The following is a 141,860-nucleotide window of genomic DNA, read 5'->3' as shown; positions in this document are numbered from 1 at the left end:
ATCCCGCTTTGGTTTATCTGCTCGTCTCCTTATAATATTCTTTACTGGTGTTATCTCCATATGGGCGTCCCATGAGGCATCGAAAGGATTTGCGATCACAGTCGTTAACAACATGAAGGATACACCAGCGGGAGAGAAATTCACTCTCTTCTTCGTCTCCAATGATGAAGCCATCCGATCAGTTCAAAGTTCTTCCACTTTTGCTGCCGAAGTTCTTTTCCCTGGTGATGATAGCATACCTGAGAAGCTCATCGACCAGGTCGATGTCCAACTAGTCAGCCACAATCTAACCAGTGATCATACAGTTGCTGTCAAGTCTGTGGGACAAAAGAGCAAGTATATACTCTTCATAAATCCTTTAGTCATGGAATTTGGTGACTTCAGGTACAGAATCAGAAAAGAAATTCAAAAAGGCATGGCTGAAATTTTGCTGTTCAATAGGCAACACACAGCTCCAAAGACCTTGCTAGCTGGAATGGTTGAATATATAAGCGATTTGGCCGGTTTTGGCGGTCCAAAGCCGGTGTTCAAACTGAGAGAGGTCAGCGCGAAGTGTTGGGAAGAAAAGGATTCAGGTGTTGTGGCAAAGTTTTTGGCTTACTGTGAGAAGAAAAGTAAAGGATTTGTTGGAAGATTGAACCAAGAAATGAATAGAGATGGTTGGTATGAGAAATTAATGGATAAAGTGCTTGAAATGCCAGCCATGCATTTTTGTGTAGAATTCCATGATTTCATGATCAAGAATGAGGATATGACTGAGTGATGCTCTGTCTGAGCTGTCCTGTTCTAGCTTCTGTAAATTCTTTGTATCTTTTATAATTCTTTTTGCTATTCTATTATACGTATATGGTCAATTAATACAGAGTACGGAGTAAAATTTATGAAGATACTGAGTACTTTATTTCAATCTCCCCCTAAGTGATGGGGATTCGATTCTCATCATCCCCCCCCCCCTAATTTCTTCCTATAATAGGGAGGGGGGGGGGGGGGGGGGGGGGGGAGGGGGCCCATATCTTACCGTATTAAAAAAAAATCATTTGGAATAGTTTAGCTTGATTCAGCCAATAGAAAGTGAGATCATAATTCCTCGGCATTAAAAATGTGAATATAAAACTTGGACAAGAATGATTAAATTGAAGAAACAATGAACATCAACATTTCCAATGAGAATCTCATCACATAACAAAGAAAACCAATGTTATTTACAACTATTTACAGTTAATTAGTGAGCTAGGCAACACATTAAGTTCAAGAAGACAGATAAAAACAATCCCAACAGCGTGCATTATTGATTCAAAGTAAGATGGTCATCTTCAAACAGCCTTGATTCACAGGGACACTTCAAAGTAAGACAATAATCTTCAAACAGCCTTGATTCACAGGCACGCTTCATAGTAAGATGGCAGTCTTCAAATGGCCTTTAGCACAAGTTTACTAGTATGATGAACCCCATGAGCAGCAAGTTTCAGCACTGCACGGCTTTGGTACAACCTACACAGGAAAACATATGAGCACAAGGCACAATTAAGTGGATGTGTTAATTCAAAGCCAAAAAGCTGTAGCCTGCTTCATAGTTCCTACTTCAATCATTATCAATTATTGCACAATCAAAACTATTGCCCAGTTAATGCATAAGGCACGACTATTTCAAAATCCTTTCAAGTGTGTTTTCTATGATAAGTACAGCCGTGCCTAAGGCATCTCAAAATCCTTCCAAGTCTGATTCCTATGTTAAGTATGGCTGTGCCTAAGGGCATATGGCTCAACGAGTCAACGGTAGGGCACTACAAAGAACAATTCCCTGGCTTATCCCCGGTCGAGACAAAATGCAGAAAGCAACATATAGCTAACATACACAAAATGATTTTCAGGATTTGGCTACATTAGGATTGAGTCAGTGATGGTAGCGCATAGGCCATTCCAGGACTCCCAGTCATTTACATGTCATAGAAGAAGATATGACCAAAAGATGAATCTGATGCCGAGAGACACTACACCCTCGAATCCTCGATGTTGTTCAGCTGTCTAGAAAATGTCATACCAAATAGTCTTTAACTTCTTATTTGCAACGAAGTAAAACAGTCAATTGCCTATCCAGACAAAAGTAATGGAAAGATGCCTATTTGCGTTAGTAGGAGCAAGGGTAAGAGGTTTTATGATTGCATAACTAAAGGCTGTGAATTTCTGAATCGCCAAATCCTGGCCCTTGGTGGGAGCCTTGTTGAAGAAAATTGAAAAGAATGAAAACATTTTTATGATCTAAGATTTAAGGGTATAGGTAACTTAAGTAGGAAAGAGTAGTCCTAGAGTTGGTTATCCTTGGCAGGACATAAAACCAACCTAGAGAAACCCAAACATAAAACCAACCTAGAGAAATCCAAATCCAAAAGACACAAACAAGATTTAAACCCGACCCAAACAGATCAATTTGTCATTATATGCAATTATACACCTATCCTACTTTTTACATAATTTTTATGTATTTGGCAAACCACCAGAAATTGACACGAAACACAAACACAACCCGTATACCTGCTTGCCAGCTATAGGAAAGACTACATGTGAAAAGTGAAGCATAAATTAATAAAGAAGATAAGAGGAGAGAGAGATGAGGCCGGAAAAAAAATACACTGTATATGTCATGGGAAGGTAAAGTTCCTATATTTCTTGATCACTGAATTATGACGAAGGCAAGAGCCCATACCAAGCAGCTATCACACAAAGAATAGACCCCAAGAAAATTAACTTACTAAAATATTGCAATCCCTATCATCAAAAGTTATTAGATTTAAATTCAGACTTGTAAGCACAGTCTCCACGTTCTGGCTTGGTTAAATAGCATTAATTGGTCAAAATATTTCTAAATTGAGAGGGCATACACTTGAATTTACACTGGTGTCCATTACTTGACCCCATGTCCAACACTTAACAGTGAAAAGGGTAAAAATGTAAGGGGAGTGAAGTGTTGTCATTAAACTTCTAAGTTTTTTTTATTAAAAAAAAAATTATTTTAATTAAAGAAATGGGGTATGGATAATGTATTTATGGAAGTCAACTGACCCTGCGATAGCAAGACCCCATGTAGAAAGTGCATAGAATAGCTTCCCAGCATGCCATATACTCAGCATCTTCTCAACCTTATGAAACCCACCAAGTGAGCTGGTCAAAGCTGCAATGGTTAAAGCCACACATCAGTACATAAATTACTACAGCAGAAATCAATATAACAGGACATCTCCGAGACACTTATAAACAAAAGTTCACTCATTTGATTCACAAACATCGTATAAAGGAAGGGCATATGTCATGTTGTCTTAAAGAGGTACCAAAAATCTTACTCTAGGAGCTTTTGTCAAGATAAATTAAGATTACCTTATATGAAGATCCAAAAGTTGGGCACTCAAGATCCATTAGATAGCAGATTACATCATTGTGTCAAGATCAGGAATGTTAAATTGCCGATTTCTTTAAAGGAAAACTACATAGTCAGATCTCCAAAAAGTTCCCAATGCTTTTAAATTCTCCCCACACTTGTTTTATCAAAACCATTGTAAGCAAGACGAATAAAATTAATTGCAGGGTATGAACAAACTGGTGAGAGCAACCATTGAGATGCAATGAAATGGAAATTCTACAGATACCAATGTCTAAAAGATTTATTTTAAAGAACAGAAATATCATATATTAATGACAAATGGTTCTACGAAAGTAAAGAAAGGCCAGTAGCCAACATAAACTTACTTTTCTGTAGCTGCTCTGGAGTCAATTTCTGCAACTTAGGATTTGACACGATACATCTAGCAAGGAAGTTGGCAACACCATCCACCACCTGTTCCTCACATACTATAACATAGTTTTCGTCATCTATACCACTGTGTTCCTCAACTTTTCCAGGAACCATGGAATCTGTAACCCACACCCACCAACTAGGTTCTTCTTGGTCAACATTGATTATAACTTCAACAGCTTCCAAGTCTTCTCCTGCCAAGCAACAATAACCCCCATAAACAACAAAAATCAGGGCTTGCGGCAGTATATGGTAAATTTGTACAAACTATAATTTAGTTTCTACCAATGACAACAAACCTGTAGGCTCTTTAAAAGGAAACTCCTTTGTAGTCCCATTCACCGATCCATCACGGAGCAACCGAAGTCGAGTCAAGAAGCTTTCAGAATCTACAGCAGTCACAAGACGCTCGTGAAGCTGCATTCACAACATAAAACAAATTACATAATTAGCTAATATTACATTCCAATACAGCCAAACTGATTAGCTCATTCCTCCTATCCTCCTTGATCCGAAATGGGCTCACACATATACACAATTCCTGATCCATCAATCTCATTGTAATTGATCTAAACCAAATAAACACATAGCAAATTACTTTGCATAAATCTCCATCAATCTCTTCAAACTATAATCATCTTTTATAACATAATCTTTTTAAATATAGTTCAATAAGGGAAACTGGCAAATTTCTTTCCATCACCAGTCACTCCATAGCAATTTAATCATCATCTTCTAATTCACAACTCGAAAAGGCAGAATAGACAATGGAAATTTTCCTTTCACCAATCAATCATTTCAAAACAACACAATTATCATCTTTCAAAGCGTAATTCCAAAGGGAGACATGCAAATATGCAATATTTCATTCAATCACTTCAAAACAGCAAAATCATCATCTTTCGGAGCATAATTCTAAAGGAGCAGGCAATTCTCTTGTCTATCATCAATCCCCAATTATAAAATTCCCAAAAACACAACAAAAAGCTAAAAAGACCAAATCTTTTAAGCTAAATATCGTCATAATATTTATATCTACCAAAATTACAACAAAAAAATCAAGATTCTACCAAAAAAATAACCAAAATTACTTCCCAAATCCCTAAATTCCCATACCCAAATCAAACAAACCCTAGAACAGAACATCAAAATTAAGAACATACATCAGGAGGGCAATCTTGGAGAAGGGAAGGGGAAGAAGAAATCTTCTGAAACAACTTCAAATTCTGCTCCAACAATTCCTTCAATCGTCTATTCTCTGTTCGAATATCCTCGAATTCTTCGACAGTAAGAGGGGCATGAGATTCAGTGGTGGAATTATCGGGGTAATCAGAGTGGTTGTTGTGATGGAGGAGCTCGGCGGCGCACCAAGCGAGCTCCGCCACCTCGACCACGATCTTCGCCGCTTCTACCGCTTCTTTAGCGTGACCCATTGATTTCTCTTGTTATTTTGGGTAAGGTGTTCGTTACTCAATTGGGGATGACAATTATAACAAAACTTGTTTAACATATTGATGAGTTTAGAGTAGATATATTTATGAGTTTGTGTACATGTCAAATTCGTCTTAAGTCTTAACTCAACTCGACTCGACTCGATATTCATGTGTTCGGAAACTAAATATAAATAGTGAATTTTTTTTTTTAAAAAAAAGAAAACAAACAAACCCAAAGTGAAAAGGGTTAATTTATTAATGAATTTATTACTTTTTTCAATAGTTATTAAGCTCCATTCTCTTTACCTTAATTTTGTTTAACTGAAATTATTTTTACTAAACTTAAATTATTTTTGCTAAACTTAAATTATATTTACTCAACTTAATTTTACTGAACTGAAATTATTTTTGCTTAACTGAAATTATTTTTACTGATTTTCTATTATAATTCTTCTTTAAGAAAACTAAATTTTACTGAGCTGAACTTATTTTACTTAACTGAAATTATTTTTACCGAACTGAAATTAATTTTACTGAACTGAACTGAAATTATTTTTACTTAATATTATTTTTGTAAGGTGAAGAGAACAGGGCCTTATACAACGTCCTTATTTTACCAGGTAACGGTCGCATTTAAATATGAATGGACAAACATACCCTCGCGTGTATCCCATGTTTTTCTGCTCTGGCCTCTAACTCAATCTAACATTCTCTCATCCTAACAAAGCACCACCGACCGAGGGCGAGGCCATCGAACATATCACTGGAGTTCAAGACTTTTTTTTTTTTTTTTTTTTTTTTGTGTGTGTGGAGGTTTAAACGCCTAATTTTTTCAAACTGTAGAGGAGAAACGTCTAAAATTTTCAACTCCGTAGAAGAATTAAAAAATTTAGCCGTTTCCACCCATAGAATTTTCCAGTTTTTTTTTTTATTTTTTTTTATATGTTTTTTGTTTTATTATAATTTTTTTATCCAAAACTTGAATTAAGACAACTAATATATCGTTAGAAAGCTCTAAAAGTTTACTTTCAAACCCAATTAGAATCAGCTCAATATCCTTTATAGATCTTACTAATATCTCATGTCTCATATGAGTGTCAAATTACTAATATCTCATACGTATCTCATATGAATAGTTTTTTAAAGACAACTACGAGTAGTATCTATCTATTTATTAAATTATTAAATAATACTAAAACAAAAAATGCTTACATTATTTTTGACACATGTCAAACTATTATTAAAAAAATTCCCGCCAAAACAATATATGATGTCATTTTTAGGTTTTTTATTTTATTTTTTATTTAGCTTATTTTTTAAAAGTATGTTGTATAAGTTATTTTTGGGGGAAACAAGCAACATTAATGTAATATAATGTCGTGTACTACTTTTAAATATTTTCAACACAACTAATCAACAATAATTTTGTTCTCAATTTAATTTTAATAATTTTGGCCTTATTATTTCATTTTTATTATACACATTACATTTGTATATTTCATATGAAATGCCTCATTTTTATATTATATAACAAATTAAATATGAAAAAAAAACTATTACTACCGTGCGATGCACGGGCACTAATCTACTTCAAATATTGAAATGAATCGAACCAAATCCCACACATCACAAGCCTAGGCTAAATTGCTAATAAGCACTCCCACGAGTCCCACCTCTTGGAGTACCTTTGAAACGAATGTCAAATTACGCGTTGATTGATGTGATTAACACCCTAAAAGCGGTTGTTAGTTTTTGTTTAATCAAAATTTGAAATCTTTTAATTATTCAACCCTACCCAAAATAAAACAAATAATGGCGCAATTTTTTCAAGATGGAGGGTATTTTTCAAAAGGAGTTTCCAATGTCAAAAATTCGAAATTCAAAAAGGCAAAAAATTCTCATAGAAAACATAAAATAGAACTACTTGTATGCGCCAAAGTCCAAACACGGTAATTAAATAAAATTAAAAAAAAAAAAAAAAGTGAGTTCACTCTTCCCTGAAACCTGCTGAGTGCTGACCTCATTTTCCACAAACCTTCCTTGAGCAACAACATCCTCTAACAATGGCGGAAAAAGCTCAGGATAATCAAACGGCGCTCGATATCGAGTCTCAAATCAAGTCCGCCATTAATTCTCGCTCTTCTTACTTCCAAGAACAAGCCGAGTAACTCCTTTTTCTCTCTCTTCAATCTTCTTCTTTAGTTTCTAGAATCATCTTTGGGTTCAATTTGATGTTTGTTTGAGTTTTTGATTGATGAATTTTGATTTTGTTTTGTGATTTGTTGAATGAATTTGCAGTTCTTTGACGTTTGAGAAAGTGCGGAGGTTACTTGAGAAGGATTTAGGGTTAGAGACTCACGCTTTGGATACTCATAAACGATTTGTTAAACAATGGCTTCAAACGGTATATTTTTTTTTTTTAATTTCTTTTTTTTTTTTTTGGATGATTTGTTTGTGATTGATTGTATTGTATTGGAGTGTGGTGATTATTGTTATGGGAGCTAAATTATGATTGATTTTTAGTTTGTTTGTAACAGATCTTTGGTTAATGTTGGATTGTTGATGTTTCTTTAAGCTTTATGCAGTAGCGATTATGGATTCGAGTTTTAATTTTGTTTAGTCATTGTTAATTTGAGCTGTTTATTGTTGATTATGTTGCATTTAGTGATTTGGCTTGTTATTTAGCTTAGTTTGGTTGGATAAAGGACGAGTCTTGCTCAAGTAAGGGTGTTGGGGAATGCTAATTGTTTACTTTGTTTTTTCGACGTCTTAGTATTTGGTAGCAAGTTTTGTAAAAGGGGGAAGATGATGGTTTAGTTTCTTCATGATTGATAAGAATTGGTGAAAATGTGTTTTTAAACATAGAAGCCGAGATTAGTTAGACAGTAGCGTTGTCAGAGGAAGCATGGAGCTATTGATTTTATTTGGAAGGCTGTGAGACAGCGTATGACTATAGATATATATTCCAGTGATTTGATAAACTTAACATCAATTTCTTATTATATAGTTGAAGGTTTTTCTGATAACTGGACACTCTCATATGGAGAATGTATTTAAGTGGTAATTTATTGTCTAAGATGACCCTATATTAAGGTGGATGTTTTGTTGTTTCCGTTTTCCCATATATGCCTGATAAATTTTCATAAGAAAACTGGTGAAATAAGTAGTGCATTGAGTTAAGCTGTTATGGGGAAGAAAATGGTAAATTGACTGGTCTAGCTTACTGTCATTAGGCAGCACTGTCTTCTATAATAACCTGAGGTCAGATGAAGTGTCTTTAAATGTTAGAAAAGATATGAGAGGAATCTATTGGGTTTATTTGGATGGTAGCTTTATGTAAAGGGAAGGTGTTTTGCAGGCATACTAAACAAGTCAAAACATTTAAAAAATAAGTCCCTGTATTCATGCAAGTGCAGAAACAAATGAAAAAAAATATCTTTTTATTATTCATGTTTAGGAGGAACCGCATAAGGAAAGGAGGAAATGTAATCCATTGAATATAGGCTAGAGTGACCAATCAGGGTCATTCCCCTCCAGCTATTTGAGATGAAATATTATGTGCCTCTTTCTCTCTTTCTGCCCTCCCCCACCCTCTCTTCCATCCATGTGATCTTTGGCTATTGGGCAATGTACTTATCTTTTTAGTTGAATGATTATGGTTATTCCTGACCTGAAATCCTCTTTAGATGACTTTTTTGCTTTAAACCTTGTTTACTTCAGATTTCAGAACACTTTTCATCAATTTAAGTGACCTAGTCAGATCTCAGATTCTTAGATTTTCTTCCTTTATGTCCTTACACTGTAGATAATAATAAAGAAGGAAATTTAAGTGAGGGAAAACTGGCCTGCTGATACGCAACAGCTTCTCAATTAACTTTATAAAATTGGGTTTCCATGGGAAATAATTACCTTATCTTGAATTCATAAAGATGATGTTGACGATCAAATACTCAAGGAAATATATGTTGCTCTTCTCTGAATGCTAGTGCATAGAATCTGCTACTTCTGATAACTTGTCCAAGAGCCAAGATGAAGCTGGGGAGAATGTTGTTTCCTCAACTGACAAACCACAACCTGTAGATGATCTTCAAGTGAAAAACGAAGCAGAGGAGGCAAACGCTGGAGGTGTACAAACAATGGAAGACTCTCCTGTTATGGGTCTCATGACAGGTCCTAAGAAAGAAAAACCTAATGTTGATGCTGAAGACACTGAAAGCAAAATTGTCCCAGATGAAATCACAATAAAGAAGGCCATTTGGGCTAGAGCTTCTTATCTCAGAGAGAATTCCGAGTATGTCTTCTATAGCTCAATTTTTATAGCTGTCATCTCTCTCATTCTCTCTTGGAAGGCGGGAGGGGTTGCCATTGTATCTTTTGATGCTCATTTGTCTATGGAAGAGTTTATAGTAAAGAAGAAATCTTTTTTATACTCAGGAATATTACATTGGTTGGACTACGTCGGCTTCTGGAGGAAGACATGGCATTCAAAAAACATTCATTGGATCCGTTCAAGAAGTTTATCGGTCAGGAAGTGGATGAGGTGAGCTAACACAAATTGGAACTCATTTGGAAGAGATAACAAAAAGTGGATGTGTTGAGATAAACATTGCTAATAGGTGTGACACTAATTTTTTCAGATATTAAACTTATCTGATGTTCCTCAATCCACTGAGAGTGAGAAGAAGAAGAATCCTAAGAAAAATTCTTCTCGAAAAGTCTCTTCCAATTCTAGAAAAGAGGAAACAGCTGCTTCTTCAGGGAATGAAAGTGATGAGGTTGAAGAAGAGGAAATGAAAGTTAGAAAGAGAAGTGCTACCAAAAGAAAGCCACAGAAAACAGAGTCAGTCAAAAAACGTAAAAAGACCGAGGAGGACACAAAAGGAGCCAGAAGAAAACAAAGTAAGGTTTCAAAATCTGCATCAGAGCAAAGTGATGAGGAGGAAGGCAGAAATGTTTCTGACAATGATAATTCTGATTCATCTGCTGAGAAACCTAAGAAGGTGAGATATCTCTCTATTTCTTCTAATTGATGAAATTCTTTATCAATATTATCTTCTATTGAAGTATTTTACTTAACAGAAGAAAGAAGTTCCTAAACCACCCTCATATGGCAAGCAAGTGGAGCGTTTAAAATCAGTGATCAAATCCTGCGGCTTGAGGTCTCTAATTTCTTAGTATCTCAATCTTTCAAATTAATGTTAGTAATTGAACAAGTTGCTACCACATGGTTTCTGTAAAGGCTAATGTTATTCCTTTGTTCTTCTGCAGTATTTCCCCTGCTATATACAAGAAAGTTAAACAGGCTCCTGAAAACAAGCGTGAATCCTGCTTGATGAAAGAGCTTGAAGAGATGCTTGCGAAGGAGGGATTGTCTACTAACCCTTCTGAAAAAGGTGAGTATGGTGGTAGAAGCTAGAAAGCACGGATTGTACATTTGTGCTTGTCTTGCTAGATTGCTATTTACTATCTGCTTAATAGTTTTTGGTTGTCCTTTCTTCAAATATATCTATAAAATTACCATCTACAGCTTAATTGGGCATGAAATTCAGGTGCAATAGTATCATTGAAAGATTTAGACTTTGCATGCATGGGTATATATGATACCATGAGCATCATGGGATGCAAAAAAAAAAAAAAACCAGAAACAGCCTTCTCATTGGCATTAAGATTTGTAGAATCAAGAGCTTTATTGTTTAAAAACAAGATGTGAACACCCTTCTGGACCTCGTTCAGAATTCTACGGGCTTGCAATAATCTGTTATGTGGAGATTTTAAGGTGCTTCTAGGGGCTGTAGTAAAGTATTGATTCAGCTTGCAATAATTGGCTCTTGTGTGTAATAATTAAGCTGTTGGCGCTTGTTGATTCCTCTTCAGGATCTAGCTTTGCTAAATCATTGTCTCTTGGTAATCCATAAATTCACTTGCTGAAAGTGGTACTACAGCTTTTTCCATTTGGTAACATTGACTACTGAAAGGTTGCGACTTACAAATTCCTTAGCTGGATATATTTCAAAATTTAGGAAAGTTAACTGAGCTTATTGCAGTGGGTACTGTATTCACCAATCACTGACATTTGCTAAGTTAGTTCATACTTATATTTATTTTGGCTTCGCTTTTGTAGATCATTTTAATAGTTACTTTCACACTGGTTGAAGCTTTTCAATTTATGGAGCTTAGGTGCTGAAATTTTTCATTGGAGCTTAGGTGTGTGATAGGAGAGCATGAAAAGGCACATTACTGACTTTTTATTATAAACAGAGATCAAGGATGTAAAGAAAAGGAAGGAAAGAGCAAAAGAACTTGAAGGCATAGATTTAAGCAATATTGTTTCAAGTGGTCGCCGACGATCTACCACCAGCTTTATACCTCCACCTAAGCCCAAAATTCCAGATCTCAGTGAAAGTGAATCAGAAGAAAGTGAGAATGACGATGATGAGGATGATGAAGAAGAAGGGGATGAGGAAGCAGAAGATGTGGAGGCTGATGAAGATCAGGAGAATGGTGGTAATGACAGTCAAAATGAGGCATCTGACAAAGGTGATTTTTTTTTTTTCTCTCTTCAATTTTATAACATGCCAACCTTCGTTGCCTCTTGGTCCAGGGATTATAAAGCATTTGATTGCTATATTTTGTCTGAGTGGATACTGTATAGTCAATATCGGTCAGTTGAACTACATTCTCACAAACCAGGTTACTCCATTGTAGTTTTCTGTGATGCTTAGGTTATTGGGTTGAGGTCCTAATATTCTGACAAGGTCTCTTGCTGCTGTGCGGAAACATTAGCTACAGAAAGGGTTGTGTAATTCTGATGGTTACTATTGCCCTGTATGCTGTATACTCTTTCATGCTGATTTTGGTTCTTTCTTCTCTGCAGGTAATAGTGAATAGTGATTGATCCTGGACGGTTCACTTGAAGTGCCAATGACAAGGAATTTGATAGGCATAGGATGAATATGTATTTATGATGTTTTTTTTTTTTTTTTTTTTTTTTTTTTTTTTTTTTTTGTGCTTATAGTTTTCTGAAAATTAGGAAGAGAGTATATTTAGTTCCATGGTTCGAAAATGCGGTTTCGATATTTGTTCATATCGGTAGAGCATTTGGTTAAATCATCATGTAATTCGATATTTGTTCAATGACTTATGAGTTTCTACTGTTGGCAATTATCACCTTTCTTGATAATGTCTTGAAGTTTGAATCAGAAGATATATATATATATTATATATATATATACACCGCAAAAAGGGTTAGCATAGAGGTAAAAAGGGTGTTTATGTACTTAAAACAAAAAAAACATAAAAAAAGAACCGTATCGAAAAGTGTTTTTTTTTTTTTTTTTTTTTTTTTAAAAATTTTAAATTTACAAAAGAACTTACAAAAAAAAAAAAAAACAAACATACTAAAAACGGAAACAGAGTAAATCACGTCGACGCGCCGTCCCTGCCAAACAATGAGCTTGAGCTATGAAAAGAACATTTGTAGAGCATATATAGTTTTTTTTTTTATTTTTTTTATTATAATTTTTATTTTTTAGGGCATATGTAGGGATTTTTTTTTTCTTTAGTAGTAAATAAGTTCAACATATTAATCACCATGATTGTATGTAGTAGTATGTATCCATTAATGAAAACAACCCCAGCGAAAGCAAAAAACACTACTAAATGCTATGGTAATGGAGGATATTGTATTGAATAATCATTCGTTGGGTTTTTTTTAATTTTTTTTTTAGCAATTACAATTAATACGCAATATTAAAATAATCACTACGAAAAGACATTTCTCTTGTAGTGCAATTTTTCCAAAAAAATAATGGTGTTCTCACCCAATTCATCTTCAGGCTAATCCGGATTCGAAACTCAGGTTTAAGTGGGTAGGTTCAAACCCTTTCTCAATTATCATCGAGGATTAAACATGCAATCCACGATCATCCCTACCAAATAACCCTATTGTAAAATCAATTACTTACTTTCTTTTCATAAAAAGAAAAAAAAATCTTGTAAATGTTTTTTTTTAGGATGTCCACCCGGTTTATTGGAGCTTAGCTCCGACTACATCCGAATCCGACCCGGGTAGCACCCATGGCTTTTGGTGGGTGAGTCTCCTAAAAAGAGTTTCTACATACGGTGAGGCTCGAACCGAGACCTCCCTTAACTGACATCAAGTTGATTATCACTTGAGCCAACTCTTGTTGGGAGGAGAGAATGTTAAATTGAGTTAAAGGTTAGGGGGAAAAACATGGAATACACGTAAGGATATGTTTGTCCATTCATGTTTAAATATGGATGTTACCTGGTCGTTTAACTTATCACTAATTTTCCTCACATTTATTTATTACAAATGAATGAAATTATAATTAGAAATTTTGAATAAATAGTAATAACTATTTCTTAAACAAAATGAATAAATCAATATATTTTAAATTTTTAATTGCGCAACACATGAAGTTAACCTATTATATTCATTACTTGGGAAACTAAAAGTATGATTCCATATATTCACTCAAGTGAAGGCTAGAATCAAGTATTTTACCCAAAGTCGATGCAAGATAGGTAAGATAAAAGTATGAATCAAGTTTAAGAAGTAAGGAATAACTTTATTCACACATATTGAAAGGTTTGTGTGTGATAACAAGTAAACATCTAATTACTTTTACTCTAAACTTAGTAAGGAATAAAATGCTACACATTATTTAAAGGTTGCAAGATCAATGAAATAACAACCACAACACATATTAAAAAAAAACATATTATATAACACCTTTCTCTCTTTGTTCCGACTACCACAAACAACCTTAGCCTCGACTTCAAAATTTCTTTAAGTGTTTGTCTTATAAAAACGCATAAGATGGTAGACTTTGCATTAGATGTCGTAAAGGCAACGACTCAGTTTGTAGCAGCTCAAGCGTGGGAGGAGATAAGCCTTGCTTGGGGTTTCAAAGATCACCTTGAAAATCTCAAGAAAAAATTCTTGCACCACCAAAACCTTTTAGAGGTTGTTGGAAAAGAAAAGCATGATGTGGATAACCCCATTGTGAAAAATTGGCTCCAACAAGTCACGAATGTGGCTTATTTTGCTGATGATGTTTTGGATGACTACGCCTATGAAATGCTACGTAGGGAACTTGAATTGAGTAAGAACATCTTGCGTAAAAATAAGGCGTGCACTTTCTTCACTGTCTCGAAAAACCCCTTAGTTTTCCGCTTTCGGATGAGTCACAAGGTGCTTGAGATCCTTGCCAAGTTTGATGAGTTGGACAAGGAGGCTAAAAAAATTGGTCTCAAACCAATCAAGATAGTAGAGCAATCTACTAATTCCTCTCATAGTGTCGATGATGTCAAGAGGATAAATTTGGAGGATATTCGGAAAAATCCAAGTGCTTCTGTATTTGTTGGGAGAGAAGAAGATAAGAAAAAGTTGCTAGAAATGATGTGTAGTCCAAACAATGATAAGGAACATCTCTTCACCATTGCTATTTTTGGGCTTGGAGGTAAACTTTAAGTATGCATGTGCTTTTGAATTTGTTTTGTGTTTTGTATTTTGTATTATGTTCATAGTGCTATACACTATTACATTAATTCAAAACTAAACTCCCCCTATACAATAACATATACCCAAAATTCAAAAACAATTTAATTTAATTGCAATCGATCTAAAAGATATTATTCTCTTTACTAAGTTTGGTCCTGTGCTATTAGGAATATTAATTATAGCTAGTAAATATATCTTTGCCTAACAATAAGATACTACATTATCTTTTCCTAATAGCCACGCACTTTCACTATCTGTTACGAGTATTACCTTAACATACACTATTAAATTACAAAGGTTTAAAATTGTATTAAAAAAAAAATCCACGCATACAGCTAGATACATACACTCGACAAAATCTAACCACAATATATTAGTACCAAATTAGATATATAATATAATAAAAATAAAAATAAACCCTTCAAAAATAAAACTAATTATATATGTACAAAAAAAATAATAATGTATCTTAATCTATTCGTTACATATAATTAACACACTCAAACTTCAATACTTTTTATATATACTAAAGTAATCCCCAACCTTATCCCCTAATACACGTGGTCATCCTTAAAAAATTTCCCCCCAAAACTTTTGTTTTTTGTTTTTCATTTTTTTTCATCTTTTTAAAAAGTTTGTTACTGTATTAGAGATAATTTGGTTATTTTTTTTTTAAAAAAAATAAATTTAATTATCTTAATCCTTTTCATTTATTAAAATTCAAAAATAAAGAAAATTTTCCCACAATATTTATTATATTATAAAAAAAACTTTTAATAATTATGTACTTTGAACTAATTACAACACCTATAAACAAATACAAAATTAGAGTGTGTCAAAAAAAAATTAGAGTAATTTATAAACATATATATTTTTTTTTTAGTAAATATCCGAGCTCACTATTCACACACTATTTTGTAATTTATATATAATAAAAAATAAGGTGATGTGAGATCTTGTTAGAATTGGCATGATATATATTTTCTAAATAAACCTTTTTATTAAATTTTTTTTATTGGAAATTAAAAATATTAATAGTTAAATTTGTGCATTGACAAACGTATTAAAGAAACATGTCAACTGAAAAAAAAAAAAACCGGAGGAAATATTAATTTTAACTACTACTCCATATAATGTCTAGGTAATGTATAAAACCATTTGTCATGTGCCATGTTTTTAAATAGATATTTTGAAATTTTATTAAAATCGATAATTTTAGATAGATAATTTGTTTTATATCTACGTAAGGAATAAGTACTGTGATTTTAATACTACGCCGTTGATTTATGACTTTAAGTAACTTTTTTTTTTTGAGAACCATGACTTTATAGTAACTTACAAAATACTCCGTAGCTAATATATATGTTTAAAAATGTTATATGTTGTAATCAATTTTGATATAAACGTGATTAAACTAATTTAAGAAGACTACTGAGACAACTATACTGCTCTCCCTCCCCTCAAAAAAAAAAAAAAAAAAAAAAAAAGAAAAAAAGAAGAAGAAGAAAAAAAAGTTATTGATTGTGCATATATAACTTTTCTCATTATACAGTACTTTTATCAATGTAAAATTATTCTTAGCAAATTCAATGCTTCTATTCTTGAACAAAACTTGGCATACTTGGTAATTAAGAGTACTAGATTAGACCCCGTGCCATGCACAGTTTTCACTCTTTGTTACTGATATCAATTTAAAATTATATATAAATATAAAAAAGAATTTAGTCCATAATCTATTTTTCATTCAACCCCAAATCAAGCACTTGAAATACTTTTTTTTTTTTTTTTTTTTTTTTTTTTTTTTTTTTTTTTTTTGTAATGATACATATTATATTTTTAATTCAAACTTTCTTCTATTTTGAACCTTGATGGCATATAATTTTTTTTATTTCACATTTCAAAAATTTTCATTCACTAATTACGTTAGGTTGAAAGATATATGTTCATGATTTTCTTATTATAAATAATAATTCTATACATTAAAAATAATTAGGCCACATTCACTTCACCTTAAAAAAAAATAATATTCAGTCAAAATAATTTTAGTTCAGCAAAATTAATTTCATTTCGGTAAAAATAATTTCAGTTCAGCTAAAATAATTTCAGTTCAGTAAAAACAATTTCAATTCAGTAAAAATTAGTAAACTTAAAGAAGAAATATAATTGAAAATCAGTAAAATAATTTTAGTTCAGCAAAAATAATTTCAATTTAATAAAATTTTTCAGTTTAGCAAAAATAAGGTGAAGTGAACGAGGCCTTACTTGTATAGGAATTTATAGAAAGATCTGGTTAGAAATCTAACTTGGCAAATATGTTATTATATGATTTTTTTCCCTAAATTTTGGAAGAAGATACTCTGTGAGTATTCTATAATCATTTTTTTTATATAAAAAATACTAAGGACACACCAGAAAATGACATGTGTCATTGCTGGTGTATCTTTTAGTATATAAGTTATTGAATGATTTCCTTATATTTTACACATTTAAGTTTTGTACCTTATCGAGTGAGAGTCCCTAGATAGCAGTAAATGTGTAATCTATTCACCTGATCTTATTATATGAACTTATTTAAGTTGTAACTTGAACTTGATAACCCTTATCAAAACTTATTTTTTCTAAAGTGAACTTATATGAACTTATCTGAATCTATTATACTTGAAATAAGAAAAAATATGGTGAGTAGAATAAACTTTAAGTAAAGATCCCCTCATCTTATCACTCTAATTTCAAACATATGGCCTAATTTTTTTTTATTTTTATTTTTTTAAAATTATGCTTCTATTGTTTCTCTTTTCACTTTTTTCCCTAGATTTACAAATGCCTCTATTTTTGATTTGGGACGTTCAAATGCAATCTAAGTTTTATTGTAGATCTAATGACAAACCAACTCCCATTTCCTCTTTTTTTTTTTTTTTTTTTTTTTTTTTTTTTTTTTTTTTTTTTTTTTTTTTTTTTTTTTTTTAGTGAAGTCTTTTTTGCAATTTGATATTGTGTGAGATTTTATTTTAAACTACTTTTGGTGTAGATATATCCAAAACTAAATTAAACTACAAGTTTCAACAAATCATTGTAGGATAAAAATGAAGTACATGAATAAAAAAAATAAGTAAATTTCATTTGTTAGAGATATACTTCTTATTAATAAGAACTATACCGTTGACTACTTTTTAGTACACTTTTTATGTTGATTGAATCTTGTATCTATGTTATTTATTTATTTATTTTTTTTTTCAAAAACTTTTAGGCACACTTGGTTGGAAAGTAGTTTAATATACATCGGATCGGCTAATATTTAGTGTAGCGTTTTATCGATAATATTTAGAGGTAACTTTTTAGGAAAATACATATAGTTATCTTTATTTATACATTAAGAATATCTTTTAATACATATAGTTTTTTGAAAGAGAGTAATATAATAAATTAATTCTTTTTTAATGTTTTTTTTACTATGCATAGCGGTAAATTTATTTTATCGTGATTATTTCTACCATTTTTTATTTCTTCTTTTTTAAGTTTTCATGATATTTTAAGTAGTGGAAAGAGATAGACAAGTATGTAAAAGTTAGTAATTTTATGTCAAAAATTGAAAGGGACACACCTAATTAAGAAGGTGGGAGTACGTAATTTGCATGGAATTAAAAATAAAATAAAATAAATAATGGTGGCACCATTTCCATTAGTCAACAACTTTTTCTCTTCCTAACTTTATTGGTTGCGATTTAATCTACATATACTTGTATACATTTTTGTAGATGAAGATAAATCTTTCATCGTTACAATATATATTCCCCACTATATATAGACCTTCTTATCCTAATAGACATACTAATAATTCTTCCTTTAAAAAATACACTTTATTATAACGGTGTACTTTGTACATTGAAAAATGCAAATGACATAAAATAGCAAACAGTTACTTTTCTTCACGAGATTAATAGTTCACTGTACTATTTTTTTTCTCTATTCTCTTTCTAACGTTGAAAGGTTGTGATTTATTCTATTTTTGGTAAATAAAGATCAATATTTTATCCTTACAATATTATCAAATCCTCATTATTATATTATTGAATTCTGTTATTGTTCAATAATCAGGTTTTGGTAAGACAACTTTAACAAGAGCTCTATACCAGAACGAAGAGAAAGTTGCAAAACATTTTGATAACAAAATGTGGGTATGTGTGTCTGAGGATTTCAATGTTGATAGAATTTTGAAGGAAATGGTTGAATTGCTTTCAGAAAAGAAATGCGACTTGACTAACATGGCAGCAATTATGAAAGAACTTCAAAAAGAGTTGAAAGACAAAAGGTTCTTGCTTGTACTTGATGATGTTTGGAAAGAAGACAAAGCCTTATGGGATTCATTGAAAAACCAATTGAGGACAATTGAGGGTCGTCAAGGTAGTGTGATTTTGGTTACTACTCGTAGTAAAAAGGTTGCAACGAGTGCTGGGGTTCGTGAACCATATGAGTTGAAAGGATTATCAGACGAGGATAGTTGGACATTATTTGAAAAACAGGTCAATATTCCTACTCCTTCTCATAAGGAGGTAGGACATAGGATTGTTAAAAAGTGTAACGGTGTTCCTTTGGCAATAACAACTATGGGAGGTTTACTTCAATCGAAGGAAAGGATACAAGATTGGGAATCGATAGAGAATAATGAAGTATGGGCTACTTCGTCGGAAAATGATCCAAATTACATTTTACCGTCGTTGTTTTTGAGCTATCAGCATTTGCCTTCGCTTTCTTTGAAACAATGCTTTGCCTACTGTGCGACCTTCCCCAAAGACCACATAATGGATAAGAATGAGCTCATTGATCTTTGGATTGCTCAGGGATTCCTTAAAACTGTTACAAGCAACTCGACTTTGACAATGGAAGAGACAGGGGAAGGCTTTTTCAAAATTTTGTTGAATATCTCATTCTTACAATTCGAGGATGATCGGGAAAAGAATAACACTAAAAGAGAAATATGGAAATGCAAGATGCACGATTTAGTGCATGATCTTGCAATCCATATCTTCAATCAGGAGTTGTTCATTTGGGATGCTAAAGCTGATATATCATTCACTGCATTCAATAATTGTCGTCATCTTGTATTATTTGATTTTAAAGAGGAGAAAAGCAAAGCTTTGAAGAAAGAAATAATACAACAAGTACGAACAATGAATATATGGAGTGGGAAGTGCCCGAGTTGGAATGTGTTAACTGAAGCAAGATGCTTGCGAACCTTGATAATAGTTAACAAAGGGATAACAGAAGTGCCGTCTACAATTGGGAAATTGAAGCATTTGAGATATCTAGATTTGTCATCCAACCCAATCGAAATTTTACCTGACTCTGTATGTAAGCTCTATCAGCTGCAGGCATTGATTCTCTTAGAGACGAGGTTAAAGGAGCTACCAAAAGAATTGTGTAAGTTGGTCAATCTTAGACGACTTATGATATCGGGCTGTGTTTGCAAACACCTTCCGATTAATGATCTTGGGAGGTTGCCTAATCTGAGGGGCTTGTGTCTATATAAGTTGTCCGAAGTGGAATGTGTAGGTGAAGAGGTAAATGGTAATGAGAATGAGGAAATCCATATCCATGAAAGCCTTGATACCACGAATAAGGGCAAATATATTGACGGGCCGTCTCTAGAAAATGAATTCTTCCCAAGTTTAACAGAGCTTCGAATTCGTGATTGTGAACGTTTGAGTAAGCTAAACCTTGTACCCCCTACTGCTAATGGTACCACTGTAGTAGTCCCATTCCCATATCTTGAGGTTTTAGAAATAGTTAAGTGCCCAAAGCTAGAAGTTGTGGAAACAAGTCCAGCCTTGAGTTTTAATTCCCTAAGAAGTTTATATCTTGAGGAATTTGGTGAGAGTGAAGAACCCTTGGATATAATCAAGTATCACATAAGTGGTAGTCTAACTTCTCTCATTGTTAATAAGATGCCTGGGATGAAAAGCCTACCTCAATCTCTGTCAAATTGTTCTAGGCTAGAGACATTTTGTTTAGATGAATGTCCAAAGTTAGTGTGTTTACCCAGTGGTCTGAGTTCCCTTGTCTCTCTTAAGCATTTGAAACTGTCCGGTTGCGGAGCCTTAGTTAGTCTTCCAGATGATATGTTCAAGGGTCTTTCCTCCTTGCATACATTGATAATTGGTGATTGTGAGAGGTTAGAAAAGATCCCAACTAGTGTCACGGAATGCACATCTTTGGAAAAACTAGAAATAAGAAGTTATGAATCACTAAAGCATCCCATTCCAGATTTGAGTAAATTGCAGGGCCTTGTTGAGTTGCATATCAATGTTGCAACAAGTTCAGTGCTAGAGTGGATTCCACATCTTCCTCACCTTCAATGTTTAACTGCTTCAGTGGAGCATGAAATAGAAAGCAGAGATGATACTCATAGTACTAGTACAAGTACAAGGTGTATGTCTTATTTGACGGTGTTCTGTAATGACAACCACCACACCATCACTCCTCCACCCCATAAACCCAATAACTCCCTTAAAGTACTTCGCTTGCTTGATATGAAAAGTCTGCCTCAACAACTACTTCAACTCCACCCCATCAAAATGAAAAGTCTGCCTCAACAACTACTTCAACTCCACCTCCCTAACCTTAAATCTCTGGCTCTTTATTTTTTTGAAGAGTTAGAAAGTCTTCCTGCAGAGTGGATAGGCACCCTCTCATCTCTTGAAGAATTGGTGTTAGTGCATTGCAAGAAGTTGACACATCTACCTGCCAAAGAGCATCTTCCCCAAAATCTCAAAAGAATCTTCATTGGGACATGTCCAATTTTGAAAGAAAGAATAAGTGCCAAAGAAGATGGGCCTGATTCTGGATCTGAATGGCACAAAATTTCACATGTTCCCTATATTTCGATCGATTTTAGAAATATACAAGAGCCCAGAAAATGATGATGGGGCATGGAGTCTGCTTGTATCCTTACATACAACAAGGTTTGGTTTTTTTTTTGTTTTTAATTGTTTGATTGAATACATTTTACTATTTACTAAACTTTGTTTTCCATTTCTAATTGACAACATTTCCTCTGTTTCGGATCAGAAGCAATTGCAAGATTGAATTATATGGCGTTGATGGTGGTGTTGCAACTGATCCAAAATGAAGGTAATTATCAAGGAATTTATTTTATGTTTTGTTTGATTCATATTTATTACTTGTACCCTTAGTTATCGGGTGTCATATACTCAGATTCCGTATTCAAGTATATAACAGCTTCCAAGTCCAACGTTTGGAAGTCGTAGCTACTTCTATTAGAAACGTTAAGCATGTCGTCTAACATCATGTTTTATCTACTACCTCCGTTTCATATTTTTTGCAACTTTTGCCAAAAATGGATGCTACACATTATTTGCAACTAATTTTTCTTTCCTTTTTAGGTTGTCATTTCTCTCTTTCTCTCTTCTCATCACATGCATTCTTAATTTTCTCTCTCTATCTTACACTCACAAACAAATTTTGCCTAAGAGTCCGTGCACTTTTCAAAGTTGCAAAAAATGTGAAACGGAGGTAGTAAATTTATTTTTATAACAGTCAACACACTCATCGACATACAAACTCTAGACCTGAAGATAGTCGAGGCGGAGGCTGTGGTGTTGGGCTATCACATGGATGTAAAATTAATTGTCGTTGAAGGAGATGTATTGATGCAAGAGATAAATAAATGCAAGCATTATTGGACTTGTCCGTGATGGCTCTTACTTGAATGTAATTTATGAGACTAGCAACTATGTTAGTTAATTAATTTGTTTGTTCATGTTATTTTTAATAATCTACTTGGAAATAAAATTTGCCAGCATTCATCCTCACACTCTTCTTAAATGCTCACTAAGGGTATTAGTTGTTGATCAAGAATTTTATTACTAAAAGCTAGTTACCTTCGGTTTATTATTAAATTGCATCAATCATATTTACATATTACCAATAACTAGACATTATTAGGATGTTTGTCAGGTTGACCACTTATAAAACAAAACATACAATGTGATCATCTCCTTCTATAATTAATCATCGTCCTCAAACAAGCACCAACTAACTGATTAGGATTGGTAATTAATTATGTTTGATCATAAGATTTTTCAGCTGAAACTTGCATTGGGAGAGCAAAGTAAAGTGATATCCCAAATTCCCAACAACATCATCAAGCCCAGCCCCACTCTTTAATTGTGAATAGATGATTCATAATCACATCTGATAATTAAATTGACATCCAAAGTACTATACGTGGTAAAATATACTCTGGGCCTCCGTCTCCTAATAATAGTCAATGAAACTATTGACTTTTATTTAGGGGTAAAAGGTAGTAACAAAAGTTACCTTTTTTTTAATTGTTTATAATTAAAGAACTGAGGAGCATTAAATATAGAAGAGGAGAAGTTGAGTTTTGCATCAAGTTCAATTTTAACAAAAATTAGCTTAAATAAACATACATTAACGAATTCAAATAAACAGAGTATTTAGATAAATTTTCAAAAAAAAAAATAACACGTTTAGATAGGTTGTTAGAATTAGAAAGAAAAGACCTTAATAATCTCATTAATAAGGGATGAATATGATAAGTCGATATTATACCGTTATTCTTGGGTTATTTGGAATGCGTTTACTATAGAATTTCAACTTATAGTTCGTGTTTTTGTATGTTTTATCCAAGGTGGACTCGATTTCTTCTATTCTGGTTGTTATATTGTGATTTCAGGATGAAATGGAGCATTTGGAGTGATGATGAGGATGCTATGACATTTTGAGATAGATCGGTGAGCTTCATAAAGAGATTTACAAGTCATAAGAAGTTGGAGTGCTAGATGATGATATTGCTACATGGCCGTGTACCATAGACTACATGGTCATGTGATTCTTCCATCCACGCTTACATGCTACATGGCCGTGTACCCTTAACTACACGGTCATGCGATAGTTCCAAGTATGAATGTTTAATTTGCTACACGGTCATGTACCACGAGCTACACGGTCGTGTGATTCCATCACCGTATGAAGTCCGCCTACACGCTCATGTACCTCTCAGCTACACGATCGTGTACCCATCAACACACGGCCGTGTACATGTGCGCAGAAGATTTATTTTATTTATTATTTTATGTTTATTTTTAGGAAAGTATAAATAGGGGTTTTAACCCTATTTTAAAACATCTAATTTTCATTATAGCCTTTTCCATTCTACGTTGTTTTGTGAGAGAACACATAGAACTCCATTGAAACATTCATCTTAATTCAATTTCAAGTATTTCTCTTTCATCTTTAATCTCTTTAATTTTCTATTGTTATTATGTTTTCTTTAATTTTTTGTCTTGCTATTTCTATTATCATGTGTGAGTAGTTTCATAATCTAGGGTTAGGTTGAACCCTAATATGGATTGATGTATTATTTGATTCCCAATTCCTAATTTAATTAATTTATAATTCTTCTTTGTTAGGGTTGGTTTTATTATCAATGATTAACTAGAAATAGTATTATTGAATGTGATTAGGTTTACAACGAAAGTTGATTCTTAATTGATTTTAGAACCCTAATTAAAAGTAAGAGCTTTTATGCATGAAAATAGCTAATTGTTCTTGCTAGGACTTATAGGATGCTGTTCTCAATGTCTTTAATATGTATGATTCCATGAAAATAGGTATGATTTCATGTTAGGGAAGCTATTAGTTGATCGAAAGAAACTCTTAGTATTGTTTTAGGGAGCATCTGTCCTATGGAATGTTAATTGATTTAATTGAGGGAAAGGGATTATTCTATTGCATTGATTCATATTAGTGGGGATACTTAATCTTAGATGTTTTTAGTTCTTGATTAATTCCATAGTATTATTATTCATTGCTTATTAGTTGATATTGCTCTTAGTTATTAATTCTATCGATATTGATTGGTTACTCGCTTAGTGTTTACTTGAGTCTATTTAATTAGTTGAACCATAGTCTCTTGGGATCCGACCCTTACTTGCCCGTCTACATAGTAGTGGTCTTGTTAGGTTATTTTTGTTAGGTACGCGACACGCCTATCAAATTTTGGCGCCGTTGCCGGGGACTAACAGTTTCATTCTAGTTATTCGTGATTCGTTTTTACTAAGCATTTATTTTCTTGCTTCGGCTATTGTTCCTTGTTTTGATCTTCCGTTTTAGTTTCTTTGTTGCATGCAAACTCGAAGTTCAGGTTCAGATGATTTAACACCTTTTGATTCTGAGATCGAAGCTACTGCAAGAAGACGAAGAGGTAAAAGGAGGAAAAATCAAAATACAAGAGACATGGTTGATCCAGGAACAAAATATCTTTTGGAGTATGGTATTCCGGATACAACAACCAGATTCCTCTCGAGTATTGTTAGACCACCTGTCACCGCTCAGAGTTTTGAGTTGAAGCCCCAATTCATACAGTTCATCTCCAATGATTCTTTTGCGGGCTCACCTAATGATTGCCCAGTGAGTCACATTGATAGTTTCTTGGAGAAGTGTGACACCATGAAGCTCAATGGTGTCACTGATGATGCTATTAGACTACGCCTTTTCCCTTTTTCACTACGGGATAGAGCCAGGGAGTGGTTACGAGATGAAGGTATTGGTTCTTTTGATACGTGGGACAAGCTTGCCAAGGCCTTTCTTGTCAAATTCTTGGGGCAAGAGAAAACAGCAAAATTAAGGAACGAGCTATCTACTTTCCATCAATTCAATGACGAATCCCTATATGACGCATGGAGAAGATTTAAGCGATTGCAAAGACAATGCCCTCACCATGGTATTCCAGAGTGGATGTTGATCCAAACGTTCTATAATGGTTTGACCCATGAGTTTCGCATATACATTGACGCTGCGTCCGGAGGTTCTATCATGACGAAGAACCCAACCGATGCAAAGGATTTGATTGAGAAGATGGCGGCTAATGATAATTACCATCCAAGGGGACGAAATGCTATCAACATAGGTAATAAACATGATGTTGATGCTCTAACCATGTTGAATAGTTCTGTGCAGGCACTAACTCATAAAGTCAATCTGCTCCAAGCTGAGTCCCCTCGACCCTCGATGGAAACTTGTCAAATGTGTGGATTGCAAGGCCATACTGCGCGGGAGTGTCAACCTAATTATGATGGAATGACGATTGAGCAAGCTAACGCTTTTTATACCACGACCTCCACAAGGCCATTTGATGAAGGGTGGATAAATCATCAAGGGTTCTCATACAAGAACACTCAAGCTATAGCAAATCCTCCACCACCATCCGCTTTTCAAGCAAGGGCACCTTTCAATCATCAATCCACACAACCACCACCACCTCAGGCCTCAACATTTGATCTTGAATCAATTATGAAGGATTTTACTACCTCCCAAATTCAACAACAAGAGCTTATATCAAGGCAATTTGAGCTACAAGCAAAGCAAAATGAATATTTTCAAAACTCAATCCAATTGCTCACCGCTCAAAATAAGAGGATAGAGACTCATCTTTCTCAACTTTCACAACAAGTGAGTCATCTAACAACTCTTCAAGATCAAGCAAAAGTCCAGACAAAACAATGCAATGTAGTTTTCGTGAAGAGTGATGAATTGACTATAGGAGGATTAGAAGAGAAAGCGTGCAATGTGGAGTCAAGAACAGAGAAAAATGAGAAGGAAGGTCCCAAATATGTTACTCCACAAGCATATGAGGAGCCGATGCCTTTCCCGCAAAGGCTTTCAAAAGCCGTGCTCGATAAGCATTTTGGGAAGTATTCTGAGACTCTTAAAAAGGTATATGCTACCATTCCTTTTTCCGATCTTGTAATTCAAATGCCTCAATTTGCAAATTTTGTGAAAGGAATTCTAGATCATGATCATAATGATAAGAAATTAGAAAGTTTGGTAGTAAAGGAGAAATGTCTAAATCTTTTACATGATAGCTTACCACCTAAATTGCATGATCCTGGTAGTTTTACTATCCCTTGTATGATAAACGAAACATATTTCGATAGGGTCTTGTGTGATCTAGGTGCTAGTATTAACTTAATGCCTTCTTCGGTGTATGACAAATTAGGTTTGAAAAACCTTAAACCTTCCCCCATATCTCTTCAGATGGCTGATAGAACTGTTAGACTCGCTAAGGGTGTAGTTGAAGATGTATTAGTTGAAATTGGTAAACTTGTCTTTCCTGTTGACTTTGTTGTAGTGGATATGAAAGAAGACCATAAGATCCCACTTATCTTTGGTCGCCCTTTTCTTGCTACAAGTCAAGCTTTAATAGATGTTCCTAAAGGACAAGTGACCATTAGAGCTCAGGATAAACAAGTTGTGTTTAAGCTTTTCAATGACCATAATTTTACTTTTGATGGTGGTACTTGTTTGAGAATAGATGCTACTAACCCTTTGGTTGATAAGTGTGTTTCTAATAGAAATCTTGTGAGCAAAAATGACTATATTCCACCACATGATGGATTTAACTACTTCAAAATAAGCTCAGATACAAAGCACATCAACTCTAATTTGAAGGAGTTGTTTGGAGGTGGATATATTAATGAGCAATGCCACGGAGTATCTTCTCCGTGTGGTGACCCAGGTTGAGCTACTAAAGGAGGTCGAGCTTATGACCTTAAACAAGCGCTAAATGGGAGGCAACCCATTCCCTTTTTCCTATTTTTTTTGTTTTATTTTCCCCTTTATTTTCTTTTTCTTGTTTTTTTTTCTTTAGTGTCTTGGGGATATGATGCGACGTTTTTTTTAGGGCGGTCCCAGCTCCGCCCTTAGGTATAATCCCTCCTCTGCCAGTAGGGCCTAGTTTTCGCTTTCTCTTGCTTGTTCTTATTCGATATATGTTCACATTGAGGACAATGTGAAGTTTAGCTTGGGGGAGAGATTACTTTTTGCTTTGGGTTGTATATATACGACTATGCCTCAATGATGATATGTAATATATGTGTAATTTTAAAAATTGAAAAACTTGTTTTTGAAAACCCATTCACTGATTGGCTTGGGATTGAACTTGTTTGTGGCTAGAATGGTCTCCCCGCTCGACCAATATGGATAGCTTGAGTACCTATGTGAGACTTTTGAGCCATTGTTGACTGGTACATCTTATTTCAGTCATTCTTTTCATGTGTGTTAGATTTTCCTTCCTGTAATTTGATTCTTGGATTTGCTTTGCGATTATTTGAGACTTATGATGCAATGTGGAAGAGTGATTGAAGTTCCTCTTAGATAATTAGAGCCAAAACTTCTTAGGTGTTTGATGCTTATTCTATTTTCTTTTTATTTTACATTAACTCTTAGGATGAACCAATTTGAGCCACGATTTCCCTTCTTTGTCGCCTTACATTTTACGCCTTAGAGCCTTTTTGTAGGTTTATTTGATGGAGAATCAATGTATTAATTTATGCCCTGTTGAGTTATGTTTGGAAAATAAAGAGAAAGAAAAAAAGAAGTTAGTTAAAAACAAGAGCAAAAATGAAAAAATTCAGAAAAATAAGTTTATGTATGCTCTAAGTTTCAAAGAAAAAAATAAGTTGAAAAAAAAAGAAAAAATAATGAGAAAAAGAGGAAAAAAAAATGTGAAGTTTTCATGAGAATTCGAGATTGAAATCCATGAAGAAGAAAGAAAGACAATATTTGTCATGGAAATCTATGTTGTCTTGTGAAGAAAAGTGAGAATAAGGGCATGCTTGTATGTTGTGCGGAGGATATAAGGTTGGTTTGAACCCGACATTTGACTATGTAGTGGGATTAGGATTTTTGTTATTTTTGAGCACCACATTCCCAAATGACATCGTCTAACCCCATATAACCAAGCCTACCTTTATTTAGGATCTCATGACTTCCATACTTGCATCATCGCTTTACAAGTGGAGAAAATCTATTAGCAAATCTAAAGAGGACAATTGCATGAAGTCGACGTGCATAATTGCGATTAGGATGAGTGATTTCTTATTCTAAACCTTGTAAACACATGAGTGGCTTGTTTGTTTTATTTTGCACAACTAAAGTGAGATGCTATTCATATATGACTGAGTTGGTTAGGGGAGATGTGTGGAAAGATTGGTTGTCAATTTCGAGTGCTTGAAGTTTATGGTGGTTTTATAATCAATGACTTGCATTTCTTGTTTTTCACTTGGTTTTAATTCATTGGCACATATATTCTTGCTTGAGAGGCTATCTTACTCTTCTTGTGTTTCATGTTTCAATGCTTGAGGACAAGCATTGGTCTAGCTTGGGGGAGTTTGATAAGTCGATATTATACCGTTATTCTTGGGTTATTTGGAATGCGTTTACTATAGAATTTCAACTTATAGTTCGTGTTTTTGTATGTTTTATCCAAGGTGGACTCGATTTCTTCTATTCTGGTTGTTATATTGTGATTTCAGGATGAAATGGAGCATTTGGAGTGATGATGAGGATGCTATGACATTTTGAGATAGATCGGTGAGCTTCATAAAGAGATTTACAAGTCATAAGAAGTTGGAGTGCTAGATGATGATATTGCTACATGGCCGTGTACCATAGACTACATGGTCATGTGATTCTTCCATCCACGCTTACATGCTACATGGCCGTGTACCCTTAACTACACGGTCATGCGATAGTTCCAAGTATGAATGTTTAATTTGCTACACGGTCATGTACCACGAGCTACACGGTCGTGTGATTCCATCACCGTATGAAGTCCGCCTACACGCTCATGTACCTCTCAGCTACACGATCGTGTACCCATCAACACACGGCCGTGTACATGTGCGCAGAAGATTTATTTTATTTATTATTTTATGTTTATTTTTAGGAAAGTATAAATAGGGGTTTTAACCCTATTTTAAAACATCTAATTTTCATTATAGCCTTTTCCATTCTACGTTGTTTTGTGAGAGAACACATAGAACTCCATTGAAACATTCATCTTAATTCAATTTCAAGTATTTCTCTTTCATCTTTAATCTCTTTAATTTTCTATTGTTATTATGTTTTCTTTAATTTTTTGTCTTGCTATTTCTATTATCATGTGTGAGTAGTTTCATAATCTAGGGTTAGGTTGAACCCTAATATGGATTGATGTATTATTTGATTCCCAATTCCTAATTTAATTAATTTATAATTCTTCTTTGTTAGGGTTGGTTTTATTATCAATGATTAACTAGAAATAGTATTATTGAATGTGATTAGGTTTACAACGAAAGTTGATTCTTAATTGATTTTAGAACCCTAATTAAAAGTAAGAGCTTTTATGCATGAAAATAGCTAATTGTTCTTGCTAGGACTTATAGGATGCTGTTCTCAATGTCTTTAATATGTATGATTCCATGAAAATAGGTATGATTTCATGTTAGGGAAGCTATTAGTTGATCGAAAGAAACTCTTAGTATTGTTTTAGGGAGCATCTGTCCTATGGAATGTTAATTGATTTAATTGAGGGAAAGGGATTATTCTATTGCATTGATTCATATTAGTGGGGATACTTAATCTTAGATGTTTTTAGTTCTTGATTAATTCCATAGTATTATTATTCATTGCTTATTAGTTGATATTGCTCTTAGTTATTAATTCTATCGATATTGATTGGTTACTCGCTTAGTGTTTACTTGAGTCTATTTAATTAGTTGAACCATAGTCTCTTGGGATCCGACCCTTACTTGCCCGTCTACATAGTAGTGGTCTTGTTAGGTTATTTTTGTTAGGTACGCGACACGCCTATCAGAATATGAGTCAAGAAGATTTACGAATTAGAAAATTTAATAAAGGCCTTATAATTGTCCACAAGCAATATAATGTCAAGCAGGAAATACAAGTTACTCATCCTGAGTAACAACAAATGTAACTCAAGGGGCACGGATGTAATTTCGTGCTTTTAAGTTGGGGGTAAAAACGTCCACAGGAGATTTTTTTAAAAAAAACAAAAAAATTAATAATAAAAAAAATTTGTGTAAAATTACAATATATGCCACTTGAGTAACAAATTTCGTTACTCAGGATGAGTAACTGGGGCTTGCTCAATGTCAAGGAGGAAGCAGATAAGCGAAAAACATCTCTCAACCATCGTCGGGCTTTTGAGTTTATTTTGTGTTTCATGTAATTTACATTTTCTCCTCATTTGATCTAATCTGATTGTTTGATTTGATCAAACCTAAACCTTAAGTGTACGATAATCTAAAAAAAATGTATCAAGTGGAATCTTGTAAGATTGGCAATAATGTGTAGTTTATTAATATGCAATTTTCACAATTTTTTTCAATGCGAAATTAAAGATATTTAGCAATAAAAAACTGCACATGAAACGATGTTCTGATCCGAACTTATTTTTTCTAATCCGAATTTATTTTTTCTAATTTAATCTGAACTTATTTTTTCTGAAATCAGTAAAAATAAGGTGAACTAAACAAGACCCCATCAGTTGATATATTTTTTCTTTTAAATTATCGTACACACTTAAGGTTTAAGGGCCTGTTCATATTTACTGAATTGAGCTGAACTGAACTGAATTGAACTGATTGGAGCTGAACTGAACTGAACTGAACTGAACTGAATTGAGCTGAAATGAATATTTTATGTGAGAGGAAAATTAAGAGCTGAACTGAACTGAACTGAACTGAACTGATTGGAGCTGAACTGAACTGAAATTAAGTAAATGTGAACAGGCCCTAAGTTTGGTCAAATCAGACAATCAGATCAGACCAAATCAAATCAGATAAGCAAAAGTAAGATAAACCAAATAAGACTTTCTAAGGGCCTGTTCATATTTACTGAATTGAGCTGAACTGAACTGAACTGAATTGAACTGATTGGAAATGAACTGAACTGAATTGAACTGAACTGAGCTGAAATGAATATTTTATGTGAGAGGGAAATTAAGAGCTGAACTGAACTGAACTGAACTGATTGGAACTGAACTGAACTGATTGGAACTGAACTGAACGGAACTGAAATTAAGTAAATATGAACAGGCCCTAATACTCAAAGTTATTAAAACAACAAAAATAACAAAATTGCAAGATCCATTTTTCCTTTCTTCTAACCGGTATATATGTTTTTTTTTTTTTTTTTTTAAATTTTATTTTTATTTTTATTTTGTTTATTTTATTTTTAATTTTCTGCTACTTTCTAATTTGGGGGTTTTTAGGGAATTATTTAGTGTATATATTGTATGTTTGATTGTTTGTAGTTTAATTGGTTGTAAAATTTTTCAATTATATATATTAGTTTTTCAACTAATTAGTTGTTTAATTGTATGTTAGATTCTTAGTTAATTTAAGCAAATGTTCTTTTTCTTTGAAAAATTGCGGTTAAACGAGACACCGCACCAAATTGCTATTTAAATTTGAAAATTTTGAAACCGCACTGCACCGGTTAGGAATGCGGTTTGGGAAAATTTGAAACCGCAAAATTGCGATTTTTGGTGCAGATTTACCCCCTAAACTACCCCAAACCAAATCGTGTACAGCCCAAATCCCAACAACATCAAACCCGACCCCCAACCTTTTAACCGTAAAATGTGAATAGATCGATTCATAATCACATTTGATAATTAAAATGACATCTAAAGTATACGTAACAACATATATTCCGGGTCTCTATTTCTAAGTAAAAGTCGATGAGACTTTTATTTAATGATAAAGGTAGTAACAAAAGTTATGCTCTTTATGTAGGAGATTATAGGTACTAAATGCGGAATTAACATGAATCATATTCATATAGCACCAAACCAAGGATCTCATGCATAACACATAAAGAAGTAAGAATTATACCTTTGAAGCGTGATTCCACGATGATCGAGCAAGAACAATGGGGAGATAAAGAACCTCAAACGCGATTCCTCTATTCAGTCCACGGGCACGGATTAAGGCCTCCACTAATGCTAGTTAGTCTCGAGAGAACACTTCTATCGACCTTCTATGGAGATGGAAGAACGATCAACTAGGCAAGAAACACCGTGCAACACCACGAGGGCCACTAGGGGTGGCCGGCCGTGGGTGAGAGGTGAGGAGAGAGGTGGCGTGTGAGAGAGGGAGGAAGAGGGTCTTTTGGATGGTGGTTGCTTGTTTCACAATTCACTGTAATGTCAATTGTGACTTAATTCAACCCTAGGCAAGGCTATTATTTATAGATCACATCTCTAAATAATAGCCCAAGTCCAAATCCAAGCCCACTTCCTATTCCTACTCAAACTATACTTAGCCCACTCAAGCTTATGACTAATTGATTGCTCATGAGGCCCATAAATGGGCCTCTAACTTGCTTAACCCAATACCCTTGTGTGTGACCAACATAGGATCCATTCTAAAGGGCTTTGGGCTATTTGACTAGCCCAAAGATCATCTCTCATAGTCTAGCAACAGAGGATGACGCCCCAATAGAATGAACTTATTATCTCCATAATAGTGATCCTTGATATATCTAGTAATTGCACTTATCGAAGACACAATTCCTTCAATCTCCCACTTGTCTGAGACAAGTGCGCAATATTCAAATTCCTTAAGTCACTTTGTGTCGATTTGATAATATGATTGCATCTCATGCTAATCCATATTAATCCATAAATCGTTTCTTGAAATCTGAGTTAGAATTACAAAACAAATGTTTACTATGTAACACATTTGAGCACGGCCATGCATTTTCTGAATTCTCCCTCTTCAAGAGGCCAAAACATGACACATTCCTAATTTAATAGGTAGACTCTATCCAATCTTGTGGCAACCAAAGCTCCCACTCAATTTCTGAAATAACCAGGAAACACCCTTTATAATCTCTAGTTACGGGTAGACGTTTGAATGTACCACAGTTATATCATCCATTGAATGAAATAAATGTTCCACTCATGTCAAAGGAATCCACTAATATATCCGGAAGTTCTATACTTGAACTTCAAAGTTTGGTCTATAGTTCGATCCTGCATCATTCATGCACATCCATGTGATTGACCGAGCCTCATCACTATGCTCCTATAGCCCATGAAACCGAGCTATCCAATCAATCTTACATGCTAGTCCATTCATTGAAATCATTTATGTCCACTTTAATGATTTCGAACTAGGAACTTAAATAATATGTGGATTTTGTTCACCTGTGGGGTTTCATACACCAAGTCTCTATCGAATAGATAACCTGATGAGCCCATCAATCCATAATTATTTTGGACATTTCATTTAATTTTGAAACCACAATTAAATAAGAGAAGAAAATAATTTCCAATTAAACATAATTCTGCAAATAAATGTATTACATATGTAATTTGTTTTCTCAAAACAAAAACATCTTCTAATTACACCATTCGCTTCAATCCAGTTGCACTAGTATGCTTCTCATGCTTGTGCATTGGAAGGGGTTTAGTAAGCGGATCAGCGATGTTCTCATCCGTGTGAATTTTGCTCATCTTGACATCTCCTCTGTCAACGATCTCTCGAATGAGGTGAAACTTCCTCTCTACATGTTTGGATTTGAAGTGTGACCTAGCTTCCTTGGATTGAGCAATAGCTCCATTATTGTCACAATATATCTCGATACCCTTTTGAGAACTTGGTACAATATCCAACTCAGTCAGGAACTTCTTTATCCAAACAGCTTCCTTAGCTGCTTCAACAGCAGCCAAATACTCTGATTCTGTTGTAGAGTCTGCGACAGTGCTTTGCTTCGAACTCTTCCAGCTCACTGCTCCTCCATTCAGACAGAAAATGTATCCAGATTGAGATCTGAAGTCATCCCTGTCTGTTTGGAAACTCGCATCCGTATAACCTTTGACAACCAACTCATCTTTGCCACCATACACTAGAAACATTCCTTTTGTCCTTCTCAAGTACTTAAGGATGTTCTTGGCAGCTGTCCAGTGTGCTTCACCTGGATTTGCCTGAAACCTGCTGCACATGCTTAGAGCATATGCAACATCCGGCCTTGTACAAATCATGGCATACATTATCGATCCTATTGCAGAGGCATAAGGAATGATAGCCATACGTCTCATCTCATCTGGCATAACCGGGCATTGAGATTTACTGAGCGTAATGCCATGGGACATGGGGAGAAAACCTCTCTTGGAGTTTGTCATCTCGAACCTGTCAAGAACCTTATCAATATAAGTTTCTTGACTTAGTCCAATCATCCTTCGAGACCTGTCTCTATGGATTTTGATTCCCAAAATGTACTCAGCTTCACCTAAGTCTTTCATGGAGAAACAACTCTTCAACCATTCCTTGACTGACTCAAGCATTGGTATGTCATTTCCCATGAGAAGTATGTCATCTACATACAAGACTAAGAAAACTATGCTGCTCCCACTAAACTTCTTGTATACACAAGGTTCCTCTTCACTTTTGACAAAATCAAACCTTTTGATCGCTTCATCAAAACGAAGATTCCAACTCCTGGATGCCTGTTTCAATCCATAAATGGATTTCTCAAGCTTGCATACCTTACTAGGATTTTCTGGATCTTCAAAACCCTCAGGTTGTGTCATATACACTTCCTCCTTCAAGAACCCATTCAAGAAGGCGGTTTTGACATCCATCTGCCATATCTCGTAATCGTAGAATGCGACGATCGCTAGAAGAATCCGAATGGACTTAAGCATTGCTACTGGGGAAAAGGTTTCATCATAGTCAATACCATGAATCTGTCTAAACCCTTTTGCAACTAGTCTTGCTTTATGGATGTAGGCATTTCCATCCTTGTCTGTTTTAATCTTGTAGACCCATTTGCAACCAATGGGTTTTACCCCATTAGGCAAGTCAACTAGGGTCCACACTTTATTTTCAGACATTGACTCCATTTCGGATTTCATGGCCTCAAGCCATTTATCTGAGTTGGGGCTCACCAAAGCTTGCTTGTAGGTTGTGGGTTCCTCATTCTCCAATAAGAAGATTTCAGAATCCTCAGTTAACAGGACATCGACAAACTGTTTGTTTCTGATTCTGTCAGACCTACGTGGGGTAGGAGCAACAGTAGAAATTTTCTCTCCAACTCCTTGAAGATTTTCGCATGAATTAGATTCAAGTGGGGCGATAGGAGTTTCGCTGGTGGAATTAGCTTGCTCCGACGCATGATTAATCGTTTCATGCGCCCTCGCCTCTGATGTGGTGTTATCCACATCTATTTGTTGCTCGTCTCGAATTTCTTCGAGAACCACTTTACTCCCACTTGGCTTTCTAGATAGAAATTCCTTTTCTAGAAAGACACCATAGCGAGCAACAAACACTTTGTTGTCTTCGCGATTGTAGAAGTAAAACCCTTGTGTTTCTTTAGGATATCCCACAAAGAAACACTTGTCTGATTTAGGGTGTAGTTTATCGCTTTGTAAACGTTTTACATAGGCTTCACAACCCCAAATCTTGAGATAAGACAAATTTGAAACTTTTCCTTTCCATAATTCATATGGTGTCTTCTCAACTGCTTTGGATGGGCTTCTGTTTAGTACTCTGGAAGCTGCTCCTAATGCATATCCCCAAAAAGATATGGGAAGATCAGTAAAGCTCATCATGGACCTAACCATATCTAGTAGAGTCCTATTTCTCCTTTCTGACACTCCATTTAATTGAGGTGTCCCTGGAGGTGTTAATTGTGAAAGTATTCCACAATTAATCAGATGTTCATCAAATTCTTGGGTTAAATATTCGCCACCACGATCAGATCGTAGTGCCTTAATTGTCTTCCCAAGTTGGTTTTGTACTTCATTCTGGAATTCTTTGAACTTTTCAAAGGCTTCCGACTTGTGCTTCATTAAGTAAATGTAACCATATCTACTTAAATCATCAGTAAAAGTAATGAAGTAGCTAAATCCACCCCTAGCTTTTGAACTCATTGGTCCACACACATCTGTATGTATGAGTCCCAAAAGATCACTGGCTCTTTCACCTATACCCGTAAAGGGTGACTTAGTCATTTTCCCAAGCAAGCATGACTCACAGTTTTCAAATGATTCATAATCAAAAAAAGAAAGGAGTCCATCCTTATGTAATTTTTTGGACGCGCTTTTGGTTAATATGTCCAAGCCTACAATGCCATAGGTAAGTTGGGTTTGAACCATCTGTTTTGTGCTTTTTGTGATCTATGTTGTAGACATGAGTTGTATATTCCAAAACATACAAACCATTAATTAATCTAGCATTAGCATATAACATGTTTTCTTTCGAAATAAAACAACGCTTGTCTCTTATTTCAAACGAAAAACCTTCAGTATCTAAAACTGGAACTGAAATAATGTTTTTGGTAATGCTGGGAACGAAATAACAATTATTAAGTATTAAAATTAATCCAGAAGGAAGTCTCAAATGATAACTCCCAATAGCAAGTGCAGCAACTTTTGCTCCATTTCCTACTCGAAGTGTTACTTCCCCTGGATCTAGCTTCCTACTTCCTTTCAAGCCCTGCACGTCATTAACGATATGAGCACCACAACCGGTATCAAATACCCAAGTAGAAGATGAAGTAAGATTAATTTCTACAACAAAAACATCAAGTAACTCCTTACCTTCTGTTTTTACTGGTGTATAATGGGGACACCTTGGTGTATGGACTTGCCATCCACCACAATAGAAGCACTGGCAATCTCTCCTAACCAGGTACTCCTCAGCATGGTTAAGTAAGATGTTGATCAAATTCGCTGATGATCCCTCATCATTATGAGAAAGTCTCACAATGTCAAAACCAGCATGGAGCGAGAACAAGATAATGTCACGTGCATAGTCATCATCAATCGGTTTCCCAAGGACATCCATTTGGTTGATCATATCAACCAATTCTGTGACATGATTCCTCACTGACTGACCAGGCAAAAGTTTCTTTGCCATTATGTTACTATGAATCTGGTATGTCTCATACCTCAAACTGTCAGCCCAAGAATAGTAAATCTGAGGGATCGAGTTAACGATCTCTCTTACATGTGGATCGTTTGATCCTCCGCTACCCAATGCCCCCATGCCACCTCTACAGATAGCACGAAGACATTGATATAAGTTGGTCACCTCATACCTTCTGAATTTATTATACCAACAGTTTGGTATAGAATCCAGTATTAGGTTCTTGACCTTTATTGCATCCAAAACCAGTTTTGCATGCAATGCAGGGTCCTGACCAGGAGCACACTTGTTCTCAACGGGAACATATAGACGAGCATCAAGCTTAAAGCTTGTGAGAACATTTCTCAATTCGCCCTCCCATTGCCTGTAGTTTCTGAGATTAAGCCTTAAATTGAGTTTCATTGGTAATTCTGCGTTGTCATATAAGTTATTCATCTACAAACAAAAACAAAACGAGGCAAAATTCAATAATTATGTTTAATAAATTTAAAGTACCATAATTTTGGTTATTGGTAACTTTAAAGCATTTTATTCAATATTAAATTGACCCCTATCGAATAAAATGATTCCAAGATCCTTTATTTGTGCAATAATTAACCAGAGTGAATCCCCGCATCAACCATTACATTTTCAAGGTGAGTAAACTCTTTACTGATTACAACTCTTGTAATTCTTGGTTTGAATAATTAACCATCGCATGTTTAATTATTACTCTTAGCTTCAAGGTTCTAAACTATTTAGGTAACCTTGTTGAATATAACCAATTAAAAGTGTAGTTATGCAGTTCTACCCCCACTTCCCCAAGATATATTATGATACTCAGCTGAGTGCTGACCCACCACAAACGATCAAGGTTTTCATCGGGTTTTTAATTGGAAAAGCTGCATCAATATTACTGGGATCTAGATTTATTATGTTGTGATTTTATAGTGAACTCTAGCGCATCATCAAGCAACATAAATAAACCTAAACATGCATAATCTACTAATGCAATAAAACATGACATAGTATGGCCCCTTAATCCTAAGAAAACTAATAAAGTAAAATGCTCCCACTTGAACCTTCATGGATCTCATCCATCTTGCTCCATTGGGCCTTCACTTCATTGGTTTTTGGATCAACTGCAACCTGTAATTTTATTCTATTCTACTACTACTTAAATAAAATAAAATAAATTACAAAAAACTCAACGGTACGCTGACCGTATTTAGATTACAAAAATACTTCACGATGCGCAGATCGTATTTTAGAATCTATGGGCCATACTAGTCTATATATAGCAATAAACAATATCATATATTATAAAGTGCCATATAATAAATCACTCATCATGCTTTCCTAAACTACAATATCGAATGTCTATAATAAAGGAAACATGGCTATAAATATCTCATATTTTAATTAATTACTGTAATTAGATAATATCATATATTAATCATGACCAATTATAAAATATCATATATTTTAATTTAGGTATGAGATAGAATCAAATCTTATTTGAAATTATGGAATATAAATCATATTTATTTTCCATGATTATCCTAACTAATTTAGGAATTCTATCCTAATTACTTGCCAATCACATATTTTAAATCAATTACTATCCATAAATAATTATGAGATAATCACATTATTTAATCAATTATTATCCTTATAGAATCTTTTGCTCCATAATTATCCAAACTTAACAAAAATAACAACTTTAATTTTGTTAATTATCCTTTTCAAAATTTAAACTTATCTTTTAAAATTTTGAAATCTGATTTTATCTTAAAATAAAATAAAATAATTTTTTTTTTTTTAACAAACCGCGTTAGCCACCGTGGTGTGGCCAGCCGGAGCCGGCCACGGTGGCCGCTGCCCCTGCAGTAACGCAGGAACAGCAGCAGCAGCAGCACACGCAAGGCTGCGGCACTGCTGCGCTGCTCCTTGCTGCCTGACCCGGCCCCGCCCCCTCCCTCCTGGACCACCAGCAGCGGCACCACCGTGGCAGCGCCACCCAGCCGCGGTGCTGCTGCTGTTTCCCCTTTTTTTTTTTAATTTTTTTTAAAAATTATTTTAATTAATCAAAACAACTCTTGTAAAAATTAATTAAAACTTAATGTGGTCCATTTAATTCCAAAATTAAATCATATTCAATTTTGAAATTAGGGTTCTTGATGAAATTAATCCCCAATTTAATTTAACACTTAAATTAAATAATTTGACCATGAAAAATTCATAATTTTAACATGTAATCAAATAGATTAAATTCCTTAAACATATTACCATCGAATTAAATCAAAATTTAAACACAAATTTCACAAATTAGGGTTTAAATTTCGAAAATTTCGAAATTAGGGTTTTAGGGTTTCGAATTTTCGATTTTTATTAGGGCAAATACGGATCAAATTTATGGTTAATATGGAGCAAATTAAACACCTTTAATGATTCTATATTGTTAAATCACATTTAATATAACAATTGACTCATAATTAAATATTCTCCCTCCTAATTGAATTAAAATTGTGGATTATCAAAGAATTATTACTCAATATATGTAGATGCAAGAGGCTAACTGATACCACTGTAGGAGATTATAGGTACTAAATGCGGAATTAAAATGAATCATATTCATATAGCACCAAACCAAGGATCTCATGCATAACACATAAAGAAGTAAGAATTATACCTTTGAAGCGTGATTCCACGATGATCGAGCAAGAACAATGGGGAGATAAAGAACCTCAAACGCGATTCCTCTATTCAGTCCACGGGCACGGATTAAGGCCTCCACTAATGCTAGTTAGTCTCGAGAGAACACTTCTATCGACCTTCTATGGAGATGGAAGAACGATCAACTAGGCAAGAAACACCGTGCAACACCACGAGGGCCACTAGGGGTGGCCGGCCGTGGGTGAGAGGTGAGGAGAGAGGTGGCGTGTGAGAGAGGGAGGAAGAGGGTCTTTTGGATGGTGGTTGCTTGTTTCACAATTCACTGTAATGTCAATTGTGACTTAATTCAACCCTAGGCAAGGCTATTATTTATAGATCACATCTCTAAATAATAGCCCAAGTCCAAATCCAAGCCCACTTCCTATTCCTACTCAAACTATACTTAGCCCACTCAAGCTTATGACTAATTGATTGCTCATGAGGCCCATAAATGGGCCTCTAACTTGCTTAACCCAATACCCTTGTGTGTGACCAACATAGGATCCATTCTAAAGGGCTTTGGGCTATTTGACTAGCCCAAAGATCATCTCTCATAGTCTAGCAACAGAGGATGACGCCCCAATAGAATGAACTTATTATCTCCATAATAGTGATCCTTGATATATCTAGTAATTGCACTTATCGAAGACACAATTCCTTCACTTTAATCATTTAAAATTAAAATTTTAATCATTTAAAATTTTCAGTTAAGAAAGAATGGAATCTATCATATACTTCACGTAAAGAAAGCTAGATAAGATAAAAATGAGACTCGGTATTAAGAAGCAAGGCATAAATTAATTACTTTACCCAAAGCTACATGATATCTTTGATGTTGTCAACTTGTCAATTACAGTAAAAAAGAATGGAATCTATTATGCACTTCACATAAAGCAAGCTAGATAAGATAAAAATGAGACTCGGTAAGAAGCAAGGGATATAAGTAACTTTACCCAAAGCTACATGATATAATTGATGGTGTTAACTTGTCAATTAAAAAAGAATGGAATCTATTACGCACTTCACATAAAGCAAGCATAATTGGTGGTTCATGCAGGGCGGATGCACTATGGAGCACCATGCCCATGGTGCATCCACTCCAAAATACAAAAAGGCGGAATATACATGCAGGTGTATACTAATGTACATGGGCATATAAAAGAACATAGTATTCATTTATAATGTACATGGACATATACATAAAAGAACATAGTGTTCATTTATAATGTACATCAGATTTTTTTGCAACAATTTTGTATACTTCCTCCGTTAATGGTTATTTGCAACAAAGGAATATTTTATATCTCACAAATAATACCTTTTGTTGCAAATAACCATTAACGGAGGAAGTATATTTTTTTTTGAAAGAAATTTTGTATAATAAATTAAATAAATAGTACTATAATTGTTTTTTTTTACCATACATTAATTACAAATCATTTCGATCAATTTTTTTTTTTACCAAAAGTTCACTTTCTCTCTCCAAACAAAACTTCAAACCCATTTAAATTCCTCAAACCTCAAGCAAAATTTCAAGAAATTCAAAATTTTGAGTCCAAAATTGTTCAAGATGACATATAAAAATGAAAGGTAAGACCAAATTCGATATTCAAACTTGTTTATTTGACATTCATACTTGTTTATTTTGAGCGAGTTTGAGTGTTTGTTCTTTATAAATTTGATTGAAAATTGTAATATTTGATTTTATTGGGAATTAATTGCGATTTTGATGTGTAATTTTAATGTTGGAATGAGAAATAAAATGAAGTTCTTGAAGAAGATCGATCGATTAATACATTTTGGAAGAAGAAAGCAAGCAAATAGATAAATTTAGATAAAGTTGTAGATCCAAATAATACAATGTACATTAAAATACTGTAAAATGTTCTTTTTTTCATATACTTACATGATCCAAATAATACAGTGTACATTAGACATGTAACCAACATTATAACATATATGTTCATTAGAATATAATACAATGTACATTATAATACAGTAAAATGTACTTTTTCATATACATACATGATCATTTATACCAAAATGTACATTTACTATATGAATAATGTTCTTCAAAATTATGATGTTCTTTACTAATATTACAAATGTTCTATAGATTTACAAAAAAAAACTTATAAAACTGGATGTTCTTTATAAAATAGTTATAAGTTCTTTACAAAACAACTATATGTTCTTTAATGAACAACTAAATATTCATTACGCCTTTTTTTTTTTTTAAAGAAAACCGGATACACCCCTCCACAGAGAAAAATTCAAAGCAAGCTAGATAAGATATAAATGAGACTCTGTAAGAAGCAAGGGATATTAATAACTTTACCCAAAGCTAAGTAATAAGAATGAGTAAGTTCCAGTTAATTAATTTGATAAACAAAAAAATCCCTCAGAAAAAAAAAATTAATAAACAAAATTTGTTTATCAAATGGCAAAATGGTAAATAAAACATCATAAATGCACAGTTATCATGACATTTTCGTAAATATATCAACAACAGTGGGACTCATATTTAATAAAAAGTTATTGATTTATTTAGAATTGTGCCATTTTGTTTATCAAATTGATAAACTTGAATTTTCCCAATAAGAATTAAAAAAAAACTTGTATCAAGTAAAGAATATATAATTTTACTGAAAGCAAGGAATAAAACGTTATTATTTAAAGAGTACAAGATCATAAAAAATGGCTATGCAAAAAAGAACAACCAACATACATATTGCAGTCAAAGAAGACACATATCCTCTTTAGATCACAAAAATATTACCTATTAATCATATCACCCAACAGTACAAGATGGTAGACCTTGCAGTGGACGCGGTGAAGGCGGTGGCCGAGTTGGTGGCAGCGCAAGCTTGGGAGGAGATAAGCCTTGTGTGGGGTTTCGAAGATAACATTAAAAAGATCAATGACAAGTTCTTAGACATCCAAGCATTTTTAGAGGATGTAGGAAAAGCAAAGCATCCAGAAAAGAGCCAACTCGTCAACCGTTGGCTCCAAAAAGTAAAGGATGTAGCATATTTTGTTGGTGATGTTATGGATGACTACGCCTATGAAATTCTACGTCGAAAAATTGAGCAAGGTAAGAATCTCTCACACAAGAAAAAGATGTGCGAGTTATTCACCAATTGTACTCGTGAAATTGTCTTCCGCTATCGTATGGCTCATACGTTACGCGAGATTCTTGCCAAGTTCGATGAGCTAGACAAGGAGGCCCAAAATATTGGTCTCAAACAAGTGAAGCTAGCTAGAGAGGCTGTAACTGCATCAGCTTTTCATAATGATGCTGATTTTGAGAAAGGAAATTTGGATCAAGTTCGAAAATTTGCAGCCGCGAATGCTTCTGAATTCGTGGGAAGGGATGATGATGAGAAAAAGTTGCTAGAAAAGCTATGCAATTTTGACAACGAGAAACGTCAACTTACTATTATTGCCATCGTTGGAATAGGAGGTAAATTTACCATTCTCCTTTGTTTTTCCTTGTTTTTCATATGAACTAATTTTTATCATTGGATTAGAATTATTTATTCCGAATTAATTAATTATTAATCTATCATTGATTAAACTTTAGTACTTAATAATGAATTATACAAGTAGTGGTTATCTCTTACTTAGTACTTCGTATTATTCACATTGATTTGTATTTTTTATGAAAACGTAAAGTTTATATTGAAAACGTTATTTTATAATTGGTTTCCATTTTGCCCTTAAATATATGTGATCGTCATTACTTTTATATCAATCAATTAACTGTAGTAAAAAAAATTTATCAATTAACTGTAGTCAATTTTAATTTTTTTTAAATTTTTTTTATTTTTAAACTCTTGTAAACACAAATTTTGTAAAATTTCCACAACTCTTCCAATATTTTGTTTACACTTCCCAAAACACTCAATTAATTAAAACCATCACAAAAGTAGAATTCATTGATTCTTAAGAAAATGCTATACAAAGCACTTATAAGGAGCTAAAAACGAAAAAAAATTACACAAATGAAAACATATCATTAACTACACTAATTCTGTTTTGTTCAATATGAATAGTTGTTTTGAGAGTAGATAATTATTTTGATAAATGTGAATAGTGGATTGTGATCATAACATCACTAATGCGCCGGATCTCATTAGAACTCCGCAGTTAAGCGTGCTTGGGCGAGAGTAGTACTAGGATAGGTAACCTCCTGGGAAGTCTTCATGTTGCACCCCTATAAAAAAATAAAAAAAGATAAATCTAAATAGTGGCAAGTCTGGCAACAAAAGTAGGTACATACTCCGTATGAGTATAAATTTGAAAAAAATATATATTTAATGATTTTAGGGAACGCCAAAAAGGAAAGGAAAAATTTCCCGGAATAATCCCACCTTTGGGGTGTTCGCTCAAAATGATCCTAAGTGATTTTTTAACTTTATTTCTATTAAAAAAAAAAAAAACCAGCCATTCCCAAATTCCCTGATGCAACCTAACCTCCACCATAACGCAGCTTTTGGCGTGGCTGGGAACTTCGCCTGATTGCGCGGCTGGATGTTGCTTCCTCTAGGCATGGTGCTCAGTTAAGCGGCTCTAACGGTAGGATAAGAAGCTAGGGGGCAGCATGTGTGGCAATTTGGAGAGGGGTGGTGGCTGGGTTTTCGGTCTGAGTGCTTCGGCCGGCGGTGCTGAGGCTGGGCTTCGGCCTCGCCTCGACGATAGGCTGCTGTGGTGGTCGGGCTGTTGCAGTGGAAGTAACATGGCCGGCGGCAACAACTCAGTCACAGTTCTTTTATTTTTGAAACTCGATAAATTTATTGGAATTGGGGTAGTTTTAGGGGAAGAGGAGCGAGAATCGGGGTGGTTTTAGGGGAAGTAAAGGCGGTTTTCGGTGGGTGGGGAGTGGAGTTGTTAACGAATGTTGGGGTTGGGGTGCCTACTACCTAGTGTACTTTTTTTTTTTTTAGTTTTTCTTTTTTTTAAAAAAAATTATTTTATTTTTTATTTTTTTGACTAATCACAGGCCGCCACGTGTCATTTAAGTTGTTATATATAACAAGTTACATGATCGGTTGGGACTATTTTGAGCGGATTGGATGTAAAGGTCGATTATTAAAAATAACCTAAAGGTGGAATTATTTATTGCGAACGCCTCAAAGCTGGGATTATTTCGGGTATTTTTTCCATATGAAAATGTAACAGTAGAAAAGTAGTATAAAATATATCTCTTTTTTTTTTTGGTTTCAAAAAAATATATCAAAAAAAATAATAATAAAATAAAAAATAATAAATAAACAACGAAAGAGGAAAAATGAGTAAACTAAACTACCAATGTTGCAATGATATGACTTACAGTTACAGTATGCTTCTATTTTTTATTTTTTATTTTTTTATTTATTTTTTTTATTTTTTTCTCTCCCATAGCTATGCTTTTTTATAGTACTAATTTGAATTTATATGTCTGATATACTTTTTTTTTCTTATTATTATATATATTGTTTATCAAGGTCTAGGTAAGACAACATTAGCAAGACGTTTATATGAACATGAGAAAGTCAAAGTGCATTATGCTAATAAAAAAGCTTGGGTATGTGTGTCTGAGGATTTCAATGTTGAAAGGTTTTCCAAAGAAATGGTAGAATCATTCGCACAGAACAATTGCAAAATAGATGAGTTACAAGGGGAGAAGTTCTTGCTCGTACTCGATGATGTATGGAATGACGACCTAGAGCTATGGGATGCCATGAAAAACCAATTAGTCCAAAAAATTGGGAGTTTTGCAAAGAGTGTGATCTTGATTACTACGCGTAGCTTTGATGTCGCGGAGAAAGCAGGAGCAACCTATGTACACGAGTTAGAAGGATTGTCAAGTGAAGAGAGTTGGGAGTTGATGAAGCAGAGAGCGTTTAGTAGCGGATCATGGTCGAATGTAGCTTCGTTTGAGGTTGTTGGGAAAAAAATTGTTAGGAAGTGTAAGGGTGTTCCTTTGGCAATAAAAGCCGTGGGAGGCATACTGCGATCAAAGATGAGTATATCGGAGTGGGAATCGGTAGAAGGAAGTGACATATGGGAGTTGTCACAAGATGATAAGAACTTCATCTTACCATCATTATTGTTGAGTTACAACAATTTACCTAGTCTTTCTTTGAAACAATGTTTTGCTTATTGTGCCGTATTCCCTAAAGACAGTAAACTAGAGAAGGATGACGTGATTGCTCTATGGGCCGCTCAAGGCTTCCTGGATAAAGCTGAATCAAGCAACTCGACATTGACAATGGAAGAAAGGGGTGAGAAATATTTTAAAACTCTGTTGAATCACTCATTCTTACATCAAGAAGAATCCACTTATTCCTTTTCACGTCGAGAATCCACTTATGTTTATACGATGCACGATTTAGTCCATGATCTTGCACTCCATATATCTCGAAAAGATTTGTTGGTATGGGAACATAAACCAAGACTTGTCTCGGATAACAGCTTCAACAGCTTCGACTATCGACATCTCGTATTCTCTTTTAAAGGGAAAGAAGGATTTTTGGAAACTATAAAGGAGGAAAAACTACATAAGCTACGAACGATACTAGGGATACTAGATAGTGTAAATTGTCGTTGGTGCGGTGCGATTAGTTGGGAATCAGATGATTTGTTTGACCTTGAAGCAGTTTTGTTGGGGCTTGTCTCACCTGTTGACCAAAAAATTAAAAAAAGATGGGATTTGTTGACGCGTGCAAAAAACTTACGCACTTTGGCACTAATTAATCAAGAAATTAGTGAGGTACCATCTAACATTGGTGAATTGAGGCATCTCCGATATCTTGACTTATCTGGTAATAAAATGGAAACATTGCCAGACTCTATTTGTGAACTCTACCAACTACAGAGTTTGAAAATACATGATTGCAAGTTAAAGGAGCTACCAAGAGAAGTGACAAGTTTAGTCAATCTCAGACACATCAACATACGTGGTTGTATTGATACTAGATGGCTTCCTAAGTTTGCAAAACTACCCAATCTGAGGGACTTGCAACTTAAGTTACTTTCCACAATCAACGACAATACCGTTGATGTTATTGATACAACTCCAATTGAATATTTTCCAGCTCTGAGACGACTTCACATTGAGAATTTCTCCGGGATGAAAACTTTACTGCCTTCACCCTCATCAACAGTCGCATTTCCTTGTCTTGAAACTTTACAAATTATTAACTGCCCTAGTGTAGAATCTATAGGAACAAGTCCATCCCTTAGATCTGAATCCGCCCTAAGTAGCTTTAAATCTTTGAGGAATATATGGCTTAAGGATGTCGGTGGGACTCAACCGTTGGATATCATCAATTATCACAATAGTGGTAATCTCACTTCTCTTAGTGTGGAAAGCATGAATGAAATGACAAGCCTTCCTCAGGAGCTATCAAGTTGTACGAAACTGGAGAGTTTACGTTTAATAGAATGTCAGAAGTTGACGTCTTTACCTGCTGGATTGAAGTCTCTCGTTTCTCTTAAGACAGTGGAGATAGACGATTGTGTATCATTATCTCGTATTCCAAATGGTACATTCTGCGGCCTCTCTTCCCTATGTGAATTGAGCATTTGCGGTTCCCACTTCCTGCTTTCCCTTCCGGATGATATGTTCCAAGGCCTGTTTTCCCTACGCGTATTGAATATTAGATGTTTTATGTTAACAAGAATCCCAACCGGTTTGGAGCAATGCACCTCTCTGGAGGTTCTAAATATCTTTTCTAGAGATTGGAAAAATCCCATTCTAGAACTGATTCCACATCTTCCACACCTTCGAGAATTAGAAACGGACATGTTTGAAATCAATGAGTATGACAATAGACGATTCTTGTCTGATGACACAGATGTAATTGTCACGACCAGCAGTCAAGAATCTCTTGTACGGCTAGCATTGCACGGCGGTCTTGAAAATGCCGTCAATGCCAAGTCTCTGCCTCAACAACTATTTCGACTCCACCTCCCATGCCTTCAAATTTTGGAAATCTATGGTTTTACTACATTGCTAGAACTTTCTGAGTGGATAGGCACCCTGTCTTCACTTCAACAATTGACATTACGTAGTTGCCTCAGCTTAAAGTACCTTCCTTCAAAAGATCACCTCACTCAGCTACAACGTCTTCTCATTTTTAATTGCCCACTTTTGAGAGACAGAATACGTGCCAAAGACAACGATGGGGTTGAATCTGAATGGCCCAAAATCTCACATATTCCTTATATTGAGATCGATTATATGCAATTTTCAAGACCTTAGAAGATTTATCCACCATCTCTGAGGTATTACACTCTATTCTATGATTAATGCTTCACACTACTTTAATATAAATTGGTATGATCAATAATATAATGCTTCGCTACTTTAATAATTTATATTTAATTTGTATCCATTTTCTTATATTTTGTAGGACTTTCTCCTTTTGTCTGCCTCTAATTTCTTCATAGTCCTCTATACAATCACAAAAGGTATTGTTAGAGTTTGAAGTATTTTTTATCTAATCTCTTTTTTCGTTTGTATCCTTATTTTCATGTTATACGACATCTATTATGACTATATAGATTTAATCATGTGTTGATCCAGTTCACAACTAGAAAACACCTTATTTCCGACGAAATCCCTCCGACGGACCTTAATTTCCGTCGGAAAGCTGATTTGCGATGGAATTTTAGCCTACACCGACGAAAATATTCCGTCGGAAACAAGGTGTTTTCTAGTAGTGGTTCTAGCTGATAGTCCATACCCAACCATTTGTTGCATGAAAATAAAAACAGCTTTAATTTAATTTTAACAATAAGTATGATGCCCGTGTGGTACGAGGTTGACAAATAATTTTGTTAAATTTGTAAATTGACTTTTCTGTTTTTTTTATTACTATTCATGTATTTAACTTTGATAATATTAGTAGTTAAGGTAACGTGGTTTAATTTAATATTTAATTTCTTATATTTGTTCCCTTTAGTTTCCTTTCACTCTCAAAAGTGAATGAGTTAAAGAATAACATACTCCATAGATAAAGTAAAATAAATGATAAAGTGTAGTGTTATCCAATCTTTTGTAGATAAAGTAAGATAAATGACGACAACAAGGGCCTGTTCATATTTACTGAACTGAGCTGAACTGAACTGAACTGAACTGATTGGAGCTGAACTGAACTGAACTGAACTGATTGGAACTGAACTGAACTGAATTAAGCTGAAATGAATATTTTATGTGAGAGGAAAATTAAGAGCTGAACTGAACTGAACTGATTGGAACTGAACTGAACTGAACTGATTGGAACTGAACTGAACTGAACTGAAATTAAGTAAATATGAATAGGCCCCAAGTGTAGTAAAATAATTTGAACTATAATCACAATGAATTTTTTTTTATCTAAAGTTAATTACAATATGATGATGATGATGAATTGATGATGGTTGGACACGGTCTAGGTGCTTGATTTGCACGGCCGCTGCTGCTTTTGGAGACGTTGTAACTCGTAAATTACTGTTGTAGCGTTTTGGTGAATGGGTGCTAGAGTGAATTGAAGGTTAAGGAAATTGAAAAAGAATTACATTCGAAAATTGGATTTGTTACGAAGTTTGTCGGTAATATGAGGTAGGCTAACATAAATTGGAAGAGATAACAAAGAGTGGATCCCTTCTAATTGATAAAAGGCAAACGCTAACCAATGTTCTAGGGGGTTGAATAAGTTAACTAAAGTAGAAATATTAAATTAAAATGAACATTAATTACACCAATCGAGAGGTGACTTTGGCATGCATTCGCAAATTATATCATTTTAAAAAATGTTTTAAATGCTTATTAAACGTCCAGGGGAATTTGTTAGCAAGATCCATATAAATTCTTTATCACTAAACCACCCTCATAAGGCAAGCAAGTGGAGTGTCTAATATCAGTAATCAAATCTTGTGGATTGAGGTCTCTAATTTCTTAGTATCTCAATCTTTCAAATCAATGGTAGTAATTGAACAAGTTGTTACCACTTGGTTTATGTTAAGGCTAATGTTATTCCTTTGTTCTTCTGCAGTATTTCCCCTGCTATATACAGGAAAGTTAAACAGGCTCAATACTAGTTACATTCACATTGGTTGAAGCTTTTCAATTTATGGAGCATAGGTGCTGAAATTTTACATTGGAGCTTAGATGTGTGCCTATAAGGTCTCGCAATACTTCTGTCTGATAGGAGAGCATGAAAAGGCACATTACTGACTTTTTTTTATAAACAGAGATCAAGGATGTACAGAAAAGGAAGGAAAGAGCAAAAGAACTTGGAAGGCATAGATTTAAGCAATATTGTTTCAAGTGGTCGCCGACGATCTACCACCAGCTTTACACCTCCACCTAAGCCCAAAATTCCAGATCTCAGTGAAAGTGAATCAGAAGAAAGTGAGAATGTCGATGCTGATTTTGGTTCTTTATTCTCTTCAGGTAATAGTGAATAGTGATTATTGATCCTGGACGTTTCACTTGAAGGACCAATGACGAGGAATTTGATAGGCATAGGATGATTATGTATTTATGCTGCTTTTTTTTTAGTGCTTATAGTTTTCTAAAAATTAGGAAGAGAGTGTATTTAGTGCTTATAGTTTTCATAAATCTGGTTTTAGAAGTTGATAAATAGGAACTCTGTCAGAGGAAGATGCTAAAATTCTAAAAAGAGCTTTGTATTCTGCATTTCAAAGATGATTTTTTTGTTGTGTAATTGGTCATAATTGTTCTATATATTTATATAAGTGGACGGTATCGAAAAGAGCTTTGTATTTTGCAACTCAAAGATGCATCTTTTGTTGTTGTGTAATTGGTCATAATTGTTCTATATATATTTTGTAGTCTTGCACTCCATATAAGTTTAAGTTTAATTTACTTATTCTGGTTTAGTACGTCATTCTTAGTTATGTGATTTGAACTTTGAATATTGTATTTGTAATGCGTACATAAATCATGTGATTATACATTTTTACAAGCATGGGGTGTCCATTCGGTTTTCAGTTTGGATTTAGCCCAAATTCAATCCGATCCGAAATAAATTTCAGTTTTAATTTTCAAATCCAATCCGATCCAAATTACTTACCAAATCCAATCCGATCCAATCCGAATTATGATTCGGTTATTTGGATCCAATCCAAAAATCCGAATTAAAATACGTTGCTAATTTTTTTAGGTCTAATGAGATTATGTAAATAAAAATGCATTCATAAAATTTCAATTCTTGAAAGTATAATAGCACATGGTTTATATAAGTATTGAAAACATAGGTTAACATGATTAATATTATTATAATCATAAACATGGATTAACATGATTAATATTAAATTATTTGTAAAATAACGCTTTCATAATTCGGTTATTTCGGGTTTTTTGGATCCGAACAAGGTCAATCCGATCCGATCCGAAAACCGATTTTTCAAAAAAATTTAATCCGATCCGATTTGGATCCAATCCGAATTGATAATTCGGTTTGGATTGGATTGGATTTCGATTTTTATCCGAATAATGGACACCTTTATAATTACGTGCATTGTATATGTTATTAGTAATGTTGCACAAGACAAGATATAAACATATAGAAATAGAGTAGATAGAGGGGTGTCAATCGGGTTTGCGGTTCGGTTTTTTGTTCGGTTTATCGGTTTTCGGTTTACAACGGATCGGTTTTTAACGGGTTGGAATTATTATCGGGTCAGTTTGGATCGGTTTTAAATAATTTCGGGTCGGTTCGGTTAGGTTTGTTTTTATTACAGTTTCTTTAATTTTCGGGTCGGGTTATAATTGGTTCGGGTCATAATCGGTTCGGGTTAAATAATTTGGTACCGATGTTTAGAGGTAAATTTTTGGAGAAGATTACAATAGTATTTTTTTTTTTTTTTTTTTTTTTTTTTGTTTTTTATTTTTTTGAGGGGAGATTACAATAGTAAGTAACAAAGAGCAATTTTCGTCTGCTTACTGTTGAGTCTTGACCCTATATTTCTTTACTTTTAAAGCCTAAAACAGAGTATATGAAAATAAAACAAAAAAAGTAAATTAACATCTTATATCTCTAAAATGTTGGGGTTAGCTGCATGTTTTGGTAGATGATGTGGATATTATAACAATTATTATTGACAAATATGTATTTTTTAAAACCTTTTCAGAATACTCAGGTTGACAACGGCGCCTTTTCCATGGTTAAAAGTTCATCACGATTCGAATGAGTATGACGTACCTCTGCAAGTATCTTCAATGCTTCATATCTGGTCAAAACGAGACAGACAATTTATAAAAGAAGGTTTCTCACCACATTTAATAAGTGTAACACTTAATAAAATACGAAGGGAGTATTAAAGGTTGGATTGTTTGTAATATATTTTTCTTGGTAAAGTTTTGGGTGAGACGGACTCACGTGAGTCAACTATCATGTTTTTGGTGTTGCGGGCCTCGCGATCGAGTTTAGTTAGCCCGCGCCTTTTTATTGGACTTTTGTTATTAAGCCCGGTCTCACGTGAGTCCGGTCTCACACAAAACCTTTTGATTTTTCTTTAGTTGATTAAACTTCCCTAATATTAAATAAAATTTCTAATAATGAAACTTTTTTCTTTTCTAGTTGTAGTTAAATAAATGAAATGTTTTTGTTTAAATTAATTTCTCTCTACAACTTTTTTTCCCTTTTCTCAACTTATACGGTTATAACCTACCACCCATTATTTTACAAAATTTATTTAAACACGGATAGAGTATAGAGATGTAATACGTGCCCAACTCTTACAAAGTAACTTGTATTTAATTACATTTTTTTTTATTTAATATCTTATACTTTGTACATCTACAACCCTCACATCACCCGATTAATGAACGTTAATTTCTTGAGTATCATCAAATATTCACTTTGTGAAAAAAAAAATTGTATACTTCTTTATATAAACAAAGATTATTTAGAGTATGTTATATTCACTTGATTATCACTTATTTGAATTTATTTCGGTTATAATTGTTCTTTGGTAAATTGTAACCCTTATCAACACATCTAAAATTCTACACTTGTGAATTTATTTTTTCTGAAATAAGATGAACATAATGGGGCTTTAGATAATGTTATCTTACTCTTTATATCCATCACATCAACCCTTTCCTTGCCATTGTATGTAGTTTTGTGCCCAAATGTAATATTCATAACTTGGGACAATAATATAATGGATTCGGTGATCAAGTAAAGGTTAGAATCAATTACTTTCCTTCTAGCTAAGATAGGCAAGATAAAAGTAAGAATTGGATTAAGAAGCAAGGGATAATATTACGGTATTACCCCAAGCAAATAGGAAGATTTGCGATAACAAGTAAAGAATTGATTACTTTTACACTAAACCTAGCAAGGAATCATTTTCTACACATTATTTAAAGAGTACAAGATGCATGAAAAAATTATAACAACCAAAAAACATAAGCTTGTATTAAATCATTGTCCATAGAAAAAACTAGTTACAATTTAGTACGTGAACTACTTCATATTGAATTGTATTACCTCTTTCTCTTTTTGATCCCCATAAAAACAAAAAAAATAAAAAAATAAAAAAATAAAAAAAAACTGTTCAATATGGTAGATTTAACCATAGATGTTATAAAAGCAACAACCCAATTTGTTGCTGCTCAAGCTTGGGAGGAGATAAGTCTTGCCCGAGGTTTTCAAGGTCACCTCAAAAATCTGAAGGAGAAATTCAATGACACTCAAGCGTTCCTAAAAGATGTAGGAAGTGCAAATGATGTGGTGAAAAGTGAGCGTGTGAAACGTTGGCTTCAAAAAGTCAAGGATATCACTTACTTTGCCGATAATGTCATGGATGACTATGACTATGAAATTCTTCGTAGGGAGATCGAACATAAAAAAAAGGTGTGTACTTTCTTCTCTCCCTCCAAAAACCCTATAGTTTTCCGCTTTCGAATGACTCACAAGGTCCTTGAGATTATTTCCAAGTTTGATGAGCTAGATAAGGAGGCTAAGAAAATAGGTCTCATACAAAGAGATCTAGACAAGGAGGCACTCTTTAGTGTGTCCACTAGTTCTGATGAGAGGACACACTTGGAGCATATTCGGAAAAATTCAAGTGCTGAAGTAATAGTAGGGAGGGATGCAGATAGACAAAAATTGCTCGAAATGATGTGTAGTCATGATAATGATAAGGAACATCTCTCAACCATTGTCATCGTTGGACTTGGAGGTAAGTTTTAAAATAGTGCAAGTGCTTTTAAATTTGTTTTATGTTTCATGTAATTTTTATACTACTTCGTATTACATTCAAGCTAAACTAAACTAATTTACTACTATTAATATCTCAATCTTATAAATTCTTTTTGAAGTAGTTTATGAGATTTTAGCATTTGAATTAGCATCCTTATCTCTAATACAACATGCGACTATTATTATGTTACATTCAAAATTTCAAATAAAACGGTTGAAATTCTAAAATAACGGATAATGTAATAGGTCCGTCATTTTTTTGGTTGAGGTCCATAATATATTGGGCCTAAACGCATTGGGCCCGTTATATATGCTAGCCACACATACAAAAATTTGTGAAAAGGTTGGTGTCCAATTTTGAACATAATAATACCCCGGCCCTAAAAGCAGATGTTGTTACTTTAATATTCTAATTAATGAGACCAATCAAGCTTATATAGGGAATTAAAATCAATAATTATTCCATCAATCTTTATATAAAAGGGATTTTTTGGTAGTAAAAGATAATGCTCTAAATTGAAAACAAAAAAATCACTGTTGAAAAATAAACTTTAAAAAATCATGTGAATAAATTTTTTGATAAATTATGTTTCTCTCTTATATTGGAAAGGGGATGGTCAAATGAATAGTTGGTATCTAAAATATAAATTTTAATAGTACCAATTTTTTTTTATTGAAATTAAAGTATAAAGAAAACATTTTAATAAATCAAATGTACAATATAAATATGGTGTATAAATATATATATATATATATATATATATATATATATATATATATATATATATATATATATATATATATATATATATTTGGCCCCGTTCACGTCACCTTATTTTTATTGAATTGAAATTAATTTTACTAATTCTCTATTATATTTGTTCTTTAAGTTACTAATTTTTACTAAACTAAAATTGTTTTTACTGAACTGAAATTATTTTTACTGAATTGAAATTATTTTTAATGATTCTCTATTATATTTCTTCTTTAGAGTTACATACTGATTTTATCTGAAATGAAATTATTGTTACTAAACTTAAATTAATTTTACTGAATTGAAATTATTTTTACTAAATATTTTTTTAAGGTGAGCTAATAGGGCCTAATTATAATTTTTCCCTTCAATTTTCTACATCAATTCAACTGAAATTAATTGGTGCAAATAGATAATCTCCAAACTGGTAAAGTTTCAACTATATTAATTGTTGGATCCACTCTTTTTTATATTTATTTTAAGATCAAGAAATCTAGTATAAAAATAAATTTAAAAATTCTCAAATACCCTTTATGAATCTTCAACCGTTAATCTATAAATGTATGAAATGGATTGTTTATTTTTAGTTGAATGAAGAGTATGTGAGCCTGTAATTTTAAGTTATAGAAAGTGAGAGGTTATTTTATTTTATTTTTTATAAGATACAAGTGAGAAGTATTTAAAAGCTAGTGGATCTATATAAAAGATAGAAAGGGGCAAACTACATACAGACATATGAAATGGTTTCAAAAAAAAAAAAAAATATATATATATATATATATATATATATATATATATATATATATAGAGAGAGAGAGAGAGAGAGAGAGAGAGAGAGAGAGATGAAATAATACCAGGCAAACTTAATTAAGACAGTTGTAGTAATAATTACCATGCTACGGTATTCAAAACATGTTTTGCACTTTTGCCACCATTTCAGTTGAGGAAAATTATTTTAATTTTTAGCAAAAATAAGATAAAGAAAACATGACCTTATATTAAGTAGAAAAAAAAAAAAAAAAAGACATTGCAATACTAGATTTTTTCTCTATATATCGTACATAATAATTCATGATAGTCAAATTGATTACTTAGGTAAATAGTGTCATTTGCTTCAAAAAAAAAAAAAAAAAAAAAAGGTAAATAGTGTCAAAATTCAATAAAAAATCAACACATTAAGTAATTAATATTGACTAGAGGACGCTTTAATACTAGTAGTGTCATAACTCATAAGTGGTTGGTAAAAATACTAAAACGGTTACTAATTACATAAGCAATCGGCTATTAACCATGGTAATAAGAGTCGGTCAATGACGTATATGTCAGTATATCATCGATGATGTTACAAATATTAATGGTCGGTAATTACATTTTTTTTAATTGTTTAATAATCAGGTCTTGGGAAAACAACTTTAGTAAGAGCTCTATACCACGAGAAAGAGAAAGTTGCTAAACATTTTGATAAGAAAATGTGGATATGTGTGTCTGAGGATTTCAATGTTGAAAAAATTCTTAAAGAAATGGTTGAAATGCTTTCATTGAAAAAATGGGACTTGGAATTGACTACAATGGACAAACTTATAGAAGAACTTCAAAAATATTTGAAAGATAAGAAGTTCTTGCTTGTACTTGATGATGTATGGACCGAAAATAGAGCTTTATGGGAATTATTAAAAGACCAATTGAAGAAAATTAAGGGTCGACAAGGTAGTGTGATTTTGGTTACTACTCGTAGTAAAGATGTTGCAACGAGTGCAGGGGTTGGTAAACCATTTGAGTTGAAAGGACTATCAGACAAGGATAGTTGGTCTCTTTTTGAAAAATGGGTAACTATTCCTTCTTCTCATAAGGAGGTAGGGCATAAGATTGTTAAGAAGTGTAAGGGTGTTCCTTTGGCAATAACAACTATGGGAGGTTTACTTCAATCGAAAAAGAGTTTATCGGATTGGGAAGCAATAGAAAAGGAAGAAGTATGGAGAAGTAGTCAAAATTACATCCTACCATCGTTGTTTTTGAGTTATCAGCATTTACCTTCGCTTTCTTTGAAACAATGCCTTGCCTACTGTGCGACCTTTCCCAAAGACCACATAATGGAGAAGAATGAGTTGATTGATCTTTGGATTGCTCAGGGATTCCTTAAAGCTGATACAAGCAACTCGACTTTAGCAATGGAAGAGAAGGGGGAAGGTTTTTTCAAAATTTTGTTGAATATCTCATTCTTACAATTAGAGGTGATTTGGAGAGAGAATAACACAGAAAAAGAAATATGGAAATGCAAGATGCACGATTTAGTGCATGATCTTGCAATCCATATCTTCAAAAAGGAGTTGTTCATTTGGGATGCTAAAGCTAATACATCATTCACTGTATTCAATTGTCGCCATATTGTATTATTTGATTTTACAGAGGAAAAAAGCAAACCTTTGAAGGAAGAAATAATACAACATGTACGGACAATGAATATATGGAGTGGGAAATGCCCGAGTTGGAATGTGTTAACTGAAGCAAGATGCTTGCGAACCTTGATAATAGTTAACAAAGGGATAACAGAAGTGCCGTCTACAATTGGGAAATTGAAGCATTTGAGATATCTAGATTTTTCATCCAACCCAATCGAAATTTTACCTGACTCTGTATGTAAGCTCTATCAGCTGCAGGCATTGATCCTCTGGGAGACGAGATTAAAGGAGCTACCAAAAGAATTGTGTAAGTTGGTCAATCTTAGACGACTTACGATATCGGGTTGTGTTTGCAAACACCTTCCGATTAATGATCTTGGGAGGTTGCCTAATCTGAGGGGCTTGTGTCTATATAAGTTGCCCGAAGTGGAAACTGTAGGTGAAGAGGTAAATGGTAATGAGAATGAGAATAACCATGTAAATGAAAGCCTTGATACCACAAATAAGGGCAAATATGCTGACGGGTCGTCTCTAGAAAATGAATTCTTCCCAAGTTTAAGAGAGCTTCGAATTCGTGACTGTGAACGTTTGAGTAAGCTAAACCTTGTACCCCCTACTGCTAATGCTACCACTGTAGTAGTCCCATTTCCATGTCTTGAGGTTTTAGAAATAGCTGAGTGTCCTAAGCTAGATGTTGTGGAAACAAGTCCAGCCTTGAGTTTTAATTCCCTAAGAAGTTTATTTTTTGAGAATTTTGGTGAGAGTGAAGAACCCTTGGATATAATCAAGTATCACAAAAGTGGTAGTCTAACTTCTCTCATTGTTAAAAAGATGCCTGGGATGAAAAGCCTACCTCAATCTCTGTCAAATTGTTCTAGGCTAGAGACATTTTATTTAGAACGTTGTCCCATGTTAGTGTGTTTACCCAGTGGTCTGAGTTCCCTTGTCCCTCTTAAGGATTTGAAACTGTACAGTTGCGAAGCCTTAGTTAGTCTTCCAGATGATATGTTCAATATAATGGGTCTAGTCTCTCTTCCCTTTGTGAGTTAAATATACATGGTTGTGACAACTTGGTTTGTTTACCTGATGATATGTTCAAGGGTCTTTCCTCCTTGCGTACATTTCATATTTCATACTGTGAGAGGTTAGAAAAGATCCCAACTAGTGTCACGGAATGCACATCTTTGGAAAAACTAGAAATATATGGTTGTGAATCAGTAAAGCATCCCATCCCAGATTTGAGTAAATTGCAGGGCCTTGTTGATTTGGATATTCGTGATGTAACTAGTTCAGTGCTAGAGTGGATTCCACATCTTCCTCACCTTCATTCTTTAGTTGCTGATGTGGAGCATGAAATAGAAAGCAGAGATAATAGTCATAGTCATAGTACTAGTACAAGGTGTATGTCTTATTTGACGGTGTTCTGTAATGACAACCACCACACCATCACTCCTCCACACCATAAACACAATAACTCCCTTAGAGAACTTTGGTTGTCTGAGAGATCAAAAAATAAGCAGCAAAAAATGAAAAGTCTGCCTCAACAACTACTTCAACTCCACCTCCCTAACCTTAAATCTCTACACCTTAATGAATTTGAAGAGTTGGAAAGACTTCCAGAGTGGATAGGCACCCTCTCATCTCTTGAAGGATTGGAATTATGGAAATGCAAGAAGTTGAGACATCTACCTGCCAAAAATCTCAAAAGAATCATCATTTGGAATTGTCCAATTTTGAAAGAAAGAATAAGTGCCAAAGAAGATTCTGGATCTGAATGGCACAATATCTCACATGTTCCCTATATTAACATCGATAATGAAACTATACAAGACCTCACAAAATGATGATGGAGCATGGACTCTGCTTGTATCCTTACATACAACAAGGTTCTTTTCTTTTCTTTTTTTTTAAAAAATTATTATTTGATTGGATACATTTTACTGTACTAAACTTTGTTTTCCATTTCTAATTGACAACATTTCCTCTGTTTCGGATCAGAAGCAATTGCAAGATTCAATTATATGGCGTTGACGGTGGTGTTGCAACTTATCCAAAATGAAGGTAATTATTGGGTGTCATATACTCATATTCCGTATTGTTGAATCCCATTGTAGCCCACTTATGAGTGTCCCACATTGGAGAAAGAGGAGAGGTGGTTCCACTTTATAAGGTAGAGGAGTACCTCCTACTATTGCCAATTGGTTTTAGTATGGAAGCTCCAAAGCCTTGTTTGTGGACCTAACTCTCCTCCTCCTTGTTCGGGTTGCCCAGGCCCATTTCATATTTGAAAGAAATCTTTTCCGTGAATCTTTGCATTCCACTTACTGTCATTATATACATTGTACATGCTTAAGTTAGGCTATAAGTTAGGCAACTATATATTTACAAAGTCAAAGATATATTCTAACTAATATATCTTAACACACCCCCTTAGTCAAAGCGGGAGGAGGACGGACACTTAGACTATCTCTGAAATCCTCAAAAAGTACCCGGGGGAGGCCTTTTGTAAAAATATCCGCAATTTGATGCCTAGAAGGAACATGAAGAACACGGACTTCACCCCTAGCCACCTTTTCACGAACAAAAAGTATGTCCATCTCAATATGCTTGGTCCGTTGATGATGTACCGGATTACCCGAAAGATAAATAGCACTCACATTGTCACAATACACCAATGTAGCCTTTTTAATCGGACAATGTAGCTCCAATAATAAATTCCGAATCCAACATGACTCGGAAACCACATTAGCAACACCCCGGTACTCCGCCTCTGCACTAGACTTAGACAGAGTAGCTTGTCTCTTCGAGGACCAAGAAATCAAATTATCACCCAAGAAAACACAATACCCAGATGTGGATCGTCTCGTATCGGGACACCCACCCCAATCAGCATCAGTGTAAGATACGAGAGAAGAAATAGATGAAGGATAAAGATGTAAACCATGATCCAGAGTACCTTGTACGTACCGAATGACACGTTTAAGATCAGCCATATGAGTCTCCTTCGGGTCATGCATATGCAAACAAACCTGTTGCACGACATAAGAAATATCTGGCCTGGTGAAAGTGAGATATTGCAGCGCCCCAGCAAGGCTGCGATATAAGGTCGGATCTGCAAATGGTGAACCCGAAGCACTGACCTTCGGTTTGACCTCCACCGGAGTAGCCGAAGGTTTACACGAGCTCATACCTGCCCTGTCAATGATTTCCTCAGCATATTTCCGTTGTGACAAAAATAAACCACCCTTATGCCTTGTCACAGCAATACCAAGAAAATAATTAAGAGGACCCAAGTCCTTCATAGCAAATTCCGAGCCAAGAAGGGACATAATAGAACGGCGCAGAGTATCAGAAGAAGCAGTAAGAATAATGTCATCAACATACAACAGTAAATAAGCCACATTTTTCCCATGACGATAAATAAAAAGGGAATTGTCACTCTTACTATTAGTGAAACCAATAGTAGCAACAAAATCTGCAAAACGCTTATACCACGCCCGGGGTGCCTGCTTAAGACCATATAAGGATCCCCGTAATAAACACACATAATCAGGGTGAGTTTTATCACGGTACCCAAGAGGTTGATGCATATAGACTGTCTCCTGAAGCTTACCATGCAGAAATGCGTTCTTAACATCCAGTTGATGTATCGACCAAGCTTTAGACAAAGCTAGGCTAAGAACAGTACGGATAGTAGCCGGCTTCACAACCGGACTAAAATTCTCCCCACAATCAATGCCAACCTGTTGTGTTTTGCCATCACCTACAAGACGGGCTTTATGCCTCTCAAAAGAACCGTCAGATTTCACCTTATGAGTAAAAATCCACATAGAACGAATAACATTAACATCAGGTGGACGGGGCACCAACTCCCACGTCTTATTTTTAATAAGAGCATTAAATTCATCATCCATAGCCATTTTCCAATTCGGGTCACGAAGAGCAGAAACGGGGTTACGAGGAAGAGGGGATTTCGTAACCTTAGAAACCATAGCACTGAAATTTTTATATTTCGGGTTTGGTTTAATGATACCATTTTTGCTCCTAGTGACCATGGAAGAAGAAGGAATCGGAGTTGGGTTGGAGATAGAAGCATTTGGGCCAACTGTTTGGGTAGACCGCAAGTGGGCCGTGGCTGATTGAACAGGCCCACGGTCCGCTTGTGATCTATTCTGCCCAACAGAGGCTGCAATGCGAGAAGGAGAAGGGGGGCCGTGATCCAAGGAGGGAGATGAGGGAGGAGCTGAAGGTGGGCTAGAAGGAGAAGGGGATTGGCGGACTGGGCTGCTAGGTGTAGGCTGGCGGACTGGGCTGCGTGAAGGAGCAGTCGTCGGCCCAGTCTGGGAAGGAGAGAACGGAGGTGGGCTAGGTGGAGTAGCAGGCCTCTGTTCGGTTTGGGCCAATGGAGTGGGCTGCCCAGTGGTCTGTAGATGATGAATATGAGAAGGATGAAGACCGTCATCCAAGAAGTCATAAGTGTGGGAGTGGGGTGTATGCAACTTGGAAAAAGGAAAAACCGATTCATCAAAAACAACATGTCGACTTATAAAAATCTTATGAGTGCTAAGATCATAACACTTGTAACCCCTGTGATTGGATGGAAACCCCAAAAAAACACATGGTGTAGACCGGGCTTGGAGTTTATTAATAGTTGTGGACGGAAATAAGGGATAACACAAGCAACCGAAAACACGAAGATGAGAATATGACGGTTTCCTTTGATAGAGAACTTCAAGAGGAGACTTAGACTCTAATAATTTGCTTGGAAGAATATTATGAAGATAAGTAGCCATTTGTAGTGCATGATGCCAAAAAGAAGGGGCAAAGATGCATGTGCAAGAAGAGTGCGAATAATATTATTCAATGATCTAATTTTGCGCTCGGCCTTCCCATTTTGTGATGAAGTATGAGGACATGAAAGACGGAAAGACATACCATTAGACTCACACAAAGCCCAAAAAGGTCCATTATCATATTCCTTCCCATTATCACATTGAAAGGTCTTAATAGGTCGTTCAAATTGAGTTCGTATTAATGCTTGAAATGCTAAAATTTTATCATAAACATCCGACTTTTTAGCTAATGGGAATGTCCACAAAAATTTTGAAAAATCATCCAAAACAAGCATATAATAACGATGGCCCGATGAGCTCAAAACAGGTGAAGACCAAAGATCACTATGAACAATATCAAAAGGCATAGTAGTAGAAGAAGTAGAAGAAACAAATGGCAATTTAATATGCTTTCCAAGTACACAAGAATGACAAACACTTGAGCTAGAGGAGTGAGTACATTCAATGTTTTTATTATTTCTAAGAGTCTTTAAAATAGAAGATCCCGGATGTCCCAAACGATCATGCCAAAAAGAAGAAGCTAAAGCAGTAAAATTTGATGGAGTAGAACTAGAGATATTGGTAGTGAGTGGATAAAGGTCCCCTTGGCTATCACATCTCATTATTGGCATCCCCGTCCGATAATCCTTCACAGAAAAACCATAAGGGTCAAACTCAACAGACACATAGTTTTCAGTGGTAAATTTACGAACAGAAATCAAATTTTTAATGAGTTTAGGGGCATGTAGGACATTGGAGAGGGACAAGGGAGGATTTGGGGACGGTAAAGTAGTATTACCACAACCACGAATTGGAATAGAATGACCACTACCAACAATAAGACCATTATGATGATCGCTCAAATTAAAATAAGACGAGAGATTACCATTGTTGGATGTCATATGAGAAGTGGCGCCGGTATCCATGTACCACGAGGGATCGGGCTGCTGCAAGGACATAGTGTGGAAAGCTGCTTCAAGATCCGTTGGTGCATAGGAATTGGACTGAGAGGCTGCATAGGCTTGCTGTGGAGGTCGTGGACCGAGAAGGCCCTGCTGCTGCCTAGATGGGCCTTGAGGCCTGGCCCAACCTTGGGTTGGAAATGGGCATGGTGGAGCAGCCCACGGCCAACCCCAAGGAGGGTATGACTGCTGCTGCCAAGAACCCGGACCCCACACCTGCTGCTGCTGCTGACCGCCGCCACCACGGCCTGCACCGCCGGCGCCGCCACTGCCTGAACCACCAGCAGACGTACCACGGCCACCACCGTGGTTCCCTTTCCGGCCACCATTTTTCTTCTGATTTTTACCCTTCCCGCGAGCATTACCCGAGCCATCAGACCCCGAATCACCGTCACGAGAAGTCACCACCATAGCAGACGCCGAGCCCGACGCCATGGCTGCCCGTTTTGCCAAGCCCGATTCCTCCAATGTGAGCATTGATCGGGCTTGGTAAAAAGGAGGGAGAGGAGAGCTTTGTCGTATAAGAGTAGCCACGCCATTATACGGTTCGGTGAGGCCCGAAACCAACTGTAGAACCAGCCGATTGTTGTCCACCGGAGCTCCAACATTCCGCAATTGATCGGAAAGGCTCTTGAGCCTTTGACAGTAAGCCGACGCATTGGGAAAATCCTCCATTTTTGTAGAGGAAAATTCTTGTTCTAGAGTAACGGCACGAGAGTTTTGATTGTCTTGGAATATATCACGCAACCTATTCCAAGCCTCCATGGCCGTAGCATCGGGTTCCATAATTGTTTGCAAAAGATCATTGGAAATCGTGGAATAAATCCACCCAACCACGGCTGCATCCAAGATGGACCACCATTCTTTCTCCTCGTCGGTGAGAGGAGCCTTTTCCTTCGCCGGATCCTTGGATACGGGAGGGATAATATGGTGTAGAACCCGGTGCGATCGAGCGTGAATTTTAAAGAGTTCCGCCCAAGTAGAGTATTGTGAGTTGTCAAGTTCAAGTACCACCGGAATGGAGGTCTTGATGTTGTTCACAGTAAGAGCAGGGTGATACGAATGCTTTGAATCCCCCATAGAAGAGAAAACAGAGTATAGAAGAGAAGAGGTTTGATGAAGAAGAGAAGAACAGAGGGCGGAAAATTGTTAGGGTGCAGCGGAAGAACCCTAAGCAACTGATACCATGAAAGAAATCTTTTCCGTGAATCTTTGCATTCCACTTACTGTCATTATATACATTGTACATGCTTAAGTTAGGCCACTAATTAAGCTAAGAGATATACATCAAATAATCTAGGCTATAAGTTAGGCAACTATATATTTACAAAGTCAAAGATATATTCTAACTAATATATCTTAACAATATTGTTTCGAAATTTAACACGTACTCAAGTATATAACAGCTTCCAAGTTCCTACGTTTGGAAGTCGTAGGCTCGTAGCTAGTTATATTAGAAAGTAGAAACGTTAAGTATGTCGTCTAACATCATTTTTTATCTAAATTTATTTTTATAACAGTCAACACACTCATCGACATACAAACTCTAGACCCGAAGATAGTCGAGGCGGAGGCTGTGGTGTTGGGCTTATTATACATGGATGCAAAATTGATTGTCGTTGAAGGATCGGAGATTGATGCAAGTGATAGATAAATGCAAGCATTGGACTTGTTTGTGATGGCTTTTACTTGAATGTAATTTATGAGACAACTATGTTAGTTAGTTAGTTAATTTGTTTGTTCGTGTTATTTTTAAAAATGTACTTGGAAATAAAAATGTGCCAGCATTCATCCTCACACTCTTCTTGAATGCTCAACAAAGGGTATTAGCTGTTGATCAAGAATTTTATTAATAAAAGCTAGTTACCTTCAATTCGGTTTATTATTAAATTACATCAATCATATTTACATAATACCAATAACTAGACATTATTAGGGATTTTTGTCAGATTGACCACTTATAAAACAAAAAATACAATGTGATCTTCTCCTTTTACAATTAATCATTGTCCTGAAATAACCTCTGTTACAGGTTATGTGCAACGATTGGACATTTTTCCTCTCTGCTTTATGTCAAATCGTTGCACATTACTTGTAACGGAGGTAGTATTAATTGAAAAAAAAAAGTGCATTACCTCCTTTATATTAATTGCAAATTTGCAACAAAAGAGTTTCATTTGTTAGACATATATAAAAAATTTCTTTATTGTAATTACAACAAAAGTGTATCATTTATGAGACATATGTAAAAATATTCTTTATTGTTGTGAAACAGGGTAGTATATTTGTATATTTTGTTAACAATTTATGATATTTACAATTGTATATATGCATCAGCAATGTGATAAAATCATAACTATAAAACCATACGTCATTGTAATAATTTTATATTTCATAAATCCACGATGCACATTACCAAATGTATTATATATCTATGTTAAGTTTTTATACATATAAAGTATCTTTAAGACTGTAAATTCGATCTCTTTAAGTAAATTAAACAACATATTCCCTCTTTCTCATAAAAGATGATACAAATTGATTTCTCACATAATTTAAACTGATTCGTTAGCAAGTATGACAAATTTGATTGTGTCAATATGATATGATATTAATATTCAAACATTGTTAAAGTCTGAAGTTCTCCCATTCTTCAAAACTAGAATAATTCAAACTAATATTGAGCTAATAATCAAAATAACTCGACTCAAGATCTAACCAAATCTAAAGTGTATGAATCCATTTTGACCCACATAAACCTGATTACATTCCGAACTCATCTAAACTCCAAATGACTTGACCCGAATTTTACTTAACCCAAATTCAATTTGTACCGTACCCAACCATAATCGAAGGTCTCGAACTCAACTTTATAATCAAGCTCGACCCAACTTGATTTGGCATGTTAGGATAAAATTACCCGTTTAACCAATTAATCATCCCGACCTATCGTAATTGGTCAACCCAAACTCCATCCGGGTACCCAATTTGACACCTCTTATTGATATCTAAGTATCAACGATACTTTACTTAAGGAGTAATTACCGAGTGTAATACGACAAAAAATCTGATTATTGAAACATTATATTTCTCTATCTGATGTACATACATCGTAGAAAGATTAAGTTAAAGAAGAGCATTCCTTGTGGTTGGCTAGATACTAAAGTGGACGTTAGCATGTGGAATTGTGGACTACAATCTTTATTTTTATTTGCATGCAATTAATTTGTCTGCATGGTGGGTCCATTTTATTTATTTTTTTTGTTAGGGATTCCCTTCATTACAATTGTTTAGATCTGAATTTTAGAATATTGATGTTTTTGGTACCTCCTTTTTTTGTCATTTTATTCATGCTTGCTTTGTTTTTTATTTTTATAGATCTCTAATTTTGTGAGAGCTTCACTAAGCTGTAAACATGCACTTTAGGTTCTTAGAATAATGATTTAAGGGCATAACGGTATTGGAAATTATAATTGGTGTTAGTCATATTTTAATTAGAACATATTGTACTAATAATTAATTAGGTAATTTAAATTTCTTGTGTTTTTGTAGGATGATTGATTAAGATTAATTTTAAAAAGTAATTGGATATTGAAGGTAGGAAAGTGATGTGATATAATGTTAGACATTAATACGATTCTAATAAGATCTTATATAATTATATTACTTCTTATAAATTAGTGATGATTTATGCATGGTCAAAGTTAATTTATTCCTAATACAAAATTAATATGTGATGTTCCTTTGTTGAAGAATAGACCTCGTAAGTATCACCACATGTAAGTGTCCCATATTGGTTGAAGAAGAGAGAGTAAGGCTCTGTTCTTTTGAGGTTCAGGGGTCAGCAAAGCAGAGCAGGTTTCGGCAGAGCAGAACTGGGCAGATGTCAATAGAGTAGAGCTCACTATATAAGGCTAATTAGGAGCTACTCCTCATATTGTCCTATGGTTTTGGGATGCAACCTCCTTTGGACATGTGAAGTGAACTATTTCTCTTAACTTGTGGGTGCGGTCCAAACCCGTATTTTACATCCTTTCATATTATCCTAATATCAAGAATAGTTTATTATCTTTTTTTACATTATAATTGTACAACTCTTCATCTTTACATTACAAAAATTAACAAATAATTTTTTTTAGGCTTTACGTTTTTCAAATCATACATTCCAGTGTTACATACTTGCATCTTACATTCTTAAATAGGTAAGGAGAATTCCCTTACAAGTAGGGGAAAAATTGAGGATCCTACTTGCTTGCCTGCTTGGGGCGAGAATCAAACCCTCTCACAAGAGTGGAAGGAGAGTCTCCAACCAACTACGCTAACCTTGATTCTCTCTTACTCGTATATAGTAGTACATGTCTACACGAATATTTATGGAGTAGAAACGAGAGGGTACATACAAAAAGTCAAATGTCAATGTCAAAATGTAATTTCGTTCCTTTTCACCTGACACTCAAAATCACGTAGCAAAATAAACTTTCAACCTTCTAATTTTATTTTCCAATTTTCTATTTTACCAAAAATAATACAGTAAACCAATAATATTGCAAATAATAAAATTAGAAAAAGACCATCACATGACAGAGAAAGCGACGCAAAGAAGACTGTTGTTTGTGACAGAAAAAGAAAATAAGAAGAAAGAACAAACTCACACTCAACACTGTTAAGTGTTTCTTAACAGAAAATAAATTAAATTAAATTAAATTATTTTACCTCTTTCTCTCTCCTCTTTCTCTCTCTTCCTCCATTAACAAACCTCCATTTTTTCTCAATTGTACAGTAATATTTTCAACATTTCCTACTTTTTTTTTTGTTTTTTTGTTTTTTATAATTATACTACAAATTAATTTATAGTTTATGCAAATTCATTATTTTCATAATTCGATAAATTATCTTTTTTTTTTTAACCTAGATTATTTTATTTTTATCTGATCCGATCTTTGCACATTACTATTTGTGCAATTCGAAGTTTGTTTTTCCGAATTAATTTCGCCATTTTTCGGGAATTTTTGTTGAAGATCGGATTATACTTGGCACAATTTTTGGTGGAGGTAATTTTTTATTTTATTTTTATTGTTTGTTTGTTTGATTGATTAACCTTTGTAATTGAGTGTTGCGAGTTGTAAATTCTACTGAATGAGTTTTGTGTTTTTTTTTTTCTTTCTAATTTTAGCATTGAAGATGTAGAATTGGTACAAATGGGATCACTTAGGTTATGAATTTTAGTAGGTGGGTTGTTTGAGACTGTGAATTGAAGTGAAAATTATCTTTTTTTTCTGGGTAATTTATTAGTAATTTGGGGATTTTGAATTGCCAATTTAGTAATATTATTGATTGAGTGGATTTTAATTTGTGTTTGGAATGAGCAGGTGGCCAAGTAAATTTCTATAGCTGGCGTTGTTGATGCAAATGCCAAATCTCCCATCCCCTGAACCAGGAGAGCTCGTATCGACTTCGCGGCCGAGGTTGATTTTTGTTTACTCTACTAGACCTTTGTTTTGCAAATTAGCATTGTTCTTTATGATATTCCCTGCTTTGAGATTAATAGTTTCGTTGATAGCGTAATTTGAACTAGTAATGTGACAACTGAATCTGGCCGGTGGGAGGATGTGCTAATTGAGGATGAATAAAAGGGAAGTACGTTCTTGAGAGAAAATTGTGATTTCCATGTATAATGTGTTATGTTAGTATGTTAGTTTGGTAATATATTCCATGCCATGTCTGAAATTCGGGTACCTTGCATACCCTTAGGAAAATAGATGGGAGATCCTATGAACCTTAGAATGGATAGTTAGAGGTCTTTGAAATTTCTTCGTTGTTGTTGGCGTTAAATCTCTTTCATTGACAACTGCTGATTTTTGACAAGGTAATTGCATGATCGATTTCTCAGGGAACCAAATGGAGCAGCACAAATGGATGAAGAAGAAAGTACAATGGCTACTGTTGCTCGACTTGTTGAGCAGCTGCATGCCAACATTTCTTCACCTCATGAGAAGGAACTTATTACAGCACGATTGCTTGGTATTGTTAAAGGGAGGAGGGATGCAAGGACAATTATTGGCTCCCATGGACAAGCAATGCCATTGTTTATATCTATACTCCGGGCTGGCACTCCTGGAGCTAAGGTGAATATTGCTGCAACTCTTAGTGTTCTTTGCAGAGATGAAGACTTAAGGTTAAAGGTGCTCTTAGGCGGGTGTATACCTCCGTTGCTTTTGCTTTTAAAGTCGGATTCAGTCGAGGCTAGGAAGGCAGCCGCAGAAGCAATATATGAAGTATCAGCTGGTGGATTGGCTGATCACGTGGGTGTGAAAATATTTGTCACTGAGGGTGTCGTCCCAACTTTATGGGAGCAGCTAAATCCAAAGAATAAGCAGGATAAGGTAGTAGAAGGCTTTGTGACAGGAGCCTTGAGAAATCTTTGTGGTGACAGGGATGGCTACTGGAGAGCCGCACTTGCAGGTGGAGGTGTGGATATCATTGTGGGCCTTCTTTCTTCTGACAATGCAGCATCTCAATCCAATGCTGCTTCTCTTTTGGCCCGTCTGATGTTAGCATTTAGTGATAGTATACCCAAGGTAATAGAGTCTGGAGCTTTTAAAGCTCTGCTCCGACTCGTTGGTCAGGGAAATGAGGCCTCTGTCCGTGCAAGCGCTGCTGATGCGTTGCAGGCTCTTTCTTTAGAGTCAGATGAAGCTAAGAGAGCTGTTGTTGATGCTGGTGGTGTTCCTATTCTTATTGGTGCAATAGTTGCACCTTCTAAAGAAGGCATGCAAGGGGAGTTTGGTCAGGCTCTTCAAGGGCATGCCACTGTGGCTCTGGCTAATATATGTGGTGGAATGTCTGAATTGATCAAATATCTTGGAGAGCTTGCCCAGTCACCTCGGTTAGCTGCTCCAGTTGCTGACATAATTGGAGCACTGGCCTACTCTTTGATGGTCTTTGAACAGAAATCAGCCAGGGAAGAAGAACCCTTTAATGTGAAGCTGGTAGAAGACATACTGGTCACATTGCTTAAGCCTCGGGACAATAAGCTAGTCCAGGATCGTTTACTTGAAGCTATGTCTAGTCTCTATGGGAACATTTATCTTTCAAAATGGCTTTCTTATGCAGAGGCAAAGAAGATACTAACTGGCCTGATAACAATGGCTGCTCTTGAAGTGCAGGAACACCTGATTGGTTCTCTGACCAGCTTGTGTGCAGATGGAGTAGACATCTGGAACGCCATTAAAAAGAGGGAAGGAATTCAGCTGCTGATGTCATTGTTGGGGTTAGCCAGTGAGCAACATCAGGAGCATGCTGCTCAGCTGCTGGTAATTTTAACTGATGAAGTTGATGATAGTAAGTGGGCTATAACTGCAGCGGGAGGTATCCCCCCACTAGTGCAACTTTTAGAGGTAGGATCTCCAAAGGCAAAGGAGGATGCAGCTCATGTTTTGTGGAATTTGTGCTGCCACAGTGAAGATATTCGTGCATGTGTTGAAAGTGCTGGAGCTGTCCCAGCTTTCCTATGGCTACTGAGGAGTGGTGGACAAAAAGGGCAAGAAGCATCTGCCAAAGCACTAATGAAACTGGTCCGGACAGCTGATTCTGCAACCATCAATCAACTGCTTGCAATGCTTCTGGGTGAATCTCCAAGCTTTAAAGGCCACATAATCAGGGTTCTGGGTCATGTGCTCACTATTGCATCACACAAAGAGCTTGTGCAAAGGGGAAATCTTGCTAACAAAGCTCTGAAGTCTCTTGTCCAAGTGCTTAATTCTTCAAATGAAGAGAACCAAGAGGGTGCAGCTTCTGTTCTTGCTGATCTCTTTAGTTCTAGACCTGAGATTTGTGAAAGTCTCGCAACTGATGAGATAATTCAACCTTGCATGAAGCTTTTGACTAGCAAGACACTACTTGTGGCTACCCAGTCAGCTCGAGCCCTAGGTGCATTGGCGCGGCCTACCAGAACAAATAGTTCAAACAAGATATCTTGCATATCCGAGGGAGAAGTCAAGCCTCTAATTAAGCTGGCCAAAACTTCCTTAATTAATGCTGCTGAGGCTGCTGTTGCTGCACTTGCCAATCTTCTTTCTGATACTCGGATTGCATCTGTAGCACTAGCCGAAGATGTCGTATCAGCTCTGACAAGAGTATTGGGAGAAGGTACTGCAGAAGGCAAGAAAAATGCAGCATGTGCCATATACCAATTACTGAAGCACTTTCCAGTTGGGGCTGTGCTAAAAGGGAATTCTCAGTGTCGTCTCACTGTGCTTGCTCTTGTTGAATCATTGAATACGATGGATCTGGAGGAGATTGGTGCTGCGGATGCCTTAGAAGTCCTTTCACTTTTGGCTAGAACAAAACAGAGGGCTAATTTTACGTACCAACTCTGGTCTACCCTTGCTGAAATCCCTTCAAGCTTAGAACCTCTCATTCATTGCTTAGCTGAAGGGCCTCCTGCAATTCAAGACAAGGTGATTGTAATTCTTTCTAGGCTATGTGGAGATCAACCAGTGGTGCTAGCCGACATGTTGATTGCTAAATCAAAAGCTATATTTTCTCTAGCAGTAAGAACAATGAGTTCATCTTGCTTAGAGGTCAAAGTTGGAGGGACTGCATTGCTTACTTGTGTTGCAAAAGAGCACAAAAAGCAGTCAATGGATTCACTTGATTCTTCAGGATATCTAAGACCCTTGATATACTCTTTAGTTCACATGATAAGGCAAAATTCTGGCTGCTGTTCGTTGGAAATTGAAATAAGAACTCCAAGAGCCTTGAGACAGAGAACATCTTTTCGAGAAGAGGATGAGTGTGAGGTTCCTGATCCAGCCTCTGTATTGGGAGGTACAGCCGCCTTGTGGTTGCTTTCCATAATGTCTTCATTTAATGAGGAAAATAAACATTCTGTTATGGAAGCTGGAGGAGTAGAAGTCCTTTCAGAGAAACTCACAAGCTACACTTCCAATCCGCAGGTATAACTTGACTGGGGGGTGTTTGCTTTATATATAAGACAGTTTACTATTAGTAATTGAACCTAATTATTATGCATACTGAGAGTTCCCCCGAGATGATCATACTATATTCCTAATATAAGTTTGGGTTGCTTCAGGGTAATAACAACTGTTATATCTAACGAATAGTAATCATAAGTTGTTGATGAATATAAATACTGGACTGGGTGTTACAATTTTTTTTTTTTTTTTTTTTTTTTTTTTACAGTAAAATCATTTGGAGTTCCATGCTGTATAAAGATAGACTTGTGAGTAGTTTATTTATCTTGGTCAATTGTTTTTTATATAGGTTTAGTTTTCAACCAATTCTGTATAGATACTTGTAAGCTTTTGGAGCGTAGCTGATGGTATTATGTCCACAAAGAATGAGATACGTAATGCATTCTTGCTCATTATAATTTTAAGGGCATGTTTGTTTAGACTGCTGTTCTTGATTTATAAGTATTACGAAGTATAACTCTATATGCACAAGTTAATTAAAAATTACGCTGCACATGTTTGCCGAGTCCACCTGTTAGATTTTATGCAAAGATTTAGATTCCTCAGAATCCATGCTGCTGGCTTGTTATCGCTGTCATTTGTTATAATAGTTTGATTCTCATTTCTGCAGTTGCACATTCAAGATAAAGTGGTATATCAGTATTCATATAGGCATCCTAACCTATCTTCTCATGTCAAATAATTAAATAATTTCTGTTTGCATAGAGATTGGTTTGTTTTTATTTTTATTTTAATTTTTATTTTAATTTTTTTTTTTTTTTTTTTGTGCAATTCGGTTTTGCTATTTTAAGATGCTATGATCTACTTTAAAATTGTCACAATCTCTTGATATGTCTGATGACAATGATGTTCATATTTAGCTACTTCTTTTACATTAACAGGCCGAGTTTGAAGATGCCGAGGGTGTATGGATTAGTGCTCTGCTCCTCTCTGTATTATTCCAAGATGCTAGTGTTGCTTGTGACCCTGCAGTTGTCCGTGTCATACCTTTGCTTGCGCTGATGCTGAAATCTGATGAAATGATTGACAGATTCTTCGCCACTCAAGCAATGGCTAGCATTGTCAACCATGGAAATAAGGGGATAATGACAACAGTTGCAAACTCTGGTGCAGTTGCTGGCCTAATAAACCTCATTGGTTACGTGGACACAGATATGCCAAACCTTATTGCCTTAACTGAGGAATTTTCTTTGGTAAGGAATCCTGAGAAAGTTGTGCTGGAGCATCTCTTTGAGATAGAAGATGTGAAAATGGGCTCTACTGCACGTAAAGCTATACCATTACTGGTTGATCTTCTGAGACCAATGCCAGATAGACCCAGCGCACCTCCTGTTTCTGTCCACTTATTAACCCTTGTTGCTGACGGTAGTGATACAAATAAACTTATTGTGGCAGAAGCAGGAGCTTTGGAAGCTCTGCCAAAGTATTTGTCATTGGGCCCTCAGGACATCACCGAGGCTTCTATTTCTGAGTTGTTGAGGATATTATTCACCAACTCTGAGCTATTAAAGCATGAAGCTTCTATAAATTCACTCAGTCAGCTAATAGCCGTTCTTCGTTTGGGGTCAAGAATTGCTAGGCTCAGTGCTGCAAGGGCTCTGCATGAACTTTTTAATGCTGAAAACATCAGAGATTCTGAATCAGTCAACCAGGCCATTCAGCCTCTGGTTGACATGCTTGATGCTACATCTCATTCTGAACAAGAGGCTGGTCTTCTTGGACTTCTCAAGTTGACTACAGGAGACACTTTGAAGGCTAGTTTGTTGATAGATATTGAAGGCAATCCACTGGAAAGTCTCTGCAGGATTCTGTCCTCTTCTGCGTCATTGGATCTAAAAAAGAAAGCTGCAGACCTGTGTTTTGTTTTGTTCAGCAGTCCAAAAATAAGATCGACACCAGTTGCCACTGATTGTATACAGCCTCTTATATCACTTATGAGATCTGATACTGATTCAGCTGTGGAATCTGGTGTCTGTGCTTTTGACAAATTGTTAGATGATGACCAACAGGTGGATAATGCATCAGCATACGATGTTGTGGATCTCCTTGTTTCTTTGGTTTCTGAGTCTAATTATCGGCTTACTGAGGCCAGCATATGTGCTCTGATTAAGTTGGGGAAGGACCGAACTCCTCGCAAGCAGGATATGGTCAATGGCGGAATTGTTGATAATTGTCTGAAAATTCTCCCTGCTGCTCCTAGCTCTCTTTGCTCAACAATTTCTGAGCTGTTTCGCATCTTGACTAACAGTGGCGCAATTGCTAGAAGCTCAACAGCTCCCAGAATAGTGGAACCGCTTTTTAGTGTCCTGCAACGTCCTGATTTCAGTATGTGGGGACAACACAGTGCTCTGCAAGCACTCGTGAATGTCCTGGAGAAACCACAGAGCTTAACAATCTTAGAACTCACTTCTAGCCAAGTTATTGAACCGTTAATATCGTTTTTAGAATCACCGTCTCAAGCAATTCAGCAATTAAGCTCTGAATTATTATGTCACCTTCTTGCCCAAGAGCATTTCCAGCAAGATATAACAACTAAAGGTGCAATTATTCCTCTTGTACAGATTGCAGGAATAGCAAATTTGAACTTACAACAAACAGCTGTCAAGGCACTGGAAAAAATTTCTCTGATTTGGCCAAAAGATATTGCAGATGCTGGAGGTTTATTTGAGCTCTCCAAAGTCATTATTCAGGATGATCCTCAGCCACCTCACTCTTTATGGGAATCAGCAGCACTGATCCTCTCTAATGTTTTAAATGTGAACGTAGAATATTACTTTGAGGTGCCGCTGGTGGTTCTAGTGAAATTGTTGCACTCATCGCAGGAAAGCATTGTCAGTGTGGCTCTTAATGCTCTCATTATACAGGAAAGAAATGATGTTCGCACTGCTGAATTAATGGCTGAAGCTCGAGCTACAGACGCTCTCCTAGACCTGCTAAGATCACATCAGTGTGAGGAAGCAGCTGGAAAATTACTGGAAGCCTTATTTAATAATGTGAGAGTTAGAGAGATGAAGGTTACTAAATATGCAATTGCACCTTTATCACAGTATCTCCTTGATCCTCAAACCAGATCGCAACCTGGCAGATTGCTTGCAGCTTTAGCTCTGGGTGACCTCTCACAGCATGAAGGGCTTGCTAGAGCAAGTGACTCTGTTTCTGCTTGTCGTGCTCTTATAAGTTTGTTGGAAGACCAACCAACAGAGGAAATGAAAATGGTCGCAATTTGTGCATTGCAGAACTTTGTCATGAACAGTAGGACAAATAGACGTGCTGTTGCAGAAGCAGGTGGCATACTTGTTGTTCAAGAGCAGCTATTATCCGCTAACTCAGATGTTGCCATCCAGGCAGCTTTGTTGATTAGGTTTCTATTCTCAAATCACACACTTCAGGAATACGTATCAAATGAGCTCATAAGATCTCTCACAGGTAAGTTCCGATTTAACTATCCATAATTGTACTTGTATACGCTTGTCAGAATCAAACAATATCTCTTATTTAACATTTAGGTGGAATTCCAACTAATTGTAGTATTTACTTGTTCAATACCAATTACTTAGAGAACTGAAATAATACAAAAGAAAAAGAGAAGAGAAGAAAAGAAAAACTACTATAGCCCTGTTTGGGAACAAGAGATTAGCTGTGGTTAGTTGTTAGCTGATTTTATGAGCTGGTTTGACTAGTTACTTGTATTAATAAATTATTGTTAGCTTATTGCTACTTTATTGCTTAAAATGACCAACATGGATATACAGAAATTTTATGTTTAGTTTGAGCAACCTTGATAAAGGGAAGTAAATTTAATCAACATTAGGATAAAAATGCCATTTCCTCTCAACTACCAAAACCTGTCACCAATAAGCTTCTATTACTAGCTTTTTCAAAATTAGCTTTTTGGACTAAAAACTCTTATCAATCGAAACACTCACATTAGAGGTAACCTCTCTTTTGCCTTAAACCTCTCTTTTTGCCTCAAACCTCTTCTAACTACAATTTGTCTTAAGAGTATTAAAAATTCCCTAAAATTTGTCTGAAGAATATCCTTGAAAGACAACTTTGGTACAAAAATGGGAAACCTGTTGTGAACCTAAGAACTCTTTTGCTTCAGTTAAACACAAGATGTAGTGCCTGATTCTTAAATATTGTAATTTTACCCTCCTGGCTCCAACCAAACACTATATAGTCATGCACTTAAGCTAGTAAGTTATTTGCCCCTCTTCTTCCCTAAATTTGCTAACTTTTATCCTAAGAAATACTTCAATTTTTCTGAAATCCTTTATTTGAGATATCACTGTAATTTGATTTCTCTATCCCAACAAAGTAAACTTTTTTTTTTTTTTTTTTTTTTTTTTGAAAATTTCGTTTTTAGCTTATGCCAGGTATTCTGAGCTATGCACAAAGAGTGAAAGAGGTGTTCATTTCTGTATTTGCTTTTAAAGAAATAAGAAACTTGTTTTGTGCTCAAGGCTTACTGCACTACCATTTTTCATTCTAAAATTTTTATCAGTTGATGCAAGATTCTGGTCCTTTTCTTTTCATGATTTGTGGATAATGGTTTTGCTTTTTATGATGTATTTAAATTCTCTTTTTACTATTGGTGACTTGCAGCTGCATTGGAGAGAGAATTGTGGTCTTCAGCAACCATCAATGAAGAGGTTTTAAAAACGATAAATAAAATATTCACCAACTTCCCTAAGCTTCACATATCTGAAGCTGCAACTTTGTGTATTCCCCATTTGGTAGCAGCATTAAAATCAGGAAATGAGGCTGCTCAGGAATCTGTGCTGGACACCCTATGCTTGCTTAAACATTCATGGTCAACCATGTCCATAGATACTGCTAAATCACAAGCTATTGTTGCAGCTGAAGCAATCCCGATCCTACAGATGTTGATGAAAACGTGCCCTCCAAGTTTCCATGAGAGAGCAGACAGCTTGTTGCATTGCTTACCAGGGTGTTTGACTGTCACAATAAACCGTGGTCACAACCTAAAGCAGGCTATGGGAACCACAAATGCTTTTTGTCAATTGATAATAGGCAACGGCCCTTCTCGGCAAACCAAGGTAAACATTTATAACTGTATGAGCCTTAATTAAAGAAGAGGAGACCTTTGAATTTTTTTCTGGTTTTGACCACTTCTTATACTTATCAAGTTTTTGTTATGAGTTAGATCTTTGATGTTTTACTGCCATTTTGAAATATGGGGATTTCAGTATTTTCGGACACTATGGTGATTTTCTTACTATGTGTATGCGGATGTATTATAATACTACCTCATTTTTCATTACTTCAATATCGAGATATATAAATACTACTGGAGACGGAGAGTGGGAGGGAATAAGTCATTTGTGCCAGTGTGATTTAGAGAAAAGAGCGTATTTAAAGCTGTCAAAGGTGGATTGGTCCGTATTTTCCTTACAAAAGTTGAGAATTATGTGCTAAATTCACATATTAAAAGTTTCCAACATAGGTAATGTTGCAAGTACTATGAAATGTGAAAAGTGATGTGTTGCATGTAGAAATGAAATTTATACACTCTTCATCTCTCGTTTTTTTTTTTAAAACCTTAAGTAGAATCCAGTGGAATGTTTGTTTGTTTATCATAAATTTGGCCTCCAGAAGCACGCACTCATTCGAAAAAATTTCTCTACTGAGCTTCAAAGAAATCAGGAAATCATTTAGGTAATGTTGCAAGTACTATGAAATGTGAAAAGTGATGTGTTGCATGTAGAAATGAAATTTATACACTCTTCGTCTCTCTTTTTTTTTTTTTATTAAAACCTTAAGTAGAATCCAGTGGAATGTTTGTTTGTTTATCATAAATTTGGCCTCCAGAAGCACGCACTCATTCGAAAAATTTTCTCTACTGAGCTTCAAAGAAATCAGGAAATCATTTCCCTTTTCTTCTTAGCTCTGTGTCTTTGCAAGTTGTAGCTCTTTTCGTCAAGTATACTCTGTTCCTATCTAAAAAGGCCATTGCATATACATAACACATACCTGCATTCTCTACATGTTGCATAAATTTCATGGAACTGTTTTCTACTGGTTGAGTTTCCTTTAGATAGATAAGCACATTGTTATGAGATTGTAACTTGCTCATTGTGCTGGTTTTCAGGTCATGAATCATAGCATATCTCCCGAGTGGAAAGAAGCTTTTACATGGGCATTTGATGTGCCACCAAAAGGACAAAAACTTCACATCATATGTAAAAGCAAGAACACTTTTGGAAAGGTGGCAAGCATTTACACTGACTATTTTTTATTACTAAACCCAAAAAAGTTATATTACCTAGATCTCTTCTTTGACCCAACAATGTTAGACTGCTAGTGTTCAGTCACTGACTGCAAAACTAGTTCTGACAGGCGAGGGGCTTTATTTATTTATCTTTTGAACATGTATCTCTAGTTGTTAATAGCTGTGGCCTAGAAGCTATATATCTGCTCTAATTGTTACTTTCTGATGAATGGTTCCTCTTTGCAGGCAACTCTAGGTAGAGTCACTATTCAAATAGATAAGGTAGTGACAGAAGGAGTTTACAGCGGATTGTTCAACCTTAACCATGATAGCAATAAAGATGGATCCAGAAAACTCGAAATTGAGATTATGTGGTCCAACAGATTGTCCAATGATAGTCTGTAAACAAAAAATCATTAGAGAAGGAAGTTCTATGAAGCAAGTGAAGTTGCAGCAATGCTGCCGGTGAAGTTTTGGTGGTGTGCTGTCCCTGTAAATCCAGAATGTTTCTTGCATTGTATGTACTCTCCTCTAGTCTCCTTTACAGCATACAGTTTTGTAGTGAAGATTTTGATGCCAATAGAATGTATGATCTTCATCAAATGTTGAGGTGAGAATGATCCATACTTCCTGCAGTATGAGGAACTTTTACGATGTTTCAAGTTGGTTGTACAGCTGAACTATAGGTGCTAGGAAATCCATTTCTGGATAAGTTGTCCAGAATTATATTCTTGAAATCAGATAGAAGGGGAAAAAAATGTATCATTAGCCTTATAAAGTACTGGCAAATTGGCAATCTGATCTTGCTAAGTTAGAGGTGAGAATTGTCTCGTGTTTGTATCTTACCCCTTGGCAACTTGTTTATGTATAGAAATAGAACGACCATCGATTGGTTGTATTAATTATATGAAGTAAATAGTATCAGAAAGCTGGTCACTATTACAATGTATGGTTCACTGTACACCTGGCCAATGAAGGCCATACTTGAATTGTTCGAATGAAAGTACCTGGCCTAATTCCTGTCCATCTTTTCTGTGGAGAAAGTTCACTGATGTTTAACGCTCATGTTTACTTCAGCAGAGTTAATGGCAAGGCACTTGTCGTCTCGTGGCACCATCAGTGTAAATTCTGATGGCTTCACTTGCCAAGTTGCCATGTGTTAGTGAATTTGGGCATATTATTGCCGATACAGGTTTGTTTAAGGTGTGGTCCTTGATCTCTCCCGGAGTGATTTGTACACTCCCAATTCCCTAAGGCTCAATTGAGCAACAACAAAATTTAAAGACCTAACATTACTCATTTCTACATTTTTAATATCATAATACTTCGTATTTTTTATGTCCGTGCACAATATACACCACATTTAAGCTTCATTTTAATGCACTGATGACTTTCATCTTTTTAAAAAAAAAATAATAAATAAATTAAAAAAAAAAATAGTTGTATTTTTATTCCTGGGTGCATATTACTATTGAGGGAGGTATGGATTAGGAATTTAGGATACCATAATATCTACCTACCTTGCTCATCTGTAAAACAAACAAGAAATGACGTAAAGACTAAAGGGGTTTCATGCCAAAATCTCATTTCAAGCTCCCTTTTTGTCCATAGAAATACTTCGCACAGTACAAAAGATTAAGCATTCGAGAAGTTGACTGCACTGATCATAGAGATTTTCTAAACTTAGTTGTTACATTACTTGCCTAATATTTCTTCAACTTACAAACTTGAAGCCACAATAATTTACTCAGGTGGACAACGAAATGGACAAAATACATTCCGACCCTTGAAGAGGTACCTTTACATGTCCCTCTCAGCTCCCCTTTACATATTTGTTTTGGAGGGTGGAAGGTTAAGGTTCAAATTACATGTGACACATGAAATCTTGAACCAAATCTGGAGCCAAAATGAAACCAACTACTAAGCAGGTCAGATAGCTTTGATGAGCAAGTGCAAATGTACAATGCACATGTTTAGGCAGATAAAGGTAAGCATCTCAATTACTTCGTAGGGAAAATCTACTTTGCAGCCGCAACCAATGCAGAACGAGCTTTCGTGAATGAGGCAATGAGAGATCCAAGCTGCAATTTATCGCTACATCCAAAACTTAGTCTATACCTGCAAGCAAAATGAAGTGTTTTCAACAAGGTTTCCACCAGATGACTGTTATGCTCAAAAGATTAACTGCAGTACCAAAAACGGAAAAAACCTTACTGTTGGCAAGACTGCAAGAGGGTCACAGAAATTAAGAAAGTGGGAGGAAAAAAATGCTTCCCTCTAGTGAAATACTGAAAACTTTATTAAGGTGCTAATGCAAATCCATGGACTTGAACAGACCAACAATCAAACTACACCTGCACAACACCTATGTAAGAGAAACTGTTATTTTCCCAAAGAACCACCCAAGTTCAGTTAAGTATGTATTGGGAGGGGGGTTCTTGAAAGCCTGCCAACTCTCTTAAAAATTATAATCCTCAAATAATAAGCAATATAAGTCTCTGATGATCACCTTTCTCCGCCTTTTTATGATACTTCAATCTTATACTCTTATCGCTTAACTCTAATCTTCATTTTGTTAATATTCTCCCCTATAGGCCTCCACCAGTCAAATGTCCTTATATTTTAATTTTGTTTTTGGGTTTTGGATCATATTTGATAATCTCTAATCTTTGCTCAATCCTCTTCAAAAACTCTTCTCTTCTACAGTTCTACTTGGCACTAGTTGCTGAATTCATGAATTCTAGAAGTGCTGGTGTTCCTTATGTGAGGCATCCCTCCTAATATCAAGTCAACACACAGTTATTTTGTCAGAGTCAAACTAGGTTTAAAGATCTGAGTTCTTCGCTTGTGGGAGTTTTGACAATTCGCCAGCTTCAACTTTTTCATGGTTTCACATCCTCTTGCCGACTTTCATTAGTCATCTTTGTTCTGGGTCACTAGTCAATAGTCATTGCTTGCATGGGTGGTTAACCTTCTGTCCCTATCATGACCACAAGAAAAAAAAAATCCTCTGCTAGGCTTTTGGGTCTGGGGCTAGGATGCCATTGCCAAGGCAGGAGTAGAGGTCGGTATACACTGATTTTTAAGTGTCCTATAGTAAAATGTATGCAGGACTTAAGAAAATTCATAAACCCCTCCAAGCACCTAATTAGTCAGCAAACTTGGTCATTAATCCAATGCACTTAATAATCCGTTAGGATTGTATTAAGGGCTACAAATCTACAATCACATAGATTCCATGCAACAATACTTCAGACAATCTTCAATAACAAATCATTCATGTGGGCATTACAATCAACCATTTTAAGTAAACATTAAAACAAATTAAGTGTCAACTCAAATATACCATAATGCTCATAAGATGTAACAATTATTGAAAAGGAAAAAAGAGAGAGAGAGAGAGAGAGAGATGCAACAGCACATACTCTATATCAGCCATATCATTAATCAGTTGAACTCGAACATCTGCCGGCATCTTGATTCTAAAAACAAACCTGGTAACACCACCAATTCAACAAGTTAACTTAGAGCAGATTAGAAGATGGGTGGATAGATTTTAGAAAGAACACTTACATTGTTACTTCTCTTATAATGTCCACCAAAGCTAATCCTTTTCTGGTCTTAATTTCAGATATTTCTAAGAATAGTTTAAGGATAACAAACAAACAGAAATGCAGATAAAGATAATCAGCTTGGCTTAATTAACACAATAACACACAATTAACTAGGATACGGCTGAAGCTAGTAGCAAAAGTCTCATTGAGAAGCCAATATGATATTTGTTCAATATCTTTCGGCAGAGGATTTCCAGTGCACAGGTAAACTGCTTCTTCTGTTATTTGCGGTGATGCCATGTGTGTTGACTGCAAGTATTGACAACAAAGAATAGCTTTTAAAAAAATGAAAAAATAACAGGTCAACATAGTTGTAGTTTCACCCACAGAACTTTATCTTGTGCCCATTAATGGCAAAAGGAGTACTACTGATCAGCAATTACTGAATAGAAATTTTCACAAGGTCAATGAATAGAAATTTTCACAAGGTCAATGAAAAAAAAAAATTCACAAGGTCACATAAAAAAAAAATGAGGAATGACATTGGATATTGTCCCAATTTGAGGCCCGGAAACAAAATTATCACAAGCTGCCTAATAACTATACATTAGAGCCTTGGAGGTAATATCTGTAATTGCTGCCAAAAAAATCAAAGGAAATTCAAGAGCAGTGGATATTCAGTAACAAACTACAGTTAGACCACTCAAAGAAAATTCTATTTAGTCTAATATAGTCTAATCAGCAGACCCGATGCAATTTCAGACTGTCTTTCTAGGCATGATAAGGAAAGTTATTATTTAGGCCACTCATCCTGCAATTTTAAAATTAGTTAAAAAGAGGACAACATACCTGCAAAATGTTCAAAGCCTTTCGCATATCCCCAGTACTCAATCGCACTAGTGCAGCTAAGCCCGACTCCGTTACATCAAGCCTATTTAAGAAAAACATATAAAGTGAGATTGTAAGCTTTCTCAATGTAAATATGAAACATCCAAACAATAAAATCAGAATCAAAAGAACCAAGCACAAAAAAAAATGTCATAAACCACAACACGGTCATGTAAAGTTGTAAAGAATATCTTAAAATTAAAAGAATTGCAATGGAATCTCTTTTACCCATGGCATGACCTACTTAATTACATACTTAGCATAACAGCAGAAGTTCACACAAGTACCACAGATTCACAAAATAGTGCAAACAATTTTATTATATTTTTACAGAAGGCTTGGCATTTGCACGTTATAAGAATGCTTACTTCAGGTTACTATGAGAGAATCTACGAGAAAAGAACTAATGTATGCCTATGAATGTTACGGACACTTGTGATCAGAAAAGGAAAACAACATTGCAGCATAATGACAATAATTAGACCAAGGGCCAGATTAGACTTAAACTTTAAAGAGTACTGTCACCATATTTTCCTTTCCCAAACAAGAACAGTCTGAATAGTCAAATAGCATAAGATATATAACGAGCTGTAAAGACTCATAACAGTCATAAACAAGAAATTTAGATCGTTAAGGCTTAGAGAAAGCTTTGACAATCCTTAACATGTTCAGCTTTCTTCTACTGTTATTGTTCAATGGGATATGTGGCCTAGTATTATAACTCACCCTTCAGCCTCAATGACATGTTTAAGCCGCTCATTGACATGGATAGAATCAAGAGGAGCAAACCGGAAGCGTGTGCATCTTGACTGGAGTGCAGAAATGACCTTGTTTACGTTGTTACAGATTAGCGCAAATCTCGTGCTTTTTGTGTATTTCTCGATCACTAGATCAAAAAAAAGACACCAAATTAACATGGTTGCACAGGGAAGGGGCAAAAAAAAAGAGGACGACAAAGAAATGACTATAACATACCTCGACGTAAAGCAAATTGTGCATCCTTTGTCATTGCATCTGCTTCATCCAGTAAAACTAATTTCACATGTGCCTTTGAACTGCCAATATCAGAGCAATAGCAAATTAGCTAAGATCATCAGTGAAAAGATTTAGTGCGCTGCCAACTCGAAACTGAGGTCGATAACCAAATTTACCAAAGCATACACCAAACAACACAATTAAAATATCAAATCAATTTCTTTAGTTATTTTATTTATAAAAAATAAAAAAATAAAAAAAAATAAAAAAATAAAAAAAAAAAAAAAAAAAAAACTGTAATCAACTAGAAGCATGGCAAATGCATTTACAATCCTGAAAATAAAACAGATGGAAGATGCTTGGATCCATATCAAATCATACACACCAAATATAGCACATGTAATACATCTCGTGTTCACAATTACAGATGAGGGAAACAATTATCATATATTTGAGTAATATAATAAAACGGAAACCACTGAAGCAGGTATTCCCTCCAAAAATTCCCTTCTTATCTCATTTAGACTTAATAATGAGTTATGATTGCAAAAGATATTATACAGGGTTCTCAATACAGGGTTCTCAGCATTCATAAACTAATATGTAATTCTCATTGCAGTCATAATTTTAATGCCTTGAAAATTAGGTGATTGTGACTCGAGTATTACCCAGTAATTATCCACAAATCATTTCACTAAATGCCTATAATATAAATGAGCAGTACATGTTGTGTCAATGCCATTACTTAATCAAAGAGAGCCTGCAAAATATAAAAATGTGTATGACCACGTTGCCTTTGGCATCTCTATGACTCTACCTATCTACCTATCACCAATCATGGCATAACCCGTAATCTGAAATTACAAAGCCGGGGGACACTTAAGACCCTTAGAAAACAGCACTTGAGGACTTACAGTCGGTTACATACTTACATCCATCAATTAGGCATAACTCATACATATAAATATAAAAAAACAAAGAGAGAGAGGGATCTACATTGCCAAACTCTATACTATAACTTCAAATAACACAAAAAGGTTAAGAACAACATCCTTATAGGACACCTCATCACTTGAAATGCTATGCTACACGTACTTGGATGCTCATGTCTAGCACGGTTTCATCTCTAGGTGTCCAAATTGGCCATTTTGTGAATTGAAAAGTTCGTGTACATCATGGACATGAAATGGCATCATCCTAAATTAGACAAAAAACTTAACAAAGAAAAACCAGGATAGCTGAAAACAGCCAAGCCCACCCAATAAACACTAAATCTACAATTGTAGAATGCTCCGCCTTACTCTTACTAATAGTCTAACACTAATATGTTTAAACCCCAAACAATGTGGTTTGTTGCCATGCCACTATCATCTAATCACCCCCTTCCCCCTTCTTACTCGAAAAACAATGTCAAAGAGGTTTCTCAGCAGCATATCACTTAAAACTTACTTTCTAATTTTCACCTCACACAACCAAATTTCCATTGACAAAGCCATTTATTATCATTCAAAAGTTGAAAACATCAACACAACATACACAAAAGAATATAAGTAAATTCGACCAAAAATAGATAATATATGAAAATATAACAAAATTTACCCAAAGGAGAAACTTTGGGTGCTGGCAAAATCCTGAATTTGCTGACGAACAACATCGATACCGCGCTCATCGGAAGCATTAAGCTCAAGAATCATGTTATGGAACTGATTCCCATACAACTTCCTAGCAACCGCCAAAATTGTCGACGTTTTCCCTGTTCCTGGAGGTCCATAGAGCAGTAAATGCGGCAATTTATTCTCACTCGTCAACCTGTCAACTGCACCCAAAAAACACTCAATCAGATCAAATTGGGAAAAAACAAACCCTAATTTCCGAAAAAATCGAACACAATTAAACGAAAATTCGGAGAATTACTTGTATCAATAATGTCACGATGTGCAGCAACGTCGGCGAGAGACTGAGGCCGGTATTTTTCGACCCACAGGCCGGATTTTCCGTCGCCGGGAACGACGACGTTTTTGCCTTTATTAGGCTTGATGATGGGTTTGGGAATGTTGTCGTTGTCGGGTTCGTCGACGTCCATTAGAGAAATTGTTTCCGCCATTGATGAATGTTCAAGGTTTAGGGTTTTAGGTGAAGAAAATTTGGGGGTTTTATTGGGGAACGATGGTTGTGAAGTTGAAGAGAGGGAGTGGTAAGTTTGAGGGTTTGGGCTGGTCGTTCCCCAAATTGGCGCCAAAATAGATTTTTTTTTACATCCTTTCAATATTAAAATAACTACTCCATAAGACGTTTTGACCTTATACACTATTTATCTAATCTATATCTATACTTAGTATTTAAAAAAGCAAACCAAAAAAGACATATGTCATCGTTCTATTACACTTCCCTATCATCTATTTCAACTCAATGTGCCACATGTCGTTATATATTTTTTATTTTTAATTATACAATTCTTCTTAACTCTTTCATTAAACACTTTATCTTCATCTTCCCTATTCAACCTTTTTATTTGGTCTCTTTGATTTTAGTCCCTCCATCTTCTTTCTATTAAGTTTCATTTCAAATTAAAGTCCCAAAACTTTTATTTCTTCAATTATATTTTCGGTTACATATTACACTCATAATTATTTATTGGTATTTCCTCACTCATCTCTCAATGCAATTTTCTATGAACAAGCCGTGCATTGCACGGGCTAGAAGGCTAGTTCTTTTTAACTAACGTTTGTAATTCATACATAAAATATACGAAGTATATAGTCTTCTTTCAAAAAATACTATATATATATAGTCTTGTGAAAATTTGTTGGGATCGTCTCAATTATCTAGCTACCAAAATGCAATTATATTGACATAATTAGGCTAGTTTGTCATTAAATAACTTTTATTCTTTTTGTTTCATAATTATCGCAACACTATATCAAATTATTAGAAAAGGTATAAAGTGTGGACCAAAAGAGAAGGTTGATAATATGAAATATGATTAGTGGATACATATTTAACTTTTAGGCCATGTTTCTTTCATCTTATTTCATACTAAAATATTATTTTCACTAAACTAAAAATTATATTAATTGATTTATTATAATAATTATTATTATTCGTTAAAGTTATTGATTTCTACTAAATTGATATTATTTTTACATAATTTTATTTTTGTAAGATGAAAAAAAAAAAAAAAAAAAAAAACAGGTTCTTAGTTTGAGAAAGAAATAATATAAAAAGTAGGGTAAGCGATGTTGGTAAGAGAGAAATTACAAGTTAATAAGTCTGAGAAATCTATACTTAGTATTTAAAAAGGAAATTTTGACTTTTGCTACCTCACAAACACCTCGATTTCACTTTTGCTACCTCGGAAAATTTTTATTTTATTTTGCTACCTAACACTTGCCCTTTTTTTAAATTTTGCTACCACTGAACGGAATCCGTTAAGGAATCCGTTAAGTGGGTCCATAACGACACGTGTCGTGTTATTATTGGCCCAAAAAATAAAAAAAATAAAAAAAAAATAAAAAAAAACCTAAACTACCCAGCCACCACCCCCGCACCACCCCCGCGCCACCACCCCCTTCCCCCACCTCACCGCACCCCTCCCCGAAGCCACCAGCCGCGTCGCACCACCACCCCCTACCCACCGGAAGCCTTCCCCTCCCTTTCCCGCAACCGCCTCGCCCCCAAAAACCATCAAAGCCAAAAACGCACCACCACCCCCTACCCAAAAACGACCACGAATTTGGCCTTAAAAGGCCGAAATCGGCCGATCAAGGCCACTGAGCCCCAAAATCGGCCAATTTCGGCCATTTGTGGCCAAATTCGTGGCCAAATTCGGGTCATTTCGGGATCTAGGGTTTTTGGGTTTGGTGGTTTTTGGGGCGAGGCGGCTGCGGGAAAGGGAGGGGAAGGGTTCCGGTGGGATGGGGGTGGTGGTGCGACGCGGCTGGTGGTTTCGGGGAGGGGTGCGGTGAGGTGGGGGGAAGGGGGTGGTGGCGCGGGGGTGGTGCGGGGGTGGTGGCGCGGGGGTGGTGCGGGGGTGGTGGCTGGGTAGTTTAGGTTTTTTTTTATTTTTTTTTTATTTTTTTGAACTTTTTTTTTAAAATTTTATTTTTATTTTATTTTTATTTTATTTTTTATTTTTTTGGGCCAATAATAACGCGACACGTGTCATTATGGATTCACTTAACGGATTCCGTTAAGTGGTAGCAAAACTTAAAAAAAGAGTAAATGTCAGGTAGCAAAATAAAATAAAAATTTTCCGAGGTAGCAAAAGTGAAATCGATGTGTTTGTGAGGTAGCAAAAGTCAAATTTTCCATTTAAAAACTCAAACCAAAAAGACATATGTCCTCATCCTATTACACTTCTCCATCTTCTTTTCCAAGTCAATGTGCCACATGTCATCTTATATGTTTTTTTTTTTTTTTTTTATTACAATATCTTTCTTCAATCTTTCATTAAACCCTTCATCTTCATCTCCCCTCTTCACTTCAACCTTTTCCTTTTCTTATTTAATTTTAGTTTCCCCCACCTTCTTTTTTACAAAGCTTCATTATGAATCAAAGTCTAAAAAGATAATTTTCTTTAATCATGGTTTTTGTTACACATTACACCCATACTAATTTATTGATATTTCCTCACTCATCTCTCAATACAATTATCTATGAACAACCCGTGCATTGCACGGGACAGAAGGCTAGTTACAAGTTAATAATTCTGAGAAATAGACTTTGCCAGTTAGGGGTTATATTTGTTTTTTTACTTATTTATTTGAGGATAATATAGTAATTTCATCTCCTTCTCCCTCCATAAATGTATTAAAAAAAAATGTCAGTCATCAAGAGTTAGATTAAGTGATCCCATCGTAGACTCGAGATAGACCTGACAAACTGGTCATTCAAGTCGGGTCAATTTCAGGTCAACATATTTTCAGGTTGGGTCAATTCGGATTTCGTATCATCACTTCGGGTCATGTCAGTTCGGATCGAGTCAATTTTTAGGACTAACTTTCGGGTTGGGTTTTTTCGAATTGGACTAAGTTTGTGTCGGGTCACCAAAATAAATTCACTTACAAAAAAATAGTTAAAATAAATAATAAAAAAACACGAATTCCTATTACTTATTAGGAAAGAAAGAAGCCTTAAACTAAGTAACTAACCATATCACCCTATGTCCCTATTCACTTTAGGAATCGGGTCACTTCGGGTCGGGTTGATTCGGGTCAGTAATGAATTCGGGTTAAAATCAAGTCGGGTCATTGTGGTCATCAGGTCACATTCGGGGTCAACTCCATTTCGGGTTGGGTTCGAGTTCGGGTCAGTGCGGGTTCGGGTCACGGATCGGGTCATTCGGGCCGGATCAAGATTGCCAGGTGTAACTTGAAGTAACATAGAGGAAATGAAACCTTGATCCAAGGTTGAAAAAGATTTTCAATACCATTGGGCATTTGTGCCAATACTATGTCAATAACAGATGTAATGATATTTGTTAGAAATTTCCTTCGCTTACATGATCAAAATACGAAGTACTTCCTTTGCCCTTAATTAGATTCATATTTCTAGGATTTATTCCTCACATAATAGAGAGAAGTAGGAATCTAATTAAGGGACGGAGGGAGTACATAAGGAAGTATTTCAGTATTTGGTATGCCGTTAAAGAACGATTCTCTAATTTGCGAATCTCCAAAAGAATTCATGATATAGAAATAAAAAAAAGAAGAGGGCTACAAGCACAAGAAAGTAACTCCAAATATTGTTGTCACAATATTTATCTCCAGCAGAAAAATGCACATACAACACGATGAGACCCCACCTTTTGATTTCTGATCCAACCCACCCACCTAATATAATACGAGGTCAAATACTGTAATTTATTCAGTTTTATCATTCAAGTACTCCATACGCCAAAGATGTTACGAGTAATACTGTATTTTTATGGGTTAGACTCTATTTTTTTTTTTATGAATAATATAATAATTCTTTACATTTTAACCATCACAAATAATACTCATATCGACAAAGTATTCGTTCATTTGATAATTTTTTTTTACCTCAAATTATAGAGCTTTGCAACTTGAATGTTATTAAGTGAGGGTGCTTACAGCCGTTACAGTTAGAGATTTTCTTATCCTATCCTCTATTTTCAAGTGTCTGACCCGTAAATACTAGACTAAAAAAATTACAAGGATTGAAATTTGGTCAAGATAATCTTTACTACCATTTAAAAAAAATACACAGATAATACCCTTTAATATATAAATAATAAAAGATACAATACAACGCTTTTTTTATTTGTAGTCAATCTCATAAGCACTTGCGGAGTAACCCGTTTATTAGAAACCCGTAAAAAGTTAAATAGAGCGGATCTTAAACGAACCCATAAACCACAACCAAACAAACAAATCTAGAGATTCTCCAAAAAAAAAATTAAATTAAATTTAACCCCAAATTTTGGAGGGACACTCAAATAAACAATCTAATACTGTTAATAAAACCTTATAATTAAGGCGGCAATGTCAGTGAAGGCACGTGACCTCCACTCCTCCCTCCTTTCTTCCTCCTTCAATTCAATCCAACAATTATAATTTTACACAGTCAAATAAACAGTCTTTTAGAGAGAGAAACTCAAACCAGAAGAGAGAGAAAACTGAAGAACAGTAGCAGCTTCAAGCTGCAACAATGGTGGGAGGAAGCTCTACTTCTTCCAAATCTCCTCGTTCCACGTCACCTTTCCGATCAAAGAAAGGCTCTCCTTCGCCGTTTTCTTCGCCGGCGATTAAGAATGTCGCCGGACGTCCGGCGAGTCCATCGTCGGAGAGAGCTGAGAAAAGTAAACCGAAAGAGAATGTCACTGTTACTGTTCGATTTCGTCCTCTCAGGTTTATGTTTTTGATTTTATTTGTTTTTTTTTGAATTTTTTTTTGGATTTTTTGGTGTGATTTTTGGTTTTGTTGATGATGATGATGGTAGTGCGAGAGAGATGAAGCAAGGAAATGAGATAGCGTGGTATGCGGATGGAGATTGTACTGTTCGGAATGAGGTTAACCCTAACATTGCTTATGCATTTGGTCAGTTCCTTTGCTCTTTTTGATTTTTTATTGATGTATGTAAAATGACATGTATAAAAATGTGTTATGGTAATAATTTCATGAAGATATGGGTTCGCAATAGCACGTTAAATGAATGAGTGAATGGAGGATGAGGATCTTTGTGGACCGTGGATGATCTTTTATGGAATGTTTTTTTGGTTCATGTAGACGATACGGCATACCGTAGTTTTGGGAGTAAGGTTTTGGTATTGTACTATTGTTGTTGTTGTGGATAAATGTGTTATGTTGATGTGATGCAATGATTGAGATTTTATTTTAATGAAAAGTGCATATTTGCCCCAAATAAAGTGTATGTACAAAAAAAAAAAAATAATTTAATGCAAAAGAGGAAAATACCTTTTTATGGAAAGTTTTTGTTTCCTTTTGTGTTTCCAAATCAATCTAGGAAGGGGGAGAGGAAGTTTTTAGTCTCGACTAGTTAGAGATAGGGTTGTGTATGTCTTGATGTATACCAATTTGGCCGCGAGGAGTAAAATTATTGGGTCGTAAATTGTGTTTTGTGTTCACTTGTTAGAGGCTAAGGGATCTATGTCCTATGGTGCCTTCTTGTTTTTATTCTTTAATGCACCCTTTTGGTTTACAATTTTCTTGATTTTATTTAGTTGTTTGTATATCGAGAAAATCTTGAAATCGTGTATTTGATGGAAATTTAAACCAACTATGTGGCTCGGACTCTTCATTTCACCTCAAGTGCCCGCAGGACCCCAACACTCGAACATGAATGACACTTGGACACTTCACTTTTAGTTAAAAATCATGGAGTTTTTTCACAAATAGCCGAGTCGGATGCTTAGACACGTACCCACATCGAATATGGGTACCCGGCACCAAGTAACATAGTAAACCAAATGTGTATTAGTCCTAGTTAAAATACGAAGTATAAAACTTTTTTCATATAATTAAAGCTACCTTGTAGATTTGAATCATTTGCTCTAGTGACTTTATTAATGTTCTATTGTAGTATTGTGTTAATTTATAAGAGGTACTTGGCAGATTTTTTTTTCCTTTTCTTGATGTACTTCCTGAATTTCCATCCTATTTCTCTAATTAAGGTGTATTAAAATGTAGTGCTGGTAAAATTCTGGAATTTGGCTCTCAATTGCTGTAATTATGCTTGATGCAGATAGAGTATTTGGCCCTGCAACAACCACACGTCATGTATACGATATTGCTGCTCATCATGTTGTGAGTGGTGCTATGGAAGGAATAAATGGTAATTACTCGTTCTTTCTAAATGCTGTGAATGTGAGCAAAATTGCCTGTTAGAGCAACCAAATGTTTTTCTTTATCTCTCTCTCTTTTTTTTTTATTTTTGTTTTATTTTATGGCAAAGCAACAAAAGATTGCAATTGCCCTTCCATTGAGGAACCATGGATACGGGATCAGTGTTAGTTATATGCCGTCTCTTCTTGTCTCTTGCTTTCTTCCTGCTCCCAATTCCCTCAACTTCTTTTCCACTCTGTGAAATTGTCCACTTGTTCTGGTTTATAATTTTGAATGTTCATGTTCCTCCTTTGAAATGTTTGAGTCCTGGGGGTCAATGTGAAGTTGCAATTTATGCATTCTGAACAATAATGTATTAGTCCATGATGTGAGTTGAATGCATAGTAGTTGAAATGTGGAAATGTTTCATGTTATGACTCTCAGTTTACAACGGTCTTGCTACATGCAGGCACTATCTTTGCATATGGAGTTACAAGTAGTGGGAAGACGCACACAATGCATGTAAGAGATATTTTCTTAGTTCACTAATTTTACTTCTCAAATCTTAATTGTTTCTTTCTATCACTGTTATGCTTCTTTATTATCATTCTGACAAGGAGCGTATGTTCCAATTTGGGGATCATGAATAACACATTGTAGTTCCTTTAGGATTTTTGGTTAATGTAATGATTCAATGTGATTTGAACTGTTCCAGACATTAGTTTCCAACTGTGAAATTATGTGAATATATCAAAGTGAGTGATCTGTGTTTCAGTGACTCCATAGTATTAAATGTTTCATCATATCGTAGTAGTTAATGAATGAAAATATGATTAAGAGGGGGGTGGGGTGTGCAGATAATAAATATTATACTTTCTATAAAAATGGATAACAAGACATGTCTGGTTCTTTACCCATTCTTTGTCGGTGTTTATTCAAATACGACGATGTGTTGGATTTCTTAGCCCTTAGAAGTGCCTGAGAGAGGTCATTAAGCTACTTTAAAGAATTTATCTCGAGTAGTCAGCCATTTTAAGTGTTGGGTATGTGCTCAATATGGGCATGGCTAGGCAGATATAACAGTTGGTCTCTTGGGTTTAATTAAAATTTGTAGCTGATGTCCTTTACTAGTCTCCTCAGGAGTTTATGTGTTGGTTTATTCACTTCAATCAGGGCCTTCTCTATTATTATAGAGCCTTTTGCAATTAAGACAGATTTGGGCCCTCTACAACTTTGTTCGTAAAGTTTTTAAGTTTGATAGTAATTAGCCAAAGGTAATTAACCACTATGTGAAGAAAAAATAACAATTAAGCTCTCATATAATACTAACCAACAGCCTAAATAATCACTAAAACAAGAAGGGCAGAGAAGTTTAAGGTATATTACCTTTATAGTAATCACCATTGATTGAATACAAGAAATATTAGCTTTTGCAAACAAAATACAGAGTAGTTAATATTACATATCCTAATGCCCTTATGGAATTCATGACATGTTAGGCTAAATATCTAATGTACTGTGATGAAAGGAGTTTGAGATCTGGAATTGTGGGAAAACAGCAAAAGGGAGGTCAGCAATAATTACCATAAATTGTTAACGGAGGTCAATGAAACTAGAGGGCTTTTGGGTTTCTATAGATTAAAAAAAATGTATAGGGGTTTGTGATCGAGGGTCACAGAGATCTTGTCTCAATGTATAGAATACTTCATTTAATGAATTATTACTGAGCCATGCATGATTAGTTGATTACCAGTTGAAAGTTGCTACTTAATGATTCTGTTTTAATAGCTGAGGCTCTTCTATTTTAGGAGGCCCTGGCCTCCCCGGCTGCACCGGCCAAGAGCCAGCCTTGACTTCAAGCTGCTGAGCTGGGAACAGCAGGAAGTGTGGACAAAGATGCTGTTTTATTGTATAAACAATTTTGTGCTCTTCAGCCTTGTGGTGCTAGGGTTAGAGCAAAATATTCAGATGACTTAGGGCACGATTTGTCTTCCATTATATGTAGTTTTGTCTTCGCTAGAATTTCGTTCTTCACCAATTAACCGTTGGAGGAATGAAAACTTCATATACCTGCTGTTTGTAAGGTTACAAGCTGTGTGCATTCCTCTGTGTCTTATTCTTTAGGACACATAAATATAAAAGTTTTTTTTTTCTTTTTAATATATATATATATATATATATATATATATATATATATATATATATTTTTGAATGAGAACAAAATTTTCTTTGAGTTGGGACTTAAATTCCTTAACACAAGAAGTGGACCTGAAAAAACATAAAAATTTCATTTCTCCTATATGAACACAAGGCAACATGCATAACTTTACTCTAGAAAGCCTATAAAATAGAGGGTTTAGATGACTTGTTAGTTGTAGTCAAGGACTTACCTAATTTCCCTAAAAAAAAAGGACTTACCTAATTTGTGGCCATCTTCTAATACACCATCTGATTATGTAATTCTTTGGATTATGTAGTATGATGCTCTTCGAGCTTGCATAAGTTTCTATGTTGACACTCTGATTTTGATTTCAGGGGCTGCAGAAGTCTCCTGGAATCATTCCATTAGCAGTGAAAGATGTCTTTGAAATCATACAGGAGGTACCTCAATATATTACTCATTGACTCTATACTGAAAGCTTTACTCTTTATTTTCTGTATGTAAACTCACCATGTGTCATGCATTTCAGACACCTGGCAGGGAGTTTCTTCTTCGTGTTTCTTATCTGGAAATCTACAATGAGGTTAGCATTTCTCTAATATTCTTTTTGATTGGCTGAATTACTACAAAATCAACCTTGTAAGATACTAGTGTCAGTAACTGTTGAAATAATAACTGGTTGGTCATTTTGATGTTTAATCCTGTAAATATCCTTGGTTGAATGAGTGGATACGAAAAAAATGAGTAATGAAAGGTATACAGATGAATAAGAAATAAGGGGTGTCTTTTATGGTGCTCCCTAAGTCCCTACTACCTGTTTTGATTCAAACATTGCATAATGAAGATATTCAGGAAGCAGTGCGTTGGAATCCATGAAAGAAGTATAAGAAGATACTGTCATATATGCCATTTAGCTTCTTCTTCTTTTTTTTTTTTTTTTTTTTTTTTTTTTTTTTTTTTTTTTTTTTTTTTTTGAGGAAAAATATGCCGGTTAACTTAAAAAACATTCCACCTCCTTCTGGGTTTGCTGTTGACTTTGAAACTCATTTCCATAATATGCTAATATCTCCGAAAGTTACATCCTAGTATTTATTTGAGGAGATTGAACAAAAAATTTGCTGCAATGGAAAAGCATTGGTTGAAGAATCATTATGGTTTTGTTTTTAAAGTTCCCATTGAAAACAATATCTATTCTGTTAATAAGAAGTTCCCTGTTTTGAGCTGTGAGCATCAGCTCTTAATTAAGAATCTGCCCTTTTGCAAGAATTGTTTGATGGGACTGGGAGTCATCATTTAATTGTACTTTCTCAGTTCTTTAGTTTTGCAACATTTTCCTTTTTCGAAAGTTTTAACATACTTGTAACATTACATTTTTTTTTTTTAATCTTATCTGGGTGCCTTTATCCTCATCGCATCTGTCCATTGTTATCTGTCTATTTTTCTCCTCATCACATCATCGGTCTTTGGTCCCATCACATGACTTCTTAAGATGTGTGTCTTCCCCCATGTTGCAATTTAAAAGAAAGGATAAAGCACATAATTCCCTCCAGGTTTTTTTTTTTTTGTTATTTTTTTAAAAAATTTTTTTTAAGTTTTTTTTATAACTTTTAATTTTAATAATTTATGCATCAATTTAATAGTCTAGAAAATCAGATTTTAGGCTTAACATCTCCTTTAATCTAAGGACATTATGTTGGTGCTTTTGTCAACGATTTTGTATCACTACCATTGAACTTGTTAAACTACCTCGTTAATTCTTTATATTGCTCTTTTAGGTTATCAATGATTTGCTGGATCCAGCTGGACAGAGCTTACGAATTCGAGAAGATACTCAGGTACTTGTGCTAATATTGAAGAGTTGAAACTGATTATGTTCCTAGGATCAAAGGGACATGGAACGGTCTACTTTATGAACAAATCTATCTACAGTTAAATGATGTTTTATTATAATGATGTTTTATTTTAATAAATTACAGATACTTACTGCAGGATCAGCATTAGAATTTTGAGAATAGACAAGTGGGAGGATATGTGATAGATTTTTTTGTTGTGGAAGAAATTAATATTTGTTCCCTACTCTATTTTTTTAATGATAGATGAGAATACATTTTAGAGGCTGATGAAAAAATGTGACCAAAGGTTTCAAAAAAAAATGAAGTGACCTATAAAAGGATAAAATCATGACCAAGTATGTTTAATTCCGTTGCCCCAAAAAAAAAAGGAGTACGTTTGACCCCAGAATTAGTACACCGATTGTTATGAAATTCTAAACAGTTTACTTGTCTCCCAGAATCTACTCATTCTAGTATAATACAGAATGAAATATTTATAGCTGATATATTGATTGTATCAAAAACTTATCTTCAATAAATTTCATAATGGGATCATGGATCAACGCAAGTGTCAATAGTAGGGTTCTGATTAAAAAAGAATAAGTGCCAAATTAATAAATTTTTCTATTTGCTCTGGATGTTCAATATGTAGTGTTTCTTCCCATTGTTGTCTTGATGATATGCAGGCTATAACTTTTGCAGGGAACTTACATTGAAGGAATTAAAGATGAAGTTGTACTCTCACCCGCTCATGCATTATCCTTGATTGCTACTGGTGAAGGTACGCTTGAGTTGTATTTCAGTGTCTTCTGTTAAAAGGGTAAACCTAGATTGGTTGCTTTCTGAACGTGTTTGCTCCCTGAGGGCTGTTTCATGCACTTTACATAGGTGTTCTTAATATTAATAATATATGTCCATATGTCCTTTATGTTTGTGGATATTATTCCCCCTAATTTTTATTGCTGCTGTAATGTTGTCAATAGTTGGTCCCCCTAATTTTTATTGCTGCTGTAATGTTGTCAATAGTTGGAATTTTTCAAGATTCACAATCAAGCCCCTAATTAATCATCTGAATGGTTTTATTTCTAATATTTCCAGCGCATAGACATGTTGGCTCCAACAACTTCAATCTACTTAGCAGTCGAAGTCATACTATTTTCACTTTGGTAAGTGTATCTTTTATGCAAATAGGTTTCTGGCATGCATGCTTGGCCGCCTGGTACCATTCTCGATCTCCCAATAGGTATGTGGTTGAGGGGTCGTGCCTTTCAGCAATAAGAGAAAAGTCTGGGTACATCATAGGTCCTCCATACTCTGCCAATGCTAGGATGGTTGGGACCCTTTGTAGATGTATTTGTAGTATGGAGGCGATTTTTTCTTGACAGCAAACAACAATGCAACAACCAAAGAATTCTTATGAAGGTTTAATTTTCCACTTAGGCTTTGTTCAAATCCAAGTAAATAAAGCAAATTTCAGGAAAAATAATTCAGATTAGAGCTTCCAATTTCCAATCAACTTATTAGTGATGCAACTACAAAGTCTTACTTTCTCTATTATATTTAGAAGCAAAGTTACAAGAATCTTAAGCAAACGACAATTGAGTAAACAAATTAACACTATAGTGCTACTTGACTAGGCCTTCCTCTGTTACGTTGTTGCTCATTCCTAGCAGACATTCCTTTGGTTGTGATATTCCCTTCCGTTCTTTGTCTTCTTCATTCTGAATTTTTTCTAATTTGTCCAATTAGACCATAGTAGTAAGTAGTATACTATGTATAAGGTTTGATCTAACAGGGAAAACCCAGAAACGCTTTATTGCAGCGTTTGGAAGTGTATTTATTCACTTAGTGACTTTGTTACAATATACTCCTTTGTTCTTGCTCAGGAGTCAGGACCATATATGATGAAAAAATCCTTCAACATAGATCAATCCCTGCACACTCCTGCAGATTTCTTTTTTCCCCGGAGCTCTGAGTCTTGAGTTCTGAGATGCATTGCAACTTGATGCTGTTGCTAGTGGTGAATGATGTTGAATTTTGTACTCAAATTTAATTATATTAACTTGCTTGGCTCTGTGAAAGTAGGCTGTTGTGTTAAAACTCTGTTTTTCCTTCATGTTCTTGACTCAATATGTCATTAAAGGTAAGGGGGTCAAGGATAGATGACTTGCCGCCATGTACATGTAATCCTGTCAAGGATAGAATTGGAAGTTATAGGCTTATAGCTATAACTCGTAAAATTTTTTTCGCTAAAGATTGTGAAATAAAGCCTTCTACTTTTCACAAACATTGACTACTTATTCAAGGTGGGTTTGTATTGTCCATTGTACAAGTTATTTACCTTGAGTATTGTGGCCATTAAGGAATTATTCTCAGTTTTGAATTTTCTTGCGTAATGTTTTGTTAACATTTCATTTTTATTCATAAGATCATTGACGAAATTGATGGCCTTTCAGACCATAGAAAGCAGTCCACATGGTCAAAGTCAAGGGGAAGAAGACGTATCACTGTCTCAATTGGCAAGTCTTTCCTATATATCATTGTACAATAAGATATGTTAATCAAGTTTTATATCAAGATATCTTAGTCACTTTTTAACCTTTTTTCCCTTCTTTTCTCCTTTTTTTTTTTTTTTTTTTTTTTTTTTTTTTCTAAATTTTTTTTTTTTAAAAAAAATAACTTTTCTCTATCTTTACAGCATTTGATTGATCTTGCCGGGTCTGAAAGTTCGAAGATTGAAACAAATGGATTACGTAGAAAAGAAGGCTCATACATAAATAAAAGTTTGCTAACTCTTGGCACTGTAAGTGGTTTCTTTGCCTTTAAGAAGCAATATATTTAAGTAATCATCCAAATGACTGGTTTAATTGATCATTGATTTGTTGTCTGATGGGAATTGGGAAACCTACCCATGCTGGGAACTTAATGAGACTCTTTCCATGCAAGTCACAAGGTGTGGAACATAGATAGAGAACTCTAGTGGACATCCTGTAATTATTCTTCATACGTAATACTGTATGTTTTTTCTGGTTTGACATGACAAGTTCAGATCTAATGGTTTTTCTTACATGGTTGCTTGTGATATGTTGTCAATGATTATTATTTGATATTATAGTTTTAATTTTTGTGAATAAATCTTTTGTATCATTGCAGGTAATCTCTAAGCTAACTGATGGTAAGGCAACTCATATTCCTTACCGTGATTCAAAGCTCACCCGTTTGTTGCAGTCCTCTCTCAGTGGCCATGGACGAATCTCAGTGAGTTAATTTCAAAATCACTAAGTGTTGAGGATGCTTTCACTCAAAAATTGATTTTCTTATTTTGTTGATAATTGTTCCTGTGCTTAATCTTATTGTAGCTTATCTGCAATGTGACTCCTGCCTCTGGCCACAGTGAAGAAACTCACAATACTTTGAAGTTTGCGCACAGGAGTAAGCATGTAGAAATTAAGGCTGCTCAAAATAAGGTAACTTTAGGAGAGCTTCTGTTCTGTCTTTCTTACATGCTGTCATGAAAATATTGCCACATTATTAATGCTTGTTTGTCATTGACTTTTTATATCTGGTAGATATTGGATGAAAAGTCCCTCATTAAGAAGTACCAAAAAGAAATTTTAAGTCTAAAGCAAGAGCTTCAGACACTAAAGCATGGCATACCAGAGGATACATGTGTGAATGTGACAACACCAGAAGATTTGGTTAGCCTAAAGCTGCAGGTACATGCGACTGGACTTATGTATGCTAAACAGTTTAACAAGGATTTTGTACTAATTAATGACCTTTTTTATCACTCAAAAATTAAGGTCAAAGAACTGGTTCCCATACATCAGTCCCTTGTGTATATTTGTGCTCTTCCCCTGCTTTCTTTTGGTCATCACATAACTTTCACGTTATTTTGGTTTATGCTTCTAAAGATATTATCTATTCTGTAACTCCTTAAGACTTATGGTTCTTTGTATACTTCAGTGTGCTTAATCTTATCTCTTAAGTCACAATTCTCTCTTTTATAGTTCTATGCGTGTTTTTGTTTAGTCAACTTTGGAAACCTTCTTTCCATATAGACAATCATGATGGTGTTAATCTACTCCTAAAATAGAAAAAAACTTAGACGGATGCAATGTTTATGTTTATAAATTATGATTGAGGCTAGAGTATTTATTTAGCATGAGGAATTTTGCCAATCAATTCGGAACCCTTAGAGCTTCAATATTCACCTACCAAAATATCAAAATTTTTTATTTGTTTAACTCAATTCTTTCTTTTCCTCTCATGGATAGTGATGATATTAGCTCTGTCACATTTGCTGATATCTCATTTGGAGTGCAATTTTAGAGTTTCTAAATTATAGTTGTATGCTAACTGAATCAAACTTAAAGATGTTCATGCTGTACGCATATACAGGTTTGACAACAGTTAGTCATTAGTTGCATGATTGGTTTGTTTGGGGGGGAGAGGGGGGGGGGCAATTTTGTGTATGCGTTTTTATATAGTGAAAGTGTTGTATATATGCAGAAAAGTATGGGAAATCGTGTTTTATGCTTTCTTTCGAATAATATCCCCATGTCTTCTAACTTTCTCCCCTCTCCTATAAAAATGTTTCTAAAGCTGGAAGCAGGCCAGGCTCAGTTGCAGTCTAGCACAGAGGAGGAGGAGCAAGCTAAAGCAGCTCTTACAGGAAGAATTCAACGGCTCACAAAATTAATTTTGGTTTCAACAAGAAATACTCCGGGAACAACACATGTCCCTCAAAAGTCTGTCTATACAAGAAGGCATTCCTTTGGTGAAGAGGAGGTGCTCTATTCAGAACTAAACTTTTCTATTCTAAAGTTCGTTATTTTAACTCTTATTATAATTTGTAAGTCTTGAACTGGATGCAGCTTGCACATTTACCAGATAGGACAAGGGAGAATGCAATTTGTTGCGATGATTCTGGTGGTGGAAGTCTGGATCCCGAGGTTCCGATTGATGGCTGTGCCAATCCAACCGATCTACATGAGCTTGTTAAGGATTACAAGAAGAGTAAAAGAAAAGGAATGCTTGGATGGTTTAAGTCAAGAGTAATTATTTCTCCCGTCTTTTTCTCCTCAGAAATTTCATTTCTTGATTGGCACGGCCACATGAATATGAAAACTATGCTTTTATGTAACTATTGAAATGCTTGCAGAATCTGTTATCTATTGGCATTACAATTTTCTTTCTTTCTTTGCTTCTTCTTCATTCATTTTTAATCTCCTCTTCTAGTCTATTTGGTGTTATCCTCAGTGTTTACTAATGTGCTTAACACTTATGTCTGCCAAGTGCTACTGCTTATTGCAATGTGAAAAATTTAAATTAAATTACCTGCAATTGGATTATTCAATTTGATGAAATTCTGTTTTGTTTAAAGAAACATGATGTCAAAATATAATCTCTGCAATGTTGATTAAGTGATTGTAGGGATGGAAATGGATCTAAGAGTCGACCTAGAACTGTTTGGATCCAAGATCCTAACCCTACCCATTGACACACTAAGCTTCATCAATTTAATTTTTAAATTTTGTATATTTAGTAGAATATTATATTTAGCTTTTCGAAATACAGCACTTAAACTTGCAAGGTTGAACATATATTGTGCCTGAGTACTCCTTATCAACTGCTGTCACTCTAGAGTGTTAATGTTATTCTTAAATGAGTGTTAATATTATTCTGTAATCATCTCACACTATTTACTTCTATGCTCCATAGCCTCCATCACTCTTAAGATTCCAACATTAACTTTGTTTTTGATAGTTTGCAAAATATTGAGACCCATTGATAGTAGATGGGTACTACACTACTACCTTAAGAGGTTAAAAGTATTACTCATAGAATTTAGGACATTTCATCTTTCAAAGTATCCTAACATTTTTTAACACATTCACAGTTGCTGCTTAGATTTATATATGATTTTGTTTAAAAAAATTCAGAAAAGAAATTAACAACGTGCATACAAATGGAAATCAAGATTCTTAATTTGAAGAAGATTTCCCTTTAAAGTTTTTTCTGTTTCTTTGTTCCACATGCACCAACATGTTTCCTTAGGGGACCAACTTCTGCACTACAATGATTCAATGCTTCATATTTCTTTGTAAGACATTGGCACTGCACATTGTAACCCTTGTGGGAATAAACCAACATGAATGGCTCTTAAATTTTTTTGGATATATTTATTGTTGGATTCTATTATTTTTCACCAATAACTCCATGCATTTTTGTGCAGAAGCCTGAGCTTGTTGGCGGATTGTCTCCAGTTGCCACTGATGATGGTCAGAGTTCAACTAGTGGATCTCCTGCAACTGCTTCCAGATCCTCACAAAATAGAGTAATGGCTTCTGATGTAAAAGAAAAACAGAGGAAATTAGTCAATAGGAAGCAGGGTGATCTTCCAGCTACAAACTCGGCTCCAGAAAAGGGCCAAACTGATGAAATCCTTAGTACTGGAATTGGGCTTTCTCATATAAACCTGGTGAGAAATCATCTAGTTCTTTAAAGTACTATTCAGTCAGACACTTATAGTAGATCAAAATAATCTGTGTTGCTTGTTCTTGTGTACTTGTTTACTACTGATTTTGTTGGCTTTGTTTGTCCTAATTAATTGTAGAACACATTAACAGATTATTTATTTATTTTTTTAGAAACACCGTAACAAATTTGAATTATCATTTTGGTATGGTGGTAAAAAGAGCTTAAACATCCACATTACCTTTTGGGGTTCAAGGATCTTAACCTTTTGGTTTTTAATGCCTAAAGTCCTTTTTGGGGATTTTTTTTGGGGTGGATGCCGGATGGATGTTTTAGCCCTTGTATAATTACTTACCACTAACACCTACTTCCAGTTATCTGCATGTTTACAGTCTATTCAAAGCTTTGTGAAACTGCCTTTGTATTATACTAAGTGTAAATTATCATCAGCTTGAGTTGTAATAAAATTACTTTTGCTGACTCACTCAGTATTGGCCTAATAGACATTTTTGGGCTTTACCTTTCATCGTGCCATTCCTTCTGTGGCTTTGTTGATAATTTTAGTACCAAGAGTTTATTGATTGTCGATTAGCATAAGTACAAGTATCATGTCCATTGTTAAAATACTGATTCAGAAGAAATTGTTTTTCTCAAAAAGAATATGTAGATAAAATAAATGCTCTTCCTTCACATTTAATTTCTTGGTTTGTACTGGACCAAAATTCTAAATATGCATTTTGCAGACTGGAACAACAATTACTGATCAGCTGGATGTTCTTCAAGAGCAAGTAAAATTGCTTGCTGGAGAGGTTGCACAGTGTACCTACTCTCTCAAAAGACTATCAGGGGAAGCGATTAACAGCCCAGAAAATTCTCGTGATGAGGTATAGTTTGTGATCTCCAGCACCAGCCAGATCAGGGTTTAAATCTTAAACAATAAAAAGAATGACGGTTGTAATGTTGTATTCATATCTTATTGGTATGTGATTAATAAATGTATATAAATTACAGGAACAAATACGGAAGTTGAAGAATGAAATCACTGAAAAAAAGCTGCAAATACATCAGCTGGAGCAATGCATAATAGTATCACTGGAAGCGGCTCCACAAAGTGTGCCTAGGTCTGAGCTGTCTCAGGTATTAACTATACTTCCTTCGTTCTCTTTTACTTGCAATGGTTGACTTTCACTTTTGCCAATGCATAACTTTAACTACTAAATTCTTATTATTAAGTAATTGTTGTTAGTTTGAAAATATACAGTGAGACGAGTCTAACAAGATCCCACTTGACTATTCCTTACCTTACATATCAACCACCAAGGATGGTCTAACAGAAATTGTCAATAGTGGCAAATGTCAACAATTTGCTAGTAATACAGAACGAGTATAGTTATATGCCTTCTTATTAAAAATATTTCACAAAGGACTGATATGACCCATAAATTTTAATTAAAGGAAGACTGATGTATTTTCTCAAAACATAGTAAGAAATCAAGTGGTATGGTCCAACCAAATCATCAATTTACTGCCTCTCACAAGGCTATTAGCTGTAGCGATGTATAAAGGAACAAATACTTATATCCTTACACCTGTTCACATCCTAGATTAGAGAATCAGCAATTCATGCACTTGACAACTGAGTGTTGAGTCTGTCCAGTGGCTGCCTAGCTGTGAAGTATTAGATCAAAACGAATCATAAGAAGTTATGATATGCATTTTTTTTTGCTCTTTTTCTATCTTTTCTAGTAAACACGCATTAGTTCTAAGGGGTTGTAGCTGCCAATCTTCTAGTCATGAATAATTAATTAGGGTAATGCCACTCGTGTAACTTGTCTATTAACTTGACTATACCTTGACTACGGGTTGGCATTATAATCAATTATGATGAACCTGCTGCTGTGTGCTTAAGAGCTACACTGTCAATTGTCAAATATGTATGCCAATTGGTACTTTAACCTGATACCCTGGTTTACAAAAAGAGAGTACATGATCAAATTTTGAGTATATGGCTGTTCTTTTTTATTTTATTTTATTTACTTATTTATTTTTGTCGATGGAGCTAATACTTTCACAAATTCACATAATTGCTTTCTGATCTAGGCTTTAGCTAAGATTGCTACTCAGCTGACTGAGAAAACTTTTGAACTTGAGGTTGGTTTGATTCATCTAGTTTTATATTTTTAATCATTCTATAACTTTTTTATTTATTTATTATTAAAGGTCCCCCTTTTCTTCTCTCCTTTAAGGAAAGTAACAATAAACTATAATGATAATTTATTGATGATTTTCTGTGGTTGTTTGCTCAGATCAATTCAGTGGATAAAAGGATTCTTCGGGAACAGTTACAAGTGAAGGTAATTATCGCATAATTTTCTATACTCTTTCTGCAAATCTAATTTGATAGCCTGCTGAGCAATCTCCATAATTTTTAGATCTCAGAGAATGCTGAGATGCAAGAAGCCATCCTTCTACTAAGACAGCAACCTAGCACATCGTCAGATATTTGCTCTATCTATCCTGAAGGACATAATCAGTCTGCTATGCTCAATGCTGCTGCTTTAGATTCTAATCCTATCAATTTAGATGAGAAAAACAAAGGAGGGAAGGATTCACCTCTTGATGCAACTACACCTACTAGTGTGATAAGTTTGAATCGGTTCTTTGGTCAGGATGATTCAAAAGATTGCAAGAATGCTACAAACTCAAATTTCCAGGTAAGTATGCTGGTTACTGTTTCTGTTTTTTGAATTCATAAGCCCATCACCAAAAACAAAGTATGCTATTAATATTGTTTAGATGGTCACTTAGATTGTTGTTTTGCTTCTTAGATTTCCAATATTGAGAATCTCAAGCAAGAGAATGCAAGATTAGTTGAAGAAAAATTTGGACTGGAAATTCATAGCCAAAAGCTGGCAGAAGAGGCTTCATATGCAAAAGAACTGGCTGCAGCTGCAGCAATTGAGCTTCAACATTTGACAGAAGAAGTTACCAGGTTGTCATATCAGAATGCGGAGCTGATTGGTGAGCTGGGTTCCACAAAAGAGGTCAATTCTGGATCTGGTTGCTGTCAACCTTTGGCTGATGTGAATAAGAACAGTAATAGTTATGCTGACATTGATGCAAGCTCAAGGAAACTAGAATATGAACAGTTGGTTGAGTACTTGCAGAATGAGCTTCATACCAGATATCAAAGAGAAACCATGCTAGAAGCTGCTCTGTCTGAGAAAGAGCAAGTAGAGCGTGAGCTGGATAAACAGCTTAGCGAGGCAAAGAGGCACAAAGAAGTTTTAGAGAGTGACTTAGAAAATTTGTGGGTTCTCATAGAAAACATGAGGAAATCTGGCATAGAAACTGATGATGTCTTATCTCACAGGATTGGTACATCTAATTATAGATCAGCCGAGGTTCCTGTTGGAATTTCCTCAAAGGGCAGCGTATTATCAGCAGGAAGTCAATTATCTAGAAATTTGGACAAGATAAGCTCAGCTGGTGCCAGCAATTTGAAAGAAATAGAAAGGTCAAAAGAGCTAGAGAAGCTTATTTCAAGACTGAAGGCATGTAAACAATGACTAGATTCTTAAAGATTATTTGATCTTAATTTGAACTGACCTTGAATGTGATGTATTTAAAAAAATCCATATGCTTAATCACATCAATATTCTCTCTGTGTATATACTTTTGTCAGAAATTGCATATTCAAAATCTTTTTCCCAATCTTTTAAAAGTGCCTTTGGACTTTTGTATCTTGATGAACTTTGTTACTCCCTAATAGGCCTTGTGATTGTTCAATATTTGCATTTTGTTCTCGGTATGATCCAGTTTATTCTCTCATAAGTCTTACCTCCTTATCTCCAGCTATTATAGTTTCTGCACTACATTATTGTATTCTTTGATTAGATATACTAGAAACTTGTCCCAAAATCTTGACATTGCATCACTTTGTTGCTTCAGTGCATCATATTTGCTATCTAGATGCATATTGTCCTTTTAGTATGTACGTCGTGCAGGTTGAAGGGTTGTGCATTGTATTTTCCTTTCCTATCAAGCACCTTGTACTATCTGCTGTAGGATATCTTATACTGTTAACTAATATCTTGATTTGGTACATGTTTTTAGCCATCAAATGCACTGCAAGTAAGTGCTAATGACTAGTACTCTTTTTTTTACCCAAGTGATTTTTAATATTATTTTTTTTTTTTTTTTTAAACTAGGGTGAAGACTTTTCTGGCCTTGATATGGCTACTCTTGAAGAACTGCAGAATGTTCATGTAGAGGCTATAACTAAGATATGCCAAGCAAAGGTGAGAAGTTTTATCCTTGCGTAACATTGAGATGAGAATCTACATAGAGTGGCATTTCTAAAATTAGCTTAAAATTTTAAGCTGATGAAGGCTGTTTGTCAAGACAGAAACTAGCATTTCTCCCATGAATATTTATGTGACAGAAGAACCCGAGACTTTGCACTTGGCTTCAATTGCGTTTTTGACGCTTGTAATTTGACATCGTTTTTACTTTTTGATGGTATATTGCAGTGCGCTAATCATATATTGTAGCAGGCCAACAGATACCCCTTCAAATGGAAGCTCTCTGAATTTGCGGTTTGTTTCTACTTTCTTCTAGAATCAGAAGTCTTTATTTGCATGAATTATGATGATCAAGGATGTTGCGTTTAATGCCGGTTCACCGTAAATTATTGATGCCTTGGTGCTTGTATAGGTAGGGGTGTACTGGTGTAGTGGTTTGGTAAAAATGCAACGTCATCAGAGAAATTTGAAGTTCAAATTTCAAATACAGAGTGGCAGGTAATGTTTCTGATGCGAAGTTAATTCTTTGAGTATATGTTTATTAGAAGGTTCTCTTAGGTTGTGAATTATTCTGTATGGGATGTACTTTTCTTCATCTGCAGTCATTCTGTTATGACTCGATTTTGATTTCTTCTCTCTATTGATCCAGCAGGATCTTTTGGACAGTATATACACGTCATGATAGCTATTCCGCATTCTGAGATTTACCACTATTACCAGGGGCTTAACCAGCATAATGTACGTATACTAATTTCTTTTGGCAAACATGCAAATTTTGTACAGTCTCAATCCCCAAGAAACGTATGGCTTCTTGTAAGTGATTGACATATCTTGGGACTTGCTGACCATTTATTTTTTTGCGAGAGCATCAATACATGTTATTATCTGTTGAGGTGTATTTGTAATAATCTTGTGGCTTACTGATGTCTGGAGTAAAGTATTGAACTAAACATTGATCAATGTAAATGTATATTTATAAACTTCGTATTTTCCAAAATGAAATTTGGTTATTGTAACCTGTAAACTCCTCAGTAGTTGCTTACTTTGTTATCTCATCTGTAATCCTTTCCAAGATATTATTCTGAGGAACTCATTTGGTCAGCCACTTATTTGATTAATGTCTATCTGCATATATTTTCGGCTGTTAGTTGTCTCTGTGTAGCAAACTAGCAAATCTGTTGCTGTGAAATGCCACCATAATTTGGCCATTCTTTCTTTTTCTTATTCTGTTTCTAACTCCTTATTTGATTATTAAATACGCATTTTGGCCCTATACCTCAATCCTCTTTAAAGAAGGATTCACACCAGCCAAGGCCGATGTCCCCTGCCACCAACTGATGTTCGGCTATTGTTCGCCTGTAAGTCATTTGTGGCGTTGTGGCATAAACATTAAAATATGTAATTGTGCATGAGCTGTGCTGTCCATGACTCAAGATGGTTTATAGCGCAATAACCAGTAGTAGACCTCTTGGTATCCGGAGTTCCGGACATCCACTCCAATCTGTCTTGATGTGAAATTGCAGATTATTCGAATTTGATCTAATAATTCAAAAAATACTTGGTATATATACAAAGTGTTTTGTTACCTAGAATGTAACCAAGGTAGATCTGTATTGAGAAAGTCTAATTGGTCGTTGGTGAAAATGTCAATTTTTTAAATTAAATTTAATAATTTATTATTTGAGATAGGGGTCATGTAGTGGCTAGTTCTAATGCAACAGCCAAAATGCCAAAATACGGCTGTGTTATTGGTATCCATGATCATAGCATTTCGGCCTGCAACCTTATTAGATAACACCATCAACACCTGCATTCATCTAGTTGTACATCTTTCTCTTAATCATTTTGATCATCATTTATTAATAAATTGATTATGAATTATTTGATACTTTCTTTCACAGACAAATATTCATATTCTATGAAAAACATAGTTAAGTAGTCGCATAATATGCGATAGAGTGAATATGTCAACACAATTGTTTTTTTTTTTTTTTTTTTTTTTTTGTTTTGTTTTTTGTTTTTTTTTTTTTTTTTTTAATAAAAAAAATTAAAAAAAATTATTTTTTTAATATATATTTAAATATTATTCTTTCTGTCCCATAATTCCTTACCTAATTTTGCACCATTTATGTGGTATTGTGGTTACTTTGATGCATATTTTTCACTACTGTGTATGGAGTAATATATAAGTAAGGAACTACTGTAGTTATGGATTATTGTTGGATTAATTGTAAATTTGTAGTGAGTATTTCCAAAATATCATATTGCTGTAGTTTTTGCTAATACATAAATTACAAGCTTAAGGGCTTGTTCACATTTACTGAACTGAAGTGAGTCGAACTGAACTGATTGGAGCTGAACTCAACTGAACTGAATAAATATAAAATGGATATTTTATTAGAGAAGGAAATTAAGAGCTGAACTGAACTGAACTGAAATTAAGCTAAAGTGAACAGGCCCTAAGTTGTGTACTGGTAAATATGCCTACTTTTAGTCAAAATAGTTAAAAAAAAATATAGAAGAAGGATGGAATATTTGACTAAATATTTTTTTAATAATGATAGAGAGCCCTTTCAAAAGAAAAATAAAAAAATAAAAAATAAAAAAAATAAAAAAATCTTTAGTCTTGTACTAGGCGTTTCCTGGGTTTCGAATTTTTTTAAAAAAATTAACGCAACGTACCCATTCTGATCGGTTCGACGAGCCTTCAGCAAGTGTCGAAGGTTGTGTTTTTGGTATTTCGTTGTTGTCCATAAGATTTAACGAAATTGATTTTGCAAAATTTATAAAATTTGTTTGATTTCACGGTGGTTGGGGTGGTTGTCCGATGAACGTCGGTGGCCGTTGACCACTAGAGAGAGCGGTAAAAAGTTTTGTGTCCAGTAAAAGTATGAAATTAAGGTAAAATTAATTATTTTTATAATCGTTATAATAAGGTTAAATACGTAATTTAATTTCATTTTGTGGGCGTTAGTTAGAAAATCGAGGGCGATATTTAAAAACCCCAAAAAAAATTAAAAAAATCTCTATCCTAAACTATATATTATATTGTAATCAAATAAAATTCTTATGGAAACATTAGATGAATTCCTTAATCATTCCATACGGTCAATGAATTAATAATTAACACTATGTTAATATTATATACAAGGTCTTATCATATTCCATAACGTAATAATTTTCCTAATATATATAAAAGCCCACCTCATTTTACAATTTTGCTCCATGCATAATTAATTAAGCCAAGCAAATTTAGTTGTTTGATTTCTCTCTCTTCTTTCTCTCTCATCCCTTTTCTTTGTTGTTCTTCTTCTTCTTTCTTGCATTTTCCATGGATTATGAAACAGAAAAATCTCATCAAGAATGTTATAATATTCCCAAAATTCGAGATTTTTGGAAGAAATATAAATTTCATGCTGCAAAACGGTATCACCATGATGATGATCACAAACATCACATTTCATCAAATAATAAGATCAAGCCAAATGATGACTTCAAATCTAATAATCCTCATGCTTTTGATGAAGAGTTTTTTAAGGTTTGTTGTATTCTTACATTTAATTTTTCATATTATATTTTCCCAATTTATTGTTGATCAAAATAATAGTTTTTCATGTTTTATGTTATTTTTTAATATTTTGTTGTAATTTCTTATATTAACCTGTTTTTAATATTTTATGTTCTTTCAATTGTAAACTTGTTTTTTACAAAATTCTTCTTCCTATGTATGTCGTCAAAATGAACTTTTATGTTTCAAACACAAAATTATAATGGATTGTTTTAAAAGAATTTATTAGACCCCCAAGAATTGCATAAATTCTTGAAGTTAAAATATAATAAAAAAACAAAAAATATCTTTTTAAAAGAAACTTGGTAAGTCGAGATATGCAAGATTTCCACGTTTCTGTCTATGTTTGTCTATATGCATAATTGCGTATAATGTACAAGATTAAAGCGACGGTTAATATAATGTTTGTTTCATTATGATTTTGCTTCTAAAACAAATATTCTATAAATGAGAATTAGACATAAAACTATGATATTCTATAAATGAGAATTAGATGATTTTCTCCCTGCTTATAATGTGTGCTCACCTAACCCTAGCTACCATATGCATAAGTAATTTGTGAACTTATTATTGTTTTTATAAATAGTTACTGTATTTTAACATTATAAATTTTGACAGGCCACCCAAGATTGGCAGGTCAACCATGAAAAATTGCAAGATGTCAACAATCATTTTCACAAGGTCAACCAAAATGGAAATGGAGTGGAAGAGCTTAACAAAATGAGTCAAAAACATGGGCATGATAATGATAATTATCATAATAGCTGTTTCAAAGCATTTATTTTATTAAGTGTTGCCAAGAAAAAGAAAGGCCCATCAAGAGTTTCATCTTTTGTTGATCTTCCAACAACCCATGATTCACAACGGTTTGAAATGAACTTACCCAAAGGAAGTATTTACCACTCAAGTCCTTCATTAGGTAATTTACTTATCTCAATTATCTTAATCTTATACGAAGTACTTTGAAAAAAAAAAAAAACATATCATATCGTATGTTCTTGCTAAATTAATTAATTAACCATGTGAATAGAATACGCCTCATAGAGGTATTGGCATAGTTGTAATAGTCATGAGTCTCGTGACTGCGAGCCTATGTACAATATGTCATAGATTTAAATCTCCTCTCCCCTATTTGTAATTTGTATTGCCCTAGTGACTCATTTTTTAAAAAAAAAAAAATAATAATGACAATCATAATTCAAAATCAATTTCCTAAATTAAAATCTTGTAGAGTTGGTTCAGTTTTTCTAAGGGCTTTTTATGACATTGTAACACGCAGGAAGATCAGGGAGTATAAATACAAGCAGAAAGGAACAAGGGACTAAAACATACAACATTTCAAGAGCACCTTCAACAATAAGCAGGGCACCGTCAACAATAAGCAGGGCACCGTCAACAACTAGTAGGACAACCAGCATTAACGGCAGGAATGGATCCACCAATAGACCCACCAGCATTGCCAGATCTACAAGTGATGTAGCAACCAAAGCGCGAAAAATGAATGTAAGTAGAAGTGGTCCTATGATCATGTTCTCCAACTCGAGTGGAATGTTGAAGCCTCCTGCTACTGAAAAACAGCTTGAGTGCACACTAGAGGAGTTATATCATGGTTGTGTCAAGCACATTAAGGTTTCTAGAGATGTCTTCTCTATCACAGGGTACGATTCCTAGCCTCTAATAAAATCATCTCATACCAAATAAGTTCACTAAAGTTTATTGACAGTTATCATAACTCCAAAACTGCAGGCAGATTGTCCAAGAAGAAGAGGTTTTGACAGTAAACATAAAGCCGGGATGGAAGACAGGAACACGAATAACCTTCCAAGGAACTGTCAAAGAGGAGCGTCAAGGAGAGTATCCAGGAGACATTATCTTCGTCGTTACAGAAAAACACCACCCTTTGTTCAGGAGGATGGATGACGATTTAGAGCTTGAGATAGAAATTCCTATGGTGGATGCACTGACAGGGTGCAACTTATACATTCCTTTACTAGGGAATGATAAAATGAGCATGAGAATTGATGAAATTATTTACCCAGGTTATGAGAGAACTTTTGTAGGTCAAGGTATGCCTAACCAAAAGAACCCTCATCATAAAGGGAACTTGAAAGTCAAGTTCTTAGTAGCTTATCCCAACAGCCTAACTGATGTACAACGGTCCGAAATTTTCAGAATATTGAGTAACTAGCTAGTGTTGGTTTCTCTCTACTGCTTTTCTTTCCTTTGTTTCATATAGATTAGGGAGTGAGGTAATGATCTGAGGGAAATCTGTACATAGTTTGGAGAGTTTTCGAAATGTTTGGTTTAGGTTTTATGCATGCTGCTGATTCAAAATCAAATTATATAAATGAAGAAACCAGATTATCTTTGTAGTGTAGTAGTTGTATTCTAATCTTTTTCTTTAACAGTTAAACTCGGAATTCAGATAATACTGTCAAATAAAACATAGAAATAACATTAATCCTTAACGATCCACTCAGACAACAGAATTTGGATTAGTTGAAGTCTGTTGGGAGCTAGCCTCCTTTTCTGCAAAAGTCCAAGGAATTAGAGTTTTATACTGTATCACTTTTGTTGTACACAGAATGTTAGCCCAACTTAGATTAGAATACTAAACGTTGAGCTAAAGACAGATTTGACAAAACTGCTGATAGATTAGACTGAAGTAATGGTGGCAATTTTCCTGCTTCTGTTGAATTAAGCAACTAACGGCAAAATAACCAGAACTGAGTCATATGCACTTACATAAGATTATAAGAAGACAAAGCCATCATTTATTTATCTACTAAAACCAAATAATTATCGCGTTCAGAAATCATAAATAGGATAGTGCTAATTACACAAATAAATGATGCACATCTTTAATTTACTTAAGCAGCTTACTATGCAGACTTTTCTTTACGGGCAGAAGATAACCATCCCATCAAAGCTTGAAGTATGTCCAAGATACTTCCAGCCATCAAAGCACTCAATAGTCTCATTTTTCCACGGGTGTAAGGAGGGTATCGAGCAGGAGCATCACCCAGAAAGCTTCTGTAAAGAACGGCCTTCTTGTGGCTGAATGCGTCAAAAGAGAATTTTCCATGGTATGAACCCATTCCACTCTCATCAACTCCACCAAATGGTAAACCATGAACTGCAAGCTGTACATCAATCCCAACAGAAGTAAAATGAGCTTTAGCAAAGAGTAATGTGCAGATATGCTGTATGATATACCAAAAATACAATCATATAGTGGCTTGCTGTTGTTAGAAAACAAATAAATGTTGCTTTGTAATTTGGGACAACTCATTTCTTTTTTGTGATGTGCATCATTCATTTGTGTACTTAGCTTTGCCAGATGGTTAAGCAGTTTACCATGCAGACTTTTCTTTACAGGCAGAATAAATGTTACGGAGTACCAAGGAGATTTAACTTGTAATGGAGACAAATAGCAGAAACTATTTGTACCCACTAATCAATCAGCGTAAAATATTTTTCTAGCTTCTTTACTATAATGTAAAAATTTTAACTAATAGACTGAAGTTTTATACTTTTCTGTCGAAGATAAGTTAAGGACATATTCAAATCAAGGGACAACTCTTTTTTCTTTTCTTTTTTTTCCTGACAATGATGCAGGCATGCAAATCAATAGTCTGGAACTCTAAAATTATCAGATTCTGCCAATGTCAAATACTGTTATTATATATATATATATATATATATATATATATATATATATATATATATATATATATATCGAGTTATGAGCACAAATTCTCACATACTAGAGTTTGTACTAAAGTGAATGAATTTGAATGTAAAATGTTAGAGCACTTACATGTATGGCCGAGTCATTAATGACCAAACCACCTGCAGAGACAGTCCTCACAAATTGATCCTTCAGATTGTTCCTGTTGGTGAATAAGTATGCAGCAAGGGGCTTTGTTCGTGACATTATTATTTCATAGCATTCTTCCAGTTTATCAACCTACAAAACAAGCACATTAAGAAAATCAATATACAATACTCAAGTAACTAACCAAAGGAGATATTATGATATGGTGATATGCTCCATTGTAGTTTAAAGGATTGGTTTCGAATAAGTGTTTTCATTTATTGTCATGTATTCATGTACAATCCTTTCTAAGGAAAATCAGGAAGTCAATATTTTATTGATTAAGACAAATCTTATATGGTTAAATCTTTAAACCTACATTTTTTTTTTCCAATAATTAGTCCTGAACTCAAGTTATAAAGATATAGATTTTTGTTTCACAATGATACAAAGATAGGAAGCCGGAGACTTCTCTGAGAATCATCAATTAAAAGAATACAGAAAGGATAGGAAAAATAAAATCCTCAATTATACCATGATAATGGGAAGCATTGGACCAAATATCTCCTCATTCATGATTAGAGAGTCTTGAGGGACATCCAGCAATAATGTGGGAGCAATTTTTCTGTAGCACATTGAAAATTTCCTCATCACTGTAAATAACTTATTCTTGCAAAGTAATAAGAAATTAAGCATTAATTGCTATGCTTACAGATGAGCTTTGTCTCTTTGACCACCATAAACAATTTTACCAGCTACTTTATCCTCATCTAGAAGCCTTGCTAAACGATCAAAATGGTTGGAATTCACAATTCGAGACAAATCAGGAGATTGAAGTGGCTCTGAACCATAGAATCTATCCAATTCACGTTTTAGAGTATCTACCTGTATTATAGCAAGATCAGCGAAAAAGCAACATTAGAGAAAAAGCAGCATAATTGAAGATTATATCTCAGGTTCTCAGACCTTTTAATATTTCAGAACCTTACCAGTTTGGGAGCAAAATCTCTTGTAGTGACAATATAATCAGGAGAGATGCAAGCCTGCCCATTGTTGTTCCCCCACTTGCCTGCAATAATTCTTCTAACAGCAATCTACAAGCAAGAATCCCAACATGTCAGGAGAGAGAGTGTGAGAGAGAGAGTCCATATATTAAGGTGCTTGAATGCAAAAAAAAAAACCCAAAGCGCTTTACTTTTAGATTAACATCAGGATCAACTACTGCTGGAGATTTTCCTCCAAGTTCCAAGACAACAGGTGTAAGGAACTTGGCAGCAGCTGTCATCACTACGCGTGCCACTTTTGCATTGCCTACAATTTCATGGAGTCAACTGTTGTTAGGAGGTCACATTTATAAAGACAAAGCATCTATACAAAGGATAGCATAGCAGGAATGCTAAAAGAAACTAAGTCATTGACAAAGCTTAATATAGCCAAATTATGCTCATTTATAACAATAATAGCTTTTGTGAGCGAAATTATCTTGATTACAGCCATTTCCATGTAAAATTAGATTAGACAGCTACACTGCTACAATGAATAGCAATCACTTGATCAGTGACGCAAAGAAATTTAGAGAAGAGTATGTCTAAAAGGTGAGAACTTGTTGTACTAATTTAGTGTTAAACATTTTAAAGCTTTTTCCAGATACTGTAACAAGTCACCTGGCCCCTACCCCACTATAGATTATTGTGAAGCCGTCTCAGTCTCTCGGACAAATTGTTCCTTTAGAGAAGTGGCCCAAAAGTAAGTCTAGTTCTATTAGAACAAGCTGACCATGCACCAAAACATTGCCTGGTAGCCAAATAACAACATTATTGAATTCTAAAACCACTTGCAAACAGCATTTTGATTAAAATAAATAAAACTGACAACAAAGATTAATAGCCATTTATGTTTCAAGCTCAGAGATTGATTTGAGAGCTTATACAATGGAAAACAAAAACCAGCAATTTGTCAGAAGTGCATCAACAAAAATACAAACAGCCACTATTTTATCCCATTTTGTAGTATGTCAGAATCAAACCTGTATAAAATATTTTATCCCATTTTTGTTCTAGGAGAGCAGAAGTTTCAGGAATGGCTCCTTCTACAACTCTGACTGCAGAACTATCCAGATATTGTCCCACATACTTTGCTAGCAATGAAGACGTAGCAGGAGAAATTTCAGAAGGCTTTAAGACGACTGAATTACCAGCTGCTATGGCTCCAATAACAGGATCAAGTGATAACACTGAAGAAAGCAATCACACAAAAGGAAGATAATCACTCAATTGTCCCACATACTTTGCTAGTAATAGACAAAAAGAAAACTATAGATTCAAATGCGGTAATAAAGCTTATATATTATACACAAAACCACATAGAAACCATGACATAAGACACGAATTTAAAAGGGGGCAACGGCATATGCGCAGTATAAAGTGTCTCAAACTCGTATATTAAGTTTAAGTGATAAAAGTTTAAAATATGAACAACACCAACACAAGAAGTATACTATGAATCAGAATTCCAATATCACAGAGAGAAAAGTGCACAGCTTCTTCTAAAAGATCGAGAGATAGGTTTTCATTCCATAGTCCATTGAGTAATTGGTTGCTAATTGCATGGGGTGCCTCATCAGATTAAAATAGTATCTGCATGCTACAGTGAGAAGTTCCCTCCTCTACATAGCATTCAGGTAATCCTTCACAAAAACAGTATTCTTGTTCCATTAGTGATTTATTCAAATAAACAGATGAGATAACATGTTTGAAGAGGCAAAAGTATATACATCACAACATTCAGCTACCAAGCATTCTTTGAATTCAGCTGTTGATGGCAGAGAAGACTTGAAAAAAAATAACAATGTTCTAAGTTCTAACTGCAATCTTGGTTTAGCAAGATGAAGCCATTCATGCACGTGGACCGTGGAAGTCTCTTCTACTTTCTGAAAGGTCTATGAAGATGAAAACTGATCTTCTTTTGAGAGGAGGGAGAGGGGAAGAGACTCTTTTAGCTGAGCTGAGGTAGACAATAGATGTTACTCCTTCACCACTAACATATTCACAGGACTCTATAATATCAATTTACAATCTGTATTGAACTTTGGTTAAGTTTGGCCAGGTACAGGGTCAACAAGGATTAACCACACAACAATTTGTGTTGAACTTTGGTTTGAAGTTTTTGTAAGAATAATAATTAAATAAATGAATGAATTAATAAAGACGCATATTATAAGAGAAATATGTAGTGATTTGAGCAAAATTCCAACTCACGAATCGGATAATTCCACGCGGAGATAATCAACACAACGCCTAATGGTTCTGCTACTATTTCTGCTGATGAAGGAAATGCGAGTAATGTAGTTTTCACCTGAGGCACAACCCAGCTAAGTTCAGTAAAAACACAAAAGCACAGTAGGCAGTGCGGTGAATACTACTAAGTTCTCAACTGATAGTCTGAAACTACCAAGTTTTACCTTTTCTGGCTTCATCCACTGTTTTAATTCCTTAAGAGCCACTTTACATGAAGACTTCAGCATTGAAATCTGCAGTAGCAGTGAAATCTCAGGTTAAACATTTACAGGGTATTTCTTTTTAATTAGAGTAAACGAGGAAATAAAAAAGGGAAAAAAGTCCTTATATATTTATATGCCAACATAAGAAAAAAGAAAACATATGGAATAGCAAAATACTCCGTAGCATTCTACCAGAACCTTACTGTTCTCCCCACCTCTATGGCTTTATCTTGTCATTGTAACAACTTTCCTGGTCATTCCTACAATAGCATAAGCTGTGTTGCTCTATCTTGAAACCAGTTTTAGGTTAATTATTAAGGTACTATGGTAGGAGTAGGACACAGGACTGTGGCTACATTATCGAATAATTTAAGGCCAATATGCCCCCATCCCCATCTCCCCTTCAGGTTTTAGATTCAATACGGTAGCTTTTTTATTCTGATATATGCATTATATAAAATCGATAAGTTTCTTATTATTGGCATTGCCATTGGAATTATATGTATATTTTCCCCTAAGACAACAATAATCACCATTAAGAGTGGAAAGAGCAGAAACAAACTGTACGAAGTCTATCAATAAAAACTGCACTTGAATACACAAAGCACTAATATCAAGCAGCTATGACCTTTCTTAAAGGACAATTAAAGTCTAATTTATTACCTATTATTCACACCAACACAACAACATATTAGTTATTCTCACACCACCTACCAAAAGTAATGGTAAATTAATCACCAAGATGCAGAGATTTATAAACATAGTAGAAAAGTCAATATTGATTATTTACTTGCAGCATCTTGTTCATTGCATTAGCCTCCAAATTTGAACATAACATAATTTCCTTCTTACCTAGCAAGCAAACAACTTCTGTCTGTTGGCCAATTATTACTTATCAGCTCACTCCAGCATAAAGGGGGGCACCCAAAAAAAGGCACAAAGTGAATAAATACTATAGAAGGCGCGTAGATTTTGTTAAAAACAAATATCATCTGAAATAAACATGTTACAGAGCACATGACTATATAAGAGCTGTTACCAGCAACTTGGTAAGGACCTATACTTTACAATAAATTAAGAAAGGAACGTTTTAAAGATCCTAAGACTCGGAATCACTATCGTCCACATTATTGCCATGACGTTATTAAGATCCCAAGACACAGAATCACATCTCGTCCATATCATTGCCTTTTATGACTCTCGCTATTCGCTACACCAAAAAAGGAAAAAACCCCCTCATGAAATAGACCTAACTTCATTAATACTAAAATCCTTAGCACCAATCAAAGAAAAACAAGGAAAGCAAATTAATTTGCCATAAATGCACAAAACTAACCCCTCATAAAAGTGTTAGCATGTTATGTCTGTTTCAAGGATGCAAATCAAATAGGAGAAATACCAAGTAGGAATAAACCAGACCCACTCGAATTACAATTAATGCTCATTTTTCAACTTTCTAATCAGTCATTCTCAGCAACAAAAACACATAAGTTCACACAATCAGCATGATTTTATCATACTTCATTAATTAATACGGAGTACTCCATATAAACCATCGCAATTCGCGAACAAATAAGCAAATAAATAGTCTTGGTTATTCATCGTACAACATTGTTGCGTCCACCCTAGCTCAATAGTAAACACAGCATACAAAATCAATCAATCCATAAAATCATCCCTTTTAACTCAACATATAGGAAAAACATATACGTATACCATAACAATAACGTTACGCGTCAAAATAAACATTAATAACAACGATAGACACGTAATTTCGTCACGATTTCAACAAAACAAATCTCACGGACAACAATACCCACAATGTTAACAAAATAATCCACGATCTCAAAATTTCAACAACAATTTCATGCAAATAATAAAAAAATAAACAAACGAAAACAAAATTATAATGAAATCAAACAAAAATAAGATACCTCAAATAAAACGGATTCAAATTCAGGTTTATTAAGATCAGAACGAAGAGCATCAACAATCTCAGTCTCACGTTCTTCAACAAATTTAGCAATACTCTTCAACTGAGCCACTCTCCACTCGTAACTCCGAGTTTTACCACTCACGAAATTCCGCCGGAGCTCCGTCACCATCGCCGCCGCATCTTCGCCGCCGAACGTCGTCGGAACCTCCATTAAAAACCTCGAAGAGAGAGAAAATAAAAAATAATAATAATAATAAAATAAAATAAAAGTTATTACAGTATTTCTTAGGAAGAAGGTAAAGGAACGAGTTGAGGAGAGAGAAACTCGGTGTTTGACCCGCGAGTTAAGGGAATGATTCGGGTGAAATTTGAGAAGAAAAAGGGAGGGGGTTTTGATAAAAGGAAGAGGAGAAACAAGTGCACGTGCGAATTAAGCGTGTGACAGGATTTATTAATTGGTTTATTTTATAAAATTTTGGATTAATAATGAATTTTTTGTGACGTGTTTGATGATTTATATTGTTTGTTTAAGTAATAAAAAATCTAAATTTTTGTTGGGAAATTTGGCTGAGGTTAGGTTTGTTGGATAATTGGATTATTTGGATATACTCGTAGAATAGTGTCTTGATGTCATAATTGTTTGGGAGCAAGTTGATTGGATTTGTGTTGTGACGTCATACATATATTATTGAATTGTCTTGCAAGAAATTACAAGGTTTTTTTTTTAAAATCATTGTCATCAATCTAATCTAATTTCTAATTATAGTTAGAATAAGGGTTAATCTTCGCCATGTTTGATTAGCTGTTAACTCGAAATAATACCGATTCATCACTAATCAATTCATGATACTTCATTCGTTCTAAATTATTATTTGACATGTTTAGACTTTTGACATTATTCATAGATATGAAAAAGTTTTGTCAAGTAGATATGAAAAAATATTGTGAATTATAGATATGAAAAAATATTGTCAAATAGGATCTCATTAGAGTGGTTTCAATGTGTACTTAAGAAAAAAAAAACAAATCAATAGTATAATTAAAGATATATTCGATTAATATATACATTGATAAACATGATATAGGAAACATGTCAACTAATACGGAGTAATATTTAGAACCGGAAAAAATTGTGTGATTTGATGTGAACAACTTGTAAGCTCAAATTTTAAAATCCGATTGTAATAAAAATTTTAGTACTCAATATTTATTTAGAGTATTATTTTTTTTTTGATAAAATTTATTTGGAGTATTATGTGGTTAAAGCATTATTGATTCCAAAGAATCCTTTTGAAGCTAAAATGGTTAGAGGTCCCTTTAGCTATCTATGCAAATAAAATAAGTCAACACCCAACATTTGGTTGTTGGCTTAATCTAGAAGTAGCAATGTAGCATGCATATATATATATAAGAACATGATCTTTACTCGTAGTGTTTTGTGGCGTATAAGATTGGTTTTCACACATTATAGTGATGATTAAATCTAATCTAAAAATTAATCACTCATTTATTTAGCATTGATATGTGTAGCAGTGTAGATTATTATGGGTCATATGTGTTTGATTGAATCGTCCGATTTTTCTTATCGTATACCTCTTGATAATAACTTTACTAAAAACTTAGTATTATATTTAGATTGAGATGCTAGAATGAACTTATTATTAATTAACAACCTTTATTATGCACTCGGTGTAAATTGCATAGAAAAAGGTAGTTGCACCCACGAGTTATATATTTTTAGGCATTTAGCTAATGAGATTTTTTTTTTCCCTTATTAATTATTTGTATAATATTTTGTAATATGCACGACAGCACGAAAATCATCAATAACCAAAATAATATCCTTGAAAGCAACTAACTCTAGGTATAGCCGTAGGGGTGTATGTTAAAAATAATGTTAGAATATTCAACAAAAGCTTGGAATATGTATTAGTGCATTACAAGTCACGTTACATGCATGTATACATATGGTTATAATTAAATAACCTAGCTATATATCTTTAATTAATCTTCATAATTCATGTGGATAGATGCTCTTATTAGTCGATCTCTTACCAATTTACGTTATAATAATCAAGAAATTGGATGTCGGTAAATTACATGTTAGTTAATGTGAAAAAAAGGCTTATATATACAACTAATGCAAGCTAAGTTTTTAATAAAATATTGAATTAGTGAGCAATGTCAACGTGTACAAAATGAATTAAGTAAGAAAATATCGTAGTAAGTCAATGATTTAGATTTTAGAAAACCTAAAATTCTTGACTAATTATAATATTAAACAGTTTGTGTTGGTCCTTTATAAATTTGTACGAGTTTTTATTTAATTTAAACAATGCTTATGTCAAATCTCTGTTGTTTTGTGTTAGGTTGATAGCAGTGTATCTGGGTGAGCTGGTGCAACTAACAATTTGGCACTTTGGTCTCACTCACACTGTCGTGTACTCATATATACATATGTATGTAGACATGGCAAATTTTGAGACCATTGGACAAAATTGAGTTTGGAATGGGAGATTAGGAATTAGGATGTGACGCGAAAATAATCAGATTCAAATAGCTTCTTCTTATTGCATGTTTGGTATGAATATTGAAGAGAATATAAAATGAAAACAAATAAGGTGATCGTGTAATAATATACTTATATAAGTCTTTGATTATTATTAGTTGTACTTTGAGGTATTATTTGTGAGATATAAAATATTCCAAAGTTGCAACTAATAAAAATCGGAGGTAGTATATCATTATTCGTTGTTTAATATGCACATGGACACATATGACATATCCCTTGTATGAAATTGGGGGTTGAGAAGGAAAATATTTTAGATATCATAAGTCCACAAAGTTGAGAGGTACTATGTAACATCAAAAATGGACACACTTCTCATACTAAACTATAGATAATGATGTATAAATGGTTATTTGATTTTATTTACACCGCTAAAAGCCACTATTCCAAATGTGCTCTTAGGCCCTGTTCTCAATGACTGAACTGAACCGTACTAAACTGAACTAAACTAAATTGAATTGAAATGAATATTTTATAAGAGAAGGATATTAGGAGCTGAACTAAACTGAACTTATTAGAGTTGAACTAAACTAAACTGAAAATAATCGTATGAGAACATGCCCTTAATATCTAGTTATAAGGGTCTGTTCACATTTATTGAATTGAGCTGAACTGAACTGAATAAAGCTGAAATGAATATTTTATGATAGAAGGAAATTAGGAGCTGAACTGAACTGAACTGAATAGAGCTAAAATGAATATTTTACGAGAGAAGTAAATTAGGAGCTAAGCTGAACTGAACTGATTGAAGCTGAACTGAACCTATTGAAGCTGAACTGAACTGATTGAAGCTGAACTGAACCTATTGAAGCTGAACTGAATTGAAATTAAGCTGAACTGAACAAGCCCTAAGTACAAGTATTAAACTTTAACGAAGTACATATTGAGAAGATCACATGTGACAATATGTCTATATTTATCTTGTAATATAATTTACGAAATGTAATTGAAGTCGAGTATATATGAATATGATTTTATTTTATTTTATTTATTTATTTATTTTTTGACAGGATATATGAATTATGAATATACGTAGAATTGTAGAAATGTTGCAAGAAAAAACTTTAGGCTTTGCCACTTTGGGCAATGCTTTTAGGACTGAAATGTATGTTTAGCATTTGCCATAAACAATTAAATACCCAACTTCAACTCCGGCCCAAAAACTAAACCCGACACAAACATAGAATCTCTTTTTGACAAAACCCACCTTGATTAAAATTAAAAATTAAAAAAACCACCACCTACCCACTAATGACTGGATAGTGATACACATACATTCAATGTATGTGGACCCAAGATACATTACCAATGAGAGAATGCCACATCAGCAAAGGCAAAAAAAAAAAGAGGGAAAAAGAGGGGGGAAAATTTCACCCTTATTGGCGCTTAAGGAGCTCTATAAGCAGGAAAGATGTTGGCGAAATTCTTGGCGCCTAACATCATTAGATGCAGAATTTTATTTGTTTTTTTTTCCTGAAATATATATTAATTCATCAATGATATTATCACAACCATTATATCAGTTAAGATGAGCATGCTGCCGGAGAAGATGAACAGGACACCGAAAAAGATGAACATGACATCTGAGAAAATGATGGAATCCAGTGCCGACAATTACTACGATTGATAATATTATCTTCTCTTGTGGCACGTTATAAACCACTAAAACTAATACAAATTCTTAAATGAACCTGGTTCACACTAATTTATTGTGGACCATTAATATTATATAAACTATGGTTGTTTTATTAATAAAAAAAAAAGTCACTATAATAAAAATAAGGTCACTATGTTGAAAAAAAGTCATTTTGGTAATATATAGGCTACAAGAGGTTAATTTTTTGATGAAATATTTTATATACTGGTCAATATGAATAATAAAGGTCATTATGTTAAAATTAGGGTCATAACGTCGTATTCAAGTTCACTACAATATTAAATGTTATACATGTTTTAATGAAGGTTACAATGTTAAAAATAAGGTTACTATGTTAAATATAAGGGTCACTATGTTCAATATAATGTCAGTTACGTGTGTATAAATCTCGGGTCCACAATAATATTATTGTGGACCAGGTCCACGCAAGTCTTTTTGTAAAACTAAAATTTAATTTTATACTCTAGGATGAATGTATAAAAACGTTGAAGTTGTTTTAAGGGGAATTATTTGATATAACTTGAATGAAAATTAGATTAAAATTTTCTCTCTCTTGGACTTTCAGAATTTGCTGCAACAATTAGGAAAAGGAGTGTTTTAATTGGACAGCATGATATTAATTGATGATTAGATTAGGACGGGACAGTGACAAAGCAGCTTCAAGGTTTTTTTTCAGACTCCATCGTCGCCTATTTCGTCATTTCTCTCTGCAATGTTCATTGAGTCATTTGAGTGTTGCAGAGATGATTTTTTTTTTTTTTTTTTTTTTTTTTTGGCAAAATAATAATAAATTAATTGTATTGGAAATGACAATTAATTTGAAATTCAAACCTCTTAATTTTCATTTAAATTTGAATGAAAATTGAAAATTAGTGGATCTTGGGCCCCAAATATAGAACCAATGACATGCTGCCATGTCACAATGTATGTGGTTCCCACATACATTGAATGTATGTGTAGCTTTTTCGCTAATGACTACAATATTTGACTAACCACATTATAATTCAACCCTTAATCTCGTTTTAATCAATTAAACCCCAAAAAACGAAAAACACACGTGGCATCCCTTCAGCTTGTAATCCCAAAATCCAGGAGAGAGAAAAACCACTCAATCAACCTCACTCTTAACAATAAAACCACCTTCTTCAGTCTTCCCCATTCAAATGACCGATCCTTTATCAATGGCATCATCCTTCTCTTCCACCGCCGCCGCCGCAACAACCGCCGCTGCAACCGCCGCTTCTCGTCTTCTTCCTCCGTCTTCCATCTCTCGTCTTTCTCTCTCATCTTCTTCTTCTTCGTCTTCCTTCAAATGTCTCCGATCATCTCCTCTCGTTTCTCACCTCTTTCTGAGACAGGTTATTCTTCTATTTCCGCCATTTTTGAGGCTTTTGAGGTTTTTTTTTTTGGAATTTTTGGTGATTTTTTTGGTTTTTTTTGGTAGAGAGAAGGTTCGGTTTATGCGACGAAGACGAGGTTTAGTACGAAGTGTTATGCTTATGCTTCGGATCCTGCGCAGTTGAAGAATGCTAGGGAGGATATTAAGGAGCTTCTTCAGACTAAGTTTTGTCATCCGATTATGGTGATTTTCTTCTTTTTTTTGTTGATTTTTTGTGTTGTTTGTTTGATTTTTGTTGCGATGTTTTTGAGGTTTAGGTTTTATATGTTGAGTGGAGAATATTTTTTGAGCTTTTTGCAATTGGTTGGAATTTGATAGTCGCGTTGATAGTGTAATTTGAATTAGTGATGTGACGACTATATTTGGACGGAGTGAGTGATTAGATACTACTGTATTAGATAGGTTTGAGTTAATTGACTGAGATAGGTGTATTTGAAGCTAGTCTATTCGAGTATTCGACTCGTGTTTATGAATATTCGATGTGTGGCAAATTGGCATCGAGTTGAGCCTTTCGAAAAATTAGTATACTTAAGTGAACATGATTGTGAGCTTTACTTGAGGTGCATTTGGTATTCTTATGGTAGTCTTTTACAATGAGCTTGTTGTGTTAGTTTATGTTTTGGTGATGTACTGATGTCGATTGCTTAACTGCTTTAGAAACCTCATCAACTTAGTCAATTTTTGACAAAACTTGGAGGAGAAGTGAATAGAAATGAGTCAATTTGAGTACCAACATCAATTGAAGGTACCACTATTTCCACCATAATATTAATTATGTGGGATTGAATTCTTTCATACCTCACTCTCCTAGGAGACTAGGAAAGAACATAACATTTCTCTACATGATGAGGAGAGAGTTTTAAATAAGATAGTGAAATACGTGATATTGTTTTCCATCTTTGACAATTCTTTTAACAAATTGGCATTTTATGCTCCCTAATATCTTAAAATATCATTTGAACGCCAATATAAAGATATCGTTAAATTATATAAGAGTATGCTCCTTTCGTCCCCCTATAGAAGTCGCATTTCACGATATTGGGGTGTTTGGTGTAGTTGATGCTGGTGATAATAATTTTTTTCTACCCTACATAAAATGATTTGCATAAACAGAATAGAAACACTTGATTGTATGCCTTTAAGTTTACAACTTAACGTATATTGGTGGCTCAGTTTGGACATCTTGTACTGTCAAGAAAAAGTTTTACTTCTTTAGATAGCTAAGACTCAACTGACCCAAGCTTATGATCTGAAGCAAAGTGTTGTTGCTTAAAATTAAATGAATATGTGTTCATTTCAATAATTGTACCACGTCTATGTGGAGATAATTGTAATCATGTTTGGTTGAAAACAAGTACATCCTCTGTTTTTTTATTAACTGCATCAATTTCCTCTTTGGGAAGCTCTATATTATTTGCGTCAATACTATTATAGAAACCTTATGCTTGTGTAGTTACTTTTCTACCCACTACTTCATTGGTTCCTCTCTCCCTTTCTTATTGTTATGTTATCACATATTCACATGGGTACATTGGACAATTTATGCTCTTTTCCCCTTTCCTTAAACTTTATGCTGCTTCCAATTGATGTGGTTATTAAATATTGAAGTATATTTGTGTCTACTAAACAAATTTTCACTCTCTGCATTCATGTCAAGAAGATATTATATTTTGTTCAAGACTGAGCTAGAGGAACTTACCACTTTACTTGTAGGTTCGCTTAGGTTGGCATGATGCTGGTACTTATAATAAGGATATTAAAGAATGGCCACAAAGAGGTGGAGCCAATGGCAGTCTGAGGTTTGAGGCTGAGCTCAAACACGGAGCTAATGCAGGTAATAAGAAGTTCTCCTTAATATGCTCTCTTTGGCAGTGGACATCTTTTTCCTCCTTTATTTGAAAATATATGGTAAAAAGTAAGCATAATCTCTGTCCACTTTGACCTTCTTCAATGTCAATGCTTTTGAAATAATAATAATAAAAAAAAAAGATATAGCGAATGATTTTTTATCCCTGTACAAAGAAAAAAAAATGAGAGATAAGTTGCTTTTTTTTAGAGTTCCCACATGCCAATTTTTGGGATGGCTTTCAATTCATTATCATCTGCATCTTTTTACTCTTCTATGATACTTCACTCCTAGATTTTGTAATATATAGTATATTATTTTAATTCACTCCTGATTGTATGTATGTTCAAAGGGAAACTTTTCTTTAATGGGGTCTATTCCTTAACAGGAATAAACCTGTTAATGAAAGAAGGAATGCTGTGTCTGTTGTGGTGTACTTTCTTCTTATAATATTTGTTATATGAAGGAAAACACAGGTGATTAATTGGTGGATGTGGTGCTGCAGGTCTTATAAATGCCTTGAAACTTCTCCAGCCCATAAAAGACAAGTACTCTGGAGTGACATATGCAGATCTATTCCAGTTGGCTAGCGCTACTGCAATAGAGGTTTTCTCATCTTTTCTCATATTTATTTAAGTAACAATTGAGAAGGATGGAAGTTGGAACTTTATTAATCAAATTGTTGGAACATATTTTAGGAGGCTGGTGGTCCTAAGATACCAATGAAGTATGGAAGAGTGGATGTGACAGGGCCAGAGCAGTGCCCAGAAGAAGGAAGGCTTCCTGGTAAGAGGAATTTTCACAGATCTACATTCTGATGATTTGATAACAAAGTTCAGCGTAGCAATGCCAAGGTTTTACATGGGTTATCACCATGGACTTTCACTATATACACCCATTTAATAAAGCAATGGGTTTGATTAAAGTACAGCTAGAGGACAATATATCCTCATAAAAATTCACATATTCCGTATAATTTGTAAAAATCAGATCAATTCCTGTGTTTCTCCCCAACTTTACACTTCTTGATCTCTCTCTTGCTGATATTTATGCTGCTTGGTGCTTTTATGTTGCTTTGCTGCTTTTCTGAATGTCGAATTTCCCTTATTCAGATGCTGGGCCTCCTTCACCTGCTCAACATCTACGTGATGTTTTCTACAGAATGGGTTTGAATGATAAGGTTAAGAGTGTTTTATGTGGATTATCAACTGTTACGTGAATTGGGCAATCATATTCACTATGAGCTGTTTTTGTTGATAGGATATAGTAGCATTATCTGGAGCACATACATTGGGAAGGTCTAGACCTGAACGCAGTGGTTGGGGCAAACCAGAGACTAAATACACGGTAATTCTATAATTTTCTTTGAATGGAAAGAACATTTACCCTCAGCTCCCTCCCTCTGTGGCCCTCTGATTTTCTGAATAGCAATTCTAAGATGGAAATTTATGTTGTTGACACAAAAGTGTTGTTCTTGTAACTGGTAATCTTGATTATTTCAATGAAATGTGTCTAGCTATTATATTTCTTACTGGTATACAATTCCTTGGAACATATAACTTACCATGCCATACATTGCATAAGTTTGAGAAACATAATGGTTTTACAGTTGTCTGTCTTTCTTTTCTTTTTCCCTTGTATCTGTCTATCCAATCTCATTGCATGACATTGCTGCATAATAAGCACATGTCTGAAAGTCTTAAAGTGTATCAGCCCTGGCCACTTTTACCTCAGACTGGTATCCAAAAAATTAGCATCAGGGCCATCAGAGGCCCCGAGTATTTACACTATTTGTTAAATTGATACAATTGCACTCTTCTCAATCATCAGAAAGATGGACCGGGAGCTCCAGGAGGGCAGTCCTGGACTGTGCAGTGGTTGAAGTTTGATAACTCCTATTTTAAGGTTTGTATCATTTCAAATTGGTTTAGTCATCACAAACAAGAGGTTTAGCCCTACTTGCGCTAATTTATATTGCTTGATTCAGGATATTAAAGAGAAGAGAGATGCAGATTTGCTTGTTTTGCCAACTGATGCTGCTCTTTTCGAAGATCCATCTTTCAAGGTAAAAAAAAAAAAAAAAAGCAATGCCTAATGCAATAGAAATGCAACAATTGTGCTGCACATGATCCTTGTGTTCATTGTACTGAAATAATATTATTATAGGTATATGCTGAGAAATATGCAGCTGATCAGGATGCATTTTTCAAGGATTATGCTGAATCCCATGCCAAGTTGAGCAACCAAGGAGCCAAATTTGACCCACCTGAGGTCTGTCTCATTCTCAATTCTCATGTACATGTGCTTCTTGCTTTTGTCATATTTGATTCTCCTCGTGTATACAGTTTTTATTTTTTGGGATGGGTGAGGTAGTAGGCCTATGCCAAGTTTCCATTAGATACTGAAAGACAGAATTAGGAAACCCTTCTAGCCAGATTTTACCTAGTTCATCATTGCTTACAATAAAGCTGGGAGTTGGGGAGGCTATCAGCACTATCAACTATTAGTATTAGTATTGACAGGATGAGCTACATTGCCAATGCAATCTTCTGCTGTATTTCTCTCTCAAAATTTGTGATTGGAAGAGTAAGAGCTGAAAGTAGAAAGAAGATCCTTAAGTTCATAAACAAGCATATCGTTTTATTAAAGATTTCAAAAAAAAAAGGCATTTTATTGCTTATATGACAATGGTTATTGGCTTATCGCCCTCAATATCCATATCAGTAAAGTCTTGCTGTTGCGCGTAAAGAATACCATTGCAAGTGATTGGATCCTGCCATATGAAGAGAGATGAGAAAGGAACGTAATGGGGAGGACTCCCTCCTCTCATTTGCCCGAGTGCGTAGCCTTGCTCCCGCTAAACAAAGTCTGACATGGGCAGGAGGTGCTGCTCTTCTGGTATAAGTTATAAAAACATTGGAATGACTTAAAGGGGATGTCACAAAGGAGGGCTAAGGTTAAAATTATTGTGGCCTCTAGACATACCAAGCTTGAGGGCCAGAGGTATCTTATGGTATTCAGGTCTTTTGCCATTGCTTTATGCCATATTTGTTACAAAGCATATTGATAGGCACGGAGTACACATGTCTTCTACAGTATGAAGTTTTTTTATTTATCTTTCTTTTAAGTTTACTGGTGCCAGATATTTGAAATGGTCAAGACTAGACATTTTGAGTTTTCTTCCTAGATTTCTGAAACTGAAATCTTCCCCAGCAATCTGCTTGATTTATTCTTATATCTTGTTTACCTTCGACTTTTTTCTTGTTGATTTTAGTTCACCTTCAAAGAGTTCAAACTAGACTAATAGGACTGGATGTTGGACAGGGTTTCTCTCTTGATGGAAGTCCAGCTGGAGCAGCGCCAGAGAAGTTTGAAGCAGCCAAGTACTCATCTAACAAGGTTTGTTACAGTGATCTCTCTTAGTAAAATACAAGCACTTAAACATCCATCATATTGTTCGATTATTCATCTCCATTGCTTTTTCATGGCTGCTGCAGGATTAAAGAAAAGAAACACAAAAGTGTCATTTTTCGTGTGACTTTTGTCTTTTTTAATAAACACAAGATGAAGCTTTTTTCTTGTGTAGTCAGTCACATCTAAACTTGGAAGAGTCTATCTAAGTCGTGGAGAAGAATAAATTCAAATGAGTGTGTTGTGTGTTGCTTATTTGAATTGCAGAGCGAGCTATCGGACTCCATGAAGCAAAAGATTCGCGCTGAATACGAAGGTTTTGGTGGTAGCCCTGATAAGCCTCTCCCAACAAACTACTTCCTAAACATTATGGTTGTGATTGGAGTTTTGGCTATTCTATCATATCTTGCCGGAAATTGATTTAGTTTGATGAGTTTTTTCCATTTATAATATAACGGCATTTGTTTATACTTTATATGCAATCCCTCCAAAGATCTTTATCACGTCATATACAAGTATGAATCCCTGTTAATTTCTTGACCTTTTGTTATCTATAATGATAACTAAAAAGCACAACTTTCTTGATTCAAGCTTTTCTTGTGATTATCTCAAACTACGCCATAAAAAATAAAAATAAGACTACATGGAAGGAATAGAAAATGCTGTAATGTATGAGACGTAAGGAATTTAGCAATAACCAAGCTATAAATTGATGGCTAGACAAGTATTAATTTGTGCACATAAGGATTTATGTTTCGAAAGATACAAATTCGAATTGCACCGTATGTCTGTGCAGCTCGTGCTCAATTAGCTAGTGTGCGCATGCTCATATATGTAATATGGTATATAGTCTGATAGTCTCTCAATCTCTGTAAATCAAGAGGTAGGAGAGGGACTGGAGGGTGATGCCAAATTGTAAATAGATGGTACTTCGTACTAGATAGTAGAAGCAAACGATATGCTTTGTCGATCAACCTATTTAATGTTTAATTGTCTATGTTTAATAATTTAGGTCACGAGTTTGTAGTACTATATGTAGGTAAAACCGTAGAATATGTACTTGATATTCGTCCTCAAGAGTACTTTTGTATAATTTTATAATGTTGCTGATAGACTTTACTAAAATGAAGTAATAATAAATTAATAATGACGACCAAAATTGATTTAAGTGTTTGCAAACTATAAAATCCAATTTAGCATTTAGAAATAATACTAATACTCCCTCCATCTCCGAAAGAACGATCCATTTGGGTTGATTACGCGGGTATTAAGAAAGTTAAATAAAAAGAAGTAAAAGTATATTGAAAAGATAAATTTACATGAGGTTTGTAAAAAAATAGAGAGAGAAAGTAATAAAATTACATGCAAAATCAAAATTTTATATCGAAAAGTTAATTTTGCACAATATTGTTACAAATTGGTGGGTGTTTTAATGCAGATCGGTCATTCTTTTTGGGATTAAAATTAGGCCAAGTGGGTCGTTCTTTCAGGGACGGAGGTAGTACAATAAGATGAATTACTTCATATATTGTGCGAGTCAAATAAGAAACATGTTTATCATAAATATGACACAAACACCAACAAGTGTTGGCGTGAGTGGTTAAGGGCCTCTTGCTCCTTGGGTTCGAGCCTTGGGTATGGAAAAAATCCCAGCCAGGAGGGATGCTGCCCATCGAGGTACCCATGCAAACTCCTGCGGGAGATTAGTCCACTCGCCAAAGGCGGTGGGAACTCCTCGTAGTAGTACCCAAAAAAAAAAAACGACACAAACTCAATCACAACGTTAATAAGGATTTTGTTTTAAGTGAATTAATAAGGTTACTAATGGACTGCTTGTAAATCATCTAGAGAGTAAAATCTTTGATCTAAAGACGATGGGTGTAGGCTGACAAATTTGACTTTATCTTTAATTTCATTACAACGTTGTATAGCATCGTTACATACAATTTCGTGCAACAACTGTTTTACTATTTCCAAAGTTCGAATGAAGATTCCATTAGTTTAGGTAAAGATTCTAAAAAAGAATCTTCTTTTAGCTAAAGTCAACCCTCCTGAGCTCAAAATGCTGGGAAATGGGAATCCATAATTTTCTAATTTTTTTTTTTTGAAGAAAGTAATTTCCTAAAAATTTAGATACTGCAAAACTATGAACTTCCATTGGTTTTGCTTGCATGTCCATGCACGTTTACTTTGAATAATATTGTGTTTTAATTTTTTTACCCCCTCCTTTATTTATTTATTTTCTTTAATTCCTTGTTGGTTTAAATTATTACTGTCCATAATTGAGCAGTGTGCTCTACTGCTCTACTTGTTTAATCGAAGATGTTGTGCAATTTAGTACGAAGTATGATTGTTTTTGTTTAAACACTGTAGAGTCCGATGAAAACTGCAATATAAAATCAATCAATTGAGAGTAAATAATTTCTCTTTACAGGACCGCGCATTCGTTTAAGAAATTTTTAATGCATGCATTAGTAGTATATCTTTAACTTTTTGTAGTTTTGTTTTCAGTTTTCAGTTTTTTACATTTTCCTAATTTCTTTATGTGTTAAAATCACAAATAGGGCAAGCTTGCTTGTTGCTCTAACGAATTTTTTCCATTTTAAAGTCGTGGATGCGCTTATTAATTTAAATTAGTTGTAACCTCAAGTAGGGCAAAACCTTATAATGTATAGGCGAACAATTTTTTAAGGGGTACATCTTAGCTAAGTGACGAGCAACCACGTTGTCATCCCATTTTACATGACTAAAAGAGATCGAATTAAACCTACAACTTAAAGCACGTATGACATAACCGACAACTACGTGATTATTAATCCGAAACAATGTAGTAAGTCATAATTAAAAACCTATATCCTAAATAAACAAGGATAAGCACATCATCCTTTTAAAACATGGGGAGTTCATTAGTCAATGAGATTCCTCTTGCAATTTAGTTAGTAACAATTCCGACTAGCTTAGTGAAATCATTGTATATGCTACACAATCACATTATTATTGGATGTTACATTAAAGTACATGTATTTGATGATGATAACTTCGAAAATTTGTCAGTGTTAGGAATAATGCTGGATTAGTGATAATGATTTAATTTTCGATATTACAATCATAGAAAGTAGTGAAAAACAGACAAATATCCAGCATAAATTAATGCTTACGATAGATTTGCTTGATTTGTAGGTTACCTATCATTGATTTGATCACTTAATCGATGTACTTCTCTAATCCAAATTGCATCCTTTAATTTATGTTTAAGATTGGAGAAGAATAATTAAATTAGCTAAAGCGAGCTATTAAAGAGAGGGTAGTGTAGACTGATATATAATTCTATGAATTATTTATTTACTTGTCCGTTTTTCAATAATTCTTAGATCAATCGAATTCTTACAAATTACAAATAAAATCAAGTAAATAAATACAAGTACTTCATAATTTATTTATTTTTGACAAGAGTACTATATATTTAAGACAATGTTGTGTTTACTTTATTGTACTTATCTTATTTTACGCTCTGTAAATCAATGTGCAACATAGATTGTTAGCTAACCTATTGACTAATTCTTGATAAACGAAAATGAAAACTAGACAAATTAAAATGAAAAAGGAGAAATTATTTACCTTTTCAAATTCACCAAACTCATGCTCTAAGAGCACTAAGACCTTACTATATATAGGCATATAGCACTCCACTTTATAGGAAGAAAAAAGACGCACCAAAATCAAAAATACAAAGTGTGGCCATGCCATACAACATGCATGATACACATGCCAACCAAACGACAAGTCTTTGGCAAAATGAAGGACATAATTGTAGGCCTGGATTTGCATTAATGTGTATTTATTGTAAACCCAAAAAATATACACAATGATATCATGCTTCCCATTTTGGGAACACGTGATAACTCATACAGGGTTTTACAATCATACTACTGCTACTACTACTCGTACCCTTTTTTTAAAAAAAAGGGTAATGTTATATGTAGCCCTAAGGGGTATATATAAGCGTTAAATATACTCTTATAAATTGTATAAAATTAGAAATTCATGATAAAAACACGCGTAAATCAGTATAATTAGTGTTTATATTTTGATGATTTCTTAACTTTTTACGACTTTCAAGTGTAAATTTAATGCTTATATGTAGCCCTAAGGGCTATGTATAGCATTTTCCTAAAATAAATATTATTAAGAAGAACAAAAAGTTCATATTACAGATTAAGTTCCCTGCTAATAATTTTAGGGCACAGATAAATTAAATTTGCAAGGTCGGTCAACAAGATAACTACATAAATTTAATGTGGCACAACTCGCACAAGTACAATAAACATGAGAAAATGTGGATGAAAACTATGAAATCCATGAAAACTAACTAGAAAATCTTATTTGTACCATTAACATTATTAGATCATAATTCTAAAATATATGTGTTTGTTTTTGGAAAAATAATGAACTTATGGGGGAATCAACAACGATTTGGTTAGGTTTTGATCTGAATTACTTTCACCCCTAATCCTAAAGTGTAAAATGTCTCATATGTCAATTCGGCCCAGTTAATTTGCATATACACATAGATGATATAGAAGATTATAGATGTTTCATATGAGTAATAAAGTATATGATTCGATATAGTTATTACAACATCATTTAATTGCTAGGTTGCTGGCTTACTATTATTACAGTTGATGGTCGATGATGACGAATATTGTACATTAATGATGTTGGAAAGGATTTAAGTTTCATAATGTCATTAAATTGTTGGAATTGAATATATGAAGTACGTACCTTCAATTTATATAAATGCTAATTCATTCGCAGCAATTTCTTGTCTAGTACGTACTACATACTATACTTGGGTTATCATGAAAGGGATCATTAGATCGGACATAGAAAACCATTATAGAAAAATCAAATACTACTATACTAGTATATATAAAAAATAAATTGTATCTTTGATGATGTTTGTACATAACGTTTAAAATCAACCCTTTTTCTTAAAGAAATAAAATTAAAGTAGTAAAAGTACTGCATATGATTTTTTTTTTTTCTATAAAAAATATAGAGTATTTTTTGTCTGTTTTTGTGAAACAAAATTACGTAGTATGGACTATGGAGAGCTATAGTACTATTGATTATAATATCGATATAATTAATTAGGTTTGATTTTTTTTTTTTTAATCGATATAATCCCTTAGGGTAGGTATGCCATATAAGTAATTTGAGATACGTACTTTAATTTGTTAAAATTATTTAATTGGCTTAAATGTAATTCTTTTATTACCATTTTCTCCGGTCAAAATATGTTTACATGTGAACTCTAATTAGACGAATTAAAAAAACACTACGTAGTAGTTAATATGTTGTTAAATTGTAAATATCTATATCAAAGCATAAAACACGAAAAAAAATTATTTATACTTCAAAATTCAAAAAAAAATATTACATAGTTTAATTTATCAACAGTCTTTCTTTACCAATTTTTATTTTTTGCATTGGTATTGAATTTCTTGTTTAGATTAAGTACAAGTGAAATAGTTGAACAGAAAAAGGTATACATATAGACAATTTTGATCAATTTAATTATCCTTTGGTATAGGATTTCTTGTTTAGATTAAGTAGGTTCAACTGTCTAAAACTTTTATCACCACCTTTTATTCTTCTTTTGTAATTTGGCGGGTCGTATACGTAGTTGCAATATGCATGCATTAAAAAATCAAAGTCATATAAATGTCCATAAAAAGGGTCAAAGTTTAAGAATGTAGAAAAATTGACACTTGCTAATTAAATTAAATACCCTGTAAATTCAATATTATTCTAAGCAAATTAAATGAAATGTACGTTGATTATATTATGGTATCCTAGTCTTTTTTGTTTTTGATAGATATTATAGGATTATTATAATATTTGTCGCAGAGTAGGATATATTTGTATATATTTGTGATATAGTTTGTATTCTTATCGTACTAGGTTTCCTAACAAGATTAGGACTAGTATTGTAACATTATATATATTATTCAATGGTACACACTCCAACCCAAGGAGTTTTCCCGAAATCTAACATGGTATCACAGCCTAGATTTTTTAGGGTTCCACAAAATTAATTTTTTCCTAAAAAATTCGATCCTTTCTTTCTTCCGCATACTCTAATCTCTCGTGGTTAATTCATCACTAAATTTGCTACCTTTTTTTTTTTTTTTTTTTTTTGTCTTGTTTGCTGCCACATCAAGCCTTCAAATTATTTTAATTTGACTTACAGTAGCATAGTTTTTCGGTTTCCTTAGCAATGGCCAAGGATGATCAACCACCCACATCTCCAGCCCACTCCGCAACATGGCTGCGGAGGCCCAGTTCCAGCCGCGGGTGGGCTGCGGTCTTCACTGCCCACGCCAACTCCGGACAACAGCCCAGCCACGCGTAGTCCACCATATACACCGCCACCTTTGCGTGGCGTTCCTCCCATACAACCAACTCGGCCACCACCTCCCTCGCCCCGTGTCACCCGTAGTCAACGGGGTATTTTTAAACCCAACCCGAAATATTGTAACCTCACAGTTCAACCTTCGGGTCCCACTCTTCATAAATCACCCCTTCCAAAGTCCTATAAACAAGCTTTAAATGACCATAATTGGAATGCGGCGATGAATGATGAATATGGTGCTTTAATTAAGACAGGGACATGGGAATTGGTGCCTAGGCCTGCGGGGGTGAACATTGTTAATTGCATGTGGCTATTTAAACATAAATACAAGTCTAATGGTGACCTTGAAAGGCACAAAGCTCGTCTTGTATGTGATGGCAGGTCGCAGGAAATTGGTGTGGATTGTGATGAGACTTTCAGTCCGGTAGTTAAACCGGCCACTATTCGTACTGTTCTCAGTTTAGCTATGGCTAAAAAGTGGTCGATACATCAATTAGATGTCAAAAATGCTTTTTTACATGGTGACTTGCAGGAAACTGTTTACATGCGCCAACCTCCGGGTTTTATTGATCAGAAAGCACCCACTCATGTTTGTCGACTCCGCAGGGCTCTCTATGGATTGAAACAAGCTCCCAGAGCTTGGTACCAACGCTTTGCAAATTTTCTCATCAAATTGGGTTTTGTCATCTCTCAGAGTGACAACTCTCTGTTTGTTTTTCGACAGGGTGATGATATGGCATATTTGCTTCTATATGTTGATGATATTATATTAACTACCTCTTCTGACAAGTTGCGTGCAGGGATCATATCTCAGTTACAAACTGAGTTCCCTATGACTGATTTGGGTCCGTTGAGTTATTTTTTAGGGATAGCGGTAACCCGTACTCCCTCTTATTTGCTACTTTCACAGGGAAAGTATGCACAGGAGATTTTAGAGCGTGCAGGTATGGGCTCATGTAAACCTGCAGCTACTCCAGTTGACACTAAGTCAAAACTTAGTGCAGATGCAGGACCACCGTTTCGGGATCCGACTTTGTATCGTAGTTTAGCAGGTGCTCTTCAGTACCTCACTTTCACTAGGCCAGATATTGCCTATGCGGTACAACAGGTGTGTCTTTTTATGCATGATCCTCGGGAACCTCACTTTGAGGCATTGAAACGCATTCTGCGTTATGTTCAGGGTACCATTGATCACGGCTTACATTTATATCCGACTGTTTCTCATCGACTTATTACTTACACTGACGCTGACTGGGGAGGTTGTCCCGATACCCGACGTTCCACATCGGGCTATTGTTGTTTCCTTGGGGACAACCTCGTGTCTTGGTCATCTAAGCGTCAGCATACTTTGTCTAAGTCGAGTGCAGAAGCGGAATATCGAGGCGTCGCGAATGTTGTCTCAGAGGCATGTTGGCTTCGTAATCTTTTACTTGAGTTACATTGTCCTCTACGGCAGGCTACTATTGTTTATTGTGATAATGTCAGTGCTATCTACCTTTCTGGCAACCCGGTACAACACCAACGCACCAAACATGTGGAGATGGATATTCATTTTGTTCGAGAAAAGGTTGCTTTGGGACAAGTTCGGGTTTTGCATGTTCCTACTAGATATCAGTTTGCAGACATTTTCACCAAAGGCCTACCACGAGACTTATTTTTGGAATTTAGGTCCAGTCTTAGCGTTCGCCCTCCTCCCGCTACGACTGCGGGGGTGTGATAGATATTATAGGATTATTATAATATTTGTCGCAGAGTAGGATATATTTGTATATATTTGTGATATAGTTTGTATTCTTATCGTACTAGGTTTCCTAACAAGATTAGGACTAGTATTGTAACATTATATATATTATTCAATGGTACACACTCCAACCCAAGGAGTTTTCCCGAAATCTAACAGTTTTGTTACGGATTATTTATAATATGAAAGCAACTTGGATATAGTGAAAATGACAAATGAAATATAATAACAATGGGAGCAAGTAAACAATTTTTCTAATTTTAAAAAATTAAGGATGATATAGGACATGATTGATGTAAGTTGTTAAAAAAAATTAAAATTTTAAACATGAAATCAAGAGATTTTTTCTTAAAATTAGGGGAAAATCATACTTAAAATTGGAGTAATCGACCTCCCTCCAATCAGGGAAGAAACCTCTATCTTAATTAAGCAATCTCAAAATGTCATCCTCGTGATAATTAAATGATCGCAATTAGCGTAGTCTCTACAAAATGGAAGCAGACCAGACACAGGGATCTCAACCCATTGAAAATTTCAGCAATTTGAGGAATTTTTTTAAAAAAAATAGTATTGTCAAGTAAACCATCACAATACTCCAACTATAATAAGATTGTGTCGCATTTTTCTCCCAAAAAATTCACTTGTTTCTTCATGGGTGCTCCCTCCTTCGTCGTCTCAAGAATCTTAACTTCATCTCCCTTGTTTAGTTATTCCTAAAGAGTTAACATGTTTAAGACTTGTTCTTTAGACAAAGGTCCAAATATAGTCTAAGATTCGATTACTACTAATGATAATTAAAAAACATGAAATGAGTCTAATACGAAATATGACTCATTAATAAATTGTTTTCCTTGTAATTTTAGAAACATCTACTTGTGATTTCTAGATAAGAAGGAATGGTGAGGTCAAAGTCTAATCAACAAAAGTGGGCCCATTGGATCTGAAGTAGTTGGTCTAAATCGGCCCACTTCAATCAATTAAAAAGAAAAAGGGTATTTCAATTCCAAATTTAAAGTAGACAAACAACTTTAATTAAGCTTATAATTTATTGGATGAAAGTCCCCATCTAAAATTCTATTTCTTCCAAAATTAATTTTTCACAAACTTTATAATAAAGCGAGATTTTATTTCCTTTTCTCAAATTTTTTTGGCAACAAATAAAGTCTTCCTACTTTTTTTCAATTCTTTGTTTTTTTTCAATTCTTTGTGAAGTTTAAAAAGGGCAAGAAAAATTAAAAGTTGAAAATCTTTTTCTTGATTGTCTCTTTCACCAAAAACATTCTATACTTTTCTTCACCTAACACTTTTTCTACATTTTCATTAATTTATGTAGGAATTTGGCAATTTGATGCTGACATGTATTTTGGATGATCAACTCCATTAAGTTAATACCCTTAAAAGAATACGTAACTAATATTAAATGACAATTTTGATCTTCCGTGGGGTATTAGTCTATTAGATAATGTTTTTAATAGGTTGTGGATTCGGTTTCTTATCGACGTAAACATTTATGTAAACAAGATTCCGATCTCATATGAGTCATCATATCATGACTACTAGAGTAATTTTAATCAACACACTTATCCGATACACATTTTACATCCCTATTACTTTTTAATATCATACCAGATCACTAATCTCTGATTCCATCCTCGGCTTGTTTATATCAACTATGACAATTAGTAAGATCATACATTTATTGTGCATTTGATTATCTCATTTTATATTTTACATATACTAAAGTCAAATGAATAGAACGCGCTGTCATAAAACACGGGACAAATTTACGAGAAAATTATAAAATGTAAGGCGTCCATGTCAATGAACAACATGCAACATTCACACACTCGGCTCAAGCTCCCTGCCCTCTCTTTCATTCAGTCTTTCAATTTCAAATGTTGTCGCAGACCACACGCACATTCACATACTAACGTCTGCGCATAGCAGCCCTGCCCCTGTAACATGCTGTAAAAATATACGTTGGGGGTACTTTGGTCATTTCACATTAGGCCTAATCACCTTATTTTCACCAATAAAAAATGAGTTACTTAGATAATTTTTGGAAGTGAAAAGTAATTAAATTAAAAATTACAAAAAGTTGGGGGGGTAAGACAGAAAAGGGAAGAGTGGGTAATGGTAATGATGACCACCTTCCGCTTCTAGTGCTAGATTCCATGACCCCCCCTCTCTTTCCCGCTTTTTTTTAATTGCACTTTTTAATATTTTTTAAATTAATTATTTTTATTTTTTATGAAAATTAATTACTACAATTATAATAATTCTTGTTATTGATACAATTTTATCTACAAATGTTTTTGTAGATAAAATTTACTGCAAGAAATTTGCTCGTTTTACATCATAAAATGGGTATTGGTTTAGGTAGCCAATAAAAATATTTTAGTCAAATTATATAAACCTTATTTTGGTGCATTGATAAAATTATATACGCTATGATTGTTATTTTAATTGTGCACATTTATATCATTAGTCCACCTAATAAGTCGATAACATTTAAGTTTAATATTACTTGTTGATTATAACCTGCTTTGCATTGTTTGTGTACCTATAATTTCTAGGATCTACTTGTGGATTTTATTTTTATTTTTTTTCCTACAACAAAAGTTTAGGTCATAAACTATCATTGTAAGATTTGTAACTAGTGTAATTTAAAAATTATACACTAGGTAATAAATATTATTCAATATTGTTCCTAGCGTCTAGATTTCATTTAAAAAGTATTGATTTTCGATATACTAGTTTTTGCAACTCAATTACTTTATTACGCGCTATCGGGAAATCAGTTGAAATCATGCACCACACATATAGTGTTAAAATAAACCACTCGCAATCTTCAGTAAAACTAAACAAATAAAGTACATCATATTCAACACTCCCACACACATGCGAATTCATTCTAATACTT

The 141,860-nt window shown here is 34.6% G+C and overlaps 14 protein-coding genes, 1 non-coding gene and 1 pseudogene across 18 annotated transcripts in view; 11 read left to right on the top strand and 5 right to left on the bottom strand.

The window, feature by feature from the left end:
* Positions 1-763, top strand: part of LOC145613608 (uncharacterized) — an 882-nt gene extending 119 nt beyond the window's left edge. The window contains exon 1 of the mRNA XM_081668706.1: positions 1-763. This exon is cut by the window's left edge and continues 119 nt beyond it. Coding sequence (XP_081524832.1) covers positions 1-763 — 763 coding nt within the window.
* A 365-nt stretch (positions 764-1,128) lies between these two features.
* LOC145614558 (uncharacterized) lies at positions 1,129-5,310 on the bottom strand. The gene is made up of 5 exons (XM_081669615.1): positions 4,951-5,310; positions 4,087-4,204; positions 3,742-3,981; positions 3,061-3,169; positions 1,129-1,491 (listed from the first exon to the last, which is right to left on the bottom strand). Exons 1-5 carry the CDS (start codon positions 5,218-5,220, stop codon positions 1,410-1,412), a joined length of 819 nt encoding a protein of 272 aa, XP_081525741.1. The 5' UTR covers positions 5,221-5,310; the 3' UTR covers positions 1,129-1,409.
* Positions 5,311-7,184: 1,874 nt separating this feature from the next.
* Positions 7,185-12,475, top strand: LOC145614203 (uncharacterized). The gene is made up of 9 exons (XM_081669219.1): positions 7,185-7,384; positions 7,519-7,624; positions 9,207-9,511; positions 9,655-9,760; positions 9,858-10,220; positions 10,300-10,379; positions 10,489-10,613; positions 11,479-11,757; positions 12,095-12,475. The coding sequence occupies exons 1-9, from the start codon at positions 7,284-7,286 to the stop codon at positions 12,106-12,108; spliced, it is 1,479 nt and encodes a 492-aa protein (XP_081525345.1). The 5' UTR covers positions 7,185-7,283; the 3' UTR covers positions 12,109-12,475.
* Positions 12,476-13,981: 1,506 nt separating this feature from the next.
* Positions 13,982-22,604, top strand: LOC145614892 (putative disease resistance protein At1g50180). Of its 2 annotated transcripts, XR_014107182.1 has the most exons (4): positions 13,982-14,705; positions 18,842-21,705; positions 21,812-21,874; positions 22,147-22,604. XR_014107182.1 is itself a non-coding variant. In XM_081669963.1 (3 exons), the coding sequence occupies exons 1-2, from the start codon at positions 14,063-14,065 to the stop codon at positions 21,661-21,663; spliced, it is 3,465 nt and encodes a 1,154-aa protein (XP_081526089.1). In that variant the 5' UTR covers positions 13,982-14,062; the 3' UTR covers positions 21,664-21,705; positions 21,812-22,604. The 2 variants fall into 2 exon arrangements, 1 of the variants encoding a protein (XP_081526089.1); XM_081669963.1 differs by having other exon boundaries at positions 21,812-22,604.
* A 2,309-nt stretch (positions 22,605-24,913) lies between these two features.
* LOC145613607 (uncharacterized) lies at positions 24,914-27,310 on the top strand. Its single transcript, XM_081668705.1, has 2 exons — positions 24,914-26,978; positions 27,102-27,310. The coding sequence occupies exons 1-2, from the start codon at positions 24,914-24,916 to the stop codon at positions 27,308-27,310; spliced, it is 2,274 nt and encodes a 757-aa protein (XP_081524831.1).
* On the bottom strand, positions 25,409-25,515 carry LOC145615759 (small nucleolar RNA R71). Its single transcript, XR_014107350.1, has one exon. It is a non-coding gene; the product is annotated as a small nucleolar RNA R71 (small nucleolar RNA).
* A 5,940-nt stretch (positions 27,311-33,250) lies between the features above and the next one.
* LOC145613606 (uncharacterized) lies at positions 33,251-40,471 on the bottom strand. Its single transcript, XM_081668704.1, has 3 exons — positions 40,181-40,471; positions 37,182-37,944; positions 33,251-33,276 (listed from the first exon to the last, which is right to left on the bottom strand). The coding sequence occupies exons 2-3, from the start codon at positions 37,942-37,944 to the stop codon at positions 33,251-33,253; spliced, it is 789 nt and encodes a 262-aa protein (XP_081524830.1). The 5' UTR covers positions 40,181-40,471.
* A 2,540-nt stretch (positions 40,472-43,011) lies between these two features.
* Positions 43,012-48,451, top strand: LOC145613605 (putative disease resistance protein RXW24L). Its single transcript, XM_081668703.1, has 2 exons — positions 43,012-43,666; positions 45,690-48,451. The coding sequence occupies exons 1-2, from the start codon at positions 43,012-43,014 to the stop codon at positions 48,449-48,451; spliced, it is 3,417 nt and encodes a 1,138-aa protein (XP_081524829.1).
* On the top strand, positions 44,302-44,420 carry LOC145615837 (5S ribosomal RNA; annotated as a pseudogene).
* Positions 48,452-53,612: 5,161 nt separating the features above from the next.
* On the top strand, positions 53,613-65,227 carry LOC145614469 (putative disease resistance protein RGA1). Its single transcript, XM_081669525.1, has 4 exons — positions 53,613-54,387; positions 56,557-59,446; positions 59,559-59,621; positions 64,875-65,227. Exons 1-2 carry the CDS (start codon positions 53,766-53,768, stop codon positions 58,608-58,610), a joined length of 2,676 nt encoding a protein of 891 aa, XP_081525651.1. The 5' UTR covers positions 53,613-53,765; the 3' UTR covers positions 58,611-59,446; positions 59,559-59,621; positions 64,875-65,227.
* Positions 58,652-59,404, top strand: LOC145613604 (uncharacterized). The gene has a single exon (XM_081668702.1). It carries the CDS (start codon positions 58,652-58,654, stop codon positions 59,402-59,404), a length of 753 nt encoding a protein of 250 aa, XP_081524828.1.
* Positions 65,228-68,086: 2,859 nt separating the features above from the next.
* LOC145613316 (protein CELLULOSE SYNTHASE INTERACTIVE 3-like) lies at positions 68,087-79,606 on the top strand. The gene is made up of 7 exons (XM_081668401.1): positions 68,087-68,405; positions 68,724-68,819; positions 69,245-72,311; positions 73,232-75,776; positions 76,956-77,410; positions 78,463-78,579; positions 78,829-79,606. Exons 2-7 carry the CDS (start codon positions 68,758-68,760, stop codon positions 78,985-78,987), a joined length of 6,405 nt encoding a protein of 2,134 aa, XP_081524527.1. The 5' UTR covers positions 68,087-68,405; positions 68,724-68,757; the 3' UTR covers positions 78,988-79,606.
* Positions 79,607-80,191: 585 nt separating this feature from the next.
* LOC145614957 (replication factor C subunit 3-like) lies at positions 80,192-86,217 on the bottom strand. Its single transcript, XM_081670037.1, has 9 exons — positions 85,914-86,217; positions 85,599-85,815; positions 84,000-84,079; positions 83,751-83,910; positions 82,986-83,067; positions 82,316-82,445; positions 82,156-82,219; positions 82,008-82,076; positions 80,192-80,700 (listed from the first exon to the last, which is right to left on the bottom strand). Exons 1-9 carry the CDS (start codon positions 86,101-86,103, stop codon positions 80,601-80,603), a joined length of 1,092 nt encoding a protein of 363 aa, XP_081526163.1. The 5' UTR covers positions 86,104-86,217; the 3' UTR covers positions 80,192-80,600.
* A 4,304-nt stretch (positions 86,218-90,521) lies between these two features.
* Positions 90,522-108,095, top strand: LOC145613333 (kinesin-like protein KIN-7C, mitochondrial). Of its 2 annotated transcripts, none has more exons than XM_081668418.1 (27): positions 90,522-90,868; positions 90,960-91,057; positions 92,223-92,312; positions 92,772-92,824; positions 94,838-94,903; positions 94,993-95,046; positions 96,239-96,298; positions 96,998-97,076; positions 97,394-97,461; positions 98,752-98,814; positions 98,994-99,098; positions 99,449-99,553; positions 99,655-99,762; positions 99,865-100,011; positions 100,901-101,086; positions 101,173-101,352; positions 102,534-102,779; positions 103,519-103,659; positions 103,787-103,912; positions 104,876-104,926; positions 105,082-105,129; positions 105,208-105,489; positions 105,604-106,329; positions 106,987-107,076; positions 107,308-107,373; positions 107,492-107,577; positions 107,732-108,095. In XM_081668418.1, the coding sequence occupies exons 1-25, from the start codon at positions 90,669-90,671 to the stop codon at positions 107,326-107,328; spliced, it is 3,393 nt and encodes a 1,130-aa protein (XP_081524544.1). In that variant the 5' UTR covers positions 90,522-90,668; the 3' UTR covers positions 107,329-107,373; positions 107,492-107,577; positions 107,732-108,095. The 2 variants fall into 2 exon arrangements, with proteins under 2 accessions (XP_081524544.1, XP_081524545.1); XM_081668419.1 differs by having other exon boundaries at positions 107,729-108,095.
* A 5,218-nt stretch (positions 108,096-113,313) lies between these two features.
* LOC145613340 (aldehyde dehydrogenase family 3 member H1-like) lies at positions 113,314-120,273 on the bottom strand. Its single transcript, XM_081668426.1, has 10 exons — positions 119,898-120,273; positions 117,925-117,993; positions 117,722-117,818; positions 116,491-116,697; positions 115,660-115,775; positions 115,454-115,558; positions 115,177-115,349; positions 114,999-115,089; positions 114,468-114,617; positions 113,314-113,790 (listed from the first exon to the last, which is right to left on the bottom strand). The coding sequence occupies exons 1-10, from the start codon at positions 120,108-120,110 to the stop codon at positions 113,530-113,532; spliced, it is 1,482 nt and encodes a 493-aa protein (XP_081524552.1). The 5' UTR covers positions 120,111-120,273; the 3' UTR covers positions 113,314-113,529.
* Positions 120,274-125,273: 5,000 nt separating this feature from the next.
* Positions 125,274-131,256, top strand: LOC145613434 (putative L-ascorbate peroxidase 6, chloroplastic/mitochondrial). Of its 2 annotated transcripts, none has more exons than XM_081668535.1 (12): positions 125,274-125,483; positions 125,570-125,707; positions 127,238-127,358; positions 127,876-127,976; positions 128,069-128,156; positions 128,483-128,550; positions 128,631-128,717; positions 129,201-129,275; positions 129,358-129,435; positions 129,537-129,641; positions 130,695-130,769; positions 131,049-131,256. In XM_081668535.1, the coding sequence occupies exons 1-12, from the start codon at positions 125,289-125,291 to the stop codon at positions 131,199-131,201; spliced, it is 1,284 nt and encodes a 427-aa protein (XP_081524661.1). In that variant the 5' UTR covers positions 125,274-125,288; the 3' UTR covers positions 131,202-131,256. The 2 variants fall into 2 exon arrangements, with proteins under 2 accessions (XP_081524661.1, XP_081524662.1); XM_081668536.1 differs by having other exon boundaries at positions 130,868-131,208.
* The last annotated feature ends 10,604 nt before the right edge of the window (positions 131,257-141,860 follow it).

The sequence above is a fragment of the Chenopodium album genome, chromosome 25, assembly GCF_948465745.1.
Source record: "Chenopodium album chromosome 25, dcCheAlbu1.1, whole genome shotgun sequence".
Lineage (NCBI taxonomy): Eukaryota > Viridiplantae > Streptophyta > Magnoliopsida > Caryophyllales > Amaranthaceae > Chenopodium > Chenopodium album.
The sequence above is the reverse complement of the archived record's forward strand: the minus strand, read 5'-3'. Positions and strand labels throughout refer to the sequence as shown.

What these genes read in the sequence shown, in the direction of transcription:
- LOC145614558 (XM_081669615.1), bottom strand. Translation starts at nt 5,220, where the DNA reads ATGGGTCACGCTAAAGAAGCGGTAGAAGCGGCGAAGATCGTGGTCGAG. An exon ending in TCCAAGATTGCCCTCCTGAT is followed by an intron (nt 4,205 to 4,950) that starts GTATGTTCTTAA and finishes TTGTGAATGCAG; the next exon opens with CTTCACGAGCGTCTTGTGAC. An exon ending in TCCAGAGCAGCTACAGAAAA is followed by an intron (nt 3,170 to 3,741) that starts GTAAGTTTATGT and finishes TAACCATTGCAG; the next exon opens with CTTTGACCAGCTCACTTGGT.
- LOC145614203 (XM_081669219.1), top strand. Translation starts at nt 7,284, where the DNA reads ATGGCGGAAAAAGCTCAGGATAATCAAACGGCGCTCGATATCGAGTCT. An exon ending in TATCTCAGAGAGAATTCCGA is followed by an intron (nt 9,512 to 9,654) that starts GTATGTCTTCTA and finishes TTTTATACTCAG; the next exon opens with GAATATTACATTGGTTGGAC. An exon ending in CTGCTGAGAAACCTAAGAAG is followed by an intron (nt 10,221 to 10,299) that starts GTGAGATATCTC and finishes TTTACTTAACAG; the next exon opens with AAGAAAGAAGTTCCTAAACC.
- LOC145614892 (XM_081669963.1), top strand. Translation starts at nt 14,063, where the DNA reads ATGGTAGACTTTGCATTAGATGTCGTAAAGGCAACGACTCAGTTTGTA. An exon ending in TGCTATTTTTGGGCTTGGAG is followed by an intron (nt 14,706 to 18,841) that starts GTAAACTTTAAG and finishes TTCAATAATCAG; the next exon opens with GTTTTGGTAAGACAACTTTA.
- LOC145613607 (XM_081668705.1), top strand. Translation starts at nt 24,914, where the DNA reads ATGCAAACTCGAAGTTCAGGTTCAGATGATTTAACACCTTTTGATTCT. An exon ending in TCGCCCTTTTCTTGCTACAA is followed by an intron (nt 26,979 to 27,101) that starts GTCAAGCTTTAA and finishes GTTTGAGAATAG; the next exon opens with ATGCTACTAACCCTTTGGTT.
- LOC145613606 (XM_081668704.1), bottom strand. Translation starts at nt 37,944, where the DNA reads ATGAATAACTTATATGACAACGCAGAATTACCAATGAAACTCAATTTA. An exon ending in TACACCAGTAAAAACAGAAG is followed by an intron (nt 33,277 to 37,181) that starts GTAAGGAGTTAC and finishes ATTCTAACTCAG; the next exon opens with ATTTCAAGAAACGATTTATG.
- LOC145613605 (XM_081668703.1), top strand. Translation starts at nt 43,012, where the DNA reads ATGGTAGACCTTGCAGTGGACGCGGTGAAGGCGGTGGCCGAGTTGGTG. An exon ending in TGCCATCGTTGGAATAGGAG is followed by an intron (nt 43,667 to 45,689) that starts GTAAATTTACCA and finishes TTGTTTATCAAG; the next exon opens with GTCTAGGTAAGACAACATTA.
- LOC145614469 (XM_081669525.1), top strand. Translation starts at nt 53,766, where the DNA reads ATGGTAGATTTAACCATAGATGTTATAAAAGCAACAACCCAATTTGTT. An exon ending in TGTCATCGTTGGACTTGGAG is followed by an intron (nt 54,388 to 56,556) that starts GTAAGTTTTAAA and finishes TTTAATAATCAG; the next exon opens with GTCTTGGGAAAACAACTTTA.
- LOC145613604 (XM_081668702.1), top strand. Translation starts at nt 58,652, where the DNA reads ATGTTCAAGGGTCTTTCCTCCTTGCGTACATTTCATATTTCATACTGT.
- LOC145613316 (XM_081668401.1), top strand. Translation starts at nt 68,758, where the DNA reads ATGCAAATGCCAAATCTCCCATCCCCTGAACCAGGAGAGCTCGTATCG. An exon ending in GCTCATAAGATCTCTCACAG is followed by an intron (nt 75,777 to 76,955) that starts GTAAGTTCCGAT and finishes GGTGACTTGCAG; the next exon opens with CTGCATTGGAGAGAGAATTG. An exon ending in GCCCTTCTCGGCAAACCAAG is followed by an intron (nt 77,411 to 78,462) that starts GTAAACATTTAT and finishes GCTGGTTTTCAG; the next exon opens with GTCATGAATCATAGCATATC.
- LOC145614957 (XM_081670037.1), bottom strand. Translation starts at nt 86,103, where the DNA reads ATGGCGGAAACAATTTCTCTAATGGACGTCGACGAACCCGACAACGAC. An exon ending in ACCCAAAGTTTCTCCTTTGG is followed by an intron (nt 84,080 to 85,598) that starts GTAAATTTTGTT and finishes TGATATTGGCAG; the next exon opens with TTCAAAGGCACATGTGAAAT. An exon ending in AATGATATGGCTGATATAGA is followed by an intron (nt 80,701 to 82,007) that starts GTATGTGCTGTT and finishes TTTTGCTTGCAG; the next exon opens with GTATAGACTAAGTTTTGGAT.
- LOC145613333 (XM_081668418.1), top strand. Translation starts at nt 90,669, where the DNA reads ATGGTGGGAGGAAGCTCTACTTCTTCCAAATCTCCTCGTTCCACGTCA. An exon ending in GTTCGATTTCGTCCTCTCAG is followed by an intron (nt 90,869 to 90,959) that starts GTTTATGTTTTT and finishes TGATGATGGTAG; the next exon opens with TGCGAGAGAGATGAAGCAAG. An exon ending in TGGTTAGCCTAAAGCTGCAG is followed by an intron (nt 100,012 to 100,900) that starts GTACATGCGACT and finishes ATGTTTCTAAAG; the next exon opens with CTGGAAGCAGGCCAGGCTCA.
- LOC145613340 (XM_081668426.1), bottom strand. Translation starts at nt 120,110, where the DNA reads ATGGAGGTTCCGACGACGTTCGGCGGCGAAGATGCGGCGGCGATGGTG. An exon ending in GGATAAAATATTTTATACAG is followed by an intron (nt 115,776 to 116,490) that starts GTTTGATTCTGA and finishes ATGAAATTGTAG; the next exon opens with GCAATGCAAAAGTGGCACGC. An exon ending in TTAATGACTCGGCCATACAT is followed by an intron (nt 113,791 to 114,467) that starts GTAAGTGCTCTA and finishes ATTGATGTACAG; the next exon opens with CTTGCAGTTCATGGTTTACC.
- LOC145613434 (XM_081668535.1), top strand. Translation starts at nt 125,289, where the DNA reads ATGACCGATCCTTTATCAATGGCATCATCCTTCTCTTCCACCGCCGCC. An exon ending in AGAAGAAGGAAGGCTTCCTG is followed by an intron (nt 128,157 to 128,482) that starts GTAAGAGGAATT and finishes TCCCTTATTCAG; the next exon opens with ATGCTGGGCCTCCTTCACCT. An exon ending in GAATGGGTTTGAATGATAAG is followed by an intron (nt 128,551 to 128,630) that starts GTTAAGAGTGTT and finishes TTTTGTTGATAG; the next exon opens with GATATAGTAGCATTATCTGG.